Source organism: Blennius ocellaris (genome assembly GCF_963422515.1).
Source record: "Blennius ocellaris genome assembly, chromosome: 13".
Classification (NCBI taxonomy): Eukaryota; Metazoa; Chordata; class Actinopteri; order Blenniiformes; family Blenniidae; genus Blennius; species Blennius ocellaris.
In genome coordinates this window covers 12,772,034-12,899,466 of record NC_137662.1, presented here as the reverse complement: position 1 = coordinate 12,899,466, position 127,433 = coordinate 12,772,034, and the positions used below count along the sequence as shown (strand labels likewise).

General features: G+C 40.0%; 2 protein-coding genes across 12 annotated transcripts; both read left to right on the top strand.

Moving 5' to 3' along the window:
• Positions 1–8,836: 8,836 nt before the first annotated feature.
• Positions 8,837–106,798, top strand: dst (dystonin). 11 transcript variants are annotated; one of them, XM_080507536.1, is made up of 101 exons: positions 8,837–8,952; positions 21,805–21,866; positions 24,741–24,830; positions 27,015–27,050; positions 28,263–28,340; positions 29,467–29,559; positions 36,515–36,681; positions 36,883–36,995; positions 37,175–37,281; positions 37,365–37,484; positions 37,836–37,931; positions 38,046–38,173; positions 40,104–40,197; positions 40,284–40,438; positions 40,529–41,000; positions 41,112–41,240; positions 41,342–41,419; positions 41,509–41,670; positions 41,983–42,087; positions 42,293–42,388; positions 42,477–42,602; positions 42,691–42,843; positions 42,940–43,094; positions 43,204–43,330; positions 43,541–43,724; positions 44,042–44,199; positions 44,296–44,474; positions 44,583–44,721; positions 44,809–45,002; positions 45,113–45,275; positions 45,365–45,448; positions 45,931–46,038; positions 46,140–46,238; positions 52,748–52,894; positions 54,184–54,272; positions 54,351–54,459; positions 54,995–62,704; positions 62,806–62,955; positions 63,059–63,274; positions 63,351–63,494; positions 63,577–63,813; positions 64,581–64,733; positions 64,827–65,060; positions 65,163–65,447; positions 66,151–66,699; positions 66,985–67,161; positions 68,192–68,315; positions 68,955–69,163; positions 69,265–69,582; positions 69,706–69,872; positions 70,002–70,158; positions 70,874–71,000; positions 71,178–71,228; positions 72,074–72,309; positions 72,467–72,596; positions 72,970–73,169; positions 73,281–73,779; positions 74,353–75,821; positions 82,939–83,100; positions 83,209–83,379; positions 83,625–83,791; positions 84,820–84,979; positions 85,187–85,513; positions 85,676–85,760; positions 86,209–86,450; positions 86,553–86,759; positions 86,864–86,983; positions 87,113–87,220; positions 87,309–87,527; positions 87,609–87,812; positions 88,139–88,370; positions 88,757–88,983; positions 89,079–89,201; positions 89,330–89,431; positions 89,907–90,008; positions 90,346–90,519; positions 90,687–90,842; positions 91,079–91,276; positions 91,876–92,004; positions 92,524–92,694; positions 94,174–94,329; positions 94,689–94,895; positions 95,145–95,264; positions 95,813–95,982; positions 96,099–96,258; positions 96,391–96,585; positions 96,668–96,796; positions 97,119–97,262; positions 97,527–97,715; positions 97,843–97,972; positions 98,141–98,304; positions 98,394–98,556; positions 98,640–98,794; positions 98,874–98,948; positions 99,126–99,143; positions 101,503–101,620; positions 101,950–102,015; positions 103,812–104,002; positions 104,231–104,341; positions 104,859–104,982; positions 105,717–106,798. In XM_080507536.1, exons 1-101 carry the CDS (start codon positions 8,865–8,867, stop codon positions 105,974–105,976), a joined length of 25,056 nt encoding a protein of 8,351 aa, XP_080363662.1. In that variant the 5' UTR covers positions 8,837–8,864; the 3' UTR covers positions 105,977–106,798. The 11 variants fall into 11 exon arrangements, with proteins under 11 accessions (XP_080363662.1, XP_080363667.1, XP_080363669.1 ...); XM_080507541.1 differs by having other exon boundaries at positions 101,950–102,069; XM_080507542.1 differs by lacking the exon at positions 8,837–8,952 and adding an exon at positions 19,710–19,846 and having other exon boundaries at positions 101,950–102,069.
• Positions 106,799–108,405: 1,607 nt separating this feature from the next.
• LOC308138327 (uncharacterized protein) lies at positions 108,406–125,644 on the top strand (the record flags this gene model as incomplete). The annotated part of the gene is made up of 26 exons (XM_080507408.1): positions 108,406–108,409; positions 111,022–111,145; positions 112,728–113,121; positions 113,209–113,286; positions 113,723–113,818; positions 113,905–113,958; positions 116,536–116,589; positions 116,684–116,737; positions 116,817–116,870; positions 117,007–117,060; positions 117,146–117,199; positions 117,278–117,331; positions 117,687–117,740; positions 117,843–117,887; positions 117,969–118,022; positions 118,110–118,163; positions 118,241–118,294; positions 118,425–118,496; positions 118,582–118,617; positions 120,756–120,800; positions 120,889–120,921; positions 121,542–121,688; positions 122,025–122,201; positions 122,884–122,974; positions 125,116–125,193; positions 125,442–125,644. The coding sequence occupies 26 exons, from the start codon at positions 108,406–108,408 to the stop codon at positions 125,642–125,644; spliced, it is 2,217 nt and encodes a 738-aa protein (XP_080363534.1).
• Between the last annotated feature and the right edge of the window lie 1,789 nt (positions 125,645–127,433).

Sequence of the window (127,433 nt, the reverse complement as noted above, 5' to 3'; positions counted from 1 at the left end):
GGCATAATTTGTATTTTTGTATATATTCATAAATGTCATAATTTGCTTCTATTTGCACAATTACCTTGAAAACTGGTAATCATTGCTTTACAGCCATATGACCCAATACCATCAGGGTAGTTCAGTTCTGCTGCACAGTTTACAACTTCAACAGTGCATTCAGTTCAAGATTTTAGTTTTAACATTCAAGGTCCTCTACACCTCACTGACCTCCTCCACATCTACACACAGCCGCACTCTCAGGTCTGCCTCATCTCTCAGCCTCACTGGCTCTCCAGCCTGCATGAACACCCTGGGGTCCCGAGCTTTCAGCTGCTTGGGCCTCAACATGACTCCCACCTGACAGCAACGTTCAATTCCTGGGCCTTTCAAAACATATCTTAAAACGTATCTTTTTAAACAATGGTAACCATTTTAAACGATGTCAGTCTGTTGCAAATCCATTAATGTTTTCAATGTTTTCAACAATGTCATAAGGCACTGGCAAATAAAATATATTATTATTATTACTACTACTACTACTATGACAACAACTATTACTACTACTGGTTGTCACATTGCTATGGAGACCGAATGCATTCAGTAAGCAGTTTTTCAGCTTCTTTTCTTTTTTTTTCACCACTTCTATTGTATGTAGAGTATTGTACTTAAATACTGCACAGTTAAGCACTCCTCAAATGCAGTGGTCCCCAACCTTCCTCTCTTGAATCCCCCCAGATTGCATCTATCCCAAGTTCCAACCCAATCTCACAAAAGCCTGCAGACATCCAAAGCACTTTATCTATTTCAGGGTGGCCGTTTGATTCAATCTCAGCTGACTGACTGAAGGGAGGATGCCCTGGAGAGGTTACAAGTCCATCACAAAGCAAACACAGGAAGACAGACAATCACTCACATTAACACCATCAGGCAATTCATCACCATTTCATCTTGAATGCTTTAGACTTTCTGGACTGTGGAGGAAAAAAAAAACCCAGGAGAACCCAGAATACAACTCACATGTGGACAGGGAAGTCATGCATACTCCGGACAGAAAGGATACCAAGGCCAACCTGGACTGTAACTTTTAACCACTGCTAGCCATTGCACCGTGCTGTCTGCCAGTGATTATTGGGCCCACAATTTATCTTGTGTTTTGCCACAGGAATTTATTAGAATATTCAATGCAATATGTCAACATGCCACAGGCCACAGCATTACTAAAAAAAAACAACTCCCCAAATTTGTTTGCTTACATTTTCCCTTTGGCATAAAAAAAAAAAAAAGATTTCAGTTTGTCCGAATATTACATAACTCCTGCTGGATTATGACCAGAGCTTTTTGTGTTTCTGTCTGTGTATTTTTTCCTCTTAATCCCAAAAGTGTCACTTCATCTCCTTCCTCTTTGCAGCGCCTGTTAGTGCAATATGGACTTAACATAGTTTCAGAAAATTGTCCACATTACTGTAACTATCCCATAAAGTATATATATTTGCAACACTTCCACTAAATGTTACGAAATGCCTTTATGCCTTTAATCTAAGATTAAAACAGCATCACATTTCCACAACACATATGTAGTCTCGAGTGCCACAGATACTAACGCATCTTACTTTTTGCAGTTACTATTACAGCCTGCATCCGTTGGGGCAGACCAGGCTGCAGCAGATTACTGCGATGAATCTGCTGACTCTCTCTGTCCCTGTAAGAAAATAAATAAATAAATAAATAAATAACACTTGCGCCTCTGCTGAGTCATGCATTGTACCTCTCCAGCACAAAAACAATGATGTCAATAGTCTGGACAGTCCTCTTTGGACCTATAAGCTTTGCACCACGGTCTGCGGTGTGATGCTCCACGTATATTTGTGATCGTCTCGAGCTGTCAGTGAAACGGCGGCGGAGGAGCGAGCTGTCGGAGGCTGCCTCGGATCTGTCCTATATCTCGCCTTATGATGATCGCTGCGGCGTTTTTGGTCCTGTTAAGGCCGTATAGTATTCAATGCGTGCTGCTGCTGTTGTTGCTCCTGCTCGGGACTATTGCCACAATTTTGTTTTTCTGCTGCTGGCATCGCAGACTCCGTAATGGGAAGCATCCAATAAAATCTGTGCTTTCTGGACGCTCCAAGAGCCGCGGTGAGTAGCGCATGCAGGCCAGCCGCATCTCCTCACCATGACAGCTCACGCTGGACATTAAAACCTCATTATCTATATGTCCACAGTCTTTTTCTGTCATATGTCGTAGCTAAACATAGATTCAGTACCAATGACACGCCTACGTTTTGAGCTGTAGGTGAAAGAAGCGTCACTTTGATGCTGCGAATGTGCGTAAAAACCAATAGGTGGGCTTGTGGTTGAACGAGCTGTCAAGCTAAAAGTTGTTCGTAAAATATAATTTCTGTATGACTCGTATGCGACGACGCATCAAACATGAGGTAGATATTACGTAATAATATTATGTCATCCTAACAATTGTTATCTTTCTTGTAGTTGGCCTACGAACGCATCATTTTCGATCAGAGGTATGAACTTTTTATCTTGTGGCTTTGTCTTTGTTATCACATAAATAAAGGAAACTATACGTTTGTTGACGAGGATGCAGGCTGCTTGGTCATTCAGGTAGATTTTCACTGTATTCCCACCCCAATCCAATCCCAAATCCGCTTCTTTAGACTTTTATTGAGGATTGCATGACTATTTTAAGGACTGAGCTGTGCGCATTGCGCATGTCTCAGGCTATCAATAAATAATGGAGATGATGTAGCAGTTTCATTGCTCAAAGTGGAAGAAAACTCTTTACTCTGCTCTTTATGAACACATGGATTGAAAGTACTGGGTACGTAAGGTTGTCTCGATTTGTTTTGTTTTTAGTTTATGTATTGGTCGTTAAAGAAAGTAAGGTGATCAAAACAGGCAGCCAAGCTGTAGACTGAACCACTAAACTCAATAAAAGCGGTTATAATGTGGTGAAATATATTCTAACAGAAATCCACTGCATTAATTGCTCTTTCTATCATGGTCCATCGAAAAGCTTATAGCCTACAATGATGACTAAAATGAGTTAGTAATGTAATTGATATTAAAAATATACCTCTTTGTTATTTAAAATACAACCTACCTCATTAGGTTTTAATACTGGTTAATGCTTGGAAATAAAAATGTTAATTTTTGTGATTTTTTTTTTTTAGGTTTTAAACTACAACAAAGTAAAGTATCAGCTTCATTTGTGGGTCACATTACTGCACTGGATGCTAAATCCCCACTGATTCATTGCTGTGGCTGGTGCAGATTCCATATCATGTTCAAGGACACCACCACAACTAAAGTGCTGTCCTTGATTATTACCCTCCTGTACCCGCCTGTATAAAATTTTGTATATAGTTCAGCATATTGAGTGCACAACTGTTAGAAAGTAAAAAGAAAGTTTTTTTTAAATGTATTTGAATGACTTTCTGTATAATGCAGCATGTCACAAACACATGTATCTTTTTGACATCTAACTAACGTAAAGTGAATACTCTCTTGCCCTTCTAACTTGCTAGTCAGTAGTTTCCACTACATCTATTTTCTTGCTAAATATGCTGAATGGGTAATATGCAACAATCTTGACATTTGATGATGTTTCCTAGGGCTTCAGGCACAGTCCACGTCACGCAAGAAGGAGCATTCATGCTCGAGTGACAGAAGAAAAGCCCAGTCTGGTTGAAGTTCCTGACAGTGAACCTGATTCATCATCTACTCTTCGAAAACGGAAAGTCAAGAAGAGGGTTCAACCTGAATTTTACCAGTCTGTGCAGGTCACCCCCACATGCAAACCTGTAGGTATCCCTGATTACCTGTGAATAATAACAATGACAAAGTGATTGTGTTATTTTGTCAGCTCTTATTCTCCACGGGGATGCAACTTGGCTTTTGAAACACAGGCCAGGTCGTTTGAGTGTTTAAGTCCAGGTGAAGAAAAAAGATCGGGTCCTTACAGGTTGCAAGTAAATGAATTCGGTTATCAAATTTTCTGCCATGATATTGATGCTGAAGATATCAGATATTTCTCTGCATGATGCCACAGTACAGTTAGGCAAATAAATGTTCATATTATGCATTAGTTGATCATTAAATTACCGTATAAAGGTTGGACATAGACACACATGCCCCATTGATTTTCAACCCACTTTTAAAAGGCCTAAAAGCCTTGAAGATAAAAAAAACAACTATATTTGTTTTCACAGCTTCATTGTCAAGTGACAATATTAGAGTATCTGAGCTTTCTGTTCACATTGGCTGCATTTGTTCTGATCCTGATGTCTGCACAAGTTTAAAACAAAGAAAAAGGCAAATCACAGAATCCTTATCTCTCATATAAAATATATTTATTTTAGCAAGAGTATAATATGCTCTTCAGATGGTGTCCTACAGACAAGGTATTGATCTTGTACTGTTGTATCAAGTCTGATATATGTGCATTTCTTACTTTTTAAATTCAACCCATTGATTAATGTTGACCTCATTGTAAATGTTGGTTTACTATGTTGCAATTTTCTAGATAACAGAAGCAAACAGGAGTGTGTTTCTATTAGTGCAGTGGTCAGGAAATCAAGAAAGTCTGATTATGTCAGTGTGTTGTTCTTCTTGCTCTTGATAAAATGCAAACAGTTGCTTTTAAAATCGTTTCAAATGCTATTGATTGATTTGTTTTGCAGGTTAAATGTTGAACTTTGCTCTAACAACAGTATTTCAGTATTGCTGGTGTATTAGTTTGTTGGTTAGTTAGTTTTAAATGGTATCAAGATTTTGTTACTTGAATCAAGACACAGAAATCATGAGTTCGTGCTTTGATTTCAATATGTGAGTTGTCATCATATCTGTAGTGCAACCGTGGTTCAGCCTATCCTGCATAATTTATGACATGCAGTACAGCCTATACCAGTGTGTACAAAGTGGATCCTCCAAAATAGCCTCAATAAAACCATGGGCTTATGTATTTAAAAAAAAAATTGTTCGTGAATAATCTTCATCGGTGCAAATTAACAGCCAATAACATGTTCTATTTATAGCAGGTCAAACGAAGGTGCTCCTGTTTTTATTCCATGTTGACCTCTGAAATATATGAAGCCCATTTTAAGGCAAAAAACCCCAAAACTATCTGAAAAATACTTTTGAGCTCTGTTTCCACATGGTCATGATGTTCTTTATACCTCAATCTGAACATACTTTTAATGTTTCAAATAATCTGTGTGGACTATACTTTTTTCTATGAAATAGAGTAAAATTGTTCCTGGAGAACATACTGCTCAATAACATTGCACATCAATGTGGATTGTATTAGTATGAAGATAACCACACAGTGTACTTGTATATTTCCTCCCCTTTTTTATAGGGAGGAATTATGAATACACAGAATACTGTGCTCTCAGCGGTGTTTTCAGGATGGAGTTTTATCCTGATAGAAAGTGATGTAAGCATGAAAAAGCTGCTAATTTTAAGATTGCTGTTTTTATCTGCTCTGCAGATTCTCATGACAGCAACTCGTAAAAAGAAAGCACACAACCTGTCATTTCTGTCATGAGGGAGAACAAAATGTACTACAATTGATGTCGGATGTTGGTTTGCTTTTCAGTATCTCAAAAGCAGTCGAGCGCACAAGTCTATTTTGAAATAATATAAGTAGGGCAGTGCTGAAGTCCACAGCAGTTTCTTTAAGGTTGTGATCAAACGATGGTAAGCAAGTGTCATCATACAGGTGTTCTAAACCCCACCTCTCTGTGTTAGGTCAGGGTTGACAGTGTTGTTTGTTCTATTGCTCATTCACAGGTGTGTCAGGGAGTAGCAAGATAATGTAGGAAAAACATTTCCATTCACAATTTTTGTTTATGTTATATGCATAGTTCATATCATAAAATATGCTCAAAATGTTTATGGAGCTTTATAAACAGACATATTTAACTTTACAAGCTTGACACAGTCCTCATCAAATATTCCCAATAATGACAATAAACTGCCATTGTTTTGCTCAGTAGAATCTAACAGCTGCTTAAAGCATATTTTAATTGAGAAAATGCAGGACATAATTAGCAGAGAAGTACAATTGAACATGAGGAAATGTACATGCAGCATGGAGTTTTAGAGTTAATCTGGTGAGTTTCACGATGAGCCTTAAGAGTTGGCAGCCCCATGTCACTTAGATTTTAAAAGAGATTTGCCAGGTCCGCTGACTTTAATCACTCAGGAGAGATTGGAGATTTATTCCACTGGGTAATACAATTTAGCAGAAGAGGAAATAGTAAATCCCCCTCATTCCACCCAGCACATTGCACTCTTTAAATCAGTTGGCACTTTTAAATAGATGCTAACATAAACAAACCAGATAATATATATTTCTAACAAGTATTTTCACAAGTAAATCTACAATTTTAGCTAAAGATACAGCAATCCATCCATACAACTATAGGTGAGAGCAGGATTGACCCAGGACAGGATGCTAGTCCACCAGGGCAAACATACAGAGGCAGAAAACCATACAGTTACATTCACCTCTAGAGAAAATGTATGGTCCCTAATTTATATGTGTTCTTGGAATGTGGGAGGAAAGCCAAAGAACCCGCACACACACAGGGAGAACATGCGAACTCCACACAGAAAAGCCTGGCTAGTATTGGACATGACCCCCCCCCCCCCCCCCCCCCCCTGTGAGGTGGTAGAGTTTCCCCTCGGATGGCTCAGCAACAACAACAACAACAAAAAAATGGGAGTCAGGTCAATTTACCACCATGAGTCATCCTTCTATTCTTTTCAGAAAAAATGGAAAGAAACAGGTAGAGGGAAACTTTGACAATGACAAATCGGCACAAAAAACCCCATCAGAATTCAAATGAATATCTTGACAGGCATCAACTCATGTGTCTTACAATAAAGAAAAAAAAAATCCATTATTCTGGAAAAAAAACATTTTTTTTTTTAGATAGCTATATGAAGCCAGGCGGCACCTCAGTGCAGAGATGGCGCTCTAACATCGCTGCATCTGCTGCTGCCGCTGGTTACCGGCTGTGACGCGGAGACGCATGCAGCGTGCGCTCCCATCACGGTCTCAGCTCTGCCTCGCCTGCGCACGGCGCGCCATCCCCGCAGCCCTCTGGAGATCTGACATCACCTCTCATCCTTTTAATGCTCCGATACCAGACCGCCGCGTGACCGGAGCATCCCTCAAAGGGCGTGGCACCCTGTGGAATATGTGTCTGAAGGGTGGGAGCTAATAACGCTGAAATAAGATTTTCTCCCCTCCTCTTCTTCCTGCTGACAGGTCTCCATGTATACAGTGGTAAGTCTTATTGTTGACCTGGCGGGGGAGCCAGATACTATTGATTTCACATTGCCTTTATTTGGCGTATTTTATTGTTATTGGTCATTCCAACCCGGAGCCGAATGTCACTTTGCCTCCTCAACACACGCTCACGTAGCGCACTTTGACCTGCGATGGTGAGGGGAAATTAGCACTGAGCTGCGCGTTCTGTATTGCTGTTTTTTCCCCCTCTTTCTCTCTGTCGCTCTCTTTACCCCCATTTTTCTTTTGTCTCACAGAGCTCCAGTTCGGGGAACCCTTCTTTGCACTGCTCCATGTCTTCCTCCGCGGATTTTTCGGACGAGGATGATTACAGTGTTAAATCCGGATCGGCATCACCGGCTCCCGGAGACACTTTACCCTGGAACCTGCCCAGACATGAGCGGTCCAAGAGGAAGATCCAAGGAGGATCCGTGCTGGATCCGGCAGAGAGAGCCGTGCTCCGGATCGCAGGTGAGGAGCAGTCAACTCATTAGTGTTTATAATAAGGAAAAGGAACAGTGACCAAGCATGATGCAGTCGAAGGTGCAAATGTGAGTTATATATCTCATTTGGGTGGATTTTTTTCTTCTTCCTGGGACCATCACTGTTATTTGGGGACATGGACATGGTGTGTATTGATGTGCACATGTGGCACGTGTGACGGTATTTTGGTCTGCGCTCCTCTTATTCTGGATGAGACGTTTTTAAATGACAAACCCATAATTAAAAGCATATTCATATTCAAATAACGTATTCACCAACATGTATCCTACATTTATTCATAAAAAATATTATGTGATTTATTTGAATATTGAAATAACAAAGTTGATAGGGAAGGTGTGTATGATAAGACAAAGGAAATGAGCTCATACTTCTGACTCTTTGGTTTCACATTTGCTTCAAGGGCTCGTTTTACTCCACTTTAAGTGTTTTATAATGACACTTTGACATAGTTTAATGTCATAATAAACTCTTGTCATACGTTGTGTGTTTGACTCTTGTGAGTGAGGCTTGTTATTGCTATATTACTAACAGCTGACTGGTTATTGCAATACCTGCGGATATTTCATATATCGTTTTAAATTGAAAAGTATATGTCCAGTGACGATAAAAATCGCAATTAAGCTTTACAGGAATAGGCGTTTATGTTGTGCACACTATAAAAAATTAAAAAATTCAATTTTTTTTAATTACATATTTTGCTAAAAATTATATATTATACCAACATAAGCAGTTGGACGATTTGTAATTGCCAATGAAACGTTACTATTCACTAAATGTATTTGAAAAGTAGTAATTTAACTAATTGGCTTATTAAGACGGGCATAATTTTTACAGTGCAGCCTTTCCTATCAATCTGGTGCGCTCCGGAAAGGAAGTGACTCCTATTGGTCAGTGCGCAGACAAGGGAGGGATGTAGGGCGTTTCCTTCACTACAACAACAGCGCCGATCACTCTCCAGCCCTCCCCACACATACACACATGCACATAAACACACACACAGTAACACACACAGACACACACGCTGTGTCCCTGTCCGTCGCTGGTGAATGTCCAGTTTGCCCGGGTTATGGCTCAGTACGCACCGCAGGCTTGTGCGCTTTCGGACGAACAGGAATACCTCCAAGCCTATGAAGATGTGTTGGAAAAATACAAAGGTAAGACATCAGATTTGATGTGATCCGGTTATGGGACCATGAGGAGAAATTACCCGATTGCTGCTTGACAGTTCAATAAATGTCAGCCTGCCCCTTCCTTCTGGTGACTGGCTGGTCTTTATCCTTGCAGTGGAAAAATGAGAATATTTCCTGCATGACATCATACCGAGTATGGCTTTTGGTAGCCTGGACAAAGACTTAAATGTGATGTTTTTGTGATCCTTGATTTAGATTTTTCATTGTGTGTATTTTCCTCAAAGAAAAACGCTGCTCATATATGTGTTTTCATGATAGATTATAGGGCCACATTAAAACCTTCAAATCTTACTTCAATAAAAATTATAATCTTTATATTCATTGGGTGATTTCACATTCATGAATATTGTTGGATTGTGTCCTATGTCACAACCCAAGGCTAACAGGACAATGACATAGGCGTCACTTCATATCAATAGTTTCATGCCACTTAATGTCACTTTTCCTTTCTAGTTCATGTAGTTAATCACAGTAAATCCATCACACAGAGAGTCAGCTTGATTCAGCATCTCTGTGACAGAATCATCCACATGGTTTCTATGGGCCTGGCCTGCATGGAGATCCTGTGGAGCTGAATTCAAAGTGACAGCAGCGATTTTAACCCCTGTGTTTCCCTCACACTGAGGCAAAATGCACAAAGCAACAGAACAATAACTAACAGAGAGGGAGCAATGTTGTACTGAACGCCTTTAGCATGTTCCCTCAGCTGTTGGGTGTTTTAGCCAGCAGGGCTAGTCAGCTGTGGTATCAGGCTTAAACGCCCTGGCTGGAGTCTAATGGGATCATATGATGTAGCATCACTAGGATTTGCTGCTGTTGTCTTGAGGCAGAGGGGCTGTGACAAACAAAAACCTCCCTTATTTTGAGCATTTCCTGCCATAAGAAGTAGTCTGGCAGTGGCATCTTTTGTACACATTAAGTATTGATTCTCAAGGATATTTGAGTTCCCACCACTGGTACAGGAACGATGAACTTTGCAAGGAAGGGTAAGGCCTATTCTCCATTTCTTTAATCAATAACATTTTGACACAGTTAACTGAAGAATCATTTCTAATAATGATTTACTTTGATGTCTCAGTTTGATATGTATTCTAATGTCAAGGAAAGCTTCTTCTGTCAGCATATCACAGATAATCTTCTTCAAATGTTTTGCTTTAGAGTCTGCTCTTGGTGGGAATTGTGTTTTTGTTTTGTGGGTTTATCATTTCTTCCAGTAAACCTAATTACAATCGGTTTCCACCAGTTTAGTTGGCAACTTGGGTGAAAAAATGTTGGAGATACGACCACTGAGACACAAGCGCTTTCAACATTTATTTACTTGGGGTTGGTTAAGGAGACACATTTTAAATATTGCAAAATGTTCTTTATAAAGTTGTGCACTAAAAGTGTCTGAGAGTAATAGGATTTGATTTAATCCAAATTATTTACAAAATGTTCAGTTTTTAAAGGACATTTGGAGCTGTTTATCAAGATCAAACTTTAAATAATGCAGCCTTTATAGTCTATATCCTTTAATCGGTCCTCCCGATCATGTAAAGAGCTGATTACATTTACTGTTTTCACAAAAAAAGTTTGTCCCGCCCATTGTTTTGACATGTTTTTTTGTAGCGTTGGCTGAGTGTGAGGAAAATATTGTTGTTTTAGATTTATGTATAGCAAAAGTGAACAACCAGAGCCCCAAGCTTTCCTGCATGTGATGCTCAAAGTATCAAAGGAGCATGTTTTTATTGGGATCTGTTTAGCAGTAACCAAGCAAACAAAACTAAACAGAAATAAACAGATGCTTCAGTGGGTATGCTGTGGGAGGCACATCTTACCAAATCAAAAATATAGAATGAGAACAGTTGTATTTATGCAAATATAATAATATATAACTCTTCTGTAGTCATTCGTAATATTAGATGTCATGATTTTTTGTTTTTAGATTCTTGTCAGTCATTTCTTGTCTGGTTTGTTCCACGGTCATCAAAGAGAGCAAGTAGAGCAGAAAATACCCCATTTTAATTCTAATGAGAGAATGTGATTTGCTCTGCTAGTTTAAGATTCTTGGCACAGTGTGTGAGATCAGATTTTAGTGAGTTTCTGCTTTTTCTGAGACTGGCTACTGCTCACTGAGAGAATTGCACAGAGGTCTTATTTCTGCAGCTGTAAGCAGCCCACATTATTTAGGTATTAGACTAAATAACACACTCAAAGGAACTGCTTAAGTGGGGCTGAAATTTAATGCTGACTTTGCAGACAAAAGACCGTAAACCTGAGAAATGAGTTAAAGACGTGTGTTTTGAGAAACGTACAACAGTTAATAGCAGTGCACAGAGCCAGTGTGGGGCCATGCTGTTCTAGCAAAGCCTGCTTGGTCGGCTGTCAACATAAAGGGACAGTGGAGTTTCTCAACAGTTGATCATACTCTGACACCAGTGAAGATTTAATGGATTAGACATTTTGTGGTCCAGTCAGCTCTTATAAAATTTTTCCTAATGTGGCAAATTACCTAAATAGTTAAATCATGTTTGAAAAATGCGCATTTTCAAACCTGGAAACCCCAAAAAACCAATTTTTGCTCTTCAATAGAGCTCTGCAAGCAAATTCAAATTAAGCTGATGAATGACTTGCACTTTTCTGTTTGTTCAATAATTTCTTCAGTAACAGACAAAGAAAGGCACTATTTTATAAATCTAAATCATGGCGAGGAGAAAAGAAATATATATTCTTGATGCAAGGATCCTCTTTTCTATGACCAGTTAAGAAATTACATGACAAACGAGAACTAATCAGGGGCATTAAAAAAAACCCAACAACAATTAAAATCTTGAACCTGCATTTTGCAAGACAATCACACATGATGCATAGCTTACCCTTGGGATGCCGATGATGTCTGATGTGTTTTGCTAGGGCGTGGTCTCTATGTGTCCCTGTGGCATTTCTCTTTTGCTAATTTGTGTAATCTGACTTGCAGGAGCAGCACAGAACACTTACAACACATCTCATCACTATTTCATTGACCTTCTTTCTATACATACTGATATGATCCAACAGCATAGCCAATGAGAGAGCATTGTCTTCCCTTTTTTAAATTTGTTTTATTGCACAGTCACTGCCTTTGTCCATCCCACTAGGCCGTGCCCAGCCCAGCCCCTCTGCTCCATGTTGACAGCCCACTCATCACATTCAAATGGCCTAGTGGCCCACACTCACATATGCAGCAGAGCGCCTTTTGTGGAGACTGTCTGCTTCCATACAAAAGAAACTTTGTGTTTTAGAAGTGTTTCAGAGGTTTGTTCATGTGCCGTGTCGAATGAGGTGACACTCCTTTTTTTGTTTGTTTTTTCGCTGAGATTTAAGAAGCTACATTTTGAAGGTGGTCTCTACACAACTGGTTCAACCGTCACACGAGCAGTCTGTTCTGTTCTCCCTAAAAAATAAAAAAAGCTACAGTCATGGTTTTTAAATCTGAAACTTGCATGATTGGTTTGCAAGAGATTTCAGATTGCTTGGATAAAGTGTAGAATATACAAACATATTACTTGCATCATTTCCCAATATTTACTTTACTGCCGGGAAGGAAAGGTTTTATATGTCCGACTGCTGCACAGTTGGAACTAGTTCGTTTCAACAGAAATGTGAATAAATCTTCTCAATGTTGAATAATCACACTTTTGAATAATGTGGAGTCATGGCAGAGATGCCAAAGGAAGACTCCTGCTGGTTTTTTGAAGACATTACATTTTCAGTCTCTGACTCCAGTGCAGCTGTCTCAATGAAGCAGTCTGCGAGTGGTGGATGTATTTTACAAGTAAGGATGGATATATATATATATATATATATATATATATATATATATATATAGACACACACACACACACACATAAGGGGTTCCTCTTAATTACTCTTCATATAGCGTCTAGAACGCTGCTTCACTATTCAAATGTAGCTGCATTATATTTATGCCTGGGCACTGTGCATGCTCACTGTTGTATTTATATGCTGTCATGGTGATGGGAAGACCAGCATGACTGAATTCCACAGCTCTGCTTAGCTCCTCTTACATGAGATCATCTTGTGAGCCTCCCAGTCCCACCCTGACTCATGCTCTGTAGCCTTTCCTCTCCCACACCAGCAGCACCGCCCTTCTCTTCTAAATGCAACAGATGCTGGGAACCAGTCCCATCTCAGCAATGGAAAACACATTTTCCACATTTTTTAAGCGGCCAGAAAATAAGCAGCAGCTTTTGTGATACCCTTACTTTAGATCCCTTTTGGTTCAAAATATTTTGTATCGCTCCTGTGACTTGCCTTCCTTTTTTCTTACACTACAACTTTTTGTGATTTAAAGTAGTTTCGTTTTTAGCTGCGGCATCTTCATGGGTAAGGAAGTAATGTAATCCTTCCCGAATTAGGTTTATTAACAGACTGCACACAGTAATGATATCAGTGGAAATGACGTGAATTGTATAATGTGGGCTTCATATTTGTCAGTGGCTGTTGTTTTTGAATAGACACGTCTTCACTTTCACCAAAACACCAAATCAGGGGAAACGTTTTACAAAAGTGAACAATCAGGATTATTTTTATAACATCTTGCCTACAGGGTACAGTTATGCACAATTTCCACAAACACTTCAGTTTGTGCTTCGAATAGTGTGTTACACATCCTCACATTGTCAGCATGATTATAAGAAACATTGTTGTTCTGTCTGAGAGATGATACCTGATTCTAAGATTTATCCAAAGTTTAAAATTTATCATATGATATTGGATGATCATAGAGACGGGACAGTGTTATAGTATTGCAAAAACAATACGATTTGGTTTGAATACAAACATTTTTATGGATATTAAGGTTTTGTGGTATGAGAAATAACAGTGCTCTTTGTCTTGCCCAAGAATTTCACCAGTATGTAACTATGCAGGTCAGTCAGTCTTTTTCAATATAGGTGTTTTGCGTTTTGATAATTAGACATTTGTGATATATTGTGAAGCCCCAATGGGCCTTCTGAGGTTAAAATGATCCTAATTGTAAGTCTTATTGACAAAACATGTGCCAAAATTCTTAAAAAAAAAAAAAAAAAAAAAAAGCTCCTGTTAGTGACTTTTCACACTTTTGGTGACACATATTGACTGATTATTACATTGCGGTTGCGGCTGCTCCCTTCCAGGGTCACCACAGCAGGTCATGTGATCTTCATGTTTTTAAAGTTGGGACAAGTCTTACATCAGACACCCTTACTGATGCAACCTGAGCAGTCGGGGGCTAAAGGTTTTGTTTATGGACCACAGTGGTGACCCATCAGCAGTGGGATTTAAACCTGCAAGCTATCGCGTTACAAATGGTCTTCCAGGCATCGGAGGAATGCATATTTTTGTATTTCAGTGATAAGCCATCATTGCTGTGGACGTTTGTCTCAGCAGCATGTGAGTGAGTAGCAATAGTTGCCTCAAACCTTGGCCAATACACTCGTGTGACCTGAAAGAGAAAAACGTGTGAAAAGACACTTCTTCTTATGCCTAAATTTTTACCGCAATGTTGACGCTGTTGGACATTGAACTGTAAGCAATTGTGTCTGTATGCGCTGACGTCTGTACAATAAGAGTGTAGTTATGTCCCATTAGTCGTCATTAAAGCGTCCTGCTTTTTCCCTGCGTTGCTCTGCTGAGTGCCTCCGTAGTGATGCAGCAGCTCATGCCGATACGGGTACTTTTCTTGCCTCACCTTCATCCTCCATTTGCTTTTCATCAAGGGTCAAAAGAGTTTCTGCTTCACTTCATGTGGGTGTGCAGCACATTGTGTCTTATTCAAAATATAGAAAGCATAGTTTTATTGCATCACACACAGTAGAAAATCTAAATGATATTGTGTGAGTACATTTTATATATGAATGATCAGACATTGCACACTCTTTTCTTTTCCTTTTTAAAAAAAAATGTTTTTTGTCCATAAAAAGTTGACGGTGACTTGAAGGGCTGCTTTGAAGGCTTGGCAACCTGTTTCAGTGACTGAGTTCTTTCAGTCACATACCACGGATGCTGCCCTACCTGTCTGAGAAGCCTGCCTAGAGTATTTTCACTTACTAACAATGATAACAATGTATCTTTGACTGACTCCCCCATATCATCACTCTTGTGTTTCTCTGATTACCACTTACCCGGATACTGTGTTCATAGCATGCCTATTAAAACCTTTGGGATGATGATACCTTCAGTGCACTGAGTCATTGTCTGGTGTCATTTGTATAAAGAGGCACTGTGAATAAATGAAACCTCTACAAACACGTAGCAAGCTGTTGGTTTGAGAAGTATTTTCTGATAAATATCAGGATTTTAGGCAAACTGCTTTAGGCTGGTTGTTCGATGAGTGACAACATTGTCGTTTCACTTTTTTAATGTAGCATAAAAATGATTCACAAGCTTTTAGATGTATAAATTTTTTTAATTTGGTGTTTATGTAACTACAGCTCGTTTCAAAATCTGACTTCTATCCATCTTTGAAACCTCTATTTCCAACTGTTGGTGGATACACACTGTGCAATTTTGGCCATTTAAGATAAAAGATCAACCAGAGTACGTGGAAAAAAATCCTCAGGGGAATAAGATGCAAACTCCACACAGAAAGGTCCACAAACCCACGCTCGACCAGGAGGTATTCTCGCTGTGATGTGAGTACCAGCCACTACATCACAGTGCGTGCCTTTCCTCATAGTGCGACTAGAGGATTAAAATCGTACTCCGTACTTTGTCTTATGAGAAAAGACTCTCTAAACTTTAATAGGATGATAGGATTATGATGATGAGAATGGTAAACTTCACACTTGCAAAACATCTGTAGTATTATAATAATGAGCAGGTTAGCTCTATGTATATTCATCTATCAAAGCAAGACTGTGCTAAGAAGTAACCTCATGCAGGCTTTTCCCTGAATATGGACTCTTTTTTTTAATTCCATTGTAATTTCTGTTATTGGTGGAAAAGAAAACTGCTTGTGAAAAAACTCTGATGTTTGTTTGCTCATTTTGACAAATGCGTTTACTTAGATATTTTCAGGAGAAACTGAATTAATATAAATCTGTGTGAAGTGTCACATATGCTGACTCAGCAGTCTGTGTGTATTCAGTTTTTAGTAACCTCTACATTTTCTCTCTGTGTTGCTTGTTTGTGAGCTGATGTGTATGAGACTGACTCGTTACAGATATTCAAACCTGGTCAGAGTCAACTTTCATTTATACCCTTTGGCAATTTTGTTCTTTGAAAATATTCGGACATGTGGTTTAACATATATTTTTCTGCTGCAGCTTTGCACGACACAACCGCCTCAAAACAAACAGTGACACATGCCTGTGCTCATGGAGGTGGTTGTGATACAAGAGACGTGAAATGGAAGCTGTTGAGCAGGAAGGTTTTTCGAGTCATGGCCACTGGTTAAAAAGTTGAAGGCTTTTCTGTCTCGTCTTTTAGGTCTGTTTTTTGTTTTCCTCCCACATGAGGTCAAGAGGATTACATTCGCGGGATTTTGATTGATGGGACTTTTCGACTCTGCTCAGAATGGGAGGATATTCCAGGCACACTGGCATAACAAGTCGTCGAAGGGTGTACCAGATGTATTCTGGACAACCATTGAAGCTTGTGACAAGGTGTTAAATTAAAGTGCTTTGCATTGTCCTTCAGCTGGTTGCATTTCAAAAAGTTTAGACTTCTCTTGAATGCAATTTAATAACTATACATGAAAAAAAAAAAATGTCCAGATGATTTAGTTTCTAATGTATAGTTTGAATCTCCCAAGAAAACAAGCAGTTTAATTTTAGTTGTACTACAGGAATAACGTTCCTTCAACCGCCTGTGTTGCATGCTTGGAAATGAAGGATGTCACCTGAGTGGCACAGATTATGTGGCCGGCAGTTGCAGGGGCAGCAGCGTGGTTTAGGGTTATGGCTATTTATAGCCATGCACATGTGCTCTGCTGAGGTCTTCAAATAAGTGTCTCTGGCAATCTGTTTGAACGCTGCAGTGGACACTTGGTTGGGTAGACCGGGGTCAGACTTCAGAACTAGTCCATGCACACCACAGAACTGTGTGCTCATCAACATACAAATCTGCTCCCAAGTTCAAAGAGATTCATTAGAAGAAGTGTATCTTCACATATTCTTTAGGGAGAGATGACTGTGACTTAAGAACTACCAATTTAACTTCCTGTCTGAATAAGGCTTTTATGACTGGTCTTTCCAGACTGTGCCAGTAATTGTAATACCACCAAGTTCAGCTGTAACATGAGAAAGTAGTGGTTAGTCAGGCTGTATGCATAATCCTTCAAACAGCAACTTATTCAAGTCACGGGTCACAGACTGTTGGGTCACATACTTCACAATGTTCCCAGACTTCTAGTGTATGCAAATTTTCAAACCACCTAATGATAAAATGTGCTGAGTTCTATTTTTCTGTTGCATGGTTTGTTGGTTGAGTTAGTTATTATAAGCTAAAAAAAAAGTATGTGAATTGAAATAAACTTCATGCTTGTGTTGTCATCATGTGAGAGATAATCATTTATAACTCATCTGCCAACAACCTTGTCATTCATTCACCCTGAATAGTTCATCTCAGCAGTTTGCTGTACAGCGACTGGATTGCTGTTCACCTCTTTTAAAACAAATACTTTATAATTCTATTCACACTCAGAACAATTGATACTAGATTGTGTCACAAAAGCTTTTTGTTTGTTTATTTATTTACATGTTCAGCATGTGGAGAACTTTCATCATTCAGCATGTTTTGCTTCACTGGTGATACTGAAAGGAAAGGTTGATGCTGTTTCATGAGCAATGTATTCATGAAACAACCCTAATATGGACCAAAACAGTTAAATAGGATGGAATAAATGCAGAGAAAGAATTTCCCAAAGGAGATTAACAAAGTATGCAATGCGTGTGTTCTTTCTTTCTTAAATAATGAGAAAAATACTGATTCATTATGACGGTAATGAATGAGAAACATGTGAACCTCATCAGCTTAGTTACGTTTTGGTCTATTTTGCTCTCATATTCATACCAAAAGGACTTTTATGTATTCAATTCAAGCTTTTTTTGTAGTTCATACCTACTTCTTATTCTCATTTGCTCCTCAAGAGGGCACCATATTGTTAAACTGACACAGACACAGCTACACCCATTACTTTTTTTCACAACCTTTTCTCCTCTGCCCTAATCTTCTGTTTGAGCTTCCGCAGCCTGCAGGACATAAATTATTCTGTCTTTGCTACAATACCTGACAAACCCTGACTGACGTCGATGTGAATGAATAAAATGTCTTCGTTATCACCGCTCTTGAGTCAAGTGCAGTAGCCTGCACTGGCCATGTTTGATAGCTGTTAGATAAACTAATTTCCAGCTCCTGACCTTTGATCTAAGGTGGAGAATTTCCTGGAAGTCTAGTCCAGTCTATATTAATGAGCTTTTCAGGAGCAGTTTATATGTTATGCAGCAAGGAGCTTAGACATAGGTATTACACAATGAATTGGTGTCCCACTGCAGGGTGCTCTGCTTTATTTGATGGTGATTCAACTGCACTGGGGTCTCACAGGTTTATACTGCAGGAATTTTTTTGTGGTGGCAGGCTGGTTTCTTAATCCATTCTTCATTTCACCACACATCTTCACTGACACTCATTTTGTCAGACCGATGCTGTCCCGAGTTTACACTTTATGTTGGGCTTTGATGAGCACATTATAAAACAAAATCACATCAACCCATTTTTCAGTTCTCTGTCGCTTTTACTCAAACTCTATTTTTAGATGAACTAAATGCGCAAATCTGCTGAGAATACAGTCGGGGGGGGGGGCTCTTGAGATTCTCCCTTCATCCATGAAATTCATATGTTAGACTTCATGAATATAATTATGTAAGAAAAGCCACATTGTTCGATTTAAATGCAAAGAATATATTGTTATTATTGACAGCTGAGTAATGTTGTTTTGCCTGTGGCAGAGTGATATGCTTCTCCAGAAATCTTCTAATACTAAGAAGGTTCGACTTCAACACACTGATAATGATGAAGTGTATTGCAAAGATTTCAACCTGTTTTACTATTATATGTTAGGACCGGCTCACACTTAATTTTCTCTTATACAACTGTAATAATATACATGAAAAAACAAAAGCTAAATTCCAATACAAATAATACCTTCATGCAAGGATTGTTTATCCTTTTTGAAATTGTATCATGTTGCATGATGAATGGTGTCGACTTCTATAGACCTGTTTTATTTCTTCTGGTGTGAACACTCCTGATTGTTGGCAGCTGCACAATAGAAACATGTTTATCTGGAAACTTGTGCACCTTTTGAAAATGAAAATACTTCTCTGGCATGCTTACATTGCTCGAGATGTCATTGATAAGACATTTGCAAAGAAGAAGCGATGCATGGTGCCGTGATGATGATGAACTGCTCCTAACAAAACAAAATTGTTCCACTCAGCAAGTTTCAAGCATCCTGAAATGTCCCAACAAGGAACATTTCACTTTTTTTCCCCCGAAACTTTGTGGGATTTTAATGGCTGCTGTAAGATAAACATAAAACCGCATGGAAACTCAAATTCACAAGTAAGTCATGGAAAGCCTGACAGGACTCGTTCTGGATGCTTTGATGAGAGAGGGAGTCACTGCTGCCCTAGAGGCTAGCAGGCAGCCGGGCAGGCAGGCAGGCAGGCAGGCAAGAAGAGGGAGACTGTCTCTGCTTCTTCAGTTGCTTTTTCACATCTGTCTATCTGAAACGCGGTGCTTGACAGCACTCAGGAGGTATTGTGGAGGATGAAGGACCTACTGAGGACCGAGAGGGATTATAGGGCTCACCTGGCAACTCTCATGTGCTGCATGGGTCAGTATTTATCGCACTGCTTCTTGCCATTTCCTTCAAGAATTAGCCTTGCCTGTACTTGCTCAATGGTAATATAAAATGTCCTTGAGCTGAACTTATTGAGTAATCTGTTTAAGACGGGTAAAGGGAGCAGGTTATCTTTACTCCTTGTCGTCAGTGTTTTTACCAAAGAGTTGCCTCCCACTGTGGAGTTGTCGTCAGGAGTGAAACATACATGAACTGGCTGATGTATGTTGTTGTGATCGTGGATATTATCGAGTGTTACACGTGAGGTTTGTTTGTGCTCGCTGAAAAATATTTTGAGGAGTTGCGTCTGGCAGGTAGGGAGGCGTGGAAGCAGGGCAATGAGTCACAGAGGAGGTGACTGGACTGGATCCCGCTGTTCTGATGAATAGGCGCCATTCTTGAAGTAAAGTACACCAATTAAAAAAAACAAAAAACAAAAAACCACTCAGATCAACAAATAAATCTACTGTTGTTTCTTCTCCACTCTTCATGAAATGCACAGTTTTTGTTTCTGTTTTCACTTTTTTGCTGCGTGTGGCTGGATTCACTCATGCCACTGGCCATAGGAAACATTGTTACTATGGTGATGCAAACACCGAAAAAAACCTTATAATGCAGTCAACAGCATGTATGAGAGAGTGATTTCATCGTGGTCTTGAAGTAATGACATACTTCCTTTTAGGCACTGGGACACATTTGGTTTTTCATGTGTCTTGTGCTTTTCTGACACGCCTTTCATTTAAAGGTCACATCCCAAAAAAATCAGTGCACATTAAAATCCACAAAAAACAGGGCACAAATATAGTTACATCAACCATCCCATATTCTTCATCCCATTCAGTTGCTTTTTCACAAGGGGATGTTTATTCTTGCCTTTTTTCAATACTAGATCTTAACCTGTTTCGTTTGAAATGAATTTATTTCTTTATTCCAGTTTTTACATCTATGTACTTCACTCAAGGATCTTTCTTATTACAGATTTTTACTTTTACCCTCACATTTACACTTAGGTATAGTTTTATGAACGAATGAATGAAAGGATGAATGAATGAGCAGCTTGCTGATGGCTGGTATTACAATTTGTCATGCTGTTTGTTCTGATTAGCTCCAGTTACCCCAGGTAGGCAGCCTATATAAACAGACTTTTCAATCCTGCAAGTCTCCACAAATAGAAAATGGCATTCTGCTTGCTTTTCTTCTCAAAGTTCAGAGTGATTGATTTTCTCTTGTTTGCTACTGGATGTTTTAACAGTGCACGGTTCTCCATTGATCTTAAATGTTTTCTTCTGTGCCTGGAAATGACTGAACAAATAACTTTATTCAAGGGGCTGCATGTTCTTCTTTATAGCTCTATATCTTTCTACCACTGCACAAAGACACAGTATTTGCTTTATGAGGAGACGGTGAGGATGGGCTGCAGTTTACTGTGACACTTGTCCAGACAATTGATGGGTGGATTTATTCTTTAAAAAACTGGGCAATAACTCATACAATAGATTCTCTTTTTTTTGTATGCATTGTTTAATTTTTACTAAGTTTCTTCAAGCCTCCTTTTGAATGTAATGTCTTTGACAAGGAGAACTAGTAGCCACTGATCTCAGAACAGCAAAACATCCTCATCCATGGTCTTATTGAAAAGAAATCCGAGTGAGTTGATAAAAAAAAAAAGAAAATTTTTACCTTCATTTGAGTAAGTGACCTGAATCAGTGCTTCTTATTTTTTCCAGCATTTTCTTCTCCTCCATCTCTAATCTCATTTGTCAAACATTTTCAATATTTCTTCAGCTGACATCTAAACCACAGTACTGGATTCTTTAGCTTAATTTTTATGCTGCCCAACCTTGTCAAATCTATATTGACTCTGTATAAAAAAAAACGTGTATTTAGATACATCTGTGATGTTTATTTTACATTGTTGCAAATAGTAACTTTTTGGTTTTCTTCCTTCCCAGATGAAAGGGACAGAGTGCAGAAGAAGACATTTACAAAGTGGATTAACCAGCATCTGCTGAAGGTAACAAACACTGCATGATTATTGCCATTCTTTTTATTTTAATCTATGTTAAATTCCACATTTATTTGATAAGTGATTTAAGAATCAGATTCTGGTATTATTACTTGTAACTTTTTTTTACATAGATGAAACCAGGACATTTGTTACAATTCTGCTATTGAAAGGTGATCAAAACCATTTTCCTGGAATGTGAACAATAAATAATTGGTAATGTATTGCCACATTCTGTGTGAGGTCTCAACAAGTTAACATTCCTCTCAATACGTTAGTAAAGGTAAATGCAATTTAGCATGACAAGGGCTGCAGCTCAGTTGCACCAACAGGTTTCCGTTTGTTGACTCAGGAATCTGAGACACTCACAGGGGTGTTTTATTTGTCGGTGGAATTTAATGAAACACTTAAGCAGATGAGTCTGGGCATGTCTCAGTTGATTTTTGTAAAACAGACGCTAGTAATGATTTTAGTTATTGTTTCTAATGAGGTTCATGTGTCAGTGATAATTATCACTCATAATAAAATTACTGTTATTGATTGGAAAAATGTAAAAGGTATTGCTTTTTTTATTATTGATAGCGAAGTCCATAATAACAAAAGTACAGATTATAAACTTCAAGCATCAGTTTAGTTGAGGTGTGTCAAACTCATTTCAGTTGTGATAGCAACTTGTGATAGCAAGTTGTGATTTCTCTCAAAAATGATAGCAGAATAAACTATATGCCCTTTTTGTTTAAAGTAGAAATACTGTGCATACCTTTGATGTACTATTTACTACTTTGCCAACAATAAAGCCCATCTCTCATAGGCTTTACTACAGTCTACTGTTCAGTGTTGAATTAAGCCAACTAATCTTACTAAAACAGTGCCTTAACCATGTCACTGTGACGGTGACAAATCTACGGCAGTTTTTACATTTATTTGAAAATGACACAAGCCACCATTGACCCTCAGTTGTTTTGAAACCCTGTTAATAAACTCAATATTTTGACTGTGTGACGTGAATATTTTTACCAGCGACTTGGCAGATAAGACTGAACAGTAGCAAGAAATACAGCCTTGTTTTTTTATGCATCTGTTGAGGATCAAAACCCAGTTTTTGCATCCACAAGCAGCTATTGCTTATAGAAGACAACTTCAGACTTTTTGATGAAACAGACAAGAAAATATACTTTAGAAATCTGTCAGTTGCAGTGTGAAGTAAATAAATAATTTCGCCTCAACATACAGCATATAGAATTTCTATTAAGGCAGTGTGAAGTTATTTATGGCCTGCAGTGGACCGCCAGGCCTGGCCCTGATGCCCCTCCTCTACTTTTATGTAACAGGCAGACCAGAGTTACCATGGCCCTGTGAAATATGTGGAATATATTCTCACACCATTGAACAATCCCCAATCATTTCTGCAGTGCCACCATGAATCTGTGGTCCTGAGAGTAATAATAAATGCTGACAAACATTGATGGTGCCATAGAGGAGAATTGTAAAAGTTTTGCTGATCCCTAAAGCCTCTTCATACCTAAATATTTTCCCATCAGCTGCCTGTGCACTCTGTCTTAGGTGCAGTTTCAACAAATATACAGTAAATAAGAGTTGTGCATGACATTTTGGGAATGATTTTCTATGGGGTGACTTGCAAGTTAACATTAATTGGAGGTTCAATCTAATTTTTTGGAGAAAACACAGCTTAAAAATAGAAGTAGGCACAATTCTGAAAGTTGCTTTTCTTCTTGGACCATATTATCTCGGCTTGAATGTATTTTGCATGCAATCGTTTTCCAGTTTTAAGAAAATCATCACAGTAACTGGAGCTGTAAGACTTGTACCTTCAGGAAATGCTTGCAATAGCTTGCCCTCACATAATACACATGATGAACATATAATGTCACATTTTTGGCAGAGAAAGAAGGAAGTGAAGCTCATAGAACATGCAATAAAACTACAGAGATTAAAGCTAACACGTGGATTAAAAACAAATAAATCTGCCCCCGTGGTAATTTGAATTTGTATTAATGGCTTAATTGGAGCAATGCAAATATTTTCCTCCAGCCACATGGATTCATTGTCTTGTCCGCTTCAGCAGACTTCACATGTGGTTCATGAAAAATCAGAGGTGCTGAGTAATTGTCGGGGATATGCCGTGTTGACCCAATAACATCAGGGTGCAGGTCTATTTTGGCTGCACACAGCTGTGGCGGCTATCTGGGATTACAGTGCTGAAAGCCTTGTGTGAAAGCAGGTCAGCGGGCAGCGGGGTGATTTCAGAGGCGTGGTATTTAGGACAGGAAGGAGGGACGCGCCTGCTGGAAGGTGAACACTTCGGACCGGAACGGTTCAAGTGCTTGGATGAGGTGTCATGCTGATATCCTGTTAAGCTTTACTGGCCACATTATTTTATACTCCATTTACTTGACTTTAGAAGCAGCGGAAAGTACAGATATTTATATTTCTGAAACTGATCACCAAGCACAATAATGGGATTATTGAACATCCACAATGTGATAATTTACTGAGATACTGTATACAATCATTTCAAACATGTAAAGGTACAATATGATGATGATAATGACTTTTTTTTAACTGTGTTTTCAATATTGATGATCTTTCAGTTATTCTGATGACTTATGTTGTTTTGATTCTCTACATTTGGACACACATTATTGAACTTTGTACTTTAATGTGTGTGTACATACTGTATATGTGCATAGGTACACACTACTACTACTACTACCACCTAAAAAAAAAATATTTGTACTTTCCACTTTCGTATTTACCACAGATAATTTTTACATACGCCACGGACAAAAAAAAAAAATCAGCGTATATTTGTTTGTCTGTCGGTATGTCTCTTTTTCATGTGGCTTCTTCCTGTAATTGCAGGTGCGAAAGCACATAAATGATCTGTATGAAGACTTACGAGATGGACATAACCTGATCTCACTGTTGGAAGTCTTGTCTGGAGACACATTGGTGAGTTCACGTTTTTAAAAAAATTATCTCTTCATTGTCACAAACAAACTTTTACAGTTTCCAGATTGCTTTAATGTTGGTTTTTTGTGTGTGAATTTTTTTTCTCTTTTCCAGAACAATTACTGTTACTCAAAATATCTTTTAGGATTTCTCATTCATGCTGCCATAGTGTGAGCTACAGGATTTGCTTGTGTTTTTACATCCAGCAAGAGCTCTTTTTGTGTCAGTTGCAACGACATTTCAATCCTTTAATTTTTCCTCACATATTCTGAGACATGCAGTATATGTAGCTGTGTTCTCTGGATAAGCCGTTCTGTGTTTGTGCGAGCAGATGTAAGCCATATGAAAGAAACCAGTACAGTAAGCCTTTTTCCATGCTTATTTTTGGATTCAGTCAGTGATGGCACAAATTGTTCCACAGTACCAGCAGAGCCACACGCGTGTCAAGGGAAATATGGTGGAATAGTGGAGGGTTTGGTACCAGGATGAATGAAGTCTTTCAGTGAGAAAAAATGTGAACAAATAAGGTTGAGAATCTGCAAATGGGGAAATGTGTTGCTGCCTACTGGGATTGTTTGGAAGATCTCGACAGACATCATTAAGTCATTAACAAACATGCTAACCAGCTTTTTATGCCACTAATTTCTGCTCAAGGCTGCTGTATAAACAAACAACATAAAGTGAAAGTCATTACATATCTGAGAGCAGGGTGTGATATCATTAAATGCTGATTTTGTTAAGAAATAACCAGTTAGCGTGGCTCGTCTCATTAAAGAGTTTTTATTATTGTAGTTTTATGAAGCTGTTTATATAAATGACTCAGATTTTGTTGGAAAGCTTTTCATCCAAAGCTATGTTATCATTTTAATATATTTAAACGTACAATCTTTAAGATTTTAGATGAATATATTTTAATATAACATGGAAAAAAATACTGCAGAATGAGACAAAAAACTAAGGATTTGTTCTCTGATCTCTTGCAATGTCCAGCTATTTTATTCAACAATGTCAACAAGTCATCCCAAGACGGTTTAGTCTTGCATGACAAGTTTCCACTCCTCAGGAGATCGACAGGATGACTTGGTCTCACACATTTACAAACCGACATTTCCGTACGATTATTGTGTCATCGCTAAAACTGTGTGCACTGATGCATAGCAATATATATATGCTTTGAGAAATATCAACATCATATCTTGCTCATATTGTCCTGAAAGGGACGACTGCAACTTCCAACCAAATACAAAGAGCACTGAAGTCTTGAAAATATATTCTACTTAAAGTAATGCTGCTTTTCTAATTGATACAAAAAACTGGAGTTATTGTGGTATCTGATTATGAAATTATTACTGTTGGTAATTTTTGTAAAAACTAAATTCTAGAAATACCCAGAAAATTCCCAATGAGCTTTCAAGCTTTTGAGTCACTAATTAACCAACAGTGACCGCTGACTGTCCAACTGACTGTCCAAATGTGTTGCCTTTTCAGTGAGCTAAAATAAAAGAATCTGTTTAGAATGGATTAGATTATACATTCCTTTAATAGTCATACCAATTTTACCATACCAAATATGCAACAGAAAAAGGAACAGGACACAGTAATACAGCTAATAAGCACTGAACATAGAATGTATGTGTGTATGCATATTTAAATATATATATATATATATATATATATATATATATATATATATATATATATACACAAATAGATTCATGTTTCAGAAAGAAGTAATAAAAAATAAAATTGATTGGTATTTAAATTAAAAAAAAAATCATATTTATGTACAATCAGATAAAAGTTGAAAGCGTGTGAAGCTGTTTCATTTAGCCAGTGACAGAACTGTGTGTACTATGACTTGTATTCCATGTCCGTCTTAACATGTTTTTCATTTATTACTGATACTCGGTCTCTGAGCCATCACACAGTGTTGTTAAGCTGTGATGTCCCTTGAATTGCATGCATCCCTGGGTGATAAAACCCAGTGGCTCCCCCCTCAATTTAGTGTGACTAACATCCATCCTCTGAGTAGAATTCTATTTTCTGTTTACATCCCACTTTCCTCCTCTTCTGTTCTCTACTCTCTGATCGTTTCGTGTCCATTGTCTTAACTTTCTTTGATTTGGCCGCTGTGTGTCCGTGTGTTCCTTTTCTCCCCCCATGTGTTGCCTTTTCGGTGATAAGCCAAGGGAGCGTGATTTTCTGAAGACTTTGCGGTTGGTGAGTGGGACAGAAGCATGTGCAGTTGAGCAGCATGGAGACTCGTTGGATGATGATAAGGGGGTACGTGTGGCTCGCACCCCCCACCTCCTTGTAACAAACTAATTCAGAGCGTGCTGTGCAGTTAACAGGAACGTAGAAGCAATCAAACTGCAGGATCTGCAGATCTCTTATTGTCCTCTTATTGTCTTAGATAATTGCCTTAGAAAGAAATTTTTTTTTTTGTAGAATTGTAGACTATCTTTTCCCTTTCCCTAAATTTGCGAGATCTTTCTTTTTGTGCTGAGCTGTGTTTCCATCTGAATAAGAAGATTTAACGTAAATGTTTCTTGATGCATAAAAATATGCACGAGTCGAAGACCCAGGCAGTTAATCCACAAATTTACTTTTGAGACATTTTAATAGAATAAAGACAGCAGCCTGATGAAGAAATATGACACATTGCCCTTGCAAAAGCTTTAAAAAATATTATATATCATAACAAAACGAGTCCATGAAGCTTGGGTCTTTATTTCCATTTCACAAGCTTTGCGCATCATTGAGTCATACAGTGACAGCTTTCCAAATCTGTATGATGAGTTTTATTTGCCGGCTATTAAGTATCTTGCTGCTTTGAATCCTCAAGGAGGTTTCATAGGTGAATGACTCGTACGTAATGGAAGATTGGGTTCCATTCAAAGGCATTTCCCCTTTTCTATTGCGATGAACAGGATACATGTAGGAAGCGCAAGTCTTTTTCAGCCGCAGCTTTGTTGCTTGAATGCATTTTCCATCTCATTACCTCATGCTGTGGCCCTTGATTGTTCAGTAATGTTTACTATAAAAACTGTCTATTGCTGCACTATGATATTTGCAGTCAAATCTTCTGTTGCACCTCTGGATAGTACAGTTTTGTTTTCCCAGGTTGGGATGCTTGATTTGTTAAATCCTATTCAGAGCTGATTTGTAGAGGTGGAAATGGTGGAAAATGTTGCAGGCCAGTATAACCACAGTACGCACAGTTTGAGTGGGAAAACACCTTTGGTTGTTGTGGGTCCAGATTGTGTGTGTTTTAAGTCTTGACTTCACCAGATCAGTGGGTAAGAACCTTGAAGCATGTCTTGTGTCCTTCACGCTACTAATTTTATTATAAATTTTTTTTTAATGTGTCCCTTGATAATGTCAAGAACATGATGAGCATACATGGCTCCTCTTCCCTGTTTCTGTCCACAGCCTCGGGAGAGGGGGAGGATGCGCTTCCACAGACTCCAGAATGTACAAATAGCACTGGATTACTTAAAAAGGCGGCAGGTGAGAATTGGTTCAAGCATCCTGCTAAATCACACCGTTGATTCAAATCTGATGTCCATTTTGGAGAGCGTTATAGATCGGGCATCAATTGCTTGAAATGTTGCACATTTACAGTAGTAAGGAATGATCGTACTTTGACATAAAATGCAACTAAAAATAGCCCATTAAACATCACAATACATGTTTGTAGGAGTCATGTGAAATTGTGTTACAAACAATAACCTCATCTCCCTCTAGTGTTCAAATAAACACAACCAAAGATACACATGTGACTGGGAGGCTATATGATGCCCAACACCACACACACACACACACACACAAATCATAATTCTGTTCAGTTGTTAGATTGTTAATTGCATCATTTGAGGATCGCTGAATACAAATCCCATCAGTGGGATTCCAAAATGGTTTGATTGCCTCCCCTCCCCCACCACACTCAGAAGGAGAGGAACAACACAGCCTGGTTGAGCCGTGGCCAGATGTGACGTAAGGCTTGAGACAAAGGATTCATAGACCGTCACATGAGTTGTTCTGTTGTTGTAGCTACAGAACATACATCCATGTAAAGCTGTCGAACTATATAAAGGTCCCTCAATCTCTACTTTTAGCTGATTGATTACAGTTATTCCGGATGATTGCATCCACAGAGGAAGATTACATTATTTACTGCTGCATTAATCCAAGATTTTGCATTCTGCTTTTTTATGGGAAATGTATATCACAGGATTAAAAATACACAATTCCTTACATTGATATGTTGTTGATCAAACAGTACCTACAGGTTTATAGCATTTAATTGGTTGATAACTCCTACTTTGGGTTCACCTCAGTGCCACGATGTGATTACAATATTCTCCAGAAAAACATGACAATCCTGCCACCCTGTGGCGTATGTGATATGGCAGGCATGAGTCCAAAAAGACGAGACAGATAGACGCTCATTTGTTGTTGTTTGTTTCACAAGGATGAACTCTTTTGGAGGTTAAAATGACAGTTAGCACTGAATGTACATAATTAAAACAGCAGTCACATGTAAAGTTTTATGATGTCGTAGTGGTGAGATTCGGTTGAGTTCTGCAAAATATTGTAATATCTCATGCATTGAGCTTGTGTTTTCTGTCATCAGGTCAAACTTGTAAATATCAGAAACGACGACATCACAGATGGAAACCCAAAACTGACCCTGGGATTAATCTGGACCATCATTCTGCACTTTCAGGTCAGTATTGACTTCTAATGGGGTGTTATTGATGCTTTTCAAGTGATAATGGACTATACTTTTACTTAAAGGTATACAGGAGGATTTTCAGGAATTTTAGGAAAGAACCGCCCTCTCCACCGTTTGAAAAAAATGCGCATGCGCAACGCTGTACCTGCTCCCGAGACGGAACGCCTACTAAAACGCGTGCGAGAGACATGCACGAGCCCAGTTCTCCTCGTGCACGCTCTGTTTACAAGTCACAAGTCGGCATCGCTCACATAAGCTCACTTTACAAGAAGATTTGCACCCAGAGTGGGTGAAACTGTGTAAAAATGTCCGAGAATAATGCGTCGGGTCGGCCACCGGCATGATGAGGACCGTGTGGAGTGAGCTGCGCGCATGGACGAGCACGTACGACGGGCTTACGTCATATATCACCAGAATGATTGACAATTGGGAGGACCAGTTATTTTGATGATCCACCCGGAAGAAGAAAATCCTCTACTATACCTTTAAAAAAACTCTATGTGTGACTTTATTGTGCGTGCTTTATTGTGCACCAGATGGTGCATCTCAATTTCAATTCCATTTGATTTCATTCTGATTTAATTTTATTTTGGATTACACAAGAATCATCATTGTTCTGTTCCTTTTATAACGCACTTGATCATGATTTTAAATCGGCTGAGTTTCAACAGAATGATGCTTGTGCAACAGAAATACTGGCATCCTGAGATTCAATTACATAATGCTCTAAAGCTCCAGATTAATGTTCATAAACTGAGTTCACACCCATAAGTTGATATTTCTGCTTTTGACCACAGGCTGTCAAAACTATGCACCCTTCATCATGCTGTGTTGGGTTTTGCATTTTTCAGTGTGACAAGGCTCCGTTGACCTGCCTTACCCTTTCACGTTCATGCAAATTATCAGGTAGTTTTGAGTGGCCCCGTTATGTCAGATTTTAAATGCTTTGGAGGCGTTTTTTCTCTCTGTATGATTTGTAAAGATACAACATTTTTATGGAAGTAATTATTTTACATCGATATTTGGTCTATTGTTGTTTTTTTTAATTCAAAGTGTAGTATTTCTATTTCTCTGTGATATTCATTTATGCACTTGTCAGTAAAAGCCTGCAGTGCTATGCACCTCATCTCTGGGTAGAAGGTTTTTAAGATGCTTTAAGCTTTAAACTGTGTGAGTCTTTTTTCAAATGCACTTAAAATGTTCTCCAAAGCCAATATCTTGCAATTTATTGCTGTTGCATAAATCTTGTTAAGTGGCTTAGTGTTGTGAATGCCAAGACTATTCAGGTGTCCACTATATTTGAATGACTCCTTGCAGTGTTCTTTTCTTTCTCTCCTCTTCTCTCTAACTCCATGCACATGCAACATGTTAGAGACAGACAAGAATATGATCCAAATACTAGCCCACATCTTTCAAACGTATGGCTTTGAACCAGGTGGTTGTGCATTGGGCTTATTTTTTCATGCATGCATTTGTGTGACTAATAGACGGAGAGGATGAATTGAGAATAGGAGCTAACATAGTTCCACCCAGACTCAAACTTGCTGACGGATAGCGTTTGTGGCGATGCCAACACCTGCTGCTGTCAGTCTCACGCAAGCCCTACAGCAGTTGATCCAACAGTGAAGGACCTGTTTCTTCTTGATTTGGAAGGTCACCAGTGCATTTAAAGAGAAAAAGCTTAAGCTTCAGTCATATAATACACCTCTGGCTTTATTAGATAACCAGTCCTGACGGCACACTGACACGCGTGAACTGAGCACTACATGTCTTTATATGATTGATGGTGTCAGAAGTGATCAAAAACAGTTTGAAGGACAAGGGTTGCTTTGGGTGGTTTTCTGACCGCTTCAAGCTATATTTTTATGTATGTTATATAAATGTTTGACCCCAAAATTTCTACCTCTTGGTGGGCTTACTGTGTAAATACTTGGACTTTTGCTGTGATGCTTCAGACATTGTGCATTTTTTAATCATGTTCTCGCTGGCAAATGTGGATTTTGTTACACAAAGCAGGATGTTTCATGTTTCATCATGTTCTGTATTTTTCTGCCGGAGAAAACCAGGGTATGATATTTCTTTGACAGTGATGCCATGTCAATGTGATGCTTTCAGGTGTTTTACGTCTTGTTTGCTTGTTTCAGTCAGATGGAGGGCATCAATGAAGGAGTTCTGTATTTTTGGGTTGTTATTCAAAAAGGAATGACAAATCAATCCCTACCTTTATTTGTCATTATGAAGTAGTAACACGTTTTTTTTTTTTCCTGTTAATCCCTGACAAAGTACGCTACCTGTTGCTTCGTATTTACATTACTATGCATCATCTCCTCTTAAGCTTGTATTGCCACTCTTAAAGCTAGGTCACCTGGATTAGTGTCAATATTATGGCTTAAGGATGGTCAACAAACAGGGAATGATAGAATGATGGCGATTGAATAGTCATAGCCTCGAATTCCCAATTGACACAGTGAATGACTAATACTACTAATGAAAAGCTCAATTTCTCAAATTTTTCATGGTTTAACAAGTGTCTAGTTAATTCAAAAGGGTGTGGCAGTTTTAGTTATGAAAAATACACATCCTGTCAGTGGCATCAAAAGGAACAAAATGTTTATATCAAACAATAACATCATAGATTTGATCATTTTAATCAAGCCAATAACATAATAACTTAACCAGCTCATAGTGTAATAATATATTTGAGCCAATCACATTTAGGAAATAATGTACTAATTTATAAAATGATACTAAAATCACTGTGTTATTGACCATTACTACAATGAGGTGTGTCCATCAGCATTGATGTCTTTTCTAATGACAACATAATATAGACCCTTTGCATATGTACTCCTTTATTTCTAGACATAAATGATTGTTCAACGTACATAAGAAAAGGCAGCACACTGTAGTTTGAACTGTATTTGCTGTGCTGTGACCTCCTAAGAAACTTCGGTGATGTTTATACACTGTAAACACACAGTACCACACAGTCATTTTTAATGGCGATGTGTGTTGACTTTATATTTACGCTTTTACATACCACTTACACTTTTTTTTGCCTTTTAATATTGTCAGATTCCACTTCAGTGGGCTCTCATGGCTCATTTAATTGTTCTAATGGTTTTATATGGTGAATCACTTCCTGGTCCGAGCATCACCCCCCCTTGTGAACTGCAGTGGTGGTGATTTGTTCAGATAATGGTGTTTGCTTAAACCAGTGGATTTAAGCTCCACCTCTGGCTCGGCCATTGTATGTAGCTCGATTAATAGACAAAGTGAAAGCACTTTGCTGCTCAGCTTGGATTTGCCTCAGCTTCAGCCGCTCTGTTCTGCTTTTCAGAGCCTCTGTGACTGGCTGGGACTCTGCCTGGTTCATGCAACCAAACATGCTGAGCCAAAACAAATTCCCACAGTATAATAGGCGGCCTTCAAGCGGCATCCACTTGCAGTTTTAAGCTGCTTTCCTTCCGTCAACCCTTCAGATACAGTATGACCTGGTTACACAAATATTAGGAAAAGGAAAGAAGGCACCATGACGTGCATGTTTATGTCTTGACTAAGCAAATCAAAAACAGGTTTGTCCACAGGTCTTTTTCCGTTGCTGCTCAGCTGAGGGCTGTGAGCGCGTGAGCCACGTCTGCGTATGCCTTTATGGTGTTTGAGCTGGATTAGCAAAGCCGGAGAAATGTTTCAAAGGTCAGAAAAGATTCCTGTGTCAGAGGAGAGACCAGCGAGTGAGGGCGAAAGCGAGTGAAAACTACAGAGTGAGGGAGCGAGGGAGAAAACCTCACCGGTTCTGAGCAGTGAGTCAACAAATGGAAGATGTGGACTCCTGTCAGAGTGGAACGAGTTGTTTGTCTGGCTGCTGAGCTGCGACTGCTTCGTGTGTCATACTTCCAGAGTGTCAAAATGGCTTTCTGCCAGTGGGATCGTGCTTTTTCAGATCGCATGGAGCGCACCGGATACTTTTCCTGAGAACAGCTCACAGCTGGGAGTTGTGCACTGTCGATGGATAATACTTCATACCACTGACAACCATGGGAAACATCTGTGGGTGTGTTCGGGGCCCGAAAGAGGAATGCTACGTTGACCCTAAGAAAGCCCCATTAAAGCCTGAATCCAAAGAGCTAAAGGGTCGCCGATATTTTCAGAGAAAAAAGAGAAAAACGGAACATTTTAAACCGGCTGGATCTGTGTGGAGTCCTGGAAATGAAGCCATTGCAAGTAAGGTCATCTGCAGCAGCGAAAATTTACAAAACATCCCAAATAGTACCGCAGAGGAAAACCAAGCAGAGCTGGATAGAACCTTGGTGGTGGAGAAACATCTATCCAGGCAGGGCAGTATCAGCAAAGGTGTTTTTGTTGGCGAGGTCCCCGTTTTGATCCTCAGAGATCCTTGTGATGAACCTCTTGGCTCGAGGCTGCGGTACAAGGTGAGAAGATTTTCCACAGAGCAGGAAGACAGTGATGGCAGCAGGTCTGCTGTGGAGGGAACGCTGCGTGGCATTAGCACAACGTCCAGAGGCGTCTCGGCGAAGGATGGCCTGCTGGTGAAAAAGCTACTCAAGCGCCAGTTGCGGAGGGCCGTTAGCTTTGGAGCAGTGGAGCACATGTTACAGACTCTGAGGAGAAACGATAAACCTGGAACCGAGGAAACGTTTGCCAAGATTATATGGGGATCTCAAGCACACAGACGGAGGAGACGGAGAGCCCACACCTGCTCTGGTTACGTAGACCCCACGCCAGCTCCTGCCACATGTATTTCCACACAACACAAGGTAAACCAAGGTTGTGCTATTTATAGCTCCAATAAAAGTGACACATATTAGATTGGTGCATAAAGTAGACTGTGGTTTTTAGATTAGAAATTAATTCTAAGTATATGTATACATTTATCAATGTAGGATACATTTCTATATACAGTGCCTCGCTTATTTGTCTTTATTTATACATGGACATCTAAGATGATCTATAAATCTGTTTTTACAGATATAGGTGAACACCCTCATCATTTAGACAGTGTTAATTTATTTTTTTAATCAAATTTGATGCCTATTTTCATCTTCTTCAACAATTTATGGCTATTATTGAATTGTATGGAGGCTGAAATGCATATCCTCTCCAGATTGTGTTCTGCAGTTATACAGCTTACATTTATATATTCAAATTTTTTGATTGAATGTGGCTTCAGATTTCTTCATTTTATATTCAGTATTTATTAGCCTTTTTGAGACTTGAGACCTCTTACATGACCTACATTAACCCAGGTCAAGAATGCATGGATGATAGGCACGTTACTGCTGTGCTTGGTTTGCTCCCCAGCCCTCATAATGTCATAAAAAACTGTTTTGAGGAGGAAGTTTGTCGAAACTGTAGTCAGTTCTGTACAGAAACCTTTTTGAGAAAGATTGTCTATATTATGTCTTCGTTCAGTTCAATTACACTGCTGCTCAGGTCTTAATTTTGTTTTTCTGGCTGGGTGGACTTAATGCACCTTGTTTGTCTTATGTTGTTGACTGCAGGCCCGTGAGAATCTTGTTGATATGTTGATACATGAGGTGGACATGGTGGCGTAGAGGTTCGCAGTGTCGCATCACAGCAAGAAAGTTCCTGGTTTGATGGGAGCTACACTGCTTTTGTGCTTGTGGTGTTTGCATGTTTTAACTGTGAACATCATCTGTGGGTACAGTTTATTTCCACAATCTCAAAACATGGATTTCAGATTACTAAGTAACTTTAAATTTGCTGAAGATGAGTTTCTGTTTCTCTGTATTATCCCTGAACTGCCTGTCCAGGGCTGAGCCTGCATTTTCTTCAATGTGAGCTTTTGCACCAGATTTCAGCTCCTGTTGTATTTAATCTGAATGAATGAGTGTTTAGAAACTGATAAGAAAAGTCATGCTCTATCTTTCCAGAATTCATTCAATTACTGTGTTTTTTGTATGTACTGTTCAGACTGCTGCCAGCTGACTGTCTGGGTTGTGGCTCTGTTTGTTTTACGTCATTGATCTCAGCTGTAAAACTCCAGAGCAAGGTATTATCTAACTCTGTTTGACATTGCTGGGATACTGTTGACATTTTGGAATATGTGAACAAAGGGATTAATGAACCTTGTGAGTACAATTTAAAATTTTCAAACGTGAAGTCTTGCCCAACCTGTCATCAATTTCTCTTAAACCAGTTATTGTTACCTGTCCTTATTAAACCTGTGAGATTAATTGAAACCTGGGTATTCCTGGAAAGAGTTTTATGATTGAAAGAATAATTATGGAGTTGTGTGATGTATTATAGTTTGAATGGTAATCAATGCTATATGAATACGCAGAACAAGGGTTTAGTTTTCAATAATTCTCTTAGTAAGGGTTATAATTGATGAGCCTGAAATTTTACTTAACGATGTCTGCTATCTGCTAAGGGTCCCTCTTACCTGTCTGACATTTTAACCCTACGTGACCCTGGCAGGGCCCTGCGTTCTTCAGGTCAGCTTCTTTTAGACATCCCAAGGTCGAGATACAAACAGTGGGGCGATCGCTCTTTTGCAATTGCTGCTCCGAGACTGTGGAACAAACTCCCCCCCGACATTCGCGCCATCACTGATCTCGGCCTTTTTAAATCAAAACTGAAGACTCACCTTTTTAAGTTGGCTTTTAACTCTGCCTAGGGCTGTGTATTTTATTTTACTCTGTATGCTCTGTTTTATGAATTTCTGGATGGCTTCAACAAACTGCAGCACCGCCGCACCTCCTACAGACAGCACCTGTGTTCTATTTAATTTTTTTGTTTTTGTGTATTTATTCTCGTATTTTACTTCTTAATGTATTGTTTTAGCTTTGCACTTTGGATGTCACCGGGTGATTATAAAAGGCTATAGAAATAAAGTTTGATTTGATTTTTGATTGATCTCTCCCTCTCCCTTGCTCTATTTTTTTCTTTTGGTTTGTGACAGATCTCAGAGATCCACGTAACAGGGGAGTCCCAGGACATGACAGCAAAGGAGAGACTGCTGCTCTGGTCCAAGCAGATAACAGACGGCTACGTAGGCGTACGGTGTGATAACTTCACAACCTCGTGGAGGGATGGAAGGCTATTTAATGCCATCATTCATAAATACAGGTACTAAATCAAGCACATATGTTTTATTAAACGGAATAAATAAAATTGCCATTTATTTTTTTGAATCTAGATTTTTATTGCCATACCATAAAGGACACACTCCTTGTTTTCCAATTTTGTATGTTATCAAGATGTTCTGACCTTGTTGGTGTTGTCATAAAGGCCTCACGAGTCCTTTTGTCCTTTCTTTTTCTGCTGCAGACCAGATCTGGTGGACATGAGCTGTGTGTCGGCACAAACCAACAGATCAAACTTGGAACAAGCGTTTTGTGTAGCTGAGCAGCTGGGAGTGGCCAGGTTGCTGGACCCTGAAGGTGAGGACCCCACACTGCAGCGTTCATATAGTTTAACTTTGTGAAGTTTTTACCACCTTTAAGCTATAAATGATTTACAGGGAAGCTTTAGTTTTGGCTTGAGGTATAATTCCTCAGAGTATAGGTCAGTGACGTGTTGCTTTCATGAGCTATTGGTTTTTTTTCCCTCTCTCCATTAGATGTTGATGTTCAGTCTCCTGATGAAAAGTCAGTGATCACATACGTCTCAACACTGTACGATGCCTTCCCCAGAGTACCCGATGGTGTCGATGGGATTAATCCTAACGTGAGTCCGAAAGTGATTTCATGTGAAACTGCTGAGCAGGTACTCATTGCTGCTTCTGCTCTTGCTGCTTTTCCTCTGAACAGGATGTTGATATCAAATGGATCGAGTACCAGAACATGATCAAATACCTCAGCCAGTGGATCAAACACAACGTGGCCATAATGTCAGACAGATCATTCCCCAATAACCCTGTAGAACTCAAGGTACAGTGTCACACAAATTAAACATCATGATATAATTTTTGTTTATTACTGTTATGTTTTATGTTTTTCTAAACACCATTTGACAGAATAGTATCTAAAAGGTTGAGGATAATGGCTTTAGATCATTCTAATGTATAATATAATGTCTCTCTGCTGAAACTGAAACTTAAAGTGGCATTGATGGCTATAAAATGAGAGCTGCAGCATTCATTTGCAATATAAAATCGATAAGTTGAAACAGTGAAGGTGCTTTCATATAGCATTTTTAAAGCCAACCAGATGGTCCTCATGATTGCTTTGAGATTAACATTTTTTCTGATGTAAATTCCTGTAATATCCTTTTTCCCCCAGGCACTTTATACACAATATCTCCAGTTCAAAGAACATGACATCCCTGTGAAAGAAAACGAAAAAATCAAAATCAAAAATCTCTACAAGATGCTTGAGGTATGTATGCAATGTAAAAACTAGTGCAGTGCTACCCTGATCACACAACGCCGAAATACTGTATTATCTTACAGGTTGTAGTAACTTATGTGTTGTTGGTGGTGTTTCTGACAGATGTGGATTGAGTTCGGGCGCATTCAGTTACCCCCGGGTCATCACCCCAATGATGTCGAGAAGGAATGGGGAAAATTAATCATCGCTATGCTGGAAAGAGAAAAGAGCCTGAGGCCAGAGATGGAAAGGTATGTGGAGGCACACAGCACGCCAGTCCTTGTTTTGACCTGGCCCAGTACAATGTGAATGAAAAATATAATCTTTGCAGACTCTATAAAAACATCTAACAATAACCTAATCTTGGCCGGCCCTTGACTTTTCTTTCACGTGACAGATTTTGCTTGACATACTTAGGGATGTAAATGAGAAATATATTTTAGAGCTGAAAATGATAAAGGAGCAAATGTACAGCATGAGCCAGCATAATATTTTCTAAGGCTGGTTTAGGTGGAGTCTTATTACAAGCTTGTTAATGTCTTTACTGAAACCAGACACTGAGAGTCAGTGCAGCATGTGTGAGCATCTCCATTACAAAAGGATGGATGGGTAAATAGATAGATAGATAGATAGATAGATAGATAGATCGATAGATTCATAGATACAGTATATAGGTAGATGGATAAATACAGTATTGCTAAACATAAAGACAGGCTCACTTAAGAATTAAAGAAATTGATGTTTTAGCACAATAAAAATGTTTCCACTGAATATTGACTCCTTATTGAGATACAGTGAGATGCAGTCAAAAACACTATTGATGTGGATTATGTTGAGCGGAAAAGACTGCCAACTTCGAGGCAGGAAGCCACGACAGAATGGGGTTCTTCTGCACCAGATGTTATAAAACCCCTTTCCAGAGGGAGCAGAACAATCCATGATATGGATGGGTGGGGTCTCGTTTGATGTTGAACGGAAGGCCGCCGGGTCCCAATGCGATTTCCTGCTGTCCTCAACACTTTCTGTACAGTTTCCCAGTCTGAAGCTTTGTAGCCTCTAAGCCGGAAAGATGTGTAGCTGATCAATATGACTCTCTTTGGTGCTTCTTTAAATAGCGGTGAAGACTGAGAGGGGAGGTGTGCTCTTTCTATCTGGTACTCAAAGTGCAGACACGGTATTTCTGGATTACTAGTAAGCTGTTAAGTTGCATGTGATAATGGTGGGTTTTCTCTGATTTGACAATCGATAAAATAATATTTAAAGTTATACAGCACAAAAAGAAACTCTTGAAGAATGATGTTGACATGTTAGAAAAATATGACTGATGTGGTTCTGACACAAACTTGCATACAAGTTTGAATGTTTTTGTTCTCTTTCCATCAATATTTATTTGTGCTATGTATTGCTGGTTTCTATGGCAACTGAAATATCCTCTTTTGAGTTTTTCTGTTGACACAAGTTTAGAAAGGCTGATATTTTGATTCTTGCATTCATGTGTCTAAACACACAATATATTAACAGCATCAATGCAGGGCGTGGTGCACATGGGCAGAAACAGCAATTACAGGCATTTGGCAGTGTTTCATACAGTCTCACCTCTCAAAGTGTGGTGCTGTCTCAACCTGTATCTGATATCTGTCCCTTGAGGGCAGCATAGAGTTTCAGGGTGGGATTCTGTACGTGTTATTCACCTGGCTGTGACACTATAAATAGGAGCAGGTCTGGAGGCATCCCGTCAGTTGGGGATAAGCATATCTGCAGTCAGGCTCTCAAAGTTTAAATCAAGACCGGGATGGTGAAGATGGAAAACAGTGGTTGTTTTTGAAGCTGGTAATAGCGGTGACAATCTGAAGTAAGATGGCTTATTTGAGTGGGCTCTCGTCCGTCAGCAACAGTAGCTTCACCAGCTATGGCTCCAATGACGTCCACCTGGGTGAACCTTTACAAATAAACAGCTCAGTATTTCTCAATAACAACATTGCTTTTGGATCCAGGTGAGATGACTTTAGTCACTTTTGTTTCCATTTGTTTTTTTTGTTTTTTTTAATCTCTGCTTCTCGGTCATTGTTGTGCTCTGTTCTGAATTTCATGGCTCTGAGGCTGGCTTTAATATGTACAATAGAATCAACTTGAATAATATACCTAAAACAATTATATGTCTATTTCTTTTCTCTTTTGAAGGCTTGAGATGTTGCAGCAGATTGCAAACAGGGTGCAACGGGATTGTGTCAATGGCGAGGACAAGCTGGCATTGGCAAGGACGGCCCTTCAGTCTGTACGTTAGGTGCAAACATTGTTACTTAGGCTGTGGTAAATATGGATATGTATATGCTTCAGTTTTTTTTTTCTCTCCTTTCTAAGGATGCAAAACGTTTAGAGTCTGGTATCCAGTTCATAAATGAAGCAGAGATTGCTGGATACCTGTTGGAGTGTGAGAACATCCTCAGGCAGCAGGTCGTGGATATCCATATTCTTCTGGATGGGAAATTTCCATTTGCAGACCAGCTTGTCCAAAGGTAATTCGATCTTCTTTCATACTAAAATTATGTAAATCTCTATAGAGTTTTAGATATGGAGATGTCATATTGTTGTTTCTTTTATTTCAGGGTATCAAAACTTCGGGACGATCTTCTCACAATGAGAGCTGAATGTTCCTCCATCTACAGCAAAGGTCGCACTCTTACAACAGAACAAACCAAAATGATGATCTCTGGCATCACGCAAAGCCTGAACTCTGGCTTTTCCCAGAATATCAACTCAAGCCTGACACCAGCCCTCACTCCTGCACTTACCCCTGGGGGGATAGGTACCCCTGGATCCACATTCACCTCTAGCCTTACACCGTGCCTGACCCCCTCCATGACACCCGCCTTGACTCCCAGCATGCAGCCCGTTTCGGTCCAGAGCTACATGGGAAGTGGTGGTGGTGGCATGGACCCCGGTGGGCTCATGCAGCTGAAACATATTCAAATCCGAAAGCCTTTGCTGAAGTCCTCTCTGGCAGACTCCAACATGACGGAGGAAGAGGTCAACATGAAATATGTTCAGGATCTCCTGAACTGGGTGGAAGAAATGCAGGTGAATATTCAGCATGAGGTTTTTTTTTTGGTGTTGTTTTGTTTTGTTTTTTGCTGCAATTGTAAATCTCTTGGGACAGATATTGAGTAGCTTCTTTTTACATACATAAAGATCCAGTTGGACCGCTCAGAGTGGGGATCTGACCTGCCCAGTGTGGAAATGCATTTGTCAAACCAAAAAAATGTGCATAGAGCCATTGAAGAATTTCAGATGAGTCTTAAAGATGCCACACTGACTGAAGTGAGTTTTATTTTTATTTATATCCTGCTTACAACTCGAGTACAAATTCCATAATATTGTTATTAGCTATTCTCAGCTAACTGTGTTTATTCTTTCTCCAGATTCAGATGACCATCCCCCTGAAGCTAACTTACTCAGACAAGCTAAGCAAACTGGAAAAGCAGTATGAAAGGTTGTTGGTAAGTCCATTTCAAGTCTCTTCCAATTGCTACAAATTATTAGGGCCTTTGTTGTGGACTGACTTTTTTTAAACTCTTGTGACTTTTAGACCTGCTCAAGGGAACGGCAGAGCAACCTGGAGAGCCTGCATGACTTTGTGTCACAGGCAACCCAAGAGCTCATCTGGCTGAATGAGAAGGAGGAGGAGGAGGTGGCCTTTGACTGGAGTGATCGCAACAGCCACATCTCGAAGAAGAGAGACTACCATGCTGTGAGTCATTTTTCTGTCTCTGAAAGCGTGTTTATTTTTTTTTATCATCCTGAGCTTTATCTGTGGGAACTTCAGTGTTTACAGAATAACAGACATAACAATAACTTTCTCTGTTGCAGTTTTTACAGGGTTGCATAGTTATGACTGACTTGTTCCAGTTTTTATTCAATATAAAATAATAATGTATGAGTAGAGGTTTCGGTGTCAATTTGATACTTGTGACTGTGAGACATGATATGCAGTTGCGTGAGATGCTGGAGTCCTTTGTCATGGTTGAATGTCATTGATACTCAGCATAATGTCTTTATACAGGACTTGATGAGAGAGCTGGATGAAAAGGAGGAAGCCATCAAGTCTGTGCAGGACAAAGCAGAGCACCTCATGCTCAAGAACCACCCAGCCAGGCTAACTATTGAAGTAAGCCCTTGTGTGTGTGTGTTTCCTGGATACTTAGCTCTGCGGTCAGCATGACAATTCAGCTTAAAATTTTGGACGAGCAGTAGGGCCTCCACCCTGAGTCCTATCATTAAGAGATTTTGAAGTACTGTCTGAGCTTGTAGTTTTTCAACCATTATGCCACGGCTTTTTTTTTGTGAACTGTTCTTTGTATTTTTTCTTCCAGGCATACAGAGCTGCAATGCAGACACAGTGGAGCTGGATTTTACAGCTGTGCTCTTGTGTGGAACAGCACCTCAAGCAGAATGCAGTTTACTTTGAGGTGAGGTGCAATCTGTGACTTTTTGATCAAATACAGCCATTTCTATGTGCTTGTCACATCAAAAGTCACATTCTATTCCACTTTGCAGTATTTCAGCGATGCCAAAGAATCGTTGGACTACCTGAAAAACCTGCAGGACTCAATTCAAAGAAAATACAGCTGTGATCAAACAAGCAGCCTGCACAGACTGGAGGATCTCATTCAGGAGTCCATGGTAATGTGACAGAATTATATGAAGTGTGAATACATCTGAGGAAGGGAAAGAGATGTTCAGAAAAAAACATTTTTCTATGTGTCCTTAGGATGAGAAGGAGGAGCTCCTTCAGTACAGAAACACAATAGCTGGGTTAGTGGGAAGGGCCAAAAATATTGTCCAGCTCAGGCCTCGAAACCCTGAAAATTCCCTGCGATCCTCCATCCCTGTGAAAGCAATCTGCGATTATCGACAGATTGAGGTATGGTTTGCCAGTGCCGCGTTACGCAAAATTTAATGTCATCTTATCTTTTAAATGCTCGAGGATGAAACTACGATGTCACTACTTTTCTCTCAGATTAACATTTACAAGGATGATGAGTGCGTACTGGCCAATAGCTCTCACCGGGCGAAGTGGAAAGTCATCAACCCAGCAGGAAACGAGGCCATGGTGCCCTCTGTTTGCTTCACCGTTCCTCCACCCAACAAAGAGGCTGTCGACATGGCCGCAAGGTGAGATACCTAAGGACTATTTCAGTATTTACATTAAAACTGTTTGGATTATGAGATTCAAATGCAGTTTCATGCTACTTTTTACGTGAACCTTTTGCTTTTGCTGCAGAATTGAGCAAGTGTACCAGAATGTCCTGGCACTGTGGCACCACTCCCATATCAACATGAAGAGTGTGGTGTCTTATCATTATCTCATGGCTGACATACGAGCCATTCGCAACTGGAACGTATCCTCAGTATGTTTGACTCATTGCATTTTCTTTTAATCGTTCTTGTCTGCTGATGATGACTCATAATTAAAGAGCTTCCCCAAGGGGATTAATAAAGTATAGTTAGTTTTAGTTTTTAGTTATTAACTAGCTCTTTGTTTTCATCCTGAAAATGTGCGAGCTCTGAGTTAGGACATGCAGGAGTGTCCTAAAACCTTTAATCTCTGGCCATTGCAGATAAAGACCATGCTACCTGGCGAACATCAGCAGGTTTTGAGCAACCTGGAGTCTCACTTTGACGAGTTCCTGAAAGACAGCGAGGAGTCGGAGGTGTTCACTGTGGTGGACTGTACACAGCTGGAGAGAGACGTGGCAGCCTGCAAGGAGTACTACCAGGAACTGCTCCGATCTGCAGAAAGAGGCAAGGCATCGATCCCCTTCTCCTACTTCCCCACAAGGAGCCTCCTGCCCATAACTGTCTATCAAATGCACTTTTGAGTTCTTTTCTAGAATTTATGGATGATGATATATTTGGTATGTTGTGAAGTTGCAAGGTTATATGTAAACAAGCACACCCATATTTGTGCATACATATTCATCTTGGCAATAATGAGTGCAATGCCAAAGATTTGGGATAATGATGTCATCTGGAGGTGTATTCAAATTGTGTTCAATCATGTAATGCCTCTCAAACTACTGTGATTTTGAATTCACTTTCTTTTATTCTATGGCCAACAGAGGAACATGAGGAGTCGGTGTACAATCAATACATCTCAGAAATACGTAACTTCCGGATGCATCTGGAGGCCCACGAAGAACGCCTGATCAGGCAAATCCGCACACCACTGGAAAGAGACGACCTGGAACAGAGCCTGCAGCGCATCACAGAGCATGAGGTACTCGACATATTTGGGCTTCAGTAGGCTTTCTCCATTTATAAACATAGCTGATGTTAAAGTTTTCACATGATTAATCTGCATGCCACTTTGCAGAAGAAGACAACAGAGCTTAATAAGCTGAAGGAGGACCTGGATGCCATGAAGGAGAAGTGTGAGCTGTTCCTCAGACAGGCTGCGGGGTCGCCATCAGCACCAACGCTTTCCTCTGAACTTTCTGTGCTCATTCAGAGTATGAGCCAAGTGCACTCTATGTCTGCCATTTATTTGGACAAGTAAGAATCTTCTTTTATTAGTGAACAACTAAACAAAGTAGAGACATTTGTAAGCAGTCGAATTGAAGGCATATCAGAGCTCTGAAGGCATTTCCTCTCGTTTTGCAGACTGAAAACCGTGAGTTTTGTGGTGGAACACAGTCAGAGTGCAGAGGCTTTAGTTAAGGCCTATGAATCCAAACTTTATCAGGAAGAAGCCATAAACTCCGATGTCAAATCTATTGAAAGTGTCATTTCTACACTGAAGGTAAAGCACTGAATTAAATGCACCATTTCACCCTGAATGCCAGTTTTGATAAATTCACAAAATGATCGCTGCGCTCCGTGATCACAGCAATGGCGGACGGAAATCGATGAAAAGCAGGAGGTTTTCCATGACATGGAGGACGAGCTGCAGAAAGCACGTGTCATCAGCGATCGCATGTTCAAGGCTCACAACGAGCGAGACTTTGACCTGGACTGGCATAAGGAGAAGGCAGATCAGCTGAGTGAGAGATGGCAGAACATACACTCTCAGATTGATGGCAGGTTTGTGTGTTTTTGTTGTCATTATTTTTCATATGCAGCATATGACCATACACTTGCCATGTGTGCATGCAAACAACATACCATTGCATGAGCTGCTCATTCAATTTCAGGCTTCGAGACCTGGATGGTATCAGCAAATCACTGAAGCACTATAAAGACTCCTTTGGGAGTCTTGATGAGTGGGTCAGAGAAATGGAGGTGACACAGCTGAAGGCTCAAGAAAACAAACCTGATGACAGCAAGGCGCTTGCTGAGCTGTTAAACAAACAGAAGGTAGGAAAATTCAGTGCCACACAAATAGATGTACGTCCTTTATAAATGTATAAATACATAATATGTTTACACTTTCTTTATTTTTGTAGGTCCTTGTTGCTGAAATCGAGCAAATTCAGGGGCAAATTGATGAATGTCAGAAGTACTCAGAAAACTACTCATCTGCCATTAAGGTAATTTATTTGAACTTGTTTTTATCCTGTAACTCACTTTTTCCCTTTGACTTGGGGATAGAAATGCGGCAGTTCCTGAATTTTTCAGTATTTATTTGTATAGTGTAATATTTTTGGAAATGGAATTGGAATATTCGCACAATTTCAAGATATTATTGCAGAGACGCACTAGGATCAGGATTAAGCAGTATAGAAGTTAGATGGGTAGATGGAATATTATTGTAAGGTGGGAATGTCTAAAATATAAGTTTTTTGATTTAAGTAGAATAAGAGCTCAATGGCTAAAACACTGTTTTATATTGGGCCCAATGGTTAAAACATTTGCCCCTGCTTATCATGTACACCACACCCCTGTCTACTAACAAGGACTCATTGTTGTGTTGAGTGAATACACCATCTTGTGGTGTAAATCTGTACTGCAAAACTTAGTTATGAGAAGTTAGGAAATTTACATTCTGCACCTTTCAAATCTGTTTTTTAAGGATTATGAACTTCAGCTGATGACATTCAGGGCAATGGTGGACTCCCAACACAAGTCTCCCCTTAAGAAGCGCAGGTTGAATAGCTCTTCTGATGCCATTCAGCAGGAGGTAAAACAACATTTTATATTTAAAAGCAGAGTAAAATAAGCTCTCGGTGAACACTGACTGCTTAGTGACATAATTATCTATTCATCTCTTTGAAATTGCAGTTTATGGATCTCCGAACACGTTACACTGCGTTGGTGACCCTGATGACACAGTTTGTGAAGTTTGCCAGCGAAACACTCAAGAGAACAGAAGATGAGGAGGTGAACTTTTTACATGTTTTTAACTCCTGGCTTTTGATACTCAGCTTTTCGGGGGTTATTGGTTTCCTTAAACAGATGAAGCTTATCCAGCCTTAGCTTTGCATGGTCTCTATGTCTTATCTTTTGCATCAACAGTTTTTTAGTAAAATACTCGGACGAAAATCCTACAAACCTCCCAAAAACATGCCAATGTGTCTCTTTATCATACTGCTTACATCTTGACTTTCTCCAAGGGTCATATCTTTGCGATGTGGCCGGCACATCCAGAGGGAAGACTATTTGCTTCAATGGACTAATGAAGCAAAGGACAGTGGTGCATGTCTGCATGTATAGTAGTTCCTTGCTGGGGATGGTGACTTCCTGGGTGGCAACACCTTGTTATTTATCTTCTTTGGTACAAACCCTTTTCTTATGTTAGTCTCTCGGTTTCAGACCAAATAAAGCCTCTCCAGGATTTTGTGTTGTGACAGTAAAAAAAAGTCCAGAATTTGAAACATGAACTTAAAAAAAACATTTAAAATTCAAATTTGACCCTTTAGAGAGCACTTGCAGAAATACATTCAAAATATTAACTGGGGCGAGATTGTGTACATTTGACCAAAACCATACATATATCACGATTTGTTGTTAAAATATTCTCTAAGTGAGATTTATTTATTCTTGAGCACTACTATCATGAAGTACATTGTATTATTTCTACAAAAAGTACACAGAATATGACTTACTAGACTTATTAGGTTCATGTGTGAAAAATGTTCTCTCACAGTCATAGTCTGTGTACTGTACAAATGCCAAAACACAGTTCTTTCACATTTTTAAGATAAATGCATCAATTAAGTGCATGTACTCGGAAAAGTCAGATTTGATATGTTTAGTTTAGAGGGACCAAAAAGAGATGCACAAGCAATCGGCTATGGTCACTTGCCTGATGAAGGGTTCAAAATGTGTTGTAACACAAAATTCTTGGAGAAAGGGCTTTAAAATATCAGTGTCATTAAATTGACAATATTCATTTGAATGTGACACAGTGGATGACTCATTTTTTTGCATTGTAGAAAAGAAAAGCTTTTGAAACAGCAGAGAATGCACAACGGACTGAGGACATGGAGCTCCTCAAAGTGACAGGGGAAGTAGAGATTAGTCAGCTGAAGCGTCGCGTGGAGGAACAGGAAGCGTTGCTCTGTGAAAGACAAGCACAGCTGGAACAACAGCGAGGGGAAATCGAAAGACAGCAAAAGATGATAGATGATCTAAACTTTAAGAAATCACAGCTTGAACATGATGTGAACCAGTATCACATTAAGTTGGAGATAGCGGTTAAAGACAAAGTCACGAGCGAGCAAGAACTGCAACATGCAAAATTGTTCATTGAACAGACGGAGGCCTCATTGTCTCTCACGCAAAAGAAACTGGAAGAGCTCTCAAAGAAAACAAGCAATGACGAAGATCTTATAACGCTCGATCCCAAACTTGAAAGAAATATAATTGTGGTAGAATCTGTCATTGTGAGTGAGGAGGAATTGCAAAGCCAGGCCCAGGCTGAAAGGACTGACTCAACTCAAGAGTCTGTGGTGTTTGACAACCAGACAGCAGCTCAGATTGAACCGAAGTCAAACGCAGCTGAAGAACACAACAGTCTGATGGTGGATGTGCTACAGCAGAAAGTAGAGGAGCTGGTTCTGGTCCAGAAAAAAGCTGAAATGGCTGAGGAGAAGGCACAGAGTTATAAAAAGCTGCTGGACGACAGCAATAACAGAGTGACGAAGCTGCAGATCGACATGGAAAAGGAGAGGACCCAGATGAGACAGAAAGCAGAGGATCTCCAGCAGGAAATGCAGTTTATGAAAAAATCAATGAATGAACTACAAGAACAAATCCGATCTCTGCAGAGAGCAAAGTCCTCGCTGGAACAAAACTGCTTTTTCCAAAGCACTGAAGTTGAGGGCCTTAAAGAGCAGCTGAAGATCACCCAGGGAGAACTGCAGAAGAAAAGCTCCATCGAGCAGGAAAACAGTTACAAAATTACCAATTTAGAGGAAGAGGTGGCCTCAAAACAGGCAGCGCTCGATCAGCTTAAGTTTAAATGCAATGAGCTGACAAGGATAAATGTCTCGTCTGACAGTGATATTAGAGGCTTTCAAATTCAAATAGAATCACTGGAAAAAGAGAGATCTGTTGCTGAGCAAAAAGTAAAGTCTTTAAAGAGAGAGATCGAGAGCTGGAAACAGCAACTCGAAGCAGTTAAAGAAGATAATACCTCATTGAAAAGATCAGAGCAGACATTTGATCTCAAATGTAAAAATCTTGAAGCAGACCTGGAGAAAAGTGAATTAGTTGCTTCTCAACTGCAGAGAAAAATGGATGAGCTGAAGCAAGCCAACACAGGGATGGAACAGAATTTGAAAAACATGCGAGCCAAACTTGATCAGCTGACAATGGAAATTGACAGCAAGGATCAACAAATTAAAATCTTCAAGTCTCAGGTAGAAGGCACCAAATCCCAAGTCAAAATAGTTGAGGAGGAGCTAAATAAGAGATCTCAAACCTCCCATGAGCTTCAAATTAAACTGCAAGATTACAGCGAGGAGGTAAAGAAAATGCCAGAACTAGAGCAGAAAATCAAAACCTTGAAATCCAATATTTGCAATTATGAGCAAGAAATTGCATCATTGAAATCAGATCTCAAGTCGGTGTTCACTGAGAGAAATTTGGCTAATCAAAAGGTTGATTTGCAAAATGCAGAAATCAGTGATTTAAATGCGATGGTGAATAGGAAAAATGTCGAGCTTCTAAAAGAGTCAGCTGAGAGTAAAAGACATCTTAATAAACTAAAGGCATCAGAAGAAGAGCTTTTCAAGCATAAATATAATTCTCAGGATTTATCTAACAGCACAGAGAAAATCTCAGAAACCATGAGGCAGGAAATATACACTCTTCAGAATGATAAAACAGCCATGGAGAGGAAAGTCGAGAGCTTAAATGTTAAACTTTCAGAGTTAAATGTGTCTCTACAAAGAACAAGGGATGAATTGGTGAGAGAAACCAAAGAAAGACTAGCCAAGGAATCCAAAATAATGCAGCTGGAGTCTGAGCTTCAAAAAGATAAAGCAAGTATCACAGAAGTGATGTCCACTTCTGATAAATCACGATCAAATCTCCAACATGAGAACACAATCCTGAAGAGAGAGAAAACTGAGGCGCTGGAGATAAACACCTCGCTGGGATCAGAAGTCCGAATGCTGAAAGATAAGCTGCAGCATGCACAAATGGAGGCTGAACTAAAGCAAAAAGAAAAATCTGTCCTTCAGCTAAGGTCCCAGCAGATGGAAGAACAACTGGACAAGTGCAAGAAAATGCTAGAAGAACTTAAAAGTAAGCTCGAACTTCAGAAAGAGGGCTACGAGAGGCAGTTGCTGCTCGTACAGTCAGAAATAGAGAAGAAACTGATTTTGCTGAAGTCAGAAATCACAGGTGACAGTGGGAAATCGAACCATAGTGTGGAATTAGCCGAAATGCTAAACAAGTATTTCAAACAGGATGCGAAGCAGATGAGAACGGTGCACCGAACCACCATGGAAACAAAAAATCAGCAAACAGACCAATGGCTACAGACCAAACTGGAAACACTGCAGCAAGAAAAAATAAAGCTGACGCAAGATTTTTCAAAGGCAAAATCAGAAATTGGCCAACTTGAGGATGAGAAAACCAAACTCGGCTCAAAAATCTCCGCTTTGCAAAGCCTTTGCAACACCCAATCAAATGAATCATCAAAGTTTGAGAAGCTGTTTAGGGACAGCGAGTGGAAACTGACGATGAAAGACAATGAAGCGAAAGCTCTCCGGGAGCAAATTGAGTCATGCATGAAAGAGGTGAAGAGCCTGCAGGAAACACTTCTGATGCTGAATGTGGAAGATAACCAAATTAAACCTGATGTCAACGTGATGCAGAAAATGGTGTCTGCAAAAGATGACGTGAAATGGAAAATGGACAAAGATATACACAAAATGAAAGACTCTGCAGAGGTATGGATATTTCAGCATTATTGCACAATTATATCATATCAATGCAAAGTTTAAACACATTACAATGTAAAACTGCAAATTCTTTATTGTTTGCTCCTTGATGTCATTGAATGTTTACATCTGTAACTCAAAACTTGTTGTAATGTCACATTTACAGACTGTAATTGTCAAGAAAGGACCCAGTCTTGAAGGAATTAAACAAGTCAAGCAAGATCAAACCAACGTTTCTCACAGCCAATGTCTTCCACACGATTCAACAACCAAAACTTCAAGCAGCTCCAACTATCAAACTCCCAACCTGCTACAAAAAGACATGCAAAGCGTGACTTACCAGAGTAACTCAACCACTTCAGTCACAACACCTGGATCCATGGCTCTGTGTGGACTAAAAGCCCAACAGCCCAATGAAACTAGTTCCAGTAAGACAAGGACTTATCAAATCAAAGAAATCAGTGGAACTGTAACATCATCTGGAAGAACAACAAAAGATGGTGATGGACCACATTCAGTCTCCCAAAGCCTTTCAGAAGGCAGTGCAACTATTCAACGTCTCATCAGGTTCAGGTTCTTAGATGAGGAGGTTTTGCAAAAGTTTGAACAGGGCCTCATCAAGATGGAACAAGTTCAGGCGTTGCTTCCTCAGAATTCAAGCAGACCGACTGCTATTGTGGGAATTTATGTGGAGTCGAGCAAGAAAAAGGTATCCTTCCTGGAAGCTGCTGAAAAGGGCTTCCTAGCAAAGACGTATGCACTTGAATTACTTGAAGCTCAGGCTGCAACAGGAAACCTCACAGATCTGACCACAGGCCAAACACACTCAGTCAGCGAGGCAGTGGAGAGAGGGATCGTAGAGGCAGGCCTGAAAGATAAACTCATGGAGACAGAGAAAGCTGTTAGCGGGTACATCTTTAAGGGCGAAAGGATTTCTGTGTTTCAGGCAATGGAGCAAAGGATTCTTGATAGATACAAAGGCAAAAAGATCCTTGAGGTCCAGGTTGCAACTGGTGGGCTTATAGACCCAGAGACTGGCGTAAAGGTGCCACCGTCCATAGCTGTTGACCAGGGCCTCCTGAACAAAGAGACTCTGCAGAGTCTATGTGATCCAGCAAGTAGCCTCAAAGGCTTTCACAACCCTGACACGGGACAGAAAGCATACTACTCTGACTTACTCAAGGCATGTGTGTTTGACATCGACGGCGGTGTGTTCCTCTTTCCGTTTGGTGAGAGACATCTAACAAACACGTCTCCAATGAGTTCTCACAGAGTGTCGGTTGTCAACAGCACCTGCGGTGCTGAAATGTCAACATATGAAGCGTTCAAGGGGAAGCATATCGACAAGAGCACTTATCTGTTTCTGTCTCAGCAAGAGACCAAGTGGAACGAGACATCCACGGTGGATCCCAGTGGAAAGCTGCTTCATATCTTTACCGATGCCAAAAGTGGTCGTCAGCTTTGCCTCGAGTCTGCTCTAAGTCAGAGGTTTCTTGAACCATCTGAGCTGGAGAGCTACCGCAATGGTCTTCTAAGTATCTGTGAGATTACAGACATCATATTTTCCAGAATGGTTGTTGTGGAAGATGTGAACAGCCCCATCGCTGGTCTGTGGGACCTCACTCAGAAGAAGAGGGTGTCAATTTTTCAGGGATTCCAACAGGGATTAACTGATAGAGCGACTGCCTTGCGACTATTAGAAGCTCAGGCCTGCACTGGAGGAATATGTGACCCTTGCTCTGGAGAAAAAGTTAATCTTTCCATGGCTGTTAAAAGAGGTCTGTTAGATGAGTCACTAAATGAGCAGCTCCAGCAGTTTGAGCAGGCCTTCAATGGTATCGTTCACCCAAAGACCGCAAAGACTTTGTCTGTGTCTCAGGCCGTGCAGGAGGATCTTTTCCCGAAGGATGTTGGCATTCGCTGCATTGAATTCCAGCTACTGACTGGAGGACTGATAAATCCTGACACTCATGATAGAGTCTCACCTGAAGAAGTCATTCAGAGTGGCCTTGTTGACAAAGCAACTGTGGCTGTGCTTAAAGATGACAAGTCCCACACCAAGAGTCTCACCTGCCCCAAGACAAAGAGGAAAATCACCTTTAAGGAGGCTCTCGACAGAAGCATGTACGACTGCCACACCGGGTTAAGGCTACTCGAAGCCACAAAGGTCCATGGTCTTGGACCAAAATCCACCTTACACTATGTTTTGGCATATCAATAAACAATTGTAAATACATGAATACTCACAGTATAAATGCAAAACCTGCAAATAGATACTCCCACAGTTTTGCTTGGCTGTAGCAGTACTTTTACTTCACGGTTTTAATTTCATGGTTGATGCAACTGATAATGACTTTTGAGGTTCTTTCTTTTTAACTTGTTAATGAATGTCTTTAGTATCCCTCAATGTCTTCTCTTTCGACTATTTGTTTGTTCATGATTTCATTGTCACAGAAACATTCTTGTTAAAAGGTCATTTTCTTTTTTAAATTCTAGAGATCTGTTGATGAGGAGAAGAGAGAGCATGGCGATAAAGTTAGCAAGCTATTACACTGGATGTCCAGTGTGAAACCAACCATGAGCAATGATGGGAATTCTCTGAAAGATAATAATGCCAACACAGACACTTCTAGTAAATCACAGGTAAATAATATGTGTATCTTCTTTAAAACACAAGTTGTTTATACGTGGTAAAAATGACCTCATAGTAACTTATATTTTTCTAATGAATATCATATCACAGCCTTTTCCTGTCACAATCTATTATTTCTAATAAAAAGACACTTTAGACTTTTTGAATGATTTTATTCACCTATTTTTTTACTGTTGATGATGTTTACTGAAAATATGGTTTGAATTATGATTTTTCTTTTGTTTTATTTGTGCATCTCCTTTATCGTATTGATTCAATAAATACTATTCATAAGTTGCACAAGCACTCAAATAAAAAAAAAATTAAACACACACCCAAAACCAAACAAAAAAATTGAGTGAATATACAAACATGCCACAGGTAATCAAACTATATTCATACTTCAGTATGTGTAAATAAATATACGTAAGGCCCTTTCAGTTTGAATCTGCATAAAACTGAGAAACACTACTGTGCTCACTTTAGAAAAATAAAACTCTGACTGTGGTTGTATAGTAAACGTATACGTATAACACATATTATAATGTTTACACTTTATTAAAAGTAGAAAGATGACACATTTGTGTACTGAAGAATCACAAATATAATTAATTATGTATTATTGGCAAGGCCGTTTGACAAAAATGTAACTTTCAATTGACAGATGATACATGTTTTTATTTTGGGGTTTTATATATCTGAATTAGCAGTTGCAGTAGCAGTATGTGTCACCAGTAAGGTCCTATTATCATTTTCTCACATATTAAAATATATATAGCACAGCATCATATTTGTTATTTGTATGAATTGGGTACACATATACACAGTGTTATGGAAATTCCATTACCAGAAATCAGAATTTCTGTTCCTTCTATTTACATTTGATGAATTGCAGACCCTCTCGGTCATTGTGTTTCTGACTTTCCTTGTGATATTCAATCAGTTCCTTTGCATTCAAATATAACAGTGTCACACAATGCAGTAATTACAAATATCCACATACATTAAGTCATTCTGGATAGATACTGAACATGGGCATGATTTTTTGTCAGAGGTATAATTGTTTTAATAGTGCTTTGTTATGGCCACACAGCTTTTGTTCATGTTCTTAAATGTCACAAAACACTGGAGTGTACTCCATAGTGTAAACCATTTACGACCCATTTAACTGTAAAAGATCTGTTCATTTTAGATATTTCTTGTGTCTACGTGTGATATTTACTACTTTATGAACACTGTATCCTGTGTGAAGTCCCCCTGCCACTCGGCAATAATAACGGGCCACCGGTTTGTGTTTTAGGTGTCAGTCGAGGAAATGGTGACGAAAAAGGAACAAATTGCTGAAGCGCTCAGAGCCACACAAACGATGCTAAACAAACACAGTGACAAGTAAGTTTCTCAACCTCTGTACCTTATAGGCCTATAAAGCCTTTGTGTAGTGTTAATACTCTGTTTTTCATTTTACAGAATGGCCGAGGAGGAAAGAACGACAGCCCAGGAGCAGCTGAGGGCGCTCAGTCAAGCATACAATGAAATCTCCCAACAGTGTTCAGATCAAACAGCCTCTGCAGAAGAGGTTGGACACAAGACCTTCTGTTTGAGTGTTAGCCACTATGCCATATGTTGTGTGACAAAACCCCCCTGTGTCACAGTGTGGATTGCATGACTAACCGTTATACTCTTTTTCCCCTGTGCAGTAGCAGCATTTTTCTCTTGCATTTCACTTTTTATTCTCTGAGAGATTATGAGAGACAGATTTGTACAGTTGAAACCCAAAAAGCCTGAGTATGCTGTAAACATGCCTAATTGCATCCAGCTTTGGTCTGATATCTCATCATATGATGCGTTACCTTAGAGTATACAGTTTGACTAACTCCACCTCTTTTGCAAGATGCTGAACACTGCATCCTCAGATCAGCATGATAGCTTTAAATGTTTGTCACTCTCATGTTGCACCACTGTTGCAGTCCTGCTCTTGTGCGCACAATGATTTAACATGCTTGTGTGGTGGTGAGTATCCATTTCTTTGTCTCGTTTTGGAATTATTTACATATTACAGATTTTGGAATGTATACCAGCTATATAACCATTTCTTCTTCCACTTTCTGCAGGGCATCAAAATCACTACTGGGCCTGGGACCAGATTAATGAATGATCTGATCAATCAGATGCTGGGGGCCACTGTCCCAGGGGCCTGCGAAACTTCCACCCTCCCTCAGTCTGAGCCCCATGTCCATGTGGACTGGGATGATGATCTCAGACAAGATCACGTGTACAAATCCACACTGAGCCACTCCCCTGAGTTGCATAAACCACGCAAGTGCATACAGAGTTCACACATCACCTCCGTGCCCCTCTCTGAAGTAGCAACAGCTAGGGAAGGGTCCATGTCAGAAGATCTCATTATAAAGCTGATAGAAGTCAACCATGTCAGTGATGGAGTGAGTGTAGGCTACACAGGGGACACACTGACCCTGGAACAAGCATTTCAGCTTGGTTTAATACCTGCTTCTGTCTATGTAAAGACTCTTGAGAGGCAGAAGACCTGTCAGGATATGAAGAATCCTGACACAACAGAGTATCTCTCGCTCTCGGAGCCCGAGGAGGCAGTTGAACCTTGTGAGGTTAATAGGCTGATGTTGAAGTGCCTCAGTAGCAATAAATCACTGACATCAGGGAGGAACATTGGGACTCTTAGGTTTGCTTGTGATGGTTTTCGAGATGAGGAGGCAATGTCAGTGGATGAAGGTGACTCGCAAGAAGGGAAATATGTAACTGAGGAATCAGGTACTGTAGAGAGTCTCCAGGATGGTGATTGTCTGAGGATGGATGTGGCTGTTCAGTGTGATTTGATGAGCTCTAACAGCACCCTCATCATGTTGGGGAATCAGCAGCAGTTTGTGGGAGTCGTGTTGCCTCACTCTGGGGAAATCACTACCGTGTCCACTTCATCGCAGCACGATGAACGCAGCACCAGCAGTCAGTTTTCCAGTGCACTCTTTAGTAATCGGAGTAAAATAGCAGCCTTTTACATCCCAGAAAATTCAGAGGTGATTGATTTCAATACTGCTATTCAAAACCATTTCATAGATGGGTACACTGCGGAGGTTTTGAAATCAATAGAGATCCCGGATGCTTTTCCTGATATTACTCACCTCAATGAAAAGTTTTCCTCTTGGCTCATGTATAAAAATCTCTCCATTGATGGAGGCCATCAGGCCGCCTGTAGTTCAGAGGTCAACATCCCTTCTACTTCAGAGGCTCAGCAGCTGTTTATTTCATACATTATGATGAACAGCTACTTCGATCCACAGTCAGGACAGAGGGTTTTAATTCTCGATGATCAGCTCTTTAAAATGGCTCAAGCTTTTTTTGATGATCCAATATTTTTTGAAAACACTGATCAAAGCTTCACTCCCCTGCTTGTAAATGGTAATATGGCTTTAGGACAGGAAGAGTCAGAGATGTCACTGCACATAAATGAGGACACAGAGGAGATAGTAAGAAATGTACAACACAGTTTTTATCCTCAAGAATTTGGTTGTGGTGAAGAGGCTGTATTTGAGGAAGGCACATATTATGAGGCATTTGAGTCTCAAAGTTATGTTTCTTCGGGCAGTGTTACAATCTTCTCTGATAAAAAATCACATGCTGATGAAAAGTCTCTAAAAGAAGACCTTGCCAAGTATTTAGGTGGTACCTGCACTGTTATGGACATTACAGAGTATGTTGAGGAGGAGGAATTTGTTATTCAAAACAACACAAACTGGACAAAACCTGGCAATCTTGATGAAAATATTTGGGGTGATAGATTACAAATTGAGTTTGGAGATGTTGATAATGGAGGTTCCAATAGTAAAAGTTCTCCAGAAATGTCAGTCTCTTCCACATCTTATGTGAAAACCAGAAACATTGACTCACCATCATTGTTTGAATCCAAGTACTCCTGCCGTCAGATACTACCACAACACAATGTTGAGTCACTGTACAGTAAAACACAAAATGTTGATCTTAACCGTGCTGACGTTTCATGCACTATGGATGAGACTGAAGAAACTGAGAATTGTTCCTCTGGGAAATACTATGACCTAGAGGAAGCTCCTTATAAAGGAATAACTAAAGGAAATACATTAGAAGAACTGCCTGAGCTGCAGTCAGATAAGATGAGTCCTTTTGGAGATGAGGAGACTGCAGCTACTCATCCACAACAGATGTTATCAAGCAAATATCAAACAGAACAGCAGAGTTTCTTAAAATCTGACTGCATTGACAACATGAGCAAGTTAGTTCAGTTTAGATTAAGTGAAGAGGGACACACTGACTTGGATCCAAGAGCTAGCATTTATCATGAAGAAAACTCCACACACTCTACATATGACTTGAGTTTAATTAAAATGAGTGAAGATGAAAATGTGCTGCATCCCACTGAGAGGAAGGTTGCTGTCATGACGCTTGATTTACCAGATGAGGGGGATTCTAACAAAGGGAGTGTGGGTGATAATGGGAGTCAGCATGTAGGCTGTGAGACTGGAGAAATGAGTAACTACATTCATGGTTCTCTTTCAAAGAGTCATCTTGATCCTCGGATGAGCTCAGCCTTCTCCCTTAGTGAGCTCACTGCACAGCGAATTTGTCACACAGACAAATCTGCTTCGCTTACTGAAAACAGTGAGTCACCATTCATGAGCAATAGTCAACTGGCAGCCAGAGTGGATATGTCCAGCGATGGGACTGGAAATGCTACTCCAGCAGCCCAGTCACGTCCGTCTCATCTGAGTAAAACAACCTCCAGCATCAGTCCTGATTATGAAAACCAGACTCAACATGCCACCTTTACTTATCACCCCTATAAATGTGACAGCCTGCCTCCAGACGATATTTCCAGTGATGGAAATAATGCCCGACTGGAAAATGAGCCGATCGATGAAAGTAAAAAAGGCCCCTTCTCATCAAATCACACATTTCCTTATGGGGAAACTAATGAGAAGAAAAATGCCAATGCTGTTTGGTCATCTTTAAACAGCAACACTACTCTCTGTATGAATCCGACTTTGCCCAAGAAGTTGGGTGAAAGTGGCACTTTCTCAATCTCGAGGAGCAATGACCAAAACAGTGCAGAAGATGGCAGCAGAGTTACATTTCCTCCACAAACAGGGTTCAGTTCAGAAAATAGTGTCAGTATTGAATCTGATCTCAGCTGCTGTGGAAGTGCTGAAGGCCGGAGAGCGCAGGTTCCTCCACAACAACTGAGTTCCTCCTCTCAGTTACCTGCTGCATCAGTTGACGTTATTTCGGCAAAAAATATCAAACAAAAGAGCTCTGATGGTACAGAATGGATATTGACTGCAGATGACACTGAGATGTTCACAGAGGTGTTTTCCCCTGATTGTGGCAACAGTTTGAACACCAGTAGTGCTACTCTGCAGATGTATGCACCTGAAAAACGGAAGGAAAAAATAAATCCATACCTGGGTTGTGAGAATAGTTTGAATGCAAGTAGTGATGCTCTGCTGGTTTCTGCATCCAACATGATGGGGGAAAAAGTAAATCCAGACATTGATTATGATAACAGTCTGAATGTCTGTAGTGGTGGTCTGTTCGTTTCTGCAAATGACGGGAGGAAAGAAAAAATGCAAAGAGACATGGATTGTGATAGTTTCAATACCTCTACTGCCCCTCTGCAGGTTTCTGCATCAGAAACAAAGGAAAGAAAATTAAATCCAGACATTGGTTATGATAGTGGTTTGAATACCTTCACTGCTAATCTACAGGTTTCTGCATCTGAAAGGCAGAAACAAAAAATGAATCCAGACATGGATTGTGGTAGTTTGAATACCACTATTGGTACATGGCTGGTTTCAGCATCAGAAAAAAGGGATGAAGAAGTACATCCTGACATGGATTTTGATCGTAGTCTGAATATCACTCGTCATTCTATGCTGGCTTCTCCAGCTGAAACGAAAAAAGAAAAAGTAAATCCCACCATAGACTGTGGTAACAGTTTGAATGTCAGTAGTGGTGCTCTGTTGGTTTCTGCAGATGACAGGAGGGAAGAACTAGTCAATCCAGACAAGGATTGTGATCCTAGTTTTAACACTTCTACTGCTCCTCTGCAAGTTGCTGCATCTGGAACAAAGGAAGGAAAAGTAAGGCCCGATATGGATTGTGATAGTGGCTTGAATACATCTTGTGATACTCTGCAGGTTTCTGCAATTGAAAAAGAGAAACAAAAAATGAATCCAGACATGGATTGTGGTAGTTTGAATACCGCTATTGGTACACAGCTGGTTTCAGCATCAGAAAAAAGGGATGAAGAAGTATATCCTGACATGGATTTTCATAGTAGTCTGAATATCACTCATCATCCTCTGCTGGTTTCCGCATCAGAAACAAAAGAAGAAAAAGTAAATCCCACCATAGACTGTGGTAACAGTTTGAATGTCAGTAGTGGTGCTCTGTTGGTTTCCGCAGATGACAGGGGGGAAGAACTAGTAAATCCAGACAAGGATTGTGATCCTAGTTTTAACACCTCCAATGCTCCTCTGCATGTTGCTGCATCTGTAACAAAGAAAGGAAAAGTAAGGCCAGACATGGATTGTGATAGTGGCTTGAATACATCTTGTGCTACTCTGCAGGTTTCTGCATCTGAAAAAGAGAAACAAAAAATGAATCCAGACATGGATTGTGGTAGTTTGAATACCGCTATTGGTACACAGCTGGTTTCAGCATCAGAAAAAAATTATGAAGAAGTACATCCTGACATGGATTTTGATAGTAGTCTGAATATCACTCGTGATACTCTGCAGGTTTCTGCATCCGAAAAAGAGAAACAAAAAATGAATCCAGACATGGATTGTGGTAGTTCGAATACCACTATTAGTACACGGCTTGATTCAGCATCAGAAAAAAGGGATGAACAAGTACAACCTGACATGGATTTTGAGAGGGGTCTGAATATTACTCATGATACTCTGCTGGTTTCTCCAGCTGAAACAAAAGAGGGAAAAGTCAATCCCACCATAGACTGTGGTAACAGTTTGAATGTCAGTAGTGGTGCTCTGTTGGTTTCTGCAGATGACAGGAGGGAAGAACTAGTAAATCCAGACAAGGATTGTGATCCTAGTTTTAACACCTCCACTGCTCCTCTGCAAGTTGCTGCATTTGTAGCAAAGAAAGGAAAAGTAAGGCCAGACATGGATTGTGATAGTGGCTTGAATGCATCTTGTGCTATTCTGCAGGTTTCTGCATCTGAAAAAGAGAAACAAAAAATGAATCCAGACATGGATTGTGATAGTTTGAATACCGCTATTGGTACACGGCTTGATTCAGCATCAGAAAAAAGGGATGAACAAGTACATCCTGACATGGATTTTGAGAGGGGTCTGAATATTACTCATGATACTCTGCTGGTTTCTCCAGCTGAAATGAAAGAGGGAAAAGTCAATCCCACCATAGACTGTGGTTACAGTTTGAATATCAGTAGTGGTGCTCTGCTGGTTTCTGCATCTGAAATGATGGGAGAAAAAGCAAATACAGACATGGATTATGATAACAGTCGGATTATCAATAGTGGTGCTCTGTTTGTTTCTGCAAATGACAGAAGGGAACAACTAGGAAATCCAGACATGGATTGTGATCCTAGTTTCAACACCTCCACTGCTCCTCTGCATGTTTCTGCATCTGGAACAAAGGAAGGAAAAGTAAGGCCAGACATGGATTGTGATAGTGGCTTAAATACAACTTGTGCTACTCTGCAGGTTTCTGCATCTGAAAAGCAGAAACCAAAAATTAATCCAGACATAGATTGTGATAGTTCGAATACCACTATTGGTACATGGCTGGTTTCAGCAGGAGAAAAAAGGTATGAAGAAGTATATCCTGACATGGATTGTGATCATAGCCTGAATATCACTCGTAATACTCTGCTGGCTTCTGCACCTGAAACAAAAGAAGAAAACGTAAACCCCAACATATATTATTGTAATAGTTTGAATGTCAGTTGTGATGCTCTGCTGGTTTCTGCATGTGACAAGAGAGAAGAACTAGTAAATCCAGACATAGGTTATGATATTGGTTTGAAAACCTCTAGTGCTAACCAAGAAGTTTCTCCATCTGAAAAGCACAAACAGAAAATGAATCCAGACGTGGATTGCGATAGTAGTTTGAATACTGCTATTGGTACACGGCTGGTTTCAACATCAGAAAAAATGGAGGAAGAAGTACATCCTGACATGGATTGTGGTAGTAGTCCGAATATCTCTCGTGATACTCTGCTGGTTTCTGCATCAGAAACAAAGGAAGGGAAAGTACATCCAGAAATTGGTTATGATAGTGGTTTGAATACATCTTGTGCAACTCTGCAGGTTTCTGAATCTGAAAAGCAGAAACAAACTGTGAATCCAAACATGGATTGTGATAGTAGTCTGAATATCACTTGTGATACTCTGCTGGCTTCTGCACCTGAAAAGAAAGAGGAAAAAGTAAATCCCAGCATAGATTGTGGTAATAGTTTGAATGTCGGTAGTGGTGCTCTGCTTGTTTCTGCATGTGACAGAAGAAAAGAAAAAATGAATCCAGACATGAATTATGACAATAGTCTGAATGTCAGTAGTGGTACTGTGCTGGTTTCTCCACCTGAAGTGAAGGAAGAAAAAGTAAATCCAGACATTGGTTGTGATGGTAGTTTGAATACCTCTAGAGCGACTCTGCAGGTTTCTGCATCTGAAAGGAGGAGGGATGAAGAAGTAAATCCCAACATCTATGGTGAGAGTAGATCAAATGTAAGTGGTGGTGCTCTGATTGCTTCTGCATATGACAGCAGGAAAGAAGGAGTAAATCCAGACACGAGTTGTGATGGTAGTTTAAATTACACTAGTGCTACTCAGCTGGTTTCTGCATCTGAAAAGCAGACAGATAACATAAACCCAGTCCTGGATTGTGACAGGAGTTTGAATATCACTAGTGGTGCTCTGCTTGTTTCTGCATATGAAAGGAAGGAAGAAGTAAATCCAGACATGGATTGTGATAGTTTGAATACCACAAGCTGTACTCTGCTGACATCTGAATCTGAAAGGAGTGAAGAAGAAGTAAATTCAGACATTGGCCTAAAAAGTTGTGACCCAGGGATTAGGGAATGGTTGGGATCTGAGGTTGAACTGGACAAAAACAGGTCAGCTGTATGTAAAGATCCCCATGTAGCTTATCAGTCCCTATCAGATGGAAGCCATCCCTCCAGCTTTTTCTCTCCAAATGGTTTAAAAGCTCATGAAGATGACTCAGAGGAATTTATTTCAAAAAGGGCTGATGTCAGTGATTTTCAAAAGGCACAAGCTCAAACCCTTGATAACAACAGTGCTTTAGATGTAAATCCTCCACAGGCTTCAGATAAAGACCGTTTGCATGAGTTCACACAGCCAACGAGCACTGGCCTCGTCATGGGTTTACATGAGGAAAACACTCTCCAGTCAAACAGCGAACACAAAGGAGATCCAAAACTGACATTTGAAGAAGAAACAGTCTGTGAGAGGACAGAACAGCCTTCAGATATCCAGCTTCAACTACTGCAGGTTTTTAAGGCCGTTTCCTCAAGCCAAGACCTTTCAGTGCTTCAGGAGGTGATGGAGACTCTGAGCACTGCACTGGGGGGCGACTCTCAGGAGCAGGACAGGTGGCACACACTGGAGAGCATCAAAGAGGAGAGCTCGGAGGAGGACGAGAATGAGGAGTCGGCAGAGGGCGACACTGGTTTGTGTCACACTGCTGCCGAAACTCAACGACCATCTGGAAACTCAGACACCTGTGAAGATGAAGACAAACATAAGGTTAGTGCAGTTTCAGTGATATTTCAGCACCATCCATTAGTTTGTATAATCAAAGCACGCTTGCTGAACATTTGCCTTCTGTTTGCTTTTTTTCCCCACAGCAGCTGTTCTCTGTCCAGGATTATTTAGAGTGTGTTGGCAGACTGCAGGATCATGCTGATGTTTTAGAAGATTTCAAAAAAGACCTGCCAAGCCAAGTGCCCACAGGCAACAGCATGGAGGAGCTGCAGATCCAGATAGATGAATGCCAGGTTAGAAAACTCAACTTTAATGTGTGCAATGAATTGTCATCACATTTAAATCGTATATATTGCTGTTGTTTAGATATATAATACTTGACATTGTCTCTTCTAGATTCTGGAGTCACATCTGTCTAGACTGGCGGATGTTCTGACAGTCGATATGGAAAAGGCCAAAAAACTCCTTAACTGTGTTGATGAGGACATTCCCATTCAAATCCATCAAGATTTGGCCTCAACGTACCTGGATCTGGAGCCACATTTTAGTGTTGTGTCTGACATGTGTACAGAAAGAAGGGACTCTTTTGTCCAAGCAATGGAAACAGAAAAGGTTGATGTCCACATGGTAGGAACATTGCATTCAAAGTCGTAGCAGCCGTCATTAACAGATGTATTTGTGATTTCAGGTTCATTTGGAAGAAATGTACCAAAAATATTTGGGTGATCTTGAGGAGCTCAAAGGTCTCATTCAGCAAAACTCTGAGATGTGGGATGTGGATTTGAACTCATGTGATGTGGACTCACTGAAAATTTTGAGCCAACAGAATAAGGTATATTGAAAGTCTTAACTGAATACATTGCAGATACAGTAACCAGAATCATGCAGCATATATCCAACTTTTCTTGCTCCAGGACATGGAAGATAGTCTGCTCAATGAAGCCAGGCTCAGATTGGAGGACGTCACATTTGAGATCCAGTGCTTCATTTCTGAGAACGCTCAGTTTCTGAGTCCGGCTCAGAGTAGCTGCCTCCTGAAGTTCCTCAGCAGCACTCAGCGTGGGCTCAGGGATCAGATAGAAAGGGCTACTTTACAGAGGAGCGCCTTAGAGGTCCTACTGGAAACCAAAGAACGAGAAGATCAGGAGAAGGTCTGCGTGTGTCTGTGCTGATGTTTGTTTTACAAATGCTCTTTCTTTTTATCTGTGCAGTGAGTGTGGAAACCTTGTTTTCAAAAAACTGCTTTCCTTAGAAAATGTTTTTATTATATATAAACATTAAAACTGTCCAGTTTTTATCAGGAATTATGTCAACATTTTGATTTTGTTATTCACTAGTTCTCTTTACTGATTGGTTGAGCTGAAGTGAGTTCAGTGTAAATGTATGAGTGTTTGAACAAATGATTGCATTGCATGTTTAAATGCTTGAACCCTCCTGCATACTAACCTTTCTGCTGGTTGTACTCTGCAGGCCTGAAGACTCCAGTGAACAATTAACACTGGGAAAAAAAAAACGTTTGTCACAACACATTCATGCACAATGAGCCTACTAACACATACAATAAGATACATTCTGGTTCCTATTACAAGACCAAAGCTGTGATGACAAAGCATGTTTACAGCATACTAGACTTTTATGCTTTTTCATGCAGGGAACTGTGTTTAAATAGACTTTGCATGGACCTCTGTGTGTGCTTCAGGAATTTATGTTTTGTTGTTCTGGGTTTTCTGTTACCAAATACGAAGTTAGGTGTTCAGACTATAAAGATATGCCTTTGCGTGACATTGCTGGAGGTTTTTCTTTGTCAATTTTTTTTTTATTGTGAATGGGTTAGATTCTGTCAATAGTTCTATGGTTGTAAAGTTTGACCTAAACTTAAGATATTTAAAAATGTATAACCTATTATTATTTTGTTCAGTCTTTGTTGGAAAAACAGAAGGAGTTTGCCGAAAAGTTGGAGGAAGTTTGTGATAGTCTCACTCTGACTGAGAACAGACTGATCGGTCATCAGCAGCAGGTTGGAAATGCCGAATGTGTCTCGGACCTGCAACAGTACCAGCAAGAACATCAGGTTTGATATACTTCTTATTTGATTTGATCACAAAAAAAAGTTTTCTTGAAATGACAGCAACAACTGCTTTCTGATTTGCCTTCTGATTTGTAGGCTCTGCAAAAAGATGTGTTGACAAATGCCAGCGCCCTAAACGAGGTGATCAGCAGTACAAAAAAGTTTCTGGATGAAAATCGCAGCAAACTGATGCCAAATCAAGTCGCTAGTATTGAGAGCAAGCTGGAAGAGGCTAAAGACAAAGCCAAGCTCATCAACCAGCGTGCAGAGGAGTCCAGAAAGGATTTGGAGAAGGTGGTCACAACATCCATAAAACAAGAGAGCGAAAAGGTTCAGATTACTTTCATGTTTGTGGAAAAATATGTATTGCCTGAGAATTTGAATCATGTGGTCATATGAACTCAGCATTGATAATGTGTGGTCTCTCTACAGGCAGCAGCTGTTCAACGGCTTGAAGAAAGTAAGAACAAAATCGAAGGTCTTCTGGGCTGGATATCCAACATAGGGAATCAAAACAACAGCAGTCTGGAGCAAACTGACCATATACGTGCAGAAAATGGAAACCTGCCAGAGGAAACCTCAGTTAAGGCACTGATGGGGGAGGACGACAATGCCAATGGAAATGCTTTACAGACCACTGAAAATGATTTTGGCGGAAAGCCTGGGGGCAAGAGCGATGCAGCCAATGACCTGGATAAGCAGTACGACCGAGTTAAGGTAAAGCTTGTTGCAAGAAAATGCGCATCGCTCACTGGCATTTGAAGAAGAAAATGGATTAATGAAAAGTGACACAAACTGATTTACACAATAGTTGGAACAAGGGAGGAATTCAAAAATTGAAAACTAAACTTAACTAGCGTGACTACTCATCAAAAACATAAAATACACAACTTGTTAAGGCCACCAAGCATTTTGCTGGGCATTCACAAAGTTTATAAATTAATTTATTTCATTAATAGTTTACCTGGGTTAGACCTTTTCAAAGACTCATGTTTTCTTAATGAAATTCAGAAGGTGCAATGAACTGTTGAAAGACACAAAATGCAATAAATAGCAGAAATAGGAAAAAAAAAAGTTTTGAAATAATCTAGATATAATGAAATAGTTTTTGAATTTTCCAAATTTAATTTAAACTGTGAAACTTTCACATATGTTACACACAGAGCTCGTTCAAGTCTTTTTTGACTGCTCATTATAAGATATAATAGTATAAAACTATATAATCATTTTCATTGGATGCCATAATTATCATTAGCAAAAATTAAATAATAAATAATAAATGACAACAACTCCAGTTGCATTCTATAGAGATTGAGCATGTGAACTAAATAAAAACAGGAGGGAACAGAACAGAGTTTAAGGTGTTTAAAAGGTTGAAATAGTAAGAGTGACAGCAGCTATTGTTTTGTTGTGTCTGCAGGCACGTCATCAGGAGATTCTGTCCCAGCAGCAGGATCTGATCATGGCCACCCAGTCAGCTCAGGCTCTGCTTGACAAGCAAGCAAACATTCTGTCTCCAGAGGAGAAAGAGACTCTGCAGAAGAACATCCAAGACTTGAAGGAGCGCTACGAGACCTCCCTGACTCAGGCTGAGCAGCAGATGAAGCAGGTGCAGGGCGTCCAGGAGGAGCTGAAGAAGTTCAAAGACGACTGCGACGAGTTTGAAAGTTGGTTAAGCCAGGCTGAAACCGAGATCGGGGAGCTGGGTGCTCCTGCAGGTTCCCATGACGTACTCAGTGATAAACTTCAGCAACAGAAAAGCTTCTCAGAGGATGTGATTTCCCATAAAGGGGACCTTCGCTTCATCACGATTTCTGGACAGAAGGTCCTGGACGTGGCTAAAGCCTGTGGAGTGACTGACTCTGCAGCTAAGACCACTGAGCTGCAGGTGGATACTTCAGGGACCTGCACTGCTGTTCAGGATAAACTGGATTCAGCAGCCAGTCGATACAAAGCATTGCATTCACAGGTACTGAGCAATATGTAATGGTCTATTTGTGCCACAAGGTGGAAGCAGCTGACTCCACAAATAACTCTAAATATATACTTATATAAAAAAAACAATGTTTCATGAAGACATCACTTTATCCTGTGAAAACCTTGCAAAATGCAACATATTTTAAAGAAACAGATTATCATGTATATGTTTTTATATGGATCCAAAAGTCTGCAGTAAAGATTGATTGATGTATCTTTGCACTCATTTATCTGGTTTCAGATGATATTGAATTCTGTTCTATCTTCTTTCTTTTAGTGCAATGTCCTTGGCAACAACCTCAAAGAAGTGGTCGACAAATACAAGAAGTATGAAGAATCGAGTGCTGGACTTTTGAAGTGGCTCAATGGCTCAGAGGAGGAGGCGAGAAATCATCAATCAGAGGCCATATCGGCTGACCCACAGACACTGCAGAAACAGCTGGAGGACACTAAGGCAAGAAACACACACCAGGGTCTAAGCAGTTAGATGACGTGCAAAACCAAGTTTGTTTCTCTCTGTCTGAGAATGCAGTTTTTAAAAATAGCTTCTTGATCTCTTTTTTTATGTGGCCTATTTAATTTTAAGTCCAAAAATGTCATAACAAAAAGTTCTTTCAAATACTTTTCCCTAGTAATGCGTAAAACATCCTTTTATCTTAGTTTGAAAAATGCGTCTTTACAGTCATCACAGCTTTGGTGTGGAGCTGTGCTTGTCATAATTTTCATCAGCAGCACATAAACTTCAATGGATGTGAGCTTGTGAATGATCCAGGTACAAACATAAAGAATAACTTCATTTTGGCGGCAACACATGCAAAACTTGGAACATCAACGGGGTTACGAGGTCGCGGACCTGCAGAATAGACCTACCTTACCATATACAGTCTTTCCACTGACTTATGAACAGAGGGCTATTTTTAGCTCCACTTTCAAACCCAAATGTGAACAGTTTAACTCTGGTTATTTGTAGAGTGCATTCTCCAATGTGAGGATAAGAAAGTAGGCTGACAGAGCTGTCTCTGTTAAAGGTTTTGGCCACAGCAAGCATGAACATTTCTCTGCAGGGAGGTATTGACTTACAGAAAAGATATAGCCAGATAAGAGCCAACCAAGAACCACAGCTTTACAGATCACAGCAGGCCTAACATATTCTTGAATTGTAGTATTCAAGATGAGCACACACATTAAACCCAAATACGAATTGTCTTTAATTTTCTTTTTCAATTTTTCCCCTTTTCCTGTTCGGCTGCTTGGGCAGACAATATTATGTGATTGAGAGCCTTCTGATGTCAGAACAGTTTTTGCTCTTGCAACAGGAGGAGACTTAGAGTCTCCTGGAGAGAGGGGGGGACAACATACAAGTCTTTAATTTTCTGTTTGACTAATGAAATATGCATATTATAATAGTACATTTAAATTATGGTTCTGTGTTTGTGAAGGTAAATCCATTTTTGTTTTACTGACTTCAATTCTCTAAATTGCAGGCTCTTCAAGGTCAGATGGTGGGACATCAGACTGCCATCGACACGTTCCGTAAAACTGCAGAGGCTTTGATAACATCTGAAGGAGACCTGCTGAGCAACACTGATGAGATCCAGGAGACAGTAGGTGAGGAAAACAACGGAAAAGTAACCCTAACCAATGTCCACATATTAGCTCAGGACTGACATTAAAGGCTTTGTCATAAGTTATCTCTTGAGTAGGATGGATGACTTTATAAAAAAAAACAAAAAGAAAACACCGCCTTGATGATCCCAATATCTTCGTTTAAATTGCTCAGAAAGCTCAAACTAAATATCTAAAGGTGAGTCTGAACATCAAACATCGCTGAATGAAAAATTAAAAGAAAAAGAAGAGAAGATAAAGGCCAATTGAGGAGGTTCATTAAGAGTTCTTTGTCATTTCTATAATGGTTACATACTTTTCTACTGTATTTTATTCTATGTTAACTAACTGGCTTTTATTTAGTTCACTACGGTAGCAGGATTTCTCTATCAAAATATTTCAGTGGTCACTCTTCCATTTCCATCTATGTTTTTCAGTGAGAAACCTTGTACTCACTATTTCATTGCCCATTAACGTCAACAAGGTTTCACTCTCAGATTTCTTTCTGAACTTATAGTTTTAAGAACCACACAGAAATCTAATATCATCTTGCTCTAATTTGAAATATTTTCCTCATGTGGACCAAACAGTGAGAAATAATTTGGTTTTAAGCACAACCTGATTTCTTTCTATGTCTTGCAGATGACGTTGTGGAGCGCTACGACAACCTGTCCAAGTCTGTAAGTGACCGAAATGAGAAGCTGCAGATCACACTGACTCGATCGATGAGTGTGCAGGATGGTCTGGATGAGATGATGGGTTGGATGGAAGGAGTCGAAGCGAGTGTAAAAGAAAAAGGCCAAATCCCTCTGGATTCTGCATCTATTGGAGAAATACTCAGCAAAGAAGCGGTAAGAATTCCTGTCATGACTTCAGAAATACAATAACTGTGTAAAATGTTCATTTTAGTATTTATTTAACAGTTTTGTTTTGTCTGCCCTGTGCTTTTAAGGCATTGGAGCAGGACATCGCAAGCCGCCAGAGCAGCATCTCGGCTATGAAAGCCAAAGTGAAGACGTTTGTGGAGACGGCAGATCCTTCTGCTGCCGCTCTGCTCCAGTCAAAAATGGAGGCTCTCTCCCAGCGCTTCTCTGATGCTTGTGATAAGCACAAGGAAAAAGTTTCCCAACTGGAGCAACTGAAAGAAAAGGTCGAGCAATTTGAAGATGTCGCTGATAAAGTCCAACAGTTTGTTGTGAAGCGCTCACAAGAGCTGCATGAAACAGATGGGCCGGGGACAACATTTCATGAGCTCTCTAAGATGATGCAGGTAAGTGTACTGCAGACCTGGTCTGAAGCTGCTGATGGTGATATCAGGGATGTATTTCATTTATGTGATCTTCTCAGTCATTTAGATCATGGTTGTGATTTCATGATGATAATTTCACTTCAGAACACTAAAGACGAAATGGTCGAGTACGCCAGGGATTTGGAGAAGCTGCAGAGTCTCTTCAAGGATCTGTCCGAAATGAGCACAGATGGAAACAAAGTCCAGATTCAGAGCAAGATGGACAATCTCTCCAATATTTTCAACACCTTCAAGGACACTGTCAAAGAAAAGTGAGAGGGAAAAAAAAGAAACTTTGTCCTTTAACCAATTAATTCTAAAACCTAGTCGAACATTAGCGTCTGTTGGCTGTTGGTAATGCATGGAGGCCTATTCTGACTGATTTTTGTTGTCTGCTTCAGGGAAGAAGAACTATCATCCTGTCAGGACCAGCTGGGCGAGTTCAGATCTGTAGCCAGTGCTCTCTCCAAGTGGCTGGAGGAGACCAGTGACAAAGTACCTGCAGTTCAGCCAAACAGCACTGAGAAAAGCCTGGAAAACGACCTGCAGATAGTAAACGTGAGTCATGGATAAATAAAGGATAACCTGTATTGTAAACACAGTTTTTCTATAAGTTTTGAGTAGCATAAGCATATTGAAAATTCAAAAGTAATCGATCTTACACTTTGCATTCGATGGAGAACATTGGAGCTCATGTTTTCTGCAACAGACCAGATCCGAGTGTTTTTAATAGATAGTACTCATCCTCTCCTCCCTAAACGCTACACAATCCCAACCTGCTTTCTCTGCCAAGTACTGACAGATGAATTGTAAGTGTTTATAGAGGACAGATGTAGGAGTGAAACATGACTGTGTCCAGCAAGGAGACTATTTTCTTCATGATATGTTACAGCAGAGATTACAGAAACAGATTTTGTAAAAACAAAAAAATTGTAGACAGAAAATTCAAAGGAACACACATAATTCTTGTTTTGTTTTTATTCATGTTTCTTTCTATTTAGATTGGTCACAGTACGTGGAGTATGTGTGCAATTCCTTTCCATATTGTAAAACTACAACGATCAGATGTATACAGTATTGTATTCTAAAGATGAAACGAAAAAAGACTTGTTCAGCATATTAGCCCAGAGGGAAAGGAATAAAAGAAAAGAAATACATTATCATTAAAAACAGATGGGTTATGTAGCAGTAATGAATGTATGTGTTTGTGATGCCAGCTGTCATGTTGATTCTCTTTTGTGTGCAATTAATTGTGTGATTAATCTTTCTTCAGGGCTTAATAGATGAATGGACATCCAAAGGCCCGTCTGTTGAAGACTTGAACGGTAAAGGATCTGCACTGTGCAGCCTCATTACTCTTCTCACATCCCCTGCCAAGACAAAGACCACCAACAAGTCAGGTAAAAACCAAAACACTTCATTTCATTCATCGCAATCTCTCAGTGGAGTGAGAAGCATGGTGTTTGGCCTCATGTCTGAACTTCATGACTAAGTGCTATCGTGAAAACAATGTTGAGGGAGATGGTGGTCAGACTTCCTGTTCTTTACTCCAACTCTATCTTATGTCTTTGCATCAGCTCTTACTAATGGTGGTGGTCCAGCAAGCCATACTTACCTAACAAATAAAGGTAACTGTGTGTGTGTGTGTGTGTGTGTGTGTGTGTGTGTGTGTGTGTGTGTGTGTGTGTGTGTGTGTGTGTGTGTGTGTGTGTGTGTGTGTGTGTGTGTGTGCGCGCGTGCGCTGTTTTCTTGTATCCTATGTGTGCTTGTATCCTATGTGTGCTTGTATCCTATGGTTGATGAATACATATTGTTTCTTGTATCAGTATGTTCAGATGAGTGAAAGGAACAAAGTGAAAATACAGAGCGAGTTTGGTATTTTTAATGTTTTTGTATTATTTCACAATTTCATATCATCATTTCCCAATAATAAATGCGAATTTAAAGACCAAAAGTCAATGAGATCAGATGGGATAGTATTTATTGAGCCTTATTTTATTTAATAATATGTAATTTCCAAGTTAAATTATTCAAACCCTTTTCAACTAGAAAAATACTTGTATATACTTTATTTAGGCTGCAGAGTGGTGTAATTGTAAACCTCATGGTGCAAGGAACCCTGGCTCAAGTCCTACTTTGGCTTGAGGGCCTTCTGTGTGGAGTTTGCACGTTCTCCTGAAGCCTACAGGATTATTTTGGGCCCTTCGCTTTTCTCCGTTAGACCATAAAAATATGTTTGATGTGAATCCAAAACATTAAATCCAGTGTCAGTGAGCAGTGTAGAAGATACATTGATAGATTTATTGCTATAACTTTGAAAACACTCATAATCAGGAGACACTTTCATTTTCTGAACATACTGTCCTACAATGCTCCATTAACAATGTCTAACTCATGTTGTAGTCAGATTATTACATTTATGCAGCAAAGTCTTGTTGAAGAAACTTGACAGAATCATTTCCGATGTCCTCAGAGCTGATGGGGATTCAGCAGAATATGACATTCATCAGCGAGGGTTACACAAACCTTGGAGACACACTGAAAAGTCGAGCAACAGAGCTGAGCAGTTTGGTGCAGGAGGTGAAAGAGGCCCAAAAAGAGACTGAGGACATGATGACTTGGCTGAAGGACATGAAAAAGGCTGCAGCATCCTGGGGTAATGCAGGCACAGAGAAGGATTCAGTAAAAACGCAGCTCGAGCAGCAAAAGGTACTGAAATTTGATTGCTTACCAAATTGACTGTCAAATTTAATTATGTATCCAAGCTGCAAACAATTGTCATTGGAAGCGAGTGTGATAGTCATACAGCATTCCTTTTGGAAATCACATGTTTTAAGATTTGATTTGTTTTTTTTTTATTTCTTAGGCATTTGAAGATGACATGAAACAAAAGCAGGAGCAGCTCCAGAAGCTCAGAGGGAAGCTTCTTAACTTGATAAAGACTCATCCAAACTCCCCGGAGGCAGCAAAATGGAAACAGATGCTGGCTGAAATAGGTATGCCGCAAGGTGTTGTCTCCAGATGGCCCTGTGTAATTTATGACACTGAGACTGTCAAACGTACGGCAATTCCTTCTGACGAATAATGTATCTCGTTACCGTGCTGCTGTCCGAGTTGTGCTTTCTGAGAAATAACGATTGCTTCTTTTGTGTGTGTCTTCTAAAATTGCACCACATACACGATCTACACAACAATTTGTGAGCCATCCTCTGTACCTTTTTATTTCCGCACAAGTTAAATTAACACGTTTGTGATGCCAGATCCTGCACAATGGGAGGTTTGCTGGGAAAACAGTGGGGAAGACGACAGAAAGGTGTTGTTGTGCTGACTAATAGAGGTGACGTATGATTGCTGCACCCTCCTGTTTAGATGCTGCTTGGGCAGAAATGAGCGGCTCTGTCGAGGAGAGGAAGCAGCACCTGGAGCAGTCCAACAAGAATCTGGATATCTTCCAATCATCTGAGCTGCAGCTTGGCCAGTGGCTCTCCGAAAAAGAGCTGATGATGAGCGTTCTCGGGCCCCTCTCCATTGACCCCAACATGCTGAAAATGCAGAAACAGCAAGTTCAGGTAAGCAAGGTTCTGGCTGTTGGGACCAATGTGACACTTGTGCATCTCATAGGAACCAGGGTTTCCTGATGGAGTGTTCACCTTGACTGATTTACTCCCTTTGTCCTTCAGATCCTCCAGAATGAGTTCAAGAGTCGGAAACCTCAATACGAACAGTTGGAGAAAGCTGCCTCAGCCATCATCAGCTCATCAGACAACCAAGACCCTTCGAGTGGGAAGGCGGTGAAGGAGCAGCTCGCCACCGTCACACAGAAGTGGGAAGGCCTCACAGGACAGCTGGACCAACGAGACAGCCTCATTGACCAGGCAGCGGTCAAGACGGAGCAGTTTCAGGGGCTGCTGAGGAGTCTCAGTCAGACGACCTGTCAGCTGGAGAATCAGCTCACAAATCATCACAGTCACAGCACCCAACCAGATGCCGTGAAGAAGCAGCTGGAAGATGCCCAAAACATCTCAGCTCAGCTGAGGGAGGAGAAGAAGAAGCTGAAGAATGCTGAGGTCATCAACGCAGAGCTCACGGCCATGGTGACGGAAGACTATCTCAAAGCAGACTTAGCCAGGCAGCTGGAGAGCGTCAGCAAGCCTTTCAAACAGTTGGAGGAGAAAACAGGTTAGTGGTTTATCTCAGTTTCACCCTGTAGTGTTGTAATATTTACACAGAAGGAACAGTTACCCTGTAAAATTGAATCAATCATCCTACTTGGTAAAGTGAGTAATAACTATTTAAATATATGAAAATAATAATTACAATAAGGTTTATTGTCATAGAATGCATCGTCAGAAAAATGCATATTTAGGCAGAAGTGAACACACAATGGGATCAAGATACCATAAAGCAGAAAAAAAAATCTTTAATGGGTAAAATGATTAAATCAAGACAAAATTGAGCTGCTTATCAAAACTTTTTATCATTTGGTTAATACAAGCAAACTTAATGATAAAGTATAACATAAAATCTCTGCAACATTGCCTAAACAGTTTACCTATAATGTTACTGGTTTATTTAGATTTTATATTTAAAACAGTTTTTGTCTTCAGCATGATGACTAATCTGTTTAAAACTGAAACTAACGATGTGACACAGAATGAACGACACAATTATGTTGGAAACCTAGTCACCGTTGTGTTTTAGTTCTTCCCTTTTTGATTTTTCCCTTCATTCTCTCTCTCTTTTTTTCCTTAGCCCAACAGATCGAGCAGTTAAACTCCACCTTTACCAGCTCCCAGCAGTTTCACCAGACTTCCAAAGACTTCCAGACATGGCTGGGTGAGAAGCTCCAGGACCAGTCAAGGCCTCAGCCCATCTCTGCTAAAGTAGAGGTTCTGCAACAAAGTCTGGAGGAGCACAGTAAGCTTCAGAAGGCGCTCAGTGACCATGAGGACGCTTATAATACAATCACTGGAGAAGGAGACATGCTTCTTCACAACACTGATGGTGCAGAAAAGTTAGCACTTCAAGGGCAACTCACTACCCTCTCGTCCAACTGGGAGGAGGTGAAGAAGAGCTCTGTAGAGCAAGCTGAGAAGCTTCAAACTGCTCTGCTGAAATCTCAAAAGTACCAGGAGCATGCGGAAAAGCTGAGTTCTTGGATTCAGGAGTGTGAAGCCAGCGGGGGTCAAGTCATACTCACTGCCGATCCTATTGCTGTCGAGAGCTCCATTTCTCAAGTGAAAGCTCTCCAGAAGGACGTGGACAAACACAGAGGTTTGGTGGAGCAGCTCAACACGGCTGCAGATAGCCTTCTCGACGTGGCCAACACAGACACTGACGCCATCAAAGAAGAAAAGTCCAACATTGGCAAAACAGTGGACAAAATAGTAGAAGGTCTTCAGAGCAAAAGGGAGTCCCTGGAGAAGATTTCACGCACCGTTAAGGAGTTTAATGATACCCTTAAAGAGGCAAAGGGTCATCTTGAGGGGACCAAGAAGCAGGTGGATGCTTATGAATCACAGGGAGTTCAGGCTTACAGCAACAAGAATTTAGCCAACATGAAGGCTCAGCATAAGAGTTTAGAGGGAGTGCAAAACCAAGTAGAGCACATGAAAGCATTGGCCAAGGACCTTGTAGTCGAAGTCCCAGATGCTGAAGGAGTGACAGATCTCTTGCTTGAGGTGGACAGCCTAGAAAAAGACTACAGCAACCTCGACAAGAAGCTGGAGGACACATGCCACGTGTTGGAGGGTAAACTGCAGGGCATTGGGCAGTTCCAGAGCAGCCTTCGTCAGATGTTCACCCATTTCACAGAGCTGGACGATGAGCTGGACGGTATGTCTCCTGTGGACCTTGACTTGTCCACTCTTAAAGACCAGCAGGAGAGCATCCAGAATTTTATGGCCAAGCTACGAGAGCTGATGGCTAACACGGCCAATGCTGGAGACAGCTGTAAGAAGATGCTTGAGACCGAGTCCTCACCTGATCTATTGGGCCTGAAGCGAGATCTGGATGCTCTGAGTAAGCAGTGTGGCAAACTGTTAGACCGAGCCAAAGGACGAGAGATGCAGGTGCAGCGCACCCTCACCACTTTGGAGGAGCTGTATGATCAACTCCATCAAATGGAGGATAAACTGAGCAGAGCTGTGGACAAGGAGGCGTCCCAGGAGGCCGTCGGCATGGAGACAGATGTGATCAATCAACAGCTGGAGGCCTTCAAGGTATGTTGACTCATATTCAAAGCTTCAGTTTGATTTGTGTGATTATAAAGTTGAAAACAGGAGTATTATTGAACACATTTGGAATCCCAACAGTACAACGTTTTGATGGTAACAAGTTTTTCCACATTACATTCATGCATGTTTATCTAGACTCTCTTGAGATCAATAAGAGTAGTATTGCACAAAGGGATGATTTGTCTTGAAACACTTCATATCTCTTCAAGATCTGAGTACTACTCAGCTTGCTTTAAACACAAGTAGTGATGTTTGACTCAAGAAATGTGTTGCACTCGCGTACATATTTAGTATTTATCTCAATATTAGCTATGTGTATACTCTATTTACTTGAAATATAGAGCTTGTTTTGGTCAGTATATCTATGCTACTTTAAATTCTACATTATTTTACAGAAAAATCATACACATTGTGTAAGTGCACAGTCTTACTATCAGCATAATTAGACATCTATAGCAAGTGGATAAAGTATTGTTTCTTTCTTTTCTTTCTTTCTTTTTTTTAACAAACCTGCAATTGCTTCTGATATCCAGTTTTTTCATAGAAACAATCAAAATCTGGTAATGCTCATTCAAAACACAGAAATACAAATGACATTTTAGCTACTGTCCATTCATGAATGCTTGCGCAGCATCCAGGCAGAAGCAGGCTCTTAACTCAGCACTCCTGCTTCATTTGTGACTATCCTCTGGGGATTGTTGGTTCATTCAGGGCATCTGGCATGAACAAAAGAGCTGGGGTCCATATGCAGTGATGGGGAAAGAGGGAAGGACCGACACAGCCAGGTGGCTGCCAGCAGGGTGTCGCTTGACTCAATAATGAAGCTGAGCCTGCATCTGATCTTTTAACATAGATATTGTTGCTTTGATTCTTCACAGCCTGACATCATATGTAACACTAAGCCCTCGGTTGTTGTGTTAGTTTGACCTTTTTAACTTGATGGCCAACAAATCATACTACTTTGAACCTATTTAGTGCTGCCTTGAGTCTTCATTGACCTAATGCCGACACAAAAGACAGTTTTACACAATAGTTTTCATTTGTAACCACGTACAAATATGAATGATTTGATTTTTTTGAATTCACAAATTATGTTTTATGAGCACTACTGCTTCAGTCTGCATTTTCCCCAGGGAGATGGTTATTATAAAAGCTTTAATCAACACAGCCAGTTTTAAAGGGGCTGCATGGTGGAGAAGTGGTGAGCAGATATCTTGGTTTGGGGCCAGATTTGGGGTCTTTCTATGCTCAGTTTGCACGTTCTCCCCCTGTGCATGCCTGGGTTTTCTCAGGTTTCTCCCTGTAGTTCAGATACATGTGTTGGAGGTTAACTCAAAATTGTACTAGAGTACATGTGTAACTATGTGTCTGTATGTCCACGGTGATGGGCAGCCCTTCCTTGACTCTCACTTGGATAAGTGGCATATAAGATGGATGAAAGTAGTTTTAGAGTGGCTGCACAACAGCCAGTGAAAATCAGGGAACATCAAATTCTGTTAGATAAAAGCAGAATAGATGATGGTTGGATGAAAATTGAAGTATAATGCAGGAGATTTATATATACAGGAACAAATGCCACTCAGCGTCCTATTCCTCCTAATGGTCTGTTTTCAGTTGTTCTGACACTCCATATTGTGTATATAAATGTGGGTAATTTTAGCAGTATCATTTTGGGGACAAAGCAATAGTCAGGCATTAACAAGATTTGCAGACAGATGCAGAAATATTTTAAACCTTGTACATTCCTGTGGAGTTTTCCAAAAGAGGATTAGCCTACATTCAGAGGTGAAACCCTGCAATGCTTCTTCATTTACTGTATTGGATAGTATTATATTAAAACAATGTAAACAGATGCGTGTGTGGAAATGACACAGATCTGTCCTTAAAATGTAGGTCAAGGGATTTTTTTTTTTTTTCAATTAAGAGGGTGCTTCACTAATGTTGGTGGGCTGCATGCAGACCTCCAGCTGAGTTGTGTGGATTAAAATATCAGAATAGCTCGGGTGGAGGTGTCGCTCCAACTGAGCTGAGTTGGCTTTCAAGGCCCGATAGAGCAACTATTAAAGAGGTGTTTGATTCATATTGTTGCTAAGCAGCGTTGTGTGCATGTTTCCACCAGGCCATTGTCCCGTCACCACTCTGGGTTCAGAGGGCATATACGGCCTCAGCTGCCGGTGGAAAATCCTCTTTGTGACAATTATGCCTGTGACAAGTATTGTTGCACATGAATACAAACAGTGTGTCAGTAATAGAACCTGATTTTAGCTGCAGTATGAAAGTAGTCAACAACTCTATCAAATTTTATTCAACTTTCCATGAATGAGACCATTGTTATTGTAGGGGAGTCAGATTTACTGGCAGCTCCAGAACTAAGAAATAAACAAAGAAAGGCAGCCCTTGGATTGGCCTCGTTCTATGGCTGTTACCATTTTAGGTGAAGTTTTAAAGATGTGCTTGACTTCATACGTTCACTCTAGGTTTTCACATGAGTTTTGTCGTAGCTCAGAAGGCCTGGTTTATGTATAGAAAGAAGTGAAAACTATCGTAAAGGTTTAAGTTAGTGACTCAACACCACTGGGGGGGGTTTGTGTGGGCGTCTTTTGTCACAGTTCAGACATTACATCAGTGTGTCTTACAATTCAAAAAGAATTTCCACCTTCTGAATCATGGTGGAGTTGCTTCATTACACTGAAGGTGGTGATAGAAAAGTGTAATTTAGTCCATGAAGCCCTTACTCACTGCTATATTGTCATAGCACATTCTTCCTCACGTGAAACATGAAATGTCTATCGGCCACATGTATGGTATTAGTTGAAAGATGATTACGTTGTGGCCTTATGAAATGCCCTTATTCTGTGTCACACTTAATCTGAGGTATGAAAACAGATTTCAGCTGCCCCTAATGGACAGAGGATCGTATGAATTCTTGACTATGATATAAAAAGCTTTTAAGTTGCAGCAGTTGGCTTCACTTTCAAATACTGTCACGATAGCTTGCAATAGAAGATCAACTATGCTGTGCTGTTTAATAATTTCAACATTAAATGTAATAATTTCTGAGTCACTTTAAACATACTTACTAATAAGGAATCTGTAGTTTTCGCTATAAATATTTTCCCTTATTGAGAATAAACTGTGCTTTGGTTATGGTATATTGCAGGGGTAGCCTTAGTTGCCTTCAGGGAATGGTTTTGAAATAAAAGTACAAACAAGATTTATAAAGTGAGTTAGAGCAAATGTGATTTAAAAAAAAAAAGTGTTCTGAGTAATCGGGGATGTGGTTACTGAAGTTCAGTATGAGATGATCATGATTACAGACTTGATGTTAACATTTAGCTTGTGTTGGAATTCATCAGTTTTTTACTGTAGTAAATCATTGTTTATGACTATCTGAGCCTCTTCACATATATCAATAGTTATTGTCATGTAACTTATTCAGGAAGTTTGCAATAAGAGTCTCTTTCTATTTTTTTGTGTCCTTTAAGTAGCTTTTCATTTTATGAATGTCCATGACCCCTTGTTTTCCCTTGTGGAAAATTGACTTACACAAAATCCCCGAACCAATTTTTGATTTCTGGATCAACAAATTAATATTCCTCTTAACTCTCTTTACATGATGATCTTTCTACCAAGGTTTAAATACTTTAGATACTTGTAAGTACAGCTTTATAAACATAAAAGTGAATGAAACAAAGAGGTTGTAAACCAAACATATTTTACAATTAATTATATTTATATTTGACTTGCTTTTGGACACATTTTTCAATATAAATTGAAACCCAAATTAATTTCGAACGATTGTTTAATCAAGGAGTGCTTTGTATTTGGTTTTATTAGCTTAACTTGAATATAACTCTCAATGATTATGCAAAAAAAACAAAAAAAAACTTTAGGTATGACATTACTGTGAACAAAAAGGCTTTGAACAAGTAAAAGAATAAAGAAAATCATTTGTATTCATTCATGTTCACTGTCGTGAAAGGTTGAATAACTCCATAGTGGCACATCCTCTCTCTTGAACAACAGATCCTATTAATCACTGCCAGTCTGCTGTCTTCATCTCATCTCATGTGTGCAGAGCTGGACAAAGAAGCCAGGGCTATTCAGCTTCGTCCCAAGCAACTATGCTACAGACAATCCAAGAAACAAAAATAAATTCCCTTCATTACCTCTTCTATCCTCCTTTCTTCTTTCGTCCCGGCCAGTGGACATAAAAGCCCGTTCATGCACTTGGCAGAGCGGTGGGTGTTAAATTACCTGGGACCTGTGCCTCCCTCAGCATTCCTCAGTAATTAAGAATGTCTGCAGGGTCCACAGCAACCATCCACCAGGAGAAAGCAGAGGGCAAAAAGGAAAAATGTGCATCTGTTTTAGGACAGTGTGATGTCATCAGAGCTGCGTGCTGATCTGCTTTTTTTCTTTTGTGTGAGAGTGTGTGTGTGTGTGTGTGCGTGTGTGCGTGCGTGCGTGCGTGCGTGAATTACAAGAGTTGGTAGGTACTTCTTCCCCTCCCCATTCCCTCGGTCAGAGAAAAGAAAAAAATAAAAGAGGAAAAGTGAGTGACTGTGTCAGGATGCAGGGGATGGCTTCGAAGTGAAGTCATATGGGCCATGCAGACATAAGGGGGAATTAGAAAGGGAAAAAAGGGTCATATGTCCACCAATCAACATGTGCCGGAGCGGCTCTGAGCACAAATGGAGTTGTGGCAGATGTTGTCTGAATAATGAGGGGGGGCGGGGCATGAAACCCTCTGCCTGGAGGGTGTCTGTCAGTGCGAGGGGAGCGATGAGCGAGGAAGGGCAGCCTTTTTTGTTTATCTAGGAGTACCGGCTCTGCTCGGAGCTGCCCACAGTTTTGAGTAGAGCCTGCTGGATTTGTCTGTGGATGTTTTTACTATGCACTGAAGATTTTCTTTCAGCTTGCGAGGATTTCAGGGAAAAAGACACACTTTGGATTATAGATCTGATTAAGTTTTTTGGCACTGCACATGCTTGAGTCCGGAGGAATATTTTTTGGGGATTTCCCTTCCTAATATGGAACATAATGCTGCTGTTCAGTTTGAGCTATTTATACTCGTTGATGTATTTGTGTTTCTGACGCATTTGTCCAAATCTAGTCTTGAAATGTATTTTTACAAATAAGTGTCCTCGTGCTATTGTAAATTATGTTTTTTAAAGTGAAGTGGAAATGTTCAGTGTTTACTTGTTAAATTCTCATTCAGGAGAGGAGAGATACTCCTTATTAGTACACAGTTGCTTCCCATGTGATTTGTTGACATTGAGCTAATTTTTGACTTGCTCAGTGTGAGCTACAACAACTCATACCTCACAGGATCTCAAAGCATCTTTAGTCTTTTCTTTGTTGTGAGCTGTGGCAACTGTGTGAGCATGGGCAAACCGCTGAGCAGACCAGACTGCCTCAGACAAAACCCTTCCTGTATAGGGAAGGGGGAGGAGGAGGACCTGAACATTGACGACTGCTATGTGCCCCAGAGATCCATCTATGACACCGTCCGGCTCAATGAGCAGATAGACTCGGGCTCGAAGGGCAGCCTTTCCTCCCGACACTTCACAGGCACCCTTCCTTACACGCACCGCACGCTGGACCTCACCAGCCTCTGTGGAAATGGTGTTATTTCTGCCTCCAGTTCATTTGAGCTCCGAACAAGAAAACCTGCATTGCTGGATGAGCGTGCAGTCTTTGATGGGCTTAAACTCAATGGGAACCTGATCAGGGTGAATGATACAGTGTTGCCAAAGTCACGTCTGCAGGCAGGAGAGAAGAAGGACCATCCCCATCATCGGCGCTCGTGGAGGACTTTTGCACCCACTAATTTGGGCGAGTATGCAAGCCGCAGTGGAACACTGTGCCTGGGGAGCGTGGAGAGGCCCACGCTGAGCAATGGGAGACGGGGACAGAGCATGACCAGCTCACTGACATCTGAAGAGGATTCGGGCCTGTACAGTCCCACAGTGGAGAGGGAGCGACGTGCCCAGAGATCTCATATAAGAACGGGTCCTGGCACAAGGAGCTTGTCGTCTTCAGAGGCAATGCACATGTCTGGGGACCTGAGAACTGGCCGATCGCTCAGCTCTGGGCAGGAGGACTTCCCTTTTTCACCTGTGAGGGACAACAGATCTCTTTATCATAGCAGCAGCTTGGTTCAGGAGAGCAAACGGAAAGAGTCTGCTGTGGTGAATCTCATTGAAAAGGATACCCTGAGCAATGGAGACTATAAATACTCCACAGGAAGGTCCTCTTTAGGCCCTCGGACACAAAACGACAGCTCTGGATGGCGATCCAGGACTTTAACAGACTATGATGAGCTATCCACTGCTGAGCTACTGGAGGATGTGTCACCCCAGGATGACTGTGAGTTGGTCAGTGTGGTGGTGACACAGCCTGAAACGTACGGAAACTCTGTAACCCTACCCCAAGATAGCCGCCAGCAAGCAAAGCCAGGTCTTGTACAACAAGGAGCATCCAAGTATAACATGGAGGAGCTGGAGGAGTTTCTACAATCACTGGAGGCCTGTTTCCCTAAAAGTTTACACACATTTCAGCATGCAGAGGAGCATGAGATTGAGGCCTTCCTGAATGCCATCGCGACATGCCCTGAAATGGACCCTATGGGTCTTTTCTCCACACAGGTGCTTAAGCTGCCTTCACATGAAATTATCCCTCGCTACGAGATTGCTGTTTTTCTTATTTATCTGTTTACTTGGTGGGTGAATTAAGTATTGCCCAGTAGTTTTACCCAGGAAGATCCGTTGGCTTGATTGTAGATGACTGTGGCTATTGGCTCAGTTTTCCTTGAAGTTGATGACTGCTCCAAGAGTTGTTTGTTTCTATTTGACTTGTAACTTTAACCTCCAAGTGGTGATGTGGCAATCTTGTCCCCAAGCAGTGGAGGAAAAAGGAGCAGCTTTTTATTTTGGGGCCTTTTTCCAAATTTACAGACAGTCCAACTTGGTTTATTTGTGGCTTTCTAAGAAAGATTAAGAATGCACAAACTTTATTAAGTTTGTACATTTTTAGTTGGTCATGTTATGATAGGTCTTTTCTCAACTTTGTTTATTTTGATTTGTTTATTTGTCTTCAGGCTTTCCAGAAAGACAACATCGATCCACTGCAAACTCAACTTCAAGACATCAACTCTCTTGGTCATGGTTTGATCCAGAATGCTGCTAAAGGCACCAGCACGAAGAAACTGGAGGATGACCTGGAAGGTGTGAACTCAAAGTGGAATACCCTCAATAAAAAGGTACACTGCTGATTGATGTTTTCCTAAGTAACTACAATAATGTCGTAGGATTGTCGGCTCAGCCACTTTTGAAGCAGGTGTCATCTTTATTTATCATGTGGTCTGCAGATCGCCGAGCGCTCAGCCCAGCTACACGAAGCCCTGCTGCATTGTGGAAGGTTTCAGGATGCTCTGGAGTCCCTGCTCAGCTGGTTGACCGATACAGAAGAGCTTGTGGCCAGTCAAAAACCTCCGTCTGCTGAGTTCAAAGTGGTGAAAGCACAGATACAAGAGCAGAAAGTGAGTTCTACACAACACAACCACAAACAAGCTAAACCAGCATGTCTGTTTTAGTCTGAATGCTTCAAACACTTGACTTTGCCAATTAATTTTATTTAATTGACATGGGTTGTTAATCATGAGTGTTGTACACAAAGCTTGTTGTTTAATGAACACCTCATTTGTGTCTTTTAGATTTACTGTTTTTCAAAATGAAGCGATGTGACGGAGCTTAATAACTCTCCTCTTTTGTTCACCTCTGACAGCTTTTACAGAGGCTGCTGGCTGACCGAAAGCCGACTGTGGAGCTGATAAAAAAAGAGGGAGGGAAGGTTGCAGAGCTAGCTGAGTCTTTGGATAAGGAGAAAGTTGCAAAAGAAATTGAGTGTCTGGGACAAAGATGGGACGCTCTGCTCAAGAAAGCTGAAAACCGGTTGGTATACAGTACTGTAATGGATAACACGTTTAAATGAAATACAAGCAGTCATAGATTTGGAAAAATGTAAATAAGGAGACAAAATCCTAAAGCCACCGAATATTTTGCATTCATTTGTGAGTTTTGTAGGTCATTTAGCTTTTTAGTGTTCGAGCTAAACTCGTAGTCTTCAACTCCAAGTTGTTGTTTTGTACGTTACGAGAGGGATCACGCTTTTGGTGAAACACTGAGAAAATTACCATGATTCTTTGGAATTTTTCCACCCTCCTAGTATTATGAAAAGCAAAGAAGAGTTAAATACTGGCATTTTATTTTTCAACCAATAAATATGGCACATCTATACCGGTAGATGCCTCTTGAAGTAACATAAACACTTGCATTACCTCAATTTAGTAGTATTTCTGGATTTCATTCTTCTAAGTAATTAATTATTTTGCACTTCAGTACAATTCATACCATGTAATCTATAAGTACTTGCTACTTTTAAAATCAGAATTTGCTACTGAGTATTTCTACAATTTGAGTACGTACATTTTAAAATATATTGGTCTGCAATTTGCATTTATTATTATAATTCTTATTTTAACAAACAATAAAAAAATTTTGCTGTGTACCTGGATTTGTTTACCATAGTACAGCTTTATCGTCTTCATAATTTTGCATGACAAGTGTATTATGTGTATATTTTATACAGCTAAATTGTATCCGAAGCTTACTGTTGATAATACAATTATGTATGTGTAATAAGTAAATAATATATCAACAAGTTTTGGAAAAGACAGCTTTGTACTTTTAATTTTGCTTTTGTCATCAAATGTATTTGGATTTGAAAATAGTAAATTGTAAGCAATATGTTAGTAGTTGTACTTTATTGCTACTCCCACCTCTGCCATTGACAATTTTTTTGATAGCTTGTGCTTTCTTTTTATACATAAATAGAATAAGCACATCTGCATGTTAATTTAAAGTGGTCACTTTACTTTGTTTCTACTTCATTATTGTGAATATCTTCATGCTTTTGACAGGCACAAACAACTAGAGAACATCCTAGTGGTCACTCAGCAGTTCCATGAGACTCTGGAGCCTCTGAGCGAGTGGCTCACAGCCACAGAGAAACACCTTGTCAACGCAGAGCCGATCGGCACGGAGACGTCCAGACTGGAAGATCAGATCTCTCAGCATAAGGTAATATCCACCCTTCATCAGCATATGCAAGGTTTTTTTTCTTTTTCCAATATTCAGCTGAATGCATTTGTGTTTATTTCACATTATGTTTTGTCCCTGCCTTTTATGATTTTCCATTCCAGTTTTTGTTTAATTTCAGTTTTACATTCTTGTTTTTTGTTTGTGTTTTCTGTTCGTGTCATGTTTGTCTCCATCACCCGCTCCCAGGCCTTAGAGGAGGAGATTATGAATCACAGTAAAGACCTGTTTCAGGTGGTCAATTTAGGCCAAATGCTCAAAACTGTGAGCTCAGTGGATGATAAAGAGTTTGTTCAGACCAAACTGGACAACACTCAGGGAAATTACATAGAGCTCCAGGAGCGATGCAGGAGAAAGGCCGAGATGCTGCAGCAAGCTCTAGCAAACGCCCAGCACTTCGGAGAGGATGAAGTAGCCCTCATGAACTGGCTCAGCGAGATGTACGAGAGGCTGGGTGAAGCGTCTGTGGAGGACTACAAAGTAGACACTCTTGAAAAGCAGCTGGCAGATCAACGGGTATACGCTCCTCCTCAGGCCAGATGTCACATTCAGTCATTTCATTTAATTTGCATCAGTCACATTTGAGTTTGTTCTCATGAATGGTTTGTTTTCCTCCGTTCACACTGGATTCTCTCGTCTGTCACGATGAGTGTCTGAAATTGCACCTTTCGTCTTCAGGCACTACAGAGTGATATTGACTTGAGGAAGACAAATGTTGCACAAGCTGTTTCTAATGGGTTGGAGCTCCTGAAGCAAACAACAGGCATGTTTTCATTCACTTTCATTACAAGCAGTACAAACAGACAAGCAATTATGTTCCTGTAATACACGTATTGAGGTTTTGTGCCATTTTTAAAGAGATGTCTATCCGCTGTTGTCCAATTCACTACAATATGTACAGGAATATTTTTTTCTTGAAGTTTGTGGCATTATTTCACAAGTTGCATAAATGTAAAAAAGAAAAAAACAAACTTGGAGAAATAACTCTTCCTGTTGTTTTTAATTGTCTCTTATTTGGCAAGTCTTAATAATCTACAGTAATGTTTTATTCCCAGCACAAATTTTGTTGTTGAGTTGTATCAAATTACTATGGAAGCTCCTGATAATCGAATATTTATTAATTTACTGTTGGGTGATGATAGTGGGTTCTAAGTTCATTACTCTTTGTCATACTGGAGAAAAGAATTATTCAATATATTTTATGTTTTCAGGTGATGAGGTGGTTGTTATCCAAGGCAAACTGGATGGAATAAAATCAAAGTACGCTGAGATAAACTCCATGAGTGACAATGTTTTGAAGACACTGGAGCGGGTTTTGAGTCTGTCTTCTAAGCTGCATCACACTCACGAAGGTCTGCACTCCTGGCTGGAGAAAGCAGAAGTGGAGATTAACAGTTTCTCTGATCAGGAGCCAGTGGGTGAACAGTTAATGCAGTCACAAAGCAGACAGAGGGTAAGTCGCTATATGTAACTGTTTGAAGAGGCTGCACAAAAACACATTTGTGCTTATATCGCTCTTAAACTGAGAATATGTGTGTCATGCAATCCTGCACAGGCCCTGCTGAAAGAGACCAAAGACCAAAAGCCTGTGATGGACAAGCTGAATGAGTTGAGTGGTTCACTTTTGGATCTGATCCCCTGGCACACTCGTGAGGGTTTGGAAAAGCTGGTGACCGAGGATAACGAGCGATACAGAGCCGTCTGTGACACCATCACTCAACAGGTCGACCAGATCAATGCTGACATACTCAAGTCACAGCAGGTAAACCAGAGCGGCTCACAAACAGCTTTCCCTTATTCACCTTATTTTTGTGTCTTTTCTTTTAACACATCGCCTGGTTTTTTCTTCTTCTTTTTTTCCCCCAGTTTGAACAGGCTGCAGATGCTGAATTCTCCTGGCTGACTGAAGCTGAGAAGAAGCTGCTGTCAATGAGTAAGATCAGGCTGGAGCAGGACCAAACCGCAGCTCAGCTGCAAGCACAGAAGGTGAGCCCGTCATAACACCGTGTGCGTATGCGTGTGCGTGTGCGTCAACACTAGTCTTTATTGGAGCAAAATACAGCACACAACGTGGTTTGTTTCTACCCCCGCAAACTCACTTAACTGGTTTTTCAGATTTTCTCCATGGACATCATGAGGCACAAAGATGCTGTGGATAACATTGTGAAAATGGGGAAGGCCATCATGAGCAGCAGAAACCCTGAAGAGAAACAAATCTTGAAGGTAATTCAATTTGTTTCCTTTGCTAAACAAGGAAATGTCAATAAGGACTATGCCCATGAACCAAAGGATCCTCTCGGTTTTCAATCAGGCCAAGACCCAGACGCTTCAGGAGAAGTATGGTGCCGTCAGTCAGCTCAATTCAGAGCGCTGTCTGCAGCTGGAGCGAGCTCAGTCTCTGGCCACACAGTTCTGGGAGACCTACGAGGAGCTTTCACCGTGGCTTCAAGAAGCCATCGGCACCTTCAGCCAGCTGCCACCACCTGCCATCGAGTATGAAACTCTCAGGCAGCAGCAGGAGGAGCTCAGGGTAAGAGGTGAACATATCCCAGATGTGTCACTTCCAATCAAACAATGAAACACTAAACTTGATTTATTCTATGCTCTCCAGCAAATGCGGGAGCTGATTGCTGAGCACAAGCCTCACATTGACAAGATGAACAAGACTGGACCTCAGCTGCTCGAACTCAGCCCAGAGGAGGGAGTGTCCATCAAAGAAAAATACACTTCTACTGACCAACTCTACTCTGAGCTAAAAGCTGATGTCAAACAGAGAGCTGCCACTTTAGATGAAGCCCTCTCTAAATCCACTCAGGTGAGGAGCAGTTTGTGAAGAAATGCACTATGCACCATACAGTTCACTGAGAATGAAACATTTTCATTTGTTGAAAACTCATTATGAGGAAATTCTGTCTAAACAGTGCTTTGTTTTAAAGAAATGGTTCCAGTTAACATAATGTAACATGAATGGACATTAATTTAATCGAGGTTATGCTAAAAAAAAGTAATTCCACATTCTGCCAATATTCACTGTTAAAGTACATTTCGTATCTCCTTTACCTGAGGAATGAAGCACGTTAATGATTTTACTATGTAAAGTGTAGAGACAAGCAAAAGGTAAATACCTTCTTCATTTTCCAGTTCCATGACAAAATTGACCCCATGCTGGAGTCCCTGGAGCGGATTGCCGAGCGGCTGCGGCAGCCTCCGTCCATCTCTGTGGAACTGGACAAGATCAAGGAGCAGATTAATGAGAATAAGGCCGTCTCTATGGATTTGGAGAAAATGCAGCCCTCTTATGATACGCTGAGGCAACGAGGTGAAGAGATGATTGCCCGATCTGAAGGAGCAGACAAGGACATATCTGCCAAAGGTACGGTGTATACATTATCTGTTTAACTATATTTTGGAACGTGTACTCATTCATTTAATGTTCATTTTAAAGCAGCTTTTCCTTAGACTATCGAAATGGTAATGGCCTTTTGGTGGCTGTAGTGGTATTACCTTAAAAGGACACCATGATAATCACAGGTAGCTTAAATAATATTATACGTTAACTTGGTAAAGGTTCAAATGTACCAAAATTAATGCTTAATTGGGAAACATTAGCTTTTATATGTGCTGAATTCATCAGCCTTCCTCCAGTGGTTTTCATGACCCTTGTTTCAACAACAGATTCTTAAAATTACAATTTGCCATCAAATATGTCACATTTATCACACATCTATTGAATGTACGACTCTCTTTCTCTTGTACTAGCGATACAAGACCAACTCGATCACATGGTGTTCCTGTGGAGTGACATCCAGGCCTTGCTGGAGGAGCGTGAGGCGAAGCTGCTGGATGTGATGGACCTGGCAGAAAAGTTCTGGTGTGACCACTGCGCCCTCCTCATCACCATTAAAGATAGCCAGGACCTCCTGAGGGAGCTGGAAGAGCCTGGAGTCGATCCTTCAGTCGTCAAACAGCAGCAGGAATTCGTGGAGGTGCACAGATCCCTCAAATCAAATCAGAATGAATAAACCAACTAATAAGCAAAAGTGAGTGGGCGTTACAACTTGCATGCATTTAATTTCTACAGGGTTTTAAGGAGGAAATTGATGGCCTGCAGGAGGAGCTTGATGTTGTTCGAAATCAGGGAGCCGAGCTCATGATGGCCTGCGGTGAACCTGATAAACCCGTGATCAAGAAAAGTGTTGATGAGGTAATGAGTTCTTATTGAAACCATGTTTACAAAGATGTTTATTTCTCTGCAATGGACTCATCTGATACCTTGCAGTCAGACGTTGCCACCAACCTGTGGACCTGAATAGCATTTCCGTATATTTCCAGGTGAATTCCGCCTGGGAGAATCTCAATAAGACATGGAAAGAGAGGATAGAGAGACTGGAAGAAGCCATGCAGGCTGCTGTACAGTTCCAAGATGGCCTGCAGGTACTTTGAAAACTGCTTCAAGGATAATACATTAAAATATGTTAAGGTTAAGAGTTGCCCTTCCAAAATATACAAGATTGTTTTGTAAAATATATTTATTGTTTGGTTCTTTAGATAAAACCAGCTTACATACAGGTGATGATACATTCAGAAATATTTACATGTTTTGAAGGTAAACAGTGAGTTCTTGGATAAAACCCACAGATGATGTAAAGCTTAATGCTGATGCGACATTTTATTTTATACAAGTAATTTTGTAACAATAGAAAATAAATCAGCCTCTCACTTGATGTATGCTTAAACTTTACCGCATGTGAAAGTTTTTCTGAAATTAATTCACTGTGGGGAAAGGTAATCCTCTGCACAACAGGTTTACCTTCGCTTCAGTTTAAATGTCCTATTCAATAAGAAACTTGACTCTGGGTGCAGGTTTGTTTTCTTCTGGTAACACAATGGCTCTCCACCTTGTACACAGGGTATGTTTGACTGGGTGGATATACTGGAGAACAAACTGGATTCAATGTCACCTGTCGGCACGGACCTGGAAACTGTCAAACAGCAGATTGTAGAGCTCAAGGTACAGTCTTGTTTATTTGGATTTGAATATAATATGGCAAAATATTTCTACTATTTTTAATACTGAAATCATTATAGTTAAGTTTTTCTCTGGCATTGTAATTGCTGCTTTATTTTTTGCATAAACTACTGATAGCTGTATATCAGAATTCAGCTGCGGTGTGTTTGATTCATAACCAGCTGCATTGCTTTGTTTTGAGTTGGAATAAAAGCTCTATTAAGTCCTCAGATTTTCTTTGATGATAATGAGACAAATCATTCCTTGAAAGGACAAAGCTGTTATTGTCTCAGTGACTCTCTTACTCCTGTTGACTCACTGTGTGTTCTGGTTTTGATAGGAGTTCAAACAGGAAGCGTACCAGCTCCAGATTGAGATGGAGCGTCTGAACCACCAGGCGAGCCTCCTGCTGAAGAAGGTGACGGAGGAGGCCGATCGCTGCGCCATCCAGGAGCCTATGTCTGAGCTCAAGATGCTCTGGGACAACATGGATGAGAAGATCATCAGCCGGCAGGTCAGAAGCATGGGGAAGCAGATACATACCATTTATAGTGTGGTCTTGAAGCACATTTGTATCATCGCTCTACATTTCCTCCTGCGCCATCAACCACGCAGGGTGTGCGATGTGTCACATGCATGTCAAGTGTTTACGTCTAATAGAATAATCTGTCATTAATCCAGCACAAACTGGAGGGAGGCCTTCTGGCTCTGGGCCAATTCCAGCATGCACTGGATGAGTTGCTGGCCTGGATGAGCCACACTGAGGAGCTGCTCAACGAACAGAGGAAGGCTTGTGGAGACCCCAAAGCCATTGAGATAGAGCTCGCCAAGCACCACGTATGACAAAGCCCCCTTTATGTTGTGTTTTTTTATGAAAATAATGGAAGAGGACAACAGTCTCCTACTCTTAATGCTAATGTACACTTTATTCTCACAGTCTTTCACTAAAAAGATTGTATAGAAGATCTGTTTTTCACTATGCTGTATCATATTTTCCACACCTACATGCAGATTGTGCATTACAATACTCATACACTTAACATTTGACCATTCTGGCTCTGTAATATGTGCAGGTCCTGCAGATAGACGTTTTGGCTCATAAGTCCACAGTTGAAACGGTGAACAAAGCTGGTAAAGATCTTGTGGAGTCGAGTGCTGGAGAGGAAGCATCTTGTCTGCAAAGCAAACTAGAGAATCTGAATCAGAGGTGGAAATCCATCCGGGAGAAGACAGAGCAGAGGAAACAACAGCTGGAAAGCTCTCTTCTTCAGGTATACGAATCATTCTGACAGAAAGTTGATAAGCTGGAAAGACTTATTAATTGTTTGTTATTCAATACATTGTGACTCACTCTTTGCCCCAAGGGAGACATAATTGGTATGCTGAAGTCATAAAGTTCAGAGCTGTGACTCTGATCTCATCCCCTTTCTCATTTGTCTCATGTTTCTTTTAAAAACTTCAACCTTTTGGGATTTGCTATGATGAGAGAGTTATTTTTCTTTAAGAAATGCTTGAAAGTTTCCAAAAATAGAATTTTACCAGTGTTGAGAAGGCTTCAGAAAATGTTATTTATTTTGTTTTTTGGGATGTGAATGTACAATTTCGTATCCAGTACATTCAAAATGGTTAAATAAAAGTGATTAGACGGGGGAATAAAAGTTGTGAATTAATCTTCTGTTTTCACTCCAAGGCTTTAATTCATTGTAGTCTAGCCTTTTATACAGAGAAATACCACAGATACTCAATTTTGGTTGTTTAATGAATCCAAGGAATTTATAACTCAGACATCCTTGTCTCTGATTCGCAGGCTGCTAACAATGAGTGTGTGTGAGACACCTTTTGTCCTGACTCAGGTTGTATTGTGTTGTAGGCCCAAGGTTTCCATGGAGAGATAGAAGATATGCAGCAATGGCTGAAAGACACAGAGCGTCAGCTGTTGGCATCAAAGGCTGTGGGAGGCTTACCAGACACGGCCCGGGAGCAGCTTAACGCCCATCTGGTATGTGTTTAACAATATGAGAGCCTGCATACAGATGGCAGGCTTGCAAAGAGTTGACTGTGTCTTTTCTGTGTTTTATCTGAAGTGTGAAAATTAAATGACACTGCAAACTACACCACTTGCATCCCCCTGCAGTTGATGACAAAAGTGTTCCAAATTGATTGAGGCATGTCTGACTACAATCAATTTAGGAACGTTTCCCTTCATTGTTTTTTCTATTTTCTAATCCAGACACTTACACCCCCCCACACATTGGCAGTGATATTTCATGGAACCAAACTGAGAGAGATTATTTGGCAATAACCTTGATCAAATTCGTAACACAATGCAGTTCAAAGTTTGAGTGCCATCATGCCTTATTCTGCTTGTTCTTTCACCATTTTTGGAATAAATTAGGACTCACCACGAGCAAATACATACTAGAACTTCCATATCTGAATGTAGGAGTATAAATACTGTCCTTTACTAGTCATTATCCTCATGCTATTGTGTGCTTTTTTTTTTTTTTTCTTCTACCAGGAGTTGTGTTCTGCCTTTGAGGCCAAGGAGGAGCTGTATCGGGAGCTGCTGAAAAAGGGTCAGCAGCTTCTCACAATGGCGCCGGAGGGTCCCGACAGCAACACAGAGCAGGACCTCGCCAATCTGAGGGAGAAATGGGAGGCGGTACACGCAAAGGTTGCAGAGAGAAAGGTAGGCAGCCTGTGAATGCCTTTCACGTGCTCTTAGCACCGCTTCAGGTTGAGATCCCAGCGAGGGCCCGTTGACATACACTGGAGCTATGACCCTGTGGTGGAAAGCCTCTAATCCCAGCACTGATAATGAATGGTGTAAGGACAGGGTGCTGGCAGAGAAACACAGGATGCGGTTACACTGTTGATCAGAGCAGCTGAGTTGCTGTCTGAGTGAGACAACAGTGGTCTCATATATTTCCATGGCAAACAGCTGACACCACTGTAAAATAAATCACATGTAAACTAACATTTGAGCCAAAACAAAGAGTCATCAGTCACTATGTTTTTCTTTTTGAAATGTGGATTCACTAAGCGACTTATATGCAGCAGTATTTTCCCACTTTTGTCACTACGATAAATAAGTCATTGTTTGACATTATGAAAATATAATTCTTGTATCTGTTTTTCGCTTTAACAACCCTTCTCCAAATAAGGAGCTTCTCAATCTGTTTATTTTCAATCTTCTCTGTAACATTTACCTTTTCCTCTCTATGAACTTTGGTCCTTTTCCCAAGAACTCAAAGTCCAGTAAATCTTAGAGAAAGTAAAGTGCTACTGCCAGACCTTCAGCAATGTGAGACTAATCTTGTGTATTTTTCAAGCAGAGAACTTTAGTTTTCTTTTCATTTTCTTTGTCGAGTACAGACTACAACCCCCTGCTTAACAACATGACACACACTGTTAACTATTGTCATTGGTAACTACATCACTTTCACTTTGTTTTATTTTTGAGAGCATGTTTTGCTTTTAAGTCTCAGAGAAGTGAGCAAATGAAGAATATAAATGCAAGGTGTAAAGTTTATGGAGTTTATGCAACAGTCATAAAAACCAATTGAGGTTGATTTTATGATGTGGCAGTTGGAACATAGCAGTCTTATGGCACTTTTACATTTGACAGAGCGCTGTGGTGTAAGTTTATGCACAAAGCTGTTCTTCCATCACGATCAAAAACCCAGAGCTTATGTACAGCTGTACTAACTTTTACAATGTTTTGTATTTGTTTCTGATGCCAGATTGGATCCATTACAACAGTCCTGCATCAAACAAGCTATGAATAAACAGCTTTTTGAATGATGGATTCACAGACTGATGTTCAGCCAGCAGGACCATCACCTTATCTGAGAGAAACTCATTATCACCGAGATCATTCATCATATTTGTAATGTTATAAACACAGTATTCACATGATGAGTTTGAGCTTCTGGCCTTGACTGTTAGTCATTGTTACTCAATTAAAATCTCATCAGTCCCTTTCTGCCTCACCATCAGCCTCTCCAGAGATGTTAACTTCCTCTGTTCAGATGGAGGTCATGTGTGTCACATCTGATGCCATAGCAACCAAACAATGTGTTTGTGGATTACTGAGCAGTATAATGCATTCTGGTTACATGAGCAAAAGTGTGAATGACTGATTTTATTATGTGCTTTGTGTCTACAGGTGAAACTGGAGGAGGCTTTAACTCTGGCCACAGATTTCCACAACTCTCTGCAGGACTTCATCAACTGGCTGACCCAAGCGGAGCAGACGCTGAACATGGTTTCCCCTGCTTCCCTCATCCTGGAGACCATCCTGTTTCAGATTGATGAGCATAAGGTATGTTTTTGCGGAGGGGGAAGGTTTTAAAAAAAACAACAATGTTTTACATGCATGGAATTAACTTAATTTTGAAATGCCATTTTGTTATTTTTAATTTAATTCCAATTAAGCCTCTTAGACATTAGCCTCTTCTACATGCACTCCTCGGCAAAAACATATCCATAAAAAAAAAAAATCTATTTATTCCATTATTGTATCTGTCATGCTCTTCTCTCAAGCTACAAATTATTTAATAACATCTGTTGTGTCATTCAGGAAAAAAATCCCTCATAATCACATTAATCATATTACTCATTATTTGTCATTTCCTCTGTATATTATAGGCCCTAAATGTCTCCCTTTTGTGCACTGTGTAGATGTTTGTGACAGAGGTGAACTCCCACAGAGATCACATTATTGATCTGGACAAGACAGGAACTCATCTGAAATACTTCAGCCAGAAACAGGATGTGGTCCTGATCAAGAACCTGCTGATCAGCGTGCAGGGCCGCTGGGAGAAGCTTGTGCAGAGGTCTGTGGAACGAGGTCGTGTGCTGGACGATGCCAGAAAGAGAGCAAAGCAGGTACTGTTCTCCACAGGTTTATTCTGAGTCTGGTACTGGCACATATTCACTGCCATGGGGACTTTTAATTATCACTGGAAAGCACAGGGAAAATAATACTGAGCCTGTTTTATATTCTGTCTGCAGCCTTGGTTTTCTCTTGTGTTCTTTGAGCGCTTAACATGTAATCATGTGAACATTAAGCGGGGCTCTACTGGAATTGTTTGTTTGGATATGCTTCGTAACATGTGTTTTTTTATATTTCAATAGTTCCATGACACTTTCAATAAACTGATGGAGTGGTTGGATGAATCTGAGAAGACTCTGGACTCTGAAGTGGAAATTGCCAATGAACCAGACAAAATCAAGACCCAGCTGGCACAGCACAAGGTGACTGGCATTGTTTTTTTGTTTTGTTTTGTTTTTTATGTTCTTTTATCATGGTTTACTGTTAAAATAACATCAATAGCAAAGACCTATCCCCTAAACAGAAACATCTATATCTGAAGCAGTTTACAAGTCAGAATAATGCGGCAGCTGCTAAATGCACTGTGTTTTATGAGTAATGTAACAGTGTTTGAGTTCCAGCAGTAAAAGCTATTTACGAGAATGACAGCAACTCCAGTGCGCATTAGAAGAGTTCCCTCTTGTTGTGTTTGTAGTGTTGTGTGGGGAGATTGTGCTAATCCTATCATAATCCTGGGATGGACTAAATGTATCAGGACTGACCTTGCTTTTGGATACTTTTAATCCCTCAAGAGCAGTGGCTCTTGAGTTTTGACCCAGTTTTGGTTCCTCTCTGTCTTTTTAATCATGACACACACACCAACACAGATTAAGAAAATGACTGCACTTAAATGTATCACTAAACCTGTCTATTGCAATCTTAGTATAGCACTGAAAATGTTTTTCTTTTTTTTTTTTTTATCAATATGCAGGATTTCCAGAAAGCTCTGGGAAGCAAACACTCTGTGTATGACACCACAGCTCGGACAGGACGGGCGCTAAAAGACAAGACCTCCCTTCAGGATGATAATCAGAAGCTGGACGACATGCTGAGTGAACTTAGGGACAAATGGGACACAGTTTGTGGCAAATCAGTGGAAAGGTGGGGATTCATTCAGACACATATTGTGTTTATTTCACTAATCTCATGTTGTCAGACTACCCGCAGTACCCCGAAAGGCCTCCTCAATCATATGGATGATTTCTTCTCCCCTGCAGACAAAACAAGCTTGAGGAGGCTTTGTTATTCTCAGGCCAGTTCACAGATGCTCTGCAGGCTCTCATTGACTGGCTGTACAGAGTGGAGCCCCAGCTGGCCGAGGACCAGCCTGTACATGGAGACATAGACCTGGTTCTCAACCTGATAGACAACCACAAGGTGGAAGAACCACTCCAGACTGAACACACATGATGTTCCACCTTTTTTTTAGTGGTGATATGATACTGTTCAGAGTGTTTAAAGCAGGTTTATGTTGTCTTGATTGTGCCTTTCAACGATACATTACTACAGGTGTTCCAGAAGGAGCTGGGAAAGCGTACAGTAAGCGTTCAGGCTCTCAAGCGTTCAGCTCGAGATCTGGTTGAAAGCAGCCACGATGATTCGTCCTGGGTGAAGGTCCAGATGCAGGAACTGGGCACTCGCTGGGAGACGGTGTGCAACCTCTCAGTGTCTAAGCAGGCCCGGCTAGAGCAATCCCTGTGTCAGGTACTGTGCAGATCTTACAGTCGTGAGAATGATAACGTTGTTGCTCTGTGAGCCTGACTGAGCTGTTGTTCTCCGTCTGCAGGCTGAGGAGTTTCATTCTACTGTTCATATCCTGCTGGAGTGGCTCGCTGAGGCAGAGCAGACTTTGCGTTTCCATGGCAGCCTTCCTGATGACGAAGAGGCATTGCGAGCCCTTATTGAACAACATAAGGCAAGCAAAGCAAATACTGATGTTGTTTTTTTAAATCCAAATTCCGGCTCAAGAGATAGCTTTTGACAGTTTTGGGTTGGAAAAGAAACATGCCTTTTTGATTAAGTTTTTTGCTTGACGAATCAGTCAAGACCTTGTCAGTTTGCAATTGGAAACCATGTCATCCTCCATGCCAGAAATGCTTTTTTCTTCAACTCTGATTTCACTTTGATTTTAGTGAAATAACTTCCCAACGCCCCAACATTATATCAAACATGAGCAATAGTCTATTTTTATGTTTGTGGAAGAAAATCTCATTTTCCCCTTTTTCTCTATTTTCCAGGATTTTATGAAGAAACTGGAGGAGAAGCGAGTGGCTCTAAATAAAGCAACTAATATGGGGGAGGCCATTCTGAGCATCTGCCATCCAGACTCCATCACAACCATCAAGCACTGGAACACTATCATTAAAGCCCGGTTTGAAGAGGTCAGCCCACACAGCTGCAAGGCGGCACTTACGCCTCTCATATCTGCAGTTACGACTGAACACGTTACACTGACTGGTTCAATTCAGAAGTAAAAAATTAATCTTCCCTTCGTCTTATTTGCAATATACACTTTAGGTTTTGATTGCGTCACTTTTGTCTTCTTCACTTATGTGATTGATTAGAAATGGTCATTCAGCAACAGAAAATTACTTCACTATTTTATTGTCTTTAGTTTGATGATGTATGTATTTCTGCTATTACAGGTGCAGGCCTGGGCTCGACAGCATCAGCAGCGACTGGGCACAGCACTTACTGATCAGTTAGCCACTCAGGATCTGCTGGAAAACCTTCTTACCTGGCTGCAGTGGGCCGAGTCCAACCTCAATGACAAGGACAAGGAAGCACTACCTCAGGAAATTGAGGAAGTCAAAAGCCTGATTTCAGAACACCAGGTAAAATATTATTGCCATTATTTTAGCATATGTTTCATAATTTTTTTTATTTTTCATTCTTATTGAAACTAAACCTGCCTGCATTGTTATTCTGAGAACAGTAATTGATGGTTAAATCTCTCTGTAGGCGTTCATGGAGGAAATGACCAGGAAGCAACCAGATGTTGACAAAATCACAAAGACACACAAAAGGAAGGCTGCTGTGGAGTCACAAATCCAGTCTCAGATCCCTGTGTTGGACAAAGGAAGACCTGGAAGTATGTATCCCCCAATATCACTCACATAGCGTGACCCGAGCCATCTGGCAAAGTGCTGAGTCAGCGCGGAATGACTCGACATCCGCATCTTATCCACTTTAACACCTGGAATGATGTCAGTGTGGATCTTATTCCGTCAGATCAGGTGGTTTTGTCTTTCATCAACAGGAAAACGATCTCCCACACAAACTATGTATGGGTCAACAACACAAGCTCCCATCGAAACCAAAAACCCACGGGTGAACCTGCTGGTCACAAAGTGGCAGCACGTGTGGCTGCTGGCTTTGGACAGAAGAAGGAAGCTCAACGATGCTTTGGACAGACTAGAGGAGGTGATCCAGGACCCAAGTTTCATACAAATCGAAACGCAGGAGATTCCTGGTCACTCAAATCACCCATTCTTTCTTTTTTGTCTGTGCAGCTAAAGGAATTTGCCAACTTTGACTTCGATGTGTGGCGAAAGCGTTACATGCGCTGGATGAACCATAAAAAGTCTCGTGTCATGGACTTTTTCCGTCGCATTGACAAAGATCAAGATGGCAAAGTGACCCGACAGGAGTTCATCGAGGGCATTCTCTCATCCAGTAAGACCAAACTTTACAAAGTGACTGCTTCACAGCATGTAGCCAAAACACTCATTTCACAACACTTCTGATCTCTCGAATAGAATTCCCCACCAGTCGTTTGGAGATGAGCGCTGTGGCAGACATATTTGACAGAGATGGTGACGGCTACATCGACTACTACGAGTTTGTGGCAGCCCTCCATCCCAACAAGGACGCCTATAAACCACTCACGGATGCCGATAAAATTGAAGACGAGGTAACGGCGCCTTGTAAAGTCATGAATTTCATCAACATCTGCCTCAGACATAGTTTTCTAAAAAGTTGTCTGCTCGCAGGTCACACGTCAAGTGGCAAAATGTAAATGTCCTAAACGATTCCAAGTGGAGCAAATTGGTGCCAACAAGTACCGGGTAAGCCTGTTCTGCCTTAAATACAATTTTCAGACTAGTTTTCCAGAAATCATGTAATGATACTAAATTATTAACTTGGGATGGTCACAGTAAAGGTAGGTGTTGAATGTGCAGATGAAAACAAGAGTTAATACATGCTAACTTTTCCATTTTTTTTATTGTTCCTCACATCACCAGTTCTACCTTGGAAACCAGGTACATGTGACTGTCTGTCTCTCTGCCTCCTTTCGTTCTTTGCTTTATAAAGCAGCTTTGTGTCCTTTTTCATTTGCTGCTAAGCTAACACTTCCCGCCCAGATTTCTGGCTAATGTTTTCAGACTGGAACTCAGAAGTAGGAAAAGCAAATGATAAAAAAAAAGAATAAGAAAAAGCAGTTTAATTGAAATAGATAAGTGAGAAATTTGATTTGACTTTAAATAAGCGTTACAAAAAACATTTACTATTATTCAGTTTTTAAACTATTACAATGACTTAGAGGCTTGATTGTGTTGGAAAATGATTCAATAGGTCTTGTTAGTGTTCATCTATCTGCTTTTGAGTTTCAGAAAATACAATATTGGCGTCCCAACACCATTTCAGCCCATATTTTGATTAGCCTGCGGGCATAAACTCATCTGCTGGGCATTTAAAGATGCTTTCTGTGTGCTTGCCTTTGGCGCTTCAGTGTCATGGGAATGACTTATCTCAGCATTGGCTGACACTTTTTTTGTGTAACTGACACTTTTTATTCATTTAACGATGGGCAACCTTAATGATTTATGAATTTGTTTCTTTTATTTTGTGACTTTTAATTTTCAGTTTCTATGTACTGACAAAGTGCATGCTACAAAGTGTATTAGGGGTGTTAGTGAGAAGGGGTAGGAGCATTATAGTGGTGATATTTTTGAACTAGTTTGTATTGATGTATAACACAACAATGAATTGAAATAATTCTTTCGACAGTTTGGTCTGGTTCACTGCTTACATGACTCCTTAATCGGCGATGAGACAATAGCAAACAGGGAAAATCAAAATCTTACCCCTCACCTACACGTTGCAGTTTTGGAAAGCTGTATTCTGGTAAATAGTTATTTTTAAGATGTTTCTTGTGCCTCTTTTTTCCTTCAGATCATCCTCACCTTTTAATGTATTTGATCACTAGAATCACCAGTGGCATTAAATCACTCTGATTACCATACAAGTTAAAAAATTTTACCAGCTGAGCAGATGTCATAAGATCAGAGACGCTCTCGCTGGAGAGTCATCAGTGTTTGGTCATGTCTGCGTGTCACACTGTGGTGGATTAGACGAAAATGATTCAAACCATTCCTCATGTTGTTCTCAGTGTATCATTGGAGCTAGCCGCATTGGATCTGCATCAGTGTCAATGCATTTCAATCATAGCTGTAGAAAGTGCTGGATTGCAGGAGCTTGATGTTCATCTGCTTGATCACAGTGTGAATTTGTTTCTGACGGGATGCATGCAGCCGTGATTGATGTGTGCAAATTGCGTTTTTTATGAATTTTTTTTTTGTGCTGATGCTCGTGGTCACATCCAACTGGCTGACATCTGTCGCCTCATACAGCTTCAACCATCCACATCCATAACATGCCCTCTGTTCTTTTGTCTATTGTGTGTGTGGTCGGTCAGACGAAGGCAAATGATTATACACTAGCACCTCCTAGTGGTATAATCACATGTTTTCAGGTACCTTTAAATGTGAAGCCTCACAGCTGGAGTGAAGACAGACACTACAGCTCGTCTGACTGCTGCATTTAGGCTTTGCAATAAAGAAACAGACTAAAATTAACTTCACTCTGAAATGTAATACAGACTGATGGGTGTTTTCACTCTCTGGTCGTGAAAGCTCAAACATGTTAATGCAATAATAAAGAATCCCTTTTCCTTGCATTTTAGTGTGATTGCGTTTCATGATTGGCCAAAATAATTTCCAGAAATTCTAATATCCCATCTGCAGAAGGACATATTGAGCTTAAATTTTGTACCAAATAATAAATCAGTCAGGCTCCACATTGTGTGACTCTTCAAACCCATGTACTCGAGGAAGAGTCAGCTCTCTGTGGCTTGAACTCACCGGGCAATGTAGGATTATTTTATAATTGGATTATTTCCACTAAAAAACAAATGAAACAAACAGTTGGATTGGCCTTTGTGTAATTTGTGTGTGTTTTCTTTTCTATTTTTTTTGAGAATGAAAAGTGAAAATATGTGTGTCTTTGTGTCAGATTCTTTGTGTGTGTGATTGTGTGTGAACCTTTGCAACTTGAACAGGAAACCAGAAGTGTATATAAATAATCTTTGATTAAATCCTTTTGCAACAAAAAAAAATCTAATATTTGTTTCAATATGATAATATACATAATAATAATAATCATCAATTATTTCAAATGGTCTATTTCCACTTTAAAACTTAATGACTGACTGTTGTGATTGTGATTCTCTAAACCATTCTGGTTTCCTGTCTTGCACAGCTTGCAGTTTGCAATAAGATGGAGCTCAAGCAATGACTGTTATTTTCTCACGTCTCTTTGTTTTCCTTCCCCTTGATGTAGTTTGGAGATTCTCAGCAGCTTCGCCTGGTGCGCATTTTACGCAGCACAGTGATGGTGCGGGTCGGCGGAGGCTGGATGGCTCTGGATGAGTTCCTGGTGAAGAACGACCCTTGTCGAGGTGAGGCCAAGAGATTAGCATGAGAAGGAAATCCCATTCACAAAAAGGCTATTTCAGTATAGATTTACAGGTTATTTGTTTTTCCGTCAAAAAAATGTCTTCAACGAGAAAGAATTCACAATATAGACATAAAAACACAATAGTAGTTTAGTAGATATAGTATGATAGTAGAAAAATATCAGAAGAAAAGCCTCCCTGTGGCTCTGTTTAATTTAAAAGCTTCTAATAGTCTTCTTGTTTCTGCTAACACATGTATTGATGATACGTTTGTGTTTTTCCTGCTGATCCCGCCTCTTCCTCCTGCTGAATGTGATTATCGTTTCTTCTAGTTCATCACCACGGGAGCAAAATGTTGCGCTCGGAATCAAACTCTTCAATTACTCAGTCTCCTATAGGTTGGCAAATCTCAAACTTACTCACCTTGCTCCATGAACATGAACCCACCAGTGGTATGTGTGTCTGCACATCCGAGTGTGTGCTGCTTGGTGTTTGTGTCCTGCCGTGTTCAGTACTACCGTAGCCATGTGTGAATGGATGAATGTCATTCTCAGAAAACCAGCTCCGCTCACAATCACCTCGTTGTTCTGCTGGTTTTCATGCATGCGGTTGTTTGTGTGTGTCACTTCACCTGCTATCACTTCCTCCAAGGCTCTGTTGTAGGACATGACGGGACAAAGCGGCTCTTTTTTCAATCACAGCATGTACTGAGAAACTTTTTTTGCAGTTTGGGGAATTGAGAAAAGAAGTGAGAGAGCCTGAAAAATCTGTTGTCATAAGAAGCTCTAACATCATCACTGAGGAAATTATGATTTTGTCCCCTTATAACACAGTCCACAAAGCCAAAGCAGTATTTACTACACTGTTTACTTTACACTGCATGGAAGTTTATTTGGTTTTCCACTTTAACGCAATCCGGAAGACGTGTTTGGTTTGTTATGTTAAGATTTTGTTTTCCTGGTTTTGTAATCCTTCTCTTCTGGGAAGTTTTGCTTGTTGGAGTATTTGCACAGAGTTCCTTTCAGTTACGATCAGGGTGCGATTTGTGGTTAACGCAGGAGGGGGTTGTTTTCAGTTGCCATGTCGAATGTGAAAATAACATTAATTTTATCAGAGCAAGCTCTTGAACAGATGTGGGCAAGCCAAGCTTAAAAAATCCATTGTTTTAAGTAAGTTTTTCAATTGACATTAGTCTATATGACTTTATTAGTGAGTTTATTTCAGTGTAAATTATATGAAATGCATGCACGGTGATTACAATTTGTTTTACTATGTTTTAGTAAAAAAAAGACCTCCAACTAGCAACTTTCAAGAAATAGAATGTGTTGCTTCAAAGTGATACTTTGGCAACAATCTTTCATTTTGAAATTCAAACATAATTTCCTACTTAATGTGAGGAAGGTTATATTTAATGCTCGAGTTTTAATGGGACTGCATGATAGGAAACAGATCTGCTTAATTTTGATTATTATATTTGACTTTTATGTTCCATTCAGCTGTTGAAGTTGCTTTAATTATTCTGCATGACGCAGCAAAAACACGTCAGTACATAGCCCAGAGGAGAGGTATATCCCTCCCAGCAAATCGCACCCTTGTTTTGATAAACCAAAGGTTGATTCCACTACTGTTGGACCTCTGTTGGGCAGTATGGATGAAATATAATCCTGCATGACCTTTTAGGGGTGTTTGTGCTTTTTAAAGGCCGTGCTTATTTTTGGGAAAATGACCGTCACATCATGGTAACACTTTATTTTTGATGTGTGTAGTCACACAATAATTTCTCAGTAGTTTTTCTTGAACTTTTCTGGAAAGCACTTTAGTAATTTGGTTTGAATTATTTAGTTTCCAGTTAAACAACAAGCAGAACTATTTTAAATCGTATTTGATAAAATAGTCTTGCTCGTTAGTGTGTGTGTGTGTGTGTGTGTAGGTGGGGTCTGGGTTCGATTCCAGGTTGTAGCAGGAAGGGCATCAGGCATAAAATCTAGCCAACTGTAGATGAATAGGCTATCACTTATCTTATTCAAAAATATACAGCTATATCCTAAAAGGTTTCTATAAAAGGTTTGGGAAATTATTATATTTTGGAAATAAAGTGTTAACTCACCGTCTCCATCATCACCATCACCAATAGTTTGAGTAGAATTTTTTTTTTTTTTTTTAAGCATGGCTCATTGTATGTGTAACTTCTTAGCTAAAGGCAGGACCAACATGGAGCTGCGAGAGAAGTTCATCCTCCCTGAAGGAACCACGCAGGTGATGGCGAGCTTCCGCTACAGGGGTCGGAGGTCTCGGCCTTCGTCTCGAGGAGCGTCTCCTAACAGATCCACCTCCAGTCAGAGCTGTCCTGTCCCGTCACACCAGGCAGCGACCAGCACACCCAAGGTAACCAGCCTTCTCTGAGACCTCTTCTATCTTTCCTTTCCCACCTCACAGTAGATCAATCACTCCCCCGTTGTAATTTTCCTCTCATTGATCTATCTTTAATTTGCATTATTTGAACAATTTGTTATTTGTCCTTTGTGATTCTTTCATCTAGTGTTTCTTGTAGTTTTTGATTTGTGAATCCATCTCAGTTTTTTTTTTTCTTTTTGATTCACAATTGTTCCTCAGACTGCCCAACACATAACCCGCAATTATGATAAGCCCTGGCTTACAAACAGCAAACCCTCTACTCCTCTTAAATCATCCGACTCCTTCGGGAGCCAAGGTTCATCCTCAGAGGTATCGTCATGTGAGCAGAAAGCTTTGGACACGTGACCCAACTGAAATTTACTGCATAGTTCATAAGTAAAGACAAAAGTTTTAGCCGTAACCTAAACATGTTTGTTGATTCTTCATTGTAATTTTACTTGGCAAAATTTTCTCTGCAGTGACATAAATACAACGACTGACGATATAGAAGTTTCATTTGGGTCCTGTAAATCTTTCTGATTAATGAGTTAAAGATTTGATGTTTGTGTGAAAAAAAAAAAAAAAATCTGCCTCATGTTAAGTGCAATCTTTCTGCAGTCAATGCATGTCTGATTGTTAAATGATTATTTAACACTTCATTAATTAATACTAACAGCTTACAAAAGGCTCGCTTCAGGTGTCGCATATATAACATATATATGTTTCAAAACTAACACAACAGTGTTTTCTTGTTTTGTTCTGTCGTTCTTTAAATCCTGTCCTTGTCTTGCACAGCTACACTCTCTAAACTATGAACTAAAAATAATTAAGGTTCTGTTTTTCACAGAGTGCTGCAGTTCAAGGCAGCAAACTGCGTCTTCCTGGGTATTTATCTGGTAAAGGATTTCAGTGCGGTGAAGAAGGAACCTTGATCAGCGCTGCTGTTCTGAAAGCTCGAGCGCAGACGGGTGGTGAGTGGAAGTTTGATAGATTACGACTTGGATGCATTGGGAAAATGGGAGCTCTTTTGCTGCATGTCTGATCGAGGGTGTGTTCACACTGCAGTGTTACTTCAGTCCATCTATGATCGCTGCATTGGTCCGCTTAATTAAACTTTAATCCAACCACACCTGGACAGCTGAAACAGACCAAAACAAAGAATGTGATAGATTTAAAAACAACACATAACAAACAAAAACACTTGCTGCCGGTGAGTTGTTGGTTAATACAAATCTCACCACAATAATCCAATGGGCATTGTATTGCATTTAGTTCAGAGAGTTTAATGTCTAAATTGGAAAGCATTAGTTTTCTTAACAACCTTTGGTCAGAGTCATGTGAATTTTGTGTTGACCATAAGTGAACACGAGCAGAGTTTACGTTTTCACTCTTTTATCAATCTGATAAAAATCTTTCTGATTGAGGGATCAGGATTTAAGCAGGATTACATGAAAGCTGAATACATTTTACTTGCAGATTTATGCATCTGAGAAATATAATCCAGTTCAGGACAATGGATCAATCCCATAATGCTTTGCAGTGTGGCGCTGACCACCAGTGACATGCATGACTCCACATTTAGCTTTATCTAGAAGTTTGTCAGTGTTGAAGATGTGATGGCTTGTGTAATAAGGTTTATTGTTTTTCTCACACAAACCATTCTAAGCTAATTTTAGTAAAATAAAGTAAAATGTTATGTTTCCAGAGTCGAGAAGAAATTCCAGTCGACCAGGAAGTAAAGCAGGAAGTAGAGGCAGTAGTCGTCGAGGGAGCGATGCCTCTGACTTTGACATCTCAGACATTCAGTCTATTTGCTCGGATGTGTCTGAGACGGTCGGGGAGTCGTCGAGGACGACGCCGCGCTCCGCGTCCCGCCAACATGGAGGGAAGCCCCCCTCCAAAATCCCTACTCCACAAAGAAGAACCACTCCCACAAGCAAACTGGCCAAGGGATCCAAGCGATAGTCAGTGGCCTTGAAAACAAACAAACCCAGGAGTTAGTTGCACCCGAAACATGACACGGACACTGGAGATGTTGAACTTAAAAGACTGCTAATGTGTTGAGTGTTATTTAAATTGTCGCAAAGATGTAAAATAGTCTGTTCAGAGATGATATGATTTAATATTATGTGAGAATGGAAAGGTAATGGCCTTGTGCATTTGTTTTTAATGTATTTTATTTTTTGTGGGAAAAAAAATGTCAAAATGGTTCTTATTGTATTTTATTTATGCAAATCCTGTAGAGGTTTGATGAACACTAGAAATTCTGGGAATGACTTTGATGAACAGTTAAACATTTCTACACACTAATGAAGGGCAAAATGCAGGTTTGCGCTCTGAAAGTTACTGAATGTACTGTACTTTATGTATGCTGATATTTGGAGTAGATGGTGCATTATTGCACCATTTCAGGCACTGCAATTATCTATTTAAGTGCTACGTTATACTGCCGACTTGCATTTAAAGGGCAATGCAATATATAACAATAAATCCCAGTACGCACTGCAGAAACCTTTGAAAATTCCTATTTAAGACAAGTAGCAGAAACCTCGTAATCATGCTGCTTTCAATTCCCTGTTTGTTTGTCAGCAACTGTAGTCCCCTCTCTTTCGTTCGACCACTTCACAGCAACGTACGCAACAACCTCGAAGAGGTGCCACTTCATGTAGACATTCTCTGTGCATCCACGTCCATGTGTTGGTTAATTTCGGTGGAGCTGAAATTGTTATTGTAACATTACTTTGTAATAATAAACTTGCTTGCATAAAGCCACCAGAGACTGGTGTCAACCACAGCATTGTCTTTGCTTTGCTTGCCTTTTAACTTTGATATACAATTAAATATTTCACAAACCAGTAGACGGATTAGCAGGGATAGGTCCTTGACCTAAGGCCTATGGCTTTATAGTGTTGTGGAACAACTTGAACAAAATATTCCTCACACTATTCTCATGTCAGACTCACTGAGTATTTTGAAATCAATTTTGAATTTATCACCAATCTAAAATTAATGCCAGAACTCCTCCTGTGTGTCAGATTAATTTGAGCTACATTTGAGCTGCTTTTCTGCAGGTGACAACTGCAGTGTTTGTCTTTTACTTCATTGTGGAATGCAAATGGTATCATGTTATGTTTATTGACATTTTAAAGACAAGACACAGAAGAACAGGTGTCTTTTTTCCCCCCTTAGAGACAGAATATTAGACAACTTTACTTTTCAGACCTCAGCTCTGAATGTAAACTACATATGCAGTTAAAAAAAAAAAAGGTAAAGTTAGCTGAGCCTTTTCGATGTCGCATTTTAATAACCATTCCCACTTGTACAACTTCTCATCCTTAACTCAAGTAGCAAGAACATAGACAGACAACTTCTGTGTTTGAAAAGTATTCTGCCTAATTTATTTAGATTTTAATCAGTGTCGCAAATGTGTCCTCATTTACAGTTTGTACATTTCAGAAGATTCTATTGGTGGAATGTTCCTAATCAGGTCGAACTGATTGAGATGTTTTGATGAACTCTAATCATTTTATCGCCTCTCAAGATATGGTTATACTTGTACAACAAAACTGTTGATATGTGGTGAATTTCAATTGTTCGAAAAGGAGTTTGGATTGTTTGACAGTTTGTGAAACAAGGTAACTCTCATGACAGTTTGTCCCGTTAATAATATAAAGAACAATAAATATAGAAATTTGTCAAATATGCAGTGTGGACAGGTCCAGCTGTATAATCTTTAACAGATACCACTTTGTAGAACAGCACTGAACCCACATGCACACACTTTCAGAATAAACATTGCATGTAAGCAAACACGCTGGATGTCTATGCAGGATTCAGCTTAATCCTCCTCCTCCACACACTGATTCGTATTACAGTGTGTGATGACACGTCTCAGTCTTTACATTGTTCATGTGGGAGCCCAGTGGAGGTCCTGTTAGACGTCATACTGTTCATGTCAGGGTGACTCTTTCCTTTCTCCATTATTGCCATGACTGGATTTTGCTTGGATTGCTACTTTAGAAACACTCTACTGAAATCCATGATGGACTTTCACCCACCTGGGAACTCTTTCTGGCAAACTTAGACATTCTTGGAGTTGTCTGGCAGGCTGGGAGCCAGCGGCCTCCTCTCAGCGCAGGTACAGATCTGGCAAAGAATCACAGTTAGAAGTCTTACGTTCTACATTTAGAATGGGCCACTAAAAGAAACAACGAGCCACTTTGAATGTACAATTGAAAAGAGAAAATATTTGGGAACCAATTCATAAAGAAGCTACCAAATTATCGGTTCACACAAACAAGCCACAGAGATCCTGGAAGGAACCTCAAGTGCTGCTCACTGTTTTGTTATTATCTGCTTATTTTGCTCTGCCCACCTCAGGTTGATTTGGGACTATGGGTGAAGGCAGAGACATCACTCGTCCATCGACTGCAAGTCCATCGCAGAGAAAAAGACAAACTTGCATACAGAGGGAGAACAGGCAAACTGAAAATCACACCAGAGCTAACCACTATACCTAAACAGTTCTAATAAACTGGATTCAGTTCAATAGTTACAATTTATGTCTGCCCCTCTGTCATATAAATGTGTCTCTTGTAGATCATTCATTGAACTTCAACCAGAGCAGTAAAATGGTCTCGGGATATATTTTTGAAAGCTTAACAAAAGTAGAAAGACACGTGAGGAGACAGTGAAATCGAGGTCAGTGGCTCATAATTTGCAAATTGAGATACTGAAGTTTAGTTGAGTTACACTAAAATTGCTGTGTGTTGTTGCAACAGTTACCTAGCATATATTGTATTACTCTTGAGGCTTTATCCCAGTAACCTGTGTTGCAGTGAAGGTGTGGTCTTGTCTGGGTGGAATGTTTGCAGAGCGTCTTGTGTTTAGCTGTGACATACTACATCTTTCTCTCATCGAGACTGCAGATGGTAAAATGCTGCTTTCAATATAAAGCCACTAAAACTGTGTTTCTGGCTTTAAAGCAATTATAGACAAGGTTTCTACAGCTATCTGATTATATTTGACAACCTACCTAGTGGCAGTGTAAAGACAAACAGCTCTCAAACAAATAACAACAAATGGAGAGCGGCATTTATCAACATATTTAACTTGAAAGTGTAGATTTGCTTATTAAATATTAATTATTTTGTTGTTTTGATGGCTTAGATTTTATGAATTTGACTTGCTTGTCCTACCTTTGAATGCTCAGGTTAGTGGACTGTGCTGCACTGTCTGATTGGCCTATGAGAAACGACAGATCCCCCTGGGGACTAAAGGTGGAGTGGAGCTCAAGGATCAGGCTCCTCTGAGATCCAGAGTATCGAGTTTGAATGGTCCTCCTGTTCAGCTCAAACACTGACCCCAGGATGGCACTTTAGAGCGGGATACATCTCCACTCAGAGAACTGGAAAAGATCCACAAACAGTAGCCCTGACACTTTGCTTTTCAGGAATATGTAAGTAATATTATTTGATATTTTTGTCTTTATTTTGATGCAGGCCTACACTTTGTGAACTCTGGAAATGTTTTTTTGTTAAACTGGAGTTGGCTGTTAGATCTGAGGATTGAAACAAAGACATTTGGTGTCATTTTATGTATATTTTTGCCGTAAAGTAGTGAATACAGAAAGTCTAATATGAATAGAGAACCATAGCCATCTTATTTCAAAGGAAGTCAAAGATTACATTTTCATATTAATTTGGTTAAACATTTTAAATAATCTATCATGAGTATATTTTAAGATGTATGAATGATTGTCTGGGCTTAGTTGTGGAATCATTTTGACTGTCTCACCTATTTTTTGGCTGGTATTTATTCAACTATGACTAAATCTGATTTCACCTTCTTATATTTCCTTTGCTGCACTACAGGCACTAATAGTTGACTTCAAATAATAGAAAATGCCAGGCTGCAGAAATATGCTGGTGTTTGCAACGCTCTGTTTGGTATTGGGATTGGCCCATTGTCAAAATTTGCCAAGTAAGTTAATACTACTACATATTTTTCAATGTACATATTGTGGCCCATCACTGCTATTTGCTGGAGTCTTATTGTTTGTTCCAGATTGTAATTTGTTTTACATGTTGGTCTCCGCCAGAAAAAACCCTGTAGCACTGGTTTGTTTAGTCCTTGAGACATTTATACGGCCAATTTAATCTCAAAAATGTATAAGATCCTACTTGTAGACCTCCAGTAGATTATGTGCTCCGAGGATTTGAACCTTACTACTCTACTACTACTAACTGGCCAGCAGGTGTCAGTGTTTGTCAGTTCACAGCCTTTTGGTTTGCCTTCACAGCAGTGGACAAAGTTGGAGTTCTTGCTCTCACACTGACTACATTTGCACACTAAGAGGTCAAAAGGTCATCCTGAGGTTAAGCTGTTGACATGAACCTTTGAAGTTCAGCAAATTAGCCTCTTTGCCACCATAATCTGCACCATAAATATCATCACATGTTTAAACATATGGTGGCTTTAACACATATTTGACTCATATGAGCATAAATAATGCCAGCCTTAATGTTTTCTTGGATGTGTCCTGTTATTCACAGTAATTAATCACTTTCACTGGAATATGTGAGCCTTTTTTTAATCAATCTGTATATCTGTGAAATTAATGTCAAGACATGGCCACTGATTTTAGATGCAAATGCATGCAAATACTTCCCTACATACTAACAGATTTACCTAAAACAAAGCCTAACTTGTTATGAATATGTGAATATTCTTCTTCACCAGCTTTCATCAGATATTAAAACACATTCAGACTGTATCACAAAGTCTATTTAATTCATTAGATAAATCCTGTAATGAAAGTAAATAAAGGCCTTATAGTGTTGATGGGTTTTGATAGTAACCTCATAATACCTGTGAAGAGGTGGCCTCTTTAACAAAACTGCACGATGTCATCGGAGACAAACAAAGTGTTGTCAGCATGGACATTACATTCAGAATAAGTTTAGCCCTTTGATGCAGAATCAAACTAAGCTCAATGTTTGTGCTGTGAGGTTTCGATCTGCTGGAGGAGTTTCGCGTGCCCGAGTCAAAAGGAGTGAGGAGAGTGGATGGTTCTCAACCTGAATCAGTGGCTTACCGGGTCAACCCCTCCATCCACCTACAGCGGACCATGAGGTACAGTGATATCTCACCTGAGCCCGACTCATCTCAATGAAATCACTAAACTCAGACCGAAACTTGTCAAAACTGGTGTGAAATTGCATATTGATTTGTATTGTGAGTTTGGATTGAACAGCTTGAAAAGCTGTGTCACAGCTGCAAAGAGGTGGAATGTCATTGGGTCCTAAACAGAGGTTGCAAAAGCCTAGATACTCAATAAATGAATAAAAAGCCCAGTAAACATGTACAAGCTTGGCTGACATGTGTACCAACACACATTGGACAATATTTTACTTCAAGTCACTATTTGCCGTTTTCATTAACACTATGCATCTTCAGACATTCATCTACTGTTTCATCGTATTGTGTTTATTACTATTGTGTTTTCTGTCTCGGCTTTTCAAATGTTTATCTAATGCTTCTATATTTCCATGCATGCGCAAACAGATTGTGTGTTTTTTTTTCTTTCTTCAAGATCAGAGCTGATTTTGACAAGACATCCAATAATGCAAACACATAACCCAACTGCATTAAAGTAACAAATTAGTGACAAAAATACACAAAATAACAAACAGCGTAGTAATAGTCATAAGTTTAATTCAAAAAGTAAAGTTTTAAACCGTAATGTCTCATAGAAAGTATTTCCTCCCTTGATGTTGGAGTATAATTGCAGTAAGGTCAGTATATGAAACATTGAATAAAACATTGCTGCTCCACATCAATCATATCTTATCATATCATAAGGTATTTTCCAAGCTCGAATGAGACAATCTGTGTACCTTTGTTATTTAGAAAACACTTAATTTACCCTGACACATACTATTTTAAGTGTTTTGTGCTTTCACATGGAGTGCAAACATCACAGAGTGAAATTAGTGACTTTTTTTATAAATTAAGTTTTACAATGTGAAAAACCTAATCGGTCCGTTCTGTTGTGTCGATACTGTTGAGACAGCTGGTGTGTTAAATTTGTGTTTTATGTCAAAGTATTAATGACATAAAAACAAAATGAAACTGGCATGAAGAAAGAAGAGTACAAGTATAAGTATAATATATATATAAATGATCGAAATATTTGCTTAATTTTTCTTAATGTCGCACAGATTATTTCACCTTGCAAGTGGCCAAAAAGTACAAAAAACAATTGTTTGTTAAACAAGTTGTTTTTTGTGATGTTAGCATTTATCTAATTATTTGTATTCATCTATACATTTATTTGTATCAAACAACATTTTAGAGCACGACTCCCAGAGGTAACAGTGTTGCTTCAAGAGCTTAGAATTGTTTTCATGTGTACCAACAGAGTCTGACAATAGATTCAACATTTTCCTTTGAATGTAGTTCTTTGTTCATGTTGAAAAAAATAAAACAAAACACAGAATTGCCTTCTTCTGACTATTGAAATATTACTAAAATATGTTTTCACAAAAACAAATGTGCACCTTAAAACTTTAGAGCTCGCATTCTAATGTGGGTTTTAAACTTCAAATTACTGTTCTTCTAAATTTAATCCTTCATGCATTTATGAAAATAGTTTTTTGTTTAAAAGTGTCCTCTTTGAGCTGCTCGGCTGTGAACCCTTCCTCTTGCTCCATAGCGATGTGTATCCAGATGGACTTCCCACAGACTACTCCATCATCGCAACATTCAAGGTGACCGAAGATGGCGCCGAGGCCTCCTGGAGCTTGTGGCAGGTCACTGACCCCGACGGACGGGAGCAGGTTGGGTTGCGTTTCCATGGCGACACGCGCTCGCTTGACTTCTTCTACACCGGCCCTCGGGGCAGCCACATGCTCAGAACCTTTCGTGGTGTGGACAAGCTGTTTGATGGAGACTGGCACAAGCTGGCGCTCAGCGTGAAAGGCAGGCGGGTGAAGCTGCTGATAGACTGTGAGGAGGTCCGAGTGGAATCCATAGATGAGCCTCGGCCGGTCATTCGCCAAGGGTACACCGCCATTGTAAAACGGGCTGCAGGACAACGCAGAGTGTCTGTATGTTTACAGCTTGTGTTCATGCATATGAAGAGCAATATTTGCACTTTGTGGTCCAGCTTCATGTTGTCCTTCATAACTTTGTAGGTGGATCTCCAGCAGGTTGAAGTGTCATGTGATCCCGAGAAGGCATATTCAGAAGGCTGCTGTGAGCTCTCCAGTGTGGTGAGACCACCATGATTCTACACTGCTGCATTACCCACATTTCATCATAATCATTCAAACAATCAAAACAATCTTAATAAATATTTTCACACCTTTTAGTAATAAAATTGTTCAGCTTCTGTTTGCTCATTTCTTTGGACTATCACTTTTGTACATGTTGCACCTTGCTAGCTGTTGTTTGGTCTGACTCTCCTATGAGGAGACAAGGAGAATTTGTGATTGGAGAACAAATATGAGTCTACTTTCAGGTCTCTGTAAAAAAAAGGACATGATAAAAACACAGAAGTTCACTCCAATAATAAAATGTATAGAAGCTATAATCCTGCTGTGATATATAAATTTCACCTTGGTTTTATAAAGTTTATTAAAACTTTGAATGCTAATCTATTTACAGGTGCATGTGTGTATTTTAAGTCTAGTTGTTTGTTTCTGGCAGTGTGGAGGGTACGCAGAGATCGGCCTCACAGCTGGAAGAGCATCCTGCAAATGTATGCATGGTCAGCCTGGTGTTCAGGGTCCACCAGGGCCAAAGGTGAGAGTATATGTACAGTAAACTCATTGAACATGGTGATATGACAAGTTGAATTTGGGCTGACTCATTTTTTCATGCTCCTGCAGGGTCACAGGGGTCTTCCGGGGAAGGCTGGAGACCAAGGACGACAAGGAAACTGGGTAAATTGAGATGCAATATGTTTCTCAGCAATGTAAATCTCAAACCTGGTGTCATGCTGGTTAGTGCATGTCCTAGTGTTTGCTTAATGTATTCTCAGCATGAGCAGCATCCTTTTCCTGTTGCTGTGCACAATAAAGAATTAAAGTGGCTCGTGGGTGAGTAACGATAGAAGCACAACTGAGACTCGACCGGATGGAAACGGATCTGGAAGCCGAAGCATTTTGCGATAGTAAACACAGGGGCTTCTTTCATAGTTTGAAAACCTGCGGAAGCTTCGATTTCTAAGGAGTCTGAGATAAACACAAGCCAACACAGATGTGACAATCTTCGTTTTTTTACAGTTAAATAAAGAAACTGTACATTTTTCATCTTCACACAGAAAATGTCCTGGTTCACTATAAAATATTAAACTGGCTGGCATTAGATCACAATATTTCGAATGCTGCAAGCTCAACTTTTTTTTATTTAGATGAAAGTGTACTCACTCAATCAAATACACCCGACTCTCACGTTTGCATCCCTCTGAGAGCAGCAGACGTGAATATTTCCATTTTGAATTTATGACTTGTTAACCTCTTTGATGCTTAGCAGTCGGTGTTGTTAGCTCAGAGCCGTGTGTGTTTTTAAAACAGCCCAGCTAACATGTGTTTAAAGAAGGCCTTTTTTTTTTTTTCTTAATAAACATATGTGATGGTTTGACATTTAATGTGGCCTTTGCTCTGAAAGAAATCTCCCGTGATGCCTGAACAAACACATGTAGGTCTGAGGATTGAAAGTACATTTCCAGAGCCATAGATGCTACATATTCATGTCTTGCCTCGCAGCTGTAGCTCATCTGGGAGTAAACGTCTGTCTTGTGTAACGGGTTCAAGCTTTGACCTTCTGCCAGCTTGTGAATCACAGAGCCCCAACTTGTTTATCTCCTCCACTGGCACCCGAGGAGGGCATTTCCTGGCACAGTTACGCGAGCGGCCCCATCTTGGGTGGTGGGTGGTCGTTTGCCCGTCTGAGCCGTACGGCCTCAGAAATGTTGTAAAAGTTCACGGTCATGCCTCGCGCCATACAGTCGGCCATCTCTGAGGTTGACCTCCATCCAGCTGACTCTGTGTAAAAAAGACAGCGTTTCGGGGGGATGATCCTGTAAGCTGGCGAGACAAAGGCATCTTGGCCTTGTTGAATGTGTTTGTTGACTCAGTGAAATACAGCCAATTGGAAAACACTTTCCCTTCTGCTGCTGAGGAAGTCAGCATCTGTGCAAACAACACTGATCCATGCTGTTGTATTCATGACTCATGTTTCCTAACTCCTGCCTATGTAGGTTTTCCATTAATGTGTTTGAAAGGAGTCCGATTAGAATATATTGCATTAGCTCAAGCATTATCAAACTAATTTTGTCAGGTGAGTTTTATATTAGAGATCAAAGGTATAATTCATGTTTAACCGTACCATGGTTTTGACACCTAAATGTTATCTATGAAAGGGTCTATTTAGGCATAATCTGTCTTTTTGTGGTTGTCTGAAAAATTATAACAAAACACAAGCCTGAAAATCTAGGGGGTTTCTGAGGGTCCCACTTCCGAATAGAAAAAAAACATTTGTACAGACCAAAACAGAGAGAAGCAGTTGTGACGTCAACATGACAGCATTTATGCATTTATGCATTCACATGAGAATTTATGAATGACGCACAATGGAATATACTATAAAGTTGGGCTATGGACTATAAAACATTTGTAAGTGAAAATCGCCCAATATTCTAAACTTCATACTAAGCTTTAGTATTTCTCTGCCTGTGAAGGTGATCATCAGCTTATAGACTATGATGTGTGTCATTTATCTAACTCTAACTTGGAAATGGAACTTTCCTGTCGGGTGAATTTCCCAGTTCCAAGCAGCATGAACACACCACCATGAACTTGAAATTGTTGTTTTAATCTGATAAATCAAACACGCCTTTCCTATTGAAAAGGTCAAAACTAGTTTCCTTTTGTTCTTTCACCATTTTTGCAGACTAAACAGAGCCCTCCACCTTTCTGTCTGGAGTTTTGTTCTTAAATCAACTTGTTTGATCATTTCTTGTAGCGGGTAACAATGAGAAATTATACCAGTTTATTAAACAACTTGGAAGAAAAAATTGTTTCGTGTCTCAAAAAACACTGATAGGTGTCAAATTAAGCCCATAATGTATTCAAAAACAGATTGAATGCATTCTTTCTCGGTATTTAAATTGGAAATAAATGAGAGTTTCTATTTATAATGCAGCATGACAAGAGAGACTGTCTTCTGTTAAAGAGATAGAAAAGAGAAACATCTGACTGACCAGAAAGTTAATACATGGAACAGCCTTCTTTTTCTTGCAGTGACATTTGGAGTCTGTAATTAAGATGCAAGTGCTGTCAAGCCTAAACTTGATGGGTCAACAGTTTATTAACTTTGGTATTTTTAGCTCTCTGAGGTAAGAGACATGAACATTTATATTTTATATTTTGGTTTTTACAGGCTCTTTAATTTAAGAATAAAAAACTGCAGGAAAAATCATGAATTCTGTTCATTATAAGGTCAAATTTGTCTTGCAGGGGATCCGCGGGAACACCGGGGATTATGGCAATGTTGGCGAGTCAGGCCTGAAGGTGAGATGCATCTTAATTTGCCCCTGCCAGGGTTAAACTTCAGGGTGTCTCTTTTTAATGATATATTAATGCAACCTCACACATACTTCCCCAGGGTGAAGAGGGAATCAAAGGCGAGAAAGGAATGAGAGGACTTTGGGGCCAAGTGGTAATTTCTCACACAGAATATTAATTTTCTTTACCTTGAGGTGGTACAAATTTAGATTAATGAGACATTGTGTTCACAGGGGGATAGAGGTCCCAAGGGACTGAAAGGATTAAAAGCGGCTTCAGGCTTCAAGGTAAATTACTCTGTTGATTTAAGGGTTTAATCAAACATATTTAATGAGGTGGTAAGTTAATGGAATTATTAACATTAGTGCACAACTGAATGGATTCATTTAGAGAATAAATGGCCACTTCTGATGGTATTAACAGGGAGTTCGCGGACCAGCTGGAGATATTGGAGAGACAGGGAACCCTGGAGAAGTCGTAAGTTAAGCTTTTAGATAGTAATAATCCCTTTCGGCAATGATCAGGTACTTACTGTGTTTCTCACCTTTTGGCCTCCTGTTAGGGCAGCCCAGGTGACAAAGGATTTGAAGGGATCCCTGGGTATCAAGGAGTGAAGGTAGTCATGTTTTCTTTGAGTTTATTGCTTTCTTTTCTCATTATATTTCACAGAAACCCACCAATCTATTATTTGCAGGGTGAAAAAGGGAGCATCGGTAAAACGGGGCGGCCTGGGAGCAGGGGAAAGCAGGTGGGTTGTTTTGGGACTCCCTGTTTCCTAACCCATAATAATTCTCCAAATTCTGTGTTCACTACATTTAAAATCTCCTTATGTGAGCATAAAGAACCATTAAATCATTTCTAATGTGGTAAAACACTGGAAAAGCATAGAACCAAGGATTTTGGCTTATGTGCCGTCTCTATAAACAACATCAGTCCATGTGGCTGGATTTGGAAGGACACAAATGCCTGAACTATAGCTACATAGAAGTTATAGAGAGAAGAACCGCAGTGACAAACCTACTCTATGGTAGATGTGGGATGGCTCACTGAATGAAACATGTTTCAGACAGTCATTCATGTGGATCAAACTGATGATTTGACAGGGTATTTTTGGAGATCCAGGAGAAAGGGGAGCTGCAGGAGAAAAGGGGAACCCGGTAAGTTACATTAAATTAACACAATGATGTGGTCTTATTTTTTTTAATTAAGTTGCATTGGCCCTTTTACTGACTATCTCTGTACAAACCTGTTCAAATTAGGGTATTCCAGGACCTGTTGGACAAGTTGGCACTGTTGGACACAAGGTGACACAATCAAACAGTCACTTCTGTTTGACAATCCTGCTGTAGTACTTTTGCTTCATTTTACCATTTGGATCTCCTCAGGGCATTATTGGAGATCCAGGATTGCCTGGCAGAGATGGCGATCCAGGAATAGAGGTATTACACTCTGCCCATTAGTAAGTTTGATTTTTAGAAGCAGAGCTCCTCGATTTTTGTGCAACGATTGTTTTCTATTCCTCGCAGGCTTATCAAGGGCCACAAGGCCTCAGTGGGAAACTTGGACGGGGTGGTCTCAAGGTACCTCGCTGAACATGTTTTGTAAAGTGGAGCTGTTTTTTGACAAATTAATTCGTGGCCATGTGTTTCTTTAACAGGGGGAAAAAGGTACCCTGGGGCCCGCGGGAGAAATGGGTCCCCAAGGCCGCACTGTAAGTCACATTTCAGCCACTGAAGACAAGCGTGCAATACATTTTGTTTGTAAAGTAGTTTGCCATATTAAAGGAAAGAAAATAATGAAGCAGTTATGTCAGTTTGGTTAATAAATGTTTTATCTTCAAGGGCCCCAGAGGTTACAAGGGTTCTGCAGGGAAGCCAGGACGACCTGGATTTATTGGCCCACCTGGACCGACTGTAAGTGCTCCAGATGAATTTCCTTGACTCCTTCATAAACTAGTTCATTTTCTTCAAGCTATTAAAATGTGCCATTTCTTTATAGGGACATGTTGGTGTGCCTGGAAAAGCAGGCTCCAAGGTAATACATCCGTTACTCATTAGAAATTTAAAAGAAGAGAAAAAAACTACTGTTATACTGTGGCTCTGCAGGAAGTGTTTATGGGGTCCATAAGCCACATAGAATTGAAGATCTGATCCAAACCAAAACTCTTTACTGGTTTGGAAAGCAACGTTATATTTAGGTAACAGTCCAATGGCAAATCAGCCTTAATGATAATAATGATATTATCCAATTAAACCCCTAAACGTAATGAGAGTTGACGAAGGAAAAGAGCTCGATAATATAGATTAGAGGATGCCCCTCAGGGCACATTGGCTCTGTGTGTCTTATTCTCTCCATCTGGACAGAAGTTCACAGCGAGTGCTAAACTTCCCCTCAGGACTTGTTCTTGATGTTTAGTGAGTGTCCCATAACAATGAAAGAGACAAATTTTATTTCAGTAACCACTTTTATGCTGTTTATTTTTTTCTGCGGCACACACAAGAGAAAACAAATTTGATTAAAAAGAGAGAGAGAGAGAGAGAGAGAGAGAGAGAGAGAGAGAGAGAGAGAGAGAGAGAGAGAGAGAGAGAAAGAGAAAGTTATCGCTGTTTTGTTTTTGACCAAACTTCTTGTAAAATGTAGAAAGACAGACTGATAACTAAAACAATTGCAATTTCTTACATTTGACGAATAACGGACAAATGAAAAGATCTTCAGAAAATATGGGAAAACTGAAGGCAAATTTAAAGATATTGATTTGTAAACACTACCTCCAACTGGCTTTTATATCCATTTATGGAACTTAAGGCAGAATACACTGAGGACAGGTAACCAGTCAATCACACATATTCATGTCCACACTTGCAGGCCTTGCATACATTGAACGTTTCCTGTGTCCTGACTTGAACTGGGGACCTTTGTAGTATAAGAACTGAATGCCAACCACCACCAGCTCTTCTCTATCAGTTTTAAAGTATCAGGAATATGGGAATACATTCTGATGTTTTTTTAGCTTCTCAAAGTCATTTTTAAAGTTCGGCGTGGTGAGAATTAACAGTTCATACAGGATGAAAACTAAAGGATGCTAACACAAATGTGAGATTGGAGCTGAAGATTTGAGACTCTTGTGAAATCTACAGTCTCGAAGACCATTTCTTGTCATTAAAAAGAAGACAACAATTAGAGTAAAATGAGCCTTATGGTATTACAAATCATTGTGTGGCATTATAAAGAATGGACTTTGTTAAGGAGAAGGTTTAGATTGATGATAGTACAATAGGAGCAGCTGTATCTGAGATGGCAGTGCAGGTTGACTTCCAACTGCAGGTTTTTAATTTGAACCACCATCTTGCCAAGGTATCCTTGAGCAAGACACTGGACCCTAAATAGCTCCCAGTGGAGGTTGAGCATCTTACATTGAAGTTGTGTCTATTAGTGTGCGGAAGAGTCAATGTGATTAACAGTGTAAAGCACTTTGAGATTATTGAAACAGTGAAAATGCACAATATGAAACCCTTTAACATTGATATCAACATGTTATGACTCAGCTCTGCTCTAGAATTGGTGGCTTGCATACAATGATGTTTATGAAAAAAGTCATATTTACATTCACTAAAACAATTAATTAAAAAATTAAGATAATACTTACATAGATGCAGAGATGTTCCTATAACATGTGGAATTTAATATTATTAAGTAGACATTGGACACATTGAACTCCTTGGAAGAAGGTGAACACAGAGTCATGCATCTTTTATTTTTCACTGAAAAACAAAATTTTATCAAATATACACAAAAAACAATTTAATACCAATGTCAAGGTTTTCATTCATCATTCAGCTCTCTTTTAGCCTGATAATGAGTTCTCTGACTTTAGCTTTAGATGCTAAATGCTGCGATGGTTTCTCTTCTGAGCTACTGACCGTCTAGAGCTTGCTGTAGCTCACACAGTTAAACAATCAATAGAAATTCCGGTGTAAGCTGGTGTAAAGATGATATGGTAAGGTGACGGCTTTGTTAGCTGCTCCACCTTCTTATATTGTTTACACATTGTGGTTTAATGCATAGTTACAACATAAATTAAACACAGACTCTGTTATTTTGTTAAACGCTGTCAATCACCAGAAAACAAGGTGAATATTTCATATTATAAACAATGTTTGTTTGCTGTACAGGGTGACACAGGAATTCAGGGGATCAAAGGAGTTAAAGGTGCACAGGTATTGCCTTCAGTGTTTTATTTTCTCATCTTCTTAGCATGTCTGCTTCAATTGTTTTTCCTAAAAGAAGTTGTTTTTTGCTTTACAGGGTGAAAATGGAGTTAAGGGCCCAAAAGGACGGGTGAGTTGTGACTCAGATAGACAATTCAATGAAAATATGAAATATGCTTATTACCATATACATATTACTGTGATTTTATTGATTACTTGTGATAATTAGTACACATACTACTCAGTATTAAACCCTTTAACCAATCTAATGTTGCTATGATGAGTGGGGTATCTGTCGAGAGCAGGTGTGATATTACCTTGTACTTAAATATTTCCTCCACTCCTCAATAGAAAATCCTCTAGTTGTCACTTTCTCCATTTGCAAAGTGAATACTCTGAAAAATCTATGAATCAAATAACATTCCAGGCATATCTGGAGCATCTGGGGATGCGATAAGAACAGTGACGCCCACAAACGCTCCGAAATGACTCTTGCACATTTCTTAAGTTTTTTTCTGCCAGGGTTGTTATATATTTCAAAAACTTTCATCTATAAAAAAAAATGTTTGAACATTCATATTCCACACCACTTTAATTTGTTTGAGACTCTCATCACTCCTTTAGTTAACAGTTTGCGGTAGCTAATCAGGCATGTTAAGAAGTTATACAATGCTTTTCATTAAGATTGTGTTCATGGTAATGTGAGTATTGTATTGTGATATACACCGATGTTTTTGACTTGTCCTGTAGGTTGGAGACCGCGGTAAGCAGGGTCCTCAGGGAGGACGGGGTAAGCGCGGCCCCGCAGGCCCAGATGGACGGTCAGGTCCTGTTGGAGTCAAGGGGGTTCGAGGTGAAGGAGGACCAGATGGTTTTCAGGGGCCTCCAGGGCCACCAGTGAGTAAAATCTGAACCTGTGTGTGTGTGTATTTTGGCTGACATCTTAGTTGTGCAGGAGTCAGTATTAAGAATTCAAGTATTAAAAACTGTGTAACTGAGATTTGAGGAACTCCTCCTGAGTATCCACTGTAACCGGCTCCTCATCAAAAATCATTGTTGACAAGAGCATTTTAACAGTTCTTCATTAGCCCTCACTTAGTGGTGAGTCACAACAAGGGTGGCATTTAGTGTGGCTATAAATTCTTTGATAGGTTGTAGACATGATTGATGATGTTGCTGGTCCCACAGTTGGGTCATCTGCAGTGATGGATGCAATACTGATTTCTCAACCAGGGGCCCACGCTCCCGGCCCAACATGTGATCGAGGTTTGTAAGAAAGTGGTCCTGGAGCAGATGTCCACCTTTGCCAACTCTGTGAAGAGAACATGTGCTGCGGTCTGCCCTCTGTATGGAGACGTTCCCATGGGTGCTCCCGGTCCCCTGGGCCAGACTGGACCCCCCGGACCTCCTGTGAGTTGAAACGCTCAACACGAAAGGTGTTTCAGTCTGCACCACAGAAACATTTTCTCAACAATATCCCAGCACTCGCTGTCACCTCACCTCCTGCAGACCTTTAGCAGAGATACAGAGAGCAGTTCATCCTCCATACGTCGTTCTTTTGTTCTCCCTCTCTGGCTCAGTAAAATGCAAACACATTGTGAGGGTCTGGACTGGAGTAAAAGTGCTGAAGTATTTGGCAGAAAAGCTTGGAATGAAAACATTACGATTTTCCACGTCTCCATGAGGACAAATAAGGAGTCACAGACTAGACACTTGGTCTGTGCTGAATGGTTTTTGGAGAGTATCAAGGCTGTCCTTGGATTGAAAATCCTTTTCCACATTATTACACAGTGTTGAATCAATTCATGTTCCACAACTTCTAATCACAGAAGACTGTTAGGCCGATAAATGTTCTTCTATGCAAAAATACTCCATTATTATTAGATCATCGTCACTAATCCTGGTGTTGTGGTGTTTCATGCCAAAATAACTGATGAACTGGTGCTGTACAGTGCTTTCCCAGCAGAGTGTTAGCAGATATTTTTTTTTTTTACAAAGAACTGGTTGGATCTGAGAGAAACCTTGCTTTCAAGGATTACCCCAAAACACTCAGGATATCAACAGTGTGTTTCTCTGTTGATGTTGTTGTCAGGGGGATCCTGGTAATGACGGTGTTGATGGAGAAGTGGGACTACCGGGATTCTATGGAGAAGCTGGAGACCCAGGCCAAAAAGGAGGAAAAGGTGGGACAAGTTCAACCCTGACAGATTTATTTAACTCGTCATCTGTAACTCAGCGATGCTTCTTTGAGGAACATCCAGGGTTGGAACAAAAACTAATTTTGAATTAAAGATTTTTGACAAAAGTAACATAAGCTCCACATCTTTCTAAAACAAATTATGGCCATATAAATGTGAGGGCAAGTGAGGTTAACAAGCTCACACATTTAATTCCATTGCTTTGTTTTTGATTCCATTAATTTTGCTGGGCTCCACAACTCGCTGCTGCAGGGATTCTACTTGCTGTATTGGTATGAACATACGATTGGTCTGGATAATATAGCACAAAGATGTCAGAAACAAAAGGGACATGCTGAGTGCGATCCGTGGATACCTGACTGAGTTAGTCAAATGACAAGTCTTAGCTAAACATGTTGATCATTGTTTTTAACAACCCGTTGAAAAGGTTTCAAATGCTGCATTCAGATGCTTTGGATGGCAGCAAGGATGACGTGTTATGGTAGAAGCCGGAGGAATGGAAGCATACCAGCAACTATAGCTCTTGTGAAACTTTGCAAGGAACAGGCCGAGGACAATAGGGACTCTAAAGCGGGAGTGTCTAGACTTTATACACTGAGAGCCACATAAGGACAGTCCTCAATATGAGGTGAACTTTCCCCACTCACATGTAGGCTTGTGTTATTTACACTGTACATAAAACTTCAAGTAGCAAGGAAACATCTGTGAAGTTCAAGTTGTTTGATATTTCGTGGTAGATTTTTTTTTACTCAACATGCTCAGTTCATTCAGTCTTTTGTGGCTGTGAAGTGTTTTGATGCATACAACACTTTTATTTACTTGCTTCAGTAGTCCAAAAGTCCAATCGACCAATTCACACACATTTTAACAAACATATCAATTGTGACCAAGTTGCTAATCCTGCTAAAATCATACAGCCGCCATCAGAAGTTATTTCAGTTGGGGTTGCAAAAATAAATATTGTAGCCAAAGTCTGCTTTGTGAATCAGAGGCAGGATGTTTGAAAGGGACCCTGCCTATTGGCAGGTGTATCTGGAGGGTCAATCTGTCCCATCTGATATAGTTAAGAAAAAAATCTGACAGGCATATTGATGGTTTTTGTTGATGCTTGGCACACTGTGGCACAGTGGCTTAAGATTGAACTGATTAGTTTTAAGGGATCAAAGTTCACCTTGACCACAGGCTTAAGGTCAGGTTTAAGATTTAAGGTGTATGAGTATCAGTAACATCCCTGAAGAATCTCATTACTCCTGCTTTCCAAGTTGACTTGGTAGTGACAATCAATGAAACAAACAACATGGCTGACCTCAGGTTTAGGTTCAACTAAGATGACAGAGCTGTAAGATCATGAATGTAAACTGCAACTTGAATAATTTCTGCATGATGCTGGGATATACTTGTAGTTTATATCTGTGCACTTTGACTACTGTACCAATGTACAATATAATAATAATGTAATATATAATTACACAGAAGTCCACAAGGAGTATCAGCTAAATGTACCTTGAGAAAAAGTCATCAAACCATCAAGAGGAGTTTCTTGGGATATATTTGAGGTATTTTCTTTAGTTTACATTAATCTACTTCTGAAAGTATTTTATTTTACAGCTAGTCATGCAATTTATTGAGTGTTAAATCTGTCATCATCAAAAGAAGTCAATATTAAGTGTAAAGTAATAGTTGTCTAAATGTTGTGGCGTTCCTTCCTAAATGCAGTGTAATAAAAGTACCAGAGCTTTTTTCCAACACTGGAAAAAGACACTGTGACTACACGGCGTTCCATCGTGAAATTTACCCAATGAAACTGCTGAATCAAATGCAGTACAGACGTATAAATTCAGCAGATGAAGGTATCCATTCTAAACTATAATTTATGGTTTGAAGCCTGAGAATGATTTTACACTCGCACTACTTCCCGACCAATGAAATCCAAGAATATTTACAAGGTGTTTTAAACATTAATTTAACAATGAGTGATCTCAGTAACACATATGGTCTTTCATCAACATGGACGGCTGAGTCCATAGTAGAACTGAGGGCTTCTGGCCGGACTCATGTTATTCTTGTTAACATATCTGTTTATGTGTGTGTGTGTGTGTGTGTGTGTGTGTGTGTCTGGATTGCAGGAGACAAAGGAGATCAAGGTGACAAAGGAGCCAAAGGCCACGGCCTACCTGGTCACACTGGTGATCAAGGATCGAAGGGTAAATCCTTCTTTTTACTACTTGTGTGATCATTTCATTATAACACAACAAATTTGTTTGCATCTCTTTCATGGGGCATCATTTTGAAAACTGCTACGACTGAGCCTTAAATTCCAAGTAAAGGCGGGGAGGGAGAGTTTACAGTCATAGCTTTTCACTGGAAATTCCTGGTTCCTGGAATTTGTGAAAACAGCTGCACACAGCAAACTGAGCAGCCTTCTCATCAAACGTCTTCACCTCAAACACAGGTCAGCGTGGACGTCCTGGCAGAGCCTTCACTGGCCAGCCGGGGAAGCTGGGAGAGAGGGGACACGCTGGCAGGCCTGGACTCAGGGGCCACGCAGGACTCAGGGGGCCGCCGGGGGTCTGTGTCACTTCCGGCTGTGCTCAGCCCAACTCCACCGTGGGGTCGCCTCAGCCAGCACCACGGAGGTTGAGGAATCGCCCATAAAGCGGGGGCGCTGAATTAAATGCTGAGTTCAAGGGAGTAAAGAATGATTTTTGTTAATATGCTTGTTCAAATAAACAGAAATTTCCATGTAAATATGCAAAGCAAAAGTGAACTTCTATGAAAAAAGTTACCAAAGACAATGGCCATGTGACTACGAGGAGCATGCTGACAAAATATATTTGTATAAAAAGACCACCTGCATTTGATCGATTTATTTAAAGGGATTTCATGAGTCTTTCATAAGTTTTAAACATCCACTCTTTATCATAAAAATTGAACTTCGAACATCATGAATCCAAGTATATAATTTATATAGAACTGTTAATAGATACGATGTGAATGAGGGCTAACTTGGAAATATTGAATTTAAGAAAAAGATTGGAGCTTTTTTTTGTATTGCTTGTATATTATCTGAACTGTTTGTGAAAAAAAAAAAATTCATTAAAATTCTTATTTGGTTTGGAAATAAATCAAAATCTGGGTAATACGCTGTGCAGTGCTTAGAAAGCTATATGACACTCCGAGGCTGTTAGTGTGTGCTTTGTCTCCTCAAGGGATCGTGATGTTGTTTTATTATGGCGAAGTGATTCAGCATATTGCCATTCATTGGAACCAAACCTTCCTGTAAGCAATAAACCTCAGTAGACTCACCACATAGAAAACTTTGAAAGAAAACATATTTTGGTCTTTTGTTCAAGAGAGTGATAATGTAGAAAGAACCAATGGGTGACATTATCAGTCAATTCAAATTAAAGTCAAGGTTATTTTTCTTATTGAGAAAGTGATGATATACTGTGTCCACCAAATCCCGCCATTTGAGAACCCTGTTAATATTTTGAAGGTAAGAAAATTGCTAAAATAGCCCAAACAATGTATAGATTAATAGGAAAAATCTTTTAATATTAAATGTATTTAATATTTTTCATGTTTAAAAGGGATAACTACGTTTTCGACAGGTCCTTGGAGTCCTTGGAGAGATTATTATAGTCTTCAAGTAAAAGCATCACTGGCATGAGCAGAATTGCCTATGGATTCCAGCAATACAATTGTATTTATCAAGTCTTTCAAAAAGACCCCCATTCATCCCAAAACAACTTCTTGGTGATGTGAGAGGTGTCTGGCGACGCATAACATCATAACATTAGGAAAGGTAACGAGCTGTCCTCAGGAAGATTAATACTGTGAAAGCACTTTGTGCCACATGAAAGTAAATCACACTACTCTTCGTCTGTCATGTTTTTAGATAGGAGGAAGAAATAGTGACTGTTTGCCAAAGTCAGACAAAACAGTAAACACAATGATGGCACTCTGAGCACTGCTGCCATGCAAAAGTAGTATCCTAAAACTGTGTTTGAATCTTACATAACAAGCTTTTATTTGCATGAAAGTCTCAACTTTGTCTTATGGGATGAGCGCGATGACACGAGTTCAACTGGCAACAGAAAATAAATGACCTGCAACCTGTGCTTGCTGTTTTTTTTAGAGGTTGTTGTAGTGATGGGAACAAACAATGACACAAACAGCAATATTTCCCACATGGCAGCTCAGTGGATACTGTTACTTCGAAGCAGTTTGATTCCTGGCCTGCGTGTACTTTCCAGCTGAAAAACCTGCTGCTCACGTGGAAAGGAGACTCCAAATTACTCCATGTATTATGGAGCAGACCCACACCACATCCAGGGGATTCCTCCCCCGCTCTGTGAGCAATGGATGCTGGGAAAAACTTTAGCTATTCTGTAGCTCATTAAAGACATGATGAGTTGAGAAAAATAAAGATTGCTTTCCACTG

Bases quoted from the DNA above. Each gene is read 5' to 3' on its own strand.
- dst (XM_080507534.1), top strand. From the start codon at position 33,606: ATGGGAAACATCTGTGGGTGTGTTCGGGGCCCGAAAGAGGAATGCTAC. The intron at 40,439-40,528 runs GTAATTCGATCT...CTTTTATTTCAG, and splicing joins GCAGACCAGCTTGTCCAAAG to GGTATCAAAACTTCGGGACG. The intron at 63,814-64,580 runs GTCTGCGTGTGT...TATTTTGTTCAG, and splicing joins AACGAGAAGATCAGGAGAAG to TCTTTGTTGGAAAAACAGAA.